Source organism: Trichoplusia ni, chromosome 12 (genome assembly GCF_003590095.1).
Source record: "Trichoplusia ni isolate ovarian cell line Hi5 chromosome 12, tn1, whole genome shotgun sequence".
In the NCBI taxonomy this organism is placed as follows: domain Eukaryota; kingdom Metazoa; phylum Arthropoda; class Insecta; order Lepidoptera; family Noctuidae; genus Trichoplusia; species Trichoplusia ni.
In genome coordinates this window covers 6,649,683-6,771,578 of record NC_039489.1, presented here as the reverse complement: position 1 = coordinate 6,771,578, position 121,896 = coordinate 6,649,683, and the positions used below count along the sequence as shown (strand labels likewise).

Below are 121,896 nucleotides of genomic sequence, written 5' to 3'. Positions count from 1 at the left end.
CCATCTCTTTTTTACAATAGCGCCGGTCTTTCTTTAAGTGGTGATGGTAGGATGATGTCAGTAGTCTGACAGTTAAATGAGTTAGATTTTTCAATGCGACTTTTCTTGTTCTTTTGTTTGTGTGACGAGTTTAATTAGTTTATCCAGGTTTTGTATTTAAATAAAACTTCAAGGGATTTTATTCCATAATTTCTGAATGCCAGTCTCGGTTTCCATGTTTGACGTTGATTAGTTCACCAACTGAGTTTTCTGATCATCCTTGTCCTCACTTCCTACTTATATCATAAACGCGAAAGTTCGTATGTATGGATGTACATGTGAATGGATGTTTGTTCCTCTTTCACGCAAAAACTACTGAACGGATTTAAAAGAAGCTTGGTACACATATAGTTTATAACCTAGACTAAGAAATAGGATTGGATTTTTATCCAGGTTTTATGATTTCGTGGGATCATTTTCAATTATTGACGACCTCCGTGGTCAAGTGGCGTACGCACCGGTTTCAAGGTGTCGCTATCTCTGAGGTCCCGGGTTCGATCCCCGGTCGGGTCAATGTTTAAATTCACGGGTAATTTCGGGTCTGGGTGTTTGTGGTACCTTCGTTGTATCTGAATTCCATGACACAAGTGCTTTAGCAACTTACTTTGGGTTCAGGACAATGTATTTGATGTTGTCCGCATTTATTTATTAATTTATAGCGCGTGGGCCCGCGGGCAACAGCTAATGATACCATTTATAAAAATGTGACTTATGCCCATTTTGTAGTCTTTAACACTCACAAATAATTTTCTTTGATTGATCAAATAATTTCCAAAATGGGTGCTCTAGATCTCGACATTGTCCCTGAATTAATCCTTGACCTTATGATATCTACTCCTTTATTGAAATTGTTATCTTCAAATCCATAGGTTTTCCTTCAATCACATTACATTTTAAAGTGAGGAACAGTGAAGGGCTCTCTGAAATCTAGAACGCTTCGTTTGTTTGTGTAGCTCTCGGTGTGGGGATGTTTTAGTGGTGTTTGTGTTGTTTCCGTTTTTTGGAATGTAATTTTTTTTTACACATTTGTTTTAGACAAACAATTAGAAAAGTACTTATTTTCCAACAAAATTCGTTTAATAAATTAAATCATTTGCCTTTATCCTAAACTCTTTTATCCACTTGGAGTCGGCTTCTAGCCAAACCAAATTAAAATGAATCTGAATATTAGCATTTTAGACCATTGTTGTAGTCGATTGACCTTTGCAATCCAGTTACTGGGCGGTATCAATGTTTTAAGTCTAGACTGGTTTTCTAAACTACAGACTAAATAAATTAGAATTTGTCCGATTGTACACCCTTTTTTTTGTTTGGCGGGGGCATCCTCATGGACTCCCGCTCCCTCAGGGGAAGATGGGTAATGGGTAGTGTCAGACTCTTATTGACTAAACCTAACCGCCGGGTGACGTCATTGCCGACACGTGGGAATGCATAGCATTCCTACACCGGCCACCCGATTGCATACCCTAACATGTGCTTATTTTATTTATCTAAAAGCAATTCCATTACCGGACATCTTTTCTTACGTTTTCTGTACTAATTCAATCTTAAACAACAATCAACATTGTTTAGGTGACTTAATTTCTGATTTCTTCAAAAAAATCTCTAAGACGTTCACAAAAATATCAAGAATTGTCATTAACGTGCTCCTCTATGCACTTATCCGGTTAACCAAGACCTTGTCATCAATTCCTAAGAGACTAGCAAATTATACATTTTGTAACGATTCCTTTAGCCGCTAGTTCTCCAAAATTCCATCCCTCGGGATTAAAAGTGGCCAATTCGGAAACCTCAACTTCTAAATAGTGAATGTTTTCTAAATATTTTATTTTCTTGGAACGACTAGTGGTACAGGAAATGTAATATTTAAACGGATATTTAAAATTAAAAAGCAGAAACTGTACGTTTGGGAGTGGAACTGTTAATATCGATTCTTTTAGATCTTATGTTGTTCAAAAATGTTTTAAATAGTGATTCATGATTGCCAATAGGCTTGAATGGATTTTGATAGTGTTGATAAGCGTATAAGACTAGAATAAAGCATCTTCATTGTAAAGTAGGAGCAACAGAAAGGAGATGATGGAAATGGTTTGGATATGAATGTCAAGTGATTTGCGGATGTCAAATGAGCTACGAATGCTAAATATGTTATGATTTTACTAACGTGTTACAAGTGTCCAGTAAACTGAAAGAAACGAGTCAGAAAAAAGAGAATGTCAAGTGATACGAACAACGAAAACGCTACGAAGGTCCAGAGTGCTACGAACGCGGAGTGTGCTACGATTATCAAGAGTGTTAAGAATGCTGAGGGTGCTACGAACGTCCAATGTACTATGAATGGCAAGATTGCTACAAACGTTGTTCACACATGTCAAAAGTTCTCTGAGTTTCAATTGTTTTCAAACGTCTACTTCTTCTTTTTTTTCTTCGGTTTGTTACGTTCGCCAGTTGAAGCGGAGAAACGGTTCTACGAATCCTGTGTTTTCGCTGACCCCTTTGGGGTCATTCATTTATAAATAGTTCTCGAAAGTCTTCAGTACATTTTACAAGTTACCCATAATTATACCTACAATCTTGTCAAAGGCAAAAAAGGCGTTTTTTTATATTTTTCTAGAATGCTTTACAGCAGTCATTTTGTAAGACTAATTCAATTTATTAAAAAAATGCTGCGCCATAATTCTGTTCTATTTCAAACTTTTTGCGTGACATCGTTGACAATCTGACAATAGTATGACAACATAGAGGTAATATGATGCTGGCTCTTTAAGCTGGTCATAAGAGCTATGCAATTATTAAGACAGACGGGTCAAACATTTTTTTTGACTTTTTGATGAGAGATCCCCAAGAGAGAAGGTAACAGCTTTCTTAATTCTCGTAATCAGAATGTTGAGAACTTCTATTTTAGGGTAACGCCATTGAAATAAGATTCTGACTTGTCCAAACTTTGTTGATATAAAAACAGAAATTTGCAAGCGCTGTTTGTATAATTCAGTTTGCGGGCAAAATAAATTATGTTAAAGACGCTGGCTGCTTTGGATTTTTGACCGAGGTAGATATTACGGTGTGGAAAAATAAGGATAGGTAGTGTTCATGATTTAGTTACCAAGAAACCAAGGAGAGATACTTAACATCACAATTTACATAGAAAAATAGTTCTGTAGCATCGAATTAAAATATCAAAGTGACTATCTCTCCTCAATTTTTTTCGTTTTCAATCCCTTACCAAAGCTAGTGATTATCCATTCTGCCGGTATACGGTTCACAAACATGCACTCAGCAATTTGACTTAAGAAAGTTGAATTCTTATTTTGATATATACATTCCAAATTATTTAACTGTCAGTCTTTACTGAACATGGTAAGATTGAGGGAATGCTTTCACATACCTTGTTAAAATCAAACTCAACTGAGTGATGTTTAATCCTGTCGCTATTAATTAATACTACATACTTGAACCATACTATCAGTACATTTTAAAGTCCATAATACTTGTCTAACAGTCACTATTACACTAACACTATTTACGTCAATTATTTAGATGTTCTCTAGAAGTATCGATACATTGTTTTTAACGGGCTCATCAATTCGTTTGGCGCAGTGCAGTCCCTGGCGCAGACTCGTCTTAGTTTACGATGTTGCATCGTTGTACCTTACTTGTATAATCAATCTATTCTAGACGAAAAGGAAAAACGTTTTTGAATGTACTCAGCGTTTTTCAGGCACTTCTGTAATGGTGAATTTCATGAGATAACTTATTTAATAGCTTGTGTACTTGTATTTAATACAAAACAGTAATAAAACAGTATTTTCCTTATTTCATAAGAAAACTACTATGATTTTGCTACTGTAAAATTTTATTTTGAAAAGAGTAACTTATGGAGTTTCTTGCCGGTTCTTCTCCATAAGAATGACACTTTGGAACCGTGCAACTAGAGTCAGTAATATAACGTTTTAAAAGTGCCTGAGATACGGCCTATTTGAAATAAAAACTTTTTGATTTTGATTTTGATTTTGATAATATCAGGGTACTCGGAACCTAGAAAATCTGTCCATCACTCTGACTACGGGATATCGTGTTGCCCAATTAACTAGGTTTAGGAGGTCAGATAGGCGGTCTTCCTTGTAAAACACTAGAACTTACCTGCATCCGTCTAGACAGGAATCCGACTCCAACTTAGTTGGGAAAAAAGCTGGGATAATGATTGTAAGATGATTTGAAATAGACGAGTATTATTTTCAGAAACGGAATTTATGAACAAAAATTATTAATTCAGTTTTATTATTCAAATGTTATGTGAAAATGTTATTGTATTCAGTTGAAACATGACGTGTTTGCATGTTTAACTATTGTAATAGAAATTGTAGTCACTGAATATTCGATAGAGTTGCGAGCTTTGAATATTATAATCGAAATGCGGTTTGTTATATAAATTGTAATTTATGTTTAACTAAGTTATGGATTTTAGATCCTGTTATTGTTGCGGATGCTTTCAAAATGTAATACTCTTGTTAGTTTTAATTTAGTGTGATGATAAATGAAAGGTAATTATGTTTTGTATCTGTATTTTAAATCGGGATGATGTATAAAATCAAAATCAAAATCAAAAAGTTTTTATTTCAAATAGGCCGTTTCTCAGGCACTTTTAAAACGTTACATTACTGACTCTAGTTGCACGGTTCCAAAGTGTCATTCTTATGGAGACGAACCGGCAAGAAACTCCAATAGTTTTTATTCCTAGCATTCCTACATCACACAGATTATTCTTGGCATTTTATTCCCAAGTTTTTTATACACTCGCTTTTTTGTTTGTTTGTCCTCCATTTTGGATTTTTCTTACTCCATTTTGAGGCACATCCCGATAAGCTGGCTGATAGTTTCAGTTTCAAACCCGATGACAATGCAATTTACAACTATAAACACGGCTCGACTGATTTTGATAAAATAGAAAACGTGGGTATTTTAATATATATTTTTTTTACTCTTAATTAGGTCAGTATAATTATAACACCACTAATACTGAAAGATGGAGGGTATAATTGAAGCACAGGGAACCATGAATTATTAGTCAGTTTGGCTCCAGTCAATATACTCACCAATAGTACAAATACGCGCCTTTTTTCATCCCAAACCTGTTTTAAAAATATATGCAACCTCTTTTAAATAAAAAATAAAAAAAACACAGATACTTCAAACATTTATTCCACAATTCAATGACTAGAATTCACGAAGACTTAATCTAATGTCACATTTACATCGAAGTTTCGAAACGTCGTCCGACAATTCGAAATTCAAAGATAGTTTCTACAACTACGGTTAAAATTAATTTGGCAGTTACTTACTACGAGCGGTGACATGTTTCGGTAATTGGCGGCAATTTGAATTGAGAACACTGGTTTGGAACGTCAAGTTTGACAGTAATGATCGTTATTTTGTGACGTATTTAGTCTTGTGATCAGGACGTCGAATTGTAATACCGATCAGTTAGCTGTGGTATTGAAATAAAGTGTTTTTAATTAATTGTGTGTCTTTGTGTACTTACCTCTGACATCATCAAAACATCCTACCAAAGTTATTACATCATTATTTGAGAAATAGTTCAGCAAACAAAATAAAATAAATTTACAATAGTTGTAATCAATTAATTAAAATTAAGTTGTAAAGTACAAGTAAGTATTAAAATAAAATGCAGTGTAGATATGAATCCCTAAATCGGAATTAACAAACAATCAACTCAAATTTTAAATCACAACAGATATACCAAGAATACAACAGACAATACTTTATACAAAATAATAAACACCATATTTTTATCCTCGTAAAATCTGTACAAACAGCAGAGAGATTTCAACAAACTACTATCCGATACAGTGTTACGTGCAAGGACTCTGAACAATGGAAACTGGATCGCTTAAGGAAACGTCACAGGGAAGAACTTGGGGCATTTGGAAAACTGTCGCGTACGACAGATACAATATATTCTCAACGTTATTCCGATAGAATATATTTTAAATAAAATTATTTTGCAAGTAAGTGGTTTTAGTAGAAGCCTTTTTTTGTGTAATTCAAGTTAAGGAGACCTGTTAATGTTATGTTTTTTATTATTAAGAGCACATTTTAATTTAGATGTCAAATTGCCAACTATTTTTTAAACCGCATTCACGTCTAAGGACTTTCAAACCAAACGGCTAGTCAAGCCTTCCATTTTAATTTTTTTATTCACAAATTACGTTATTTTATGAAAAACTCATAGTTACTCACAAATCAGCTGACTAAACGTTTGATTTAAAATATGTGCTTATAATTTCCTAAATTGAGCAGTTTTACAATGATTCACTCCACAGAGACAACACAAAGAACACACACGTCTGGAAAATGCATTTAACAAACACAAAATTGATTGTCATAAGCCAGGATCGAGCCTGCGACAAATCGGGTTCATTTCATATTAATTTAAGGATCATACCACTCGACTATCCGCGCCATTATGATTATTACCAAAACACATCACCATTATATCATTAATTTTGACACGAACATTTAAAACTTATCGTCTACATTTTAAACATCAGTCTTTTAATAAAGATACTTTGAAACAGTTACATTTTTGCTCTTATTCCTTTAAGAAATTAGTCAGTTTCAATTTGAAGTAAAAAAGGGCAGTGGATTAATTACATTTTTTTAAGGTTATGACCTTTGACTGTTTCAATTTTTATTATCAAGGGATCTTTTCTTTTTTTAGCTGATTGGTTTAATTATCAATGTATTTTTGTAAGATATTGTATAACCCTACAGGGACGAACTGTTACGCATTAAATAAAGACTGTCGCAGTTATGAAAGGGAGACAACGCTTTATGAAGTGTAGTGCTGTCTCGCTTCAACAACTGCTCCGTGGATGAAAATATACATAGTTCGATTGGGTGAAAGAAATGGTGCTACGTACTTGTATAACGCCATCCTTGTCTAACGAAAATGAATTAAGAAATTGTTTCGTCTATTAGTAAATGTTCTTGAATATTTAAAACGCCTCTAAGAGACTGTTATATTATTTATTTGTCGTTTAATTTTTTCATAGATCAATATTTTTGACAGATTGTTATTTTAATTATTTTTGACGCCTGAGTTTTACTCACAGCTGTACCGAAAATGTTTTGACACAATTTGAAGCTATGTACAGCAATATACGTCATGTTAAGTTTGAACAAGGATTCTATTCATTTTAAAGGCTCATTGAGTTGAATAAAAAATCATTGTGATGCACATGATGATATAAAAAGAAGTTTTCAAATTTTCTTTTTTCTGTTACTTTACAACCTCCTTAGATAAGTGGCATTTCTGCAACACAAGGCAGTATCAATAATACGTTAGTCAAAGATAAAAAAAAATCTATAATTTATTTGATAAAAAACGAATCTCATTTGAAATTGGAATTGAGCCGTATGCGTTAAGATCGTGGAATTGAAGATCTTATTTCCAAACATTCGAACAATTTCATTAAAAATGATGTTTGAAGAAATGACACATCTATAGGGGCAGCTCGGATTATCATAGTAATGAATATCGTCATTTGTTTAATTTTGAAATTCAAAGATGGACTTCTGTATAATCAATGTTTCAATTGTTTTTTATTATTTTTACTTATAGACTACACTGATATTGTCTAACTCCAATTTATTTGTAATATCTGTTATTCCGAATAACATATTAATTAAGAAAATTTAAATAATATTATTATTAATTTACGAGTACATTGATATGCTTAATTATGAACAGATTGTGTATAAATTACAATTATCTAAATATTTTTGTTATTATTATATTTATGTATATTTTATTTTATTTTATTCTTGTTATCTGTGGTGTGGGGTTCGGCAGTGACCTGAAACAAATTAAATAGATTATTATTTTTACAGGAATCGACCTGAAAGAAAGCTTAATTGTAGAAGTGGGATGAGGCGATCTATACGACGGATAGCACTGTCTCACTCACACTTTCAAGAAATGGTGGTAGTAGTACTCGTGGTGTTTTTGGTTTTGATAATAAAGGCCCTCGCCCTGAACATACGACCTTCGACGACCTCCGTGGTCGAGTGGCGTACGCACCGGTTTCAAGGAGTCAAAATTCACATTTCTACATCGTTGCGGGTCTAGGTGTTTGTGGTACCTTCGTTGTATCTGAATTCCATAACACAAGTGCTTTAGCAACTTACTTTGGGTTCAGAACAATGAATTTGATGTTGTCTTTTATTATTATAATTATTATTTATTATACAAATCATATGTACAAAGACACCCAACTCAATACAAGTATTCATGGATCGCAAAAGTTGCAGTTCAGCAGTTGAAGGAGATAGCACTATCACGGCATAGATCGCGTTCTCGCTCCCACAATTGAAACAGTATAGTACGATGATTTGGTAGAAGGTCTCCTGATAATAGTATCGATAATGTCATCTATACCTTTCCTTTGACACATATACATATATTTACGAACAGCAATTGCAGTGGCACCTAATTTATATTCAGCATTATCGTACACGGAACAGAAAAGTAAAACGAAGTGGCACTTTCGATACACGTGTGGCATTATTTGGAGATGTCGACTAATCTTGGCTTTCTAAATTTAGATAATTTTTAAATGAACAACCACCCACCACCAACTTGATAGACAATTGAAAATGACTAGAAGAGAATAGTGGTACTAAAACTCCTTGACACAAGGATTAAATTTTATACCAGCGGGAATCGTTCTTAAAAAAAAGAGTAAGAATAGTAAGTCAGAAAACACAGGTAATAAAACCATTATCTACAAATAGCCGCAAATATTACACACGTAAACAGTAAGTACATATCAAACCAACTTATTTGCTTAAAAACTAATAGCAACATTTTGTTTTAGTATTGATGTGCTCACTATAAGGTATATTACATTTTGTGGAACAGAAAAATACGTAAGGAAGAAGGACTTCAGTTATTTAGCCTATCTAGGAGAACAGTACTTAACCCATTAACTAGATTAATATTAACTCTGTGCCTGCCTATACTGTAATAAAACTACTCTGTCATGTAATCTAGTCCTAGTTACACAATTAATATCTTTATCTTTTATCTTTATTTTTTTGTTTGGATAGTACAACGAAAGACTTCATAGATTTTTTTTAAAAAAGGTTGACATAGATAAATCAGCCAGCAGTCATATTTAAAACACATCGATTCGATGGAGTTTTACAATAAAAAATACCGTTACAAGTACACATTTGGACAGTTCTGGGACCCTCCATCACGTCTTAAAGTAATATCAACCACTTTTCCACAACTATGAAACAGTGACGGCGTGGATAGCTAAGAGGTAAATGTCAATACGTCAAATCAACAGAGCGTTACTGTAGATTTTTTTCGACGTGCGACGCGTGATCCACAAACGTTTCTTCTGGGTCTGGGTGTCATTTTTTAAAACGAACTTTTTAATAATACACACACTCAAGTCGAGTCGAGTCAAACGACTTGAGTGTTCATGAGCCTGATTCTAAATTTAATACTGTTCGCGTCATCCTTGAAAAAAAACTGCACTAACATAATTACTTAAGACGTGGTGGAACCTAACTGGTGACAATTTTGTTTTCAGACCCAGATATTCGTTTTGTGAATTTATTAGTCAAAAAATATATAATTTTTCTTTCAAAACCGATAGGGCCGACCCCTTAATATACGTCGTATAAGTACTATAGTTTCAAATACTTACGTTTTGGCATCACAGAGACAGTGGCTTTGGATGTACTGTCGCTGTCATCAGACTCCGAACGAGTCTGGAAACTTGTTTCTGTGGAACAAATGATATAATTAAACATTTCATATTTTTATAATATTTTTAATTGAAACATTGTATTCGTTAGTGCGAGAATACATTTTATTCTAACATATAAAATTATGATATCGCGCTGTACGAAAATAAACTCCTCCAAAACGGCTCGGCCGATTCTTATAATTTTTTTTCCCAACAAATACCGTTTGTTGGGCAGCTAATATGCATATACTCGCATTGCAGGAGACTCAAACCGTCGGATATAATAACTCTACGAAGTAACCGTCAAATTAATCATATTAATACCAGTACAAAATCAAATGTACCACCCAATCCATTTCAAAAAGCCTTTACGATCCAATACACAGTAATTTAATGTAATCACTATAAAACAAAGAGATAAGATCATGAAATTACCCGATTTAGGACTCAAGTCGTTCGAGAATCTAATAAAAGCGAATTTAAACATTGTGTTTTAGGGTCAATCCACACAGAAAGAATAGCGGCGCACAGCAGCTGTAGCAAGTAAGTACGACGCCACAAGGGGCAGTGCAACTCGAATAGATTTACAGCGCCATTTTCTCCTTTTGCTTTTGAAGGACTGAACTTTTTAATAAACGTAGATATAATTAAAATTATTTTCATTCATGTTATGCGGAGGAATGAAAATCATGTGGTGAGGAAGGCGTTAAGCATGGATGTGGATGGATATAGGGGAAGAGGATGACCAAAGAAACGATGGATGGATTGTGTGAAAGACGATATGGCTGTAAAGGGTGTTTCCTGTGAGATGACGGCCGATAGGAAGGTATGGAAGAAGATGACATGTTGCGCCGACCCCAAATAAAATAATTGGGATAAGGGCAGGAGAATGATGATGATGAATTAAAATTATTTTCAATTTTTTGTTTCATAAAAGAGTCATCGGCCTCTAAGTAGAAAAAAAAGAATTATTTGCAATATCTTGCCTCATAAAATCGTCACCGGACGCTACTTTTTCAGTGTGAATTGACCCTTAGAAAACATTGGATAACATTTACAACGCCTTCACATTTATATAAAGTTTGGACGACGAGGGTTCTTAGTAGTGAGGCAAGTATTTGTAGGCATATATATATATTTTTAACATTTTATTTGTTTTATTAACGAAAATATTGAAACTTTCTGCCCCAATCTAGGGTCTGATTGGTGGTATCTTCTTATATGATAGGCAAATTCACATAAATTATACGATATTTATTTTATGAAAAGAGCGATGTTTGTTACGCTATTTCTCCTTCACGGCTAGAGAGAACTTAGAAAGCGGCGTAAGGTGATATACGATGCTGTCTATAGGTTTATTTTTATTTGGCATTTAAAAAAATGCTCAGTTTACCTACCATCTAAGTTTACCTTCATTTAAATAACTAACCAAATGCAGTACAAATAAAGTTCAAAATGTAACAAAGACCAGCAAATAAGTACTACATAAAATCTACCCGAACCTAATTATTTATCCTCTTTATTTTCAAATTAAAACTTTTTTCGGAAACGCTGTGACTGGACGGAAGGAGCGTCATCAATTTTATTAAACAAGACCAAGATTAATGGTGAAACGAAGACTTCGGCTGTGAAATAAGCGATAAGGAGGTTATAGGCGAAGAAAGATGACGTAATCTGTATCACGCTTGTGTATTTCTTAGGGGCCGATGGATTTGTGTGATTAGGACGAGTATATTAAGGGTGTTTTATATCATACTAGCTGTTGCCCGCTGGCCCGCCCGTTAATAAACGAAAATGATCCCACGGGAAAAAAATCGGGATAAAACCATCCTCAGTTAGATTGTTAGTTCTAGTTATAAACTATCTGTGTACCAAGTTTCGTCTAAATCCGTTTAGTGTTTTTTGCGTGAAAGATGAACACACATTCATACATATTAACTTTCGCGTTTATTATATTACTAGGATAGTAAATTGGTTTTACGGCTCTAAATAAATCAAAAGTGGTTGTTATAGGTAATAACTCGCGGATTCATAATGTTTTATTTAATAACGGTTTACTCACTTGTACGGAAATATACGAATTCGGTTCGAAATAAATGATTACGAAAGAGGTATGTAAACGGTACAAGTTTGGGGAATGTGGTGTTTTTAGAGTGTTAGAACGTTTGTAAAAGTAAGTAACTAATAAAGGTTTGTTTTTTAATCGATCTCCTTGTTGCGGTTGTCAGATGCTTCGCTTTCCTTTGAAAAACCGATGATAGCGTTCTGTGTATGGAACCATAAATACTTCCTTTGATTTAGAAATTTCCTCTTATAATATACATATCTTTTTTTGATATAAAGCGATTTTTCCAACAGTGAACTACATATCACAAAACTAGCATTTGTTTACGAGATAAAAGTTGTAACACAAAACAGAAGATAGCACTCCATTGTTTTATTTTTTCGTCCCACATTTCAACGAATCGTAACAAAATACTTATTATTCGCAGAAATAAAACTTCTTGAAAGAAAAACTTGTTAAGAAAACTAGAGTTCTCCACTACGCGAGGAAAATGATAGGTAATTGTAGACCGTGTTATAAATTTATTTGTTATCGTCGTAAAAAGATTCTAGAGTTCTTTAACCTAGTATATTTTTTCAAGCAAAAACGTTTTAAGGGTTCCAGTTCATAAGGGTGAAAACGGAACTGTGTTACTCAGGCAAAGTCTGTATGTCCATTTGTTGCTAACAGGCTGACTCATGAACTGTGATAACTAGACCGTTGATATTTTCTCAGATGATGTCTTTATACATATTATGAGTGTAATAAAAATAAGGGTTAAGTCAAGAAATGTTAAGTGTGTATCTATGCTTCAAGCTAATTAATTTGATTATTATATTCGTATATGATTTAATATGGTGCTATCCATTGTCCTTAACGATTAATTATTACTAGTCTTGTAGTATTCAAATAATGTCGTGGTGTCGATGCAGTTTGATGGATGACTTTTTATGCAGGTTGCAGGTTCGATCCAATCGCGGGTAAAATATCAATGTGATCTTTACATAGTTATACGTACTTTTCATGATTCTCAGAGATCACAGAAACATTTTCAGACTGAAATCAAATCATAATTCTGTATTACTGCAGAGGCTACTCAAAACATATCAAAAATTAACAAAATTTTCGACATAATGCTTAACACTGATCAAAATTAATAGCACAGACAAAAAATAAAAAAAATGTAAAGCGACGAAACTTTTATTAATCATTTTAAAAAGTAATCTAACTTTAACTTAGTTGAGTTATAATTAAAAAAGGTCCATAAAACTTGAACAATGAAAATTGATGAACGTAAACGTCAAAGATCTTTTTTTTAATTCTCGAGTTTCGGAACAGTTATTTTTAAAACAATTACCGTTATAAAAGGCCTCGATAGGAAATTGGATGATTAAAGAAACCCGAGTAAACTCTTTTTGCTGTGAAAATCAAATGTTTTTTTTAATTATAATTATTTAAAGTGTCAAGTTACGACTGGTGACCGGTGTCTCTCTTCCACACAGGTAATGATGTTACTTTGAGAAGTGATGATTGACAATGTTACGTCGTATTAGCATAGTCAAAAATTAATAAAGTGCGAGTCAGATTAACAAAAATAAGGTGCCGCGCAAATAGGCTGATAAAACAGATAGGTTGAGAATCAGTGAATTTCCTTGACTTTAAAGCTGTTGCGTAATCTCAATCTTTATTTTTAGCGACAAAAAAAATACATTATGTGTGAAAAACTTAACTGTCTATCTATCACTTATCCTGATAAAGCCAACTGACAGACAGCGGAACCTTAGTAATATTGATCCGGCCTTACACTTTGCGTAAGGATCTCTAAAAATGTATAGAATAAATTCATATGTAGGAGCATGGACATTCCTCTCGACCAGTCCGTAACTCGGTCTTGTCGGGTCAATACATTTAAGTGATTCCAGAAATGTAGTTTAATCTACTATCCCAGTACTATACTGACGCTACTTTTGACGCCTAAGCGAAGTAAAAATTGTGCCCGAAACCCAGATTTTTACCTAGTTTAACTAAACAGCAAAAACAAATAAACTAAGTTTTCAGATTTGTAATATTAGTTCGTTCATTTTGTAAATCGTACATTCTCAAATAAAAAAGAACACGAACAGATATTTCCCACAAAAAAACCTAAAATTGTTGTTTCAATAAAGCATAAAATACCTCATACAAAGCGTACAATCGAAACCGTTACAATAAACAAAATAATCACGAAAACCCAACAAATCAGATACAACGAAATTACAATTAAGTGAAGCTTTGAAGGGAATTCAATTAATGATAACATCTCGTCTAGAATTTGAATAGCGTTCATTTGAAACGTCAGGCTGAAATATACGAGGGGACTGTCTCATAATTCAAACGAAACGTGATAACTAGAGACGGGTCCATAGATACTGGATAAGGCAAGAGAAATGGAGAGGATATTACTAGCGGAGTAGACTTATGTTAATTTTTCGTTTTTTATTAAGAGAAAAATATTTTTCATCGATTGACGAAATTTGGAGTCCTGAGTTACTTTATTAAGGTTGAGTTCGTAGCTTGATAGTTCAAGGAACTTATCGTTTAAATAGATGTTAAGGTGAGGTCGTAAGAGACTGCTGACATTAAATGATATTTAAAATTGAATGGAAAATTGGTACAGTGTCGCTCGCGATCATGGATTTAGATCGCGGATCGTGGTCAGAATTGAGCGAGTAATGTATGTATTTGGAACTTAATTTGTTGATGGCGTAAAAGATTCTTTTAATTAATGGTCGTTAATTATTTTTGACTCTTTTTTTACGCAATGAACATTTTTGTATTCTTTCATTGTGAGCAAAAGGCTATAAATCGTTGTGGTAACTACAAAACATATATGTCACGGAATTCGCATTTTGAAAGTCACAAAAAGACCACATAGCGAAAGGGTTGTGGCTGTCATGTATCACCACAATGCATTGTGGAAAAAAATATAAAATTCTGCCAGTATTTGTGTATTTGTATCTTTTAAGGATTTCTTACCTACAGGGTAAATAGTGGAACCCTATTATTGAGGTTCCGCCGTCTGAAAAGGCTGTATCTAGCTGAGCCGTGATAGAAAGACAGTTGAAATTAATACAGATGATGTTTCCACTTTTACCATAAAATAAATGAAAGTTAAGCAGCTTGGTAGGGTCATAAATTTTTGCTCCTTAGCCCATTTGTTCACACACATCAATGTCGCGAAGGCGACTCGCACTTGATCGGTTGTTCTATAAGTGCTAATCAATCGAGGCCGACTTCTAAACTATCCCTATAGTTATAATTTGTAAGGAATACAGTTTGGCATCAAGTACTGGAAGTACCTTGAATGTTTGCGTCATAAAGATTCCTTAGAGTGAACGGGAGGCAATTTTCAGAATAAAAAAGCCGTATCCAGAGATTATGCGTATCTGTGTCACAGAAGCGATTGCAAGGTAGGTTTCAATTGTTAAATAACTTCGTACCAAATCATGAATATTATATGGAATAGTATATGTGCTAAACAGATTTATATTGTAAGCCCGATTTGTATTGTGTTGGGCCCTATTTATAATTTAAGCTGGAGTGTTTAGGTAACACTGTATTGTATTTTTAGAGGGCTTAGACGGTTTAGTATATTTTTATCTATTTTTTTTTTGGAGTGGTTGTGACTTTGCTTCATTATTTTGTGATCTATAGAAATATAAATAAGATCTATTTAGAAATACTATACCGTTTCTTTTGGTGTCAAACAGAGGTCAATTATTAAGTTTCATGAAGCATAAAACTTGGACGTGATAAATAGCTCGAAACCGTTTAGCATTAATAAATTGAACTGTTCCGTTATTCATTGGTATTCAGTTTTATTAAAAATATCTGAAATTATGCGTAAAGTCGAGGCAAAACAGTAATACTTTAATGTTAGTTGAGTTATGAAATTTAATCGTATTATATGGTAAGAAAAAAAACTATAATATCCCATGACACAAGTTGATAATTCTACGTATGGCGATATTTAAGGGCGGAACATACCAGCAAATTGTCCTTTATCCTAAACAGTCAGTGAGGCACACCCAGATAGAGATGGCAGAATGACCTGGATACATTCTCACCAAACTGGTCACTCGAAGCTCATGAGAAAGACAAGTGGAAGAATATTGGGGAGCCCTTAGCCCCAGCGGTATACATTCTAGGCTGATAATATTAATACCTATCTCATAATATACGATGAGAAACAGTTTCTAAACCATCTTCAACTAAAACACACAGTAAATACATTGTTCACAATCTCCACATACTGTATTCAATAAACAATAGCTTTGAAACCAAATCTGTATTCACAATAGCGAATTTCATAGCCATCTATTCGCTAAACATTGTGCGTTCCAAATTTACTGGACTGATGGGAAATCATATTATTTGAGAGTCTAATTATGCAAATATATGAATTAGTAATCGACTACGTTCGTTTATGTTTCGCTTGGTCTGTCTATTTTGTGATAATTGAAAACCTGTTTTCGTTAGAGCGTTGTTCTTTGTTTTCGCAGTGTGTTTGGTGTTTGTTTCATGGAAATAACCTTTGATTAATTTAGATTTGGGTTTTGATTGGTCGTTTTGTAATTTTTATTAGAAGTACCTACATTCTTAGCAACACTTTTGATAGTCATGTTTGTACCGTTGTGTTTCATGACATTGCGCTACATGGTTTTAGGGTGTCTCCCATCTGCAACTTTACTAATGTTATCTGGTGGTATCAGTTATAAGTTTGCGACAGTCAATTAAAGAAAAGAAGAAGAAAGCGAAACAAAAAGGTTCTAAACGTTTAGCCCCTTTTTGTTTGTTTTAGCGGGACATCCTCATGACTCCTTCGGGGGAGGTAAGAATAGTATCAGACACTTACTGACTGAACCTAACCCCGAGGTGACGTCAGCCGCATTTTATGCCGTCACGTGGAAACGCCTAACATTGCTGCACGTACTCTGACTAACTGCTTTCACTGACTAAAGCAAAAACTTTTTGGTATGATAGATTCCGCTTCTAGAGAAACTCCTCTCTGCTTTATCAAAGCAAAGTAACGTAGTAGAAGTAACGAGGATCTTAAACCAAAATGCGTATGTATCGGAAGTACCCAGAAAGGCTATCATTTGTAAACCCACGGTTTAAATCTATTACCTAAACCTCTGAATAAGGAAACTGGATTAATCTAGACATGAAGTACCATATGTTGTGGCGAAACTTCGTTGAAGTCTTTGCTAGTAATGTACTACGATATACGAAGGTGTTTGATCGATCCATCGACATTGTAGTATCGACTTTCCGGATTTTGAAGTTAACTTTTTATTCCGGATTCTGATTCACTGACTAAGATGGAAATATACTTACATTGAAAATATTATAACTGTATTACAATTGATATTGAATCCCAGAAATAAATCTGCTTTAAGTGTTGTTAAAACGTCCGTGAAAGTAATTAAAAAAATGCTAAGCGCGAATTGGACTTGCGAGGGTCCCGTATAAATAGGCGAAAGATAAACGAATCGGTTAGGTCACACATTATTTATTTGGCAAAAAGAAAATTGTCACCCATCAAGTAATTTTTGAACATAAGAATCGTGGCTTAACCTTTACACTTATTTGTTTCTAAAGCGGCAACAGAAATGCATAATGTTTGAAAATTTCAGCTTTCTAGCTATCACATTAGGTAGACGTGATGACGAACGGACGGACAGCGTAGCTGCTATATACTGATCTGATTTTGTCCTTTGGGAAGGGACCTTAAAAACAACGAAAACTTACACATTTCCATTATGCCCTCATGTCGGACACACAATTGAAAGTAAATTATAATTTGCCTGTTGAATCTTCTTTTCCGGCTATCACATCTTACCAAACAACTGAGGAAGGAAAGACGAGGTTAAAAAATATGTACTTACCAGTATCGAATCTCGGTCTACTGGGCAGCCTGCTCGGCAGGTCCTGGTTCTCAACGTGGTCGAACGTTCTGAAGCCCAGCGCGAACTCCGCATATGGACTGATTTCGAACATTTCTGTTGTGACAAGCAAGCTTTGGTCAATATGTGGTTCTTGTATTGCGAATTTCTAAATGAGTTTTGAGAACAGCGGTTTCTCTTAATAGAAGTTTAGACATTAGAATCGGAATCAGATGTAGACAGATAAAAGATATGACGTTAAGCTTAGTTATAGTGATCGAGTTAGCAAACTGGCTGGATATATATCTCCCCTCTTTTCATGCATCGGTTCACACCATAAACTACAGAGACACTCACGTCTACCTGGCGTCTGGATTTTGGGTAAAGTGAAGTGGATTTGGCAGAAAAAACAAATTGTGCGTGTACCTGTACACACGAAAGTTTGTCAAACTCCTTTAAAAATAATAAAGATGGCGCCTTGACCCCGCTCGATGCACGGGGCATTGCTATTATTCATACGTTTCTAATAGGTTAGGAAGATTAAAAAAAAAATGACACGTGACGAAAAATTTTCTCCAACGCCGATAGCGAAGTTTCTCAAGTCTTTGCTAACAACTTACCATTCTTACTAGTCTTCCTGTTATGCACTGGCGACGTATAGATCCTCGGCGCGTGCGCATACCGCTCTTTATGCTCGGACTGGGAGGCGACGCTCTCGTTCCGCGACTTCACTTCATCAGCGATCGAGTGGCGGTATTGTGATGAATAGTTTTGTCTGTTTGGAAAGAAGATTTAGCATGTTAAGGCCTATTATAGTCAATTCAACTCATATTTGCGCGCTGCGTCATGTGTGGGTAGCCCTTGTAAATACTGAGTGACGCTGTGTATTAAAACAACTTTGATTTGTGTGTCACTGTCTCACAAATTAAAGTGTCTATAATAAATAATCGCTGTCAATCACACGCACACATAGCGCCGCGCGCACAAATGAATTGAACTATCTGTACCATATTGTGGATGCTTAAGTAATATTAAAGTATTTATGGAAGCTTGACAGTGCACTTCATGGCGTAAAACTTCCCTCCGTAAAGTTTTACACGATGTAGAGCGGCGTCTTTCTTTATAAACTGCAATTATAATGTATTAAGTTACGGGGAGGTGGCTTGGCTCTGGATTCTTCGCCTAGTCTAGTCTAAATAAGTAAAGTTATTGATTGCGTGTATAGTACTGTGGAGGTCACCACGGCAATGACCAACGTGCGGAGTGTTTTGTGTTTTATCATAAGACCATTGCATGACCGAGTGTTTTAAAAGCCGGTCCATCAAAGACATTGCATTTTTTTATTCATTTTGAAAGTACTACATTGTCTGAGTTTGTGTCGAAGTTTCGTCTCTGGCTAGCCAGTAAAAAAACGACGACTAGTTAAAAAAAATAATTTCACATGCTTAAGGTACAAACATCCTAATTTCAAAATGAACCATTTCGCTTCTATTCTATTCATGCAAGTGATTCAATTTCTCAGTGCAGTAGAAACTTTAATACGGTTTAATGGAATTCGCAAAATTCCGGAATCAACCAAAATTAGGTATTCCGAATGTCATTAATTTAACGAAACTTAACCGAATGATCCTGATAATTCTGACTGTACGTAGAACCAGCAAATATTTGGCATACCCTACATTCATATGTTAATTGGCAAAACACAAATTCAGGTTGCATTATCTCATGAATAATTTCCATTGGACATAATAACTAGCGAATTATAATTATTTATAATATCATTAATTAATAAAATTAAAGAGAATCATATAAATACAGTAATTATGTAGTCAAAAAATTATAGGGAGGTATTTGTTAGCATATTTTGCGGCTATTGTGTGTACTTAAAGCTTGTTGTAGAATTGTAAACGATTTGTGATACAAAATAAATATACAATTTCAGTGATTGGTCGATTAAAGATAGTAGTTTCAAAACTAGTGAAATTTTTCGTATGGATAATTTAAAAAAAAAATCGGCAAACGTTAACAGAACACATGTGTCAAATTAAGTAAATTAAAAGGTTTACAATCAATTTAAATTAAAAAGAAACACTGAAAACAGGTCCAAAAAAGACCAACGCAATTTGATATTTAGAAAAATTACATTAGGTTAAAATTACAACTTACCTGTGCCTTCTGAACAAAATACAGAAGAAGGCCATCAAACATATGACGAGCAGAATAGAACTACACACGATGACCAGCATATTTAGATCTATGAGCTCCGATGGTGGTCCGATTTCCTCTGTAACAATCATAGCTATGAGTATGGCAAGACCTTCACGTAGAAAATAAACTGATTTTACACAAAGTGGAGTTGAAATAGAAAGTTTTGTAGGATTAATTGTATGGGGCGCAAAAATGAACAATTAATTTTTTTAAACGACTCCCACAGTTAAGAATTCAATTCTTGTGTCGCGGGAATTGAACAAATATTCAAGCTACACAAAGACACCAAAAACTCACGATAAGCATTCATGGATCTTACAAATAGTCCTACGCGGGGATTGAACCTGCGCAACGTCGCACTCTGTGGCTTTGGCGTGAACTGCATGTAAACCGTTTTATGTATTAACTTTGATTCATCCTCCAGTGAAATTTAGTGGACTAATACGGAAATGTTAGAGATATATTACATAAATACACAAATAATAGATGCTTCATTGAAATTAGTTGAGAACAGTAATTGGTGAACAACGAATAACGATCAACCAGAAACTATCTCGCTCATAGCTCTAATGTAAATAGTTTCAGCTATGATCAATCACACTTACTACAACTAAGCTTAAGTTGCTTTCATACAAGCTGTGTTACAATTCAGTTTAAGCGGTTTATTTATTGGTGTATTTCGAATTTTCTCTCGTAATTTGTGTGTCGCGGTAGCCTTGTGTAAGCACATGCATGGATTTGTATCCGCGAGGTACATGTTTCAACCTTTCTCAGCCAAGGTACAAATGTGATTGTCTATATGTCATAAATTTGTCGAACGGTGACGAAAACGTGACTAAAAAACATTGGAATCAAACTGGAATCAAACTTATGCTGTACAAGCTTTTCGCCCGCGGCTTTGCCTGCGTCGAGGTCGGTTATATCGCGTTTCCAAGAGAACTCTTCAAAAACTATCCCATGTTCTTTCTCAAGGACAACTCTATCTCTGTACGAAATTTCATTAAAATCAGTTCAGTGCTTTAGACGTGAAAGCGTAACAGACAGACAGACAGAGCTACTTTCACATTTTTAATATTATTATAGTAAGGATGGAGGCACAAATAACATTTAAAAGGTAATTAAAGCATGTTATGGAACTGTTGTAGATTTCTGTTTGATTTCGGCTTGTACGTCTACCTGTCACACTTTCACCGCTAAAGCAATTTACCGATTTAAATAGTTCCATTGATTTAGTCACCTTAAAACGGAAGAGAAAAAACGTCTCTTTAAGTTATTCATCAACAACATAATAATTCCCAAAACTTCTTTTAACCTCATAACATTTATCTGACTTCTAAAACAGTCACCCTAAACGCAACAACCCACATTTTAAACACCCCCTATCTTGCAAAATTGTTAACAAATGACAGAAGTTCGATCGGAACTGTTTCGCGTCAGTTCCGTTATCGGGAGCGACAGACTTGAGATGAAATTGTCTCATTGATGCAAAAGTTTACGGGAACTCAACAATTATAGAAAGTAGGGCATGGTTATTATGATGTTTTGGAAGAAATATTGCTTTTGGAATTGAAGTCTTTTCTTGTCTTTGTGAGGAAGGAGTTGTATTGAATTGTTTAATTTTAATATTTATAGAAGTTTCTAGAAAGTGGATAAAAAGCAGTGATAGTTGGACCGTTAATTATCACGATGTTTCGGAAGAAATATTTCTAAGAGTCTTTGAGCGAAGAGTTTGTTGAGTTGTTTAATTTTAGTATCTATAGAAGGTTCTAGAAAGTGTGTATAAATAGCAGTGACAGTAAGAGAGTTGCGTTGTACTGCCGAATCAAATACGGTACGGATTCAATACGGGCACGTGGCATTTTTTTACATGTATTACAAAGTAATTTTATTATCAGTTGCAAAAAAGAGTTAATGTACTTGACTTGCAAAAAACGGTGAACAATGTGAAATTGACATTACAGGCTGATGACATACTTGGGACTTAGTAATAGGGTTTCGTTTTTACCCTTCAGTTACGGTTCCCGAAAAACAATAATTTTTAAAATAGAACTACGAGGCTCTCCTAGCTTAACAATTTCGTCGAGTTGATAAAGTACTTATTGTCTGGCTCATGATATAAATGGTTTTGTTCCAAGCTTATTGCTTTCTTACGTTCATCCAATATTGAATGACAAATTATAGGTATTATGTCAACTGTTTTCTTATGTTGATAATAGTCGTTTATAGGACAATATTCAATTACTTTGTATAGTTTATTTGTTTCTGTTCAACGAGTTTTAGTCGTGTGTATATGATGCTACATAATGTAGGTGGAAACGGAACATAGAATTGTAAGAACTCTTTTTTATGTGTTTTTTTTTACCAATCTACGTGTATAAACTATTGATAAAATCAACATTTGATTAAATATTTTTTTAAGTCAAAAAAGAGAATAACCGTGATTATGTCACATTCTTTATTGTGACTGAAAACCACGAAAGATCTATTTGAATACAGTTTATTTGTTCAAAACCTAACTTTCATTTACTGAAGGTCACTTTTTTATAGATTGGCTAACCATTAAATGACGGGCAGTAATCACGCTATTGATTCGATATAAAGTGATATTCGATAAGAAAAAGATTCCAAACAAGAAAAGGTTTTCTTGACTCAACCGTATATTATTCTTACACATAAATGTACTACCAAATTCACACCAGTTTAACCAATAAAAGGCTACGACACTCAAAACAAAATACCGTCACTCACAGCGCAACCAAAGTTTTGACGCAGCGAACATAAATTATTTCATTCAAACGTTGGGAAGCTGATTAAGTGAACCTTGTTGGTGGTTTTTGATGTCAATACTTGTCGAAGTATATTTTCATAGCCCATGTTCTGTGACGTTGTTTGAGTTGAAAATTTTGACTTTGTAAGTCGTGATGGCTGGTTTGTGTTGTGGTGAATGTGATTAAGATTTTTATACTTAGGTGAACCTAAGTGGTGCAACGGTTTATCAGCGCGTTTTATCGAGATTTCAATTGAGTATCAGTATACAGAGGAATTAGTAGGTACTGTTTTAAGAAACTTAGAAAAGGTCGATATTTCATGTAGAGTGGTTTTTATCTAAAACTGTTAAACTATCAAAGCGTTTGTGTGATCCACGAATGCTAGTTCTGAGGCTGGGTATACTGTGCATGACGTGAACTTTTGTGACACCCGCAATACTAACTACTAATGTAGTTGAGTTTGAATGTTAGTACGGCGGGAATCTTTTTTCTTACATGATAAATTATTCAGTTTATAACAGTTCAAAAAAGAAAAAATTCAAACCTAAAATAAATATTTTCCCTTTACTATTAAATTACTTTAGAAATCTATTTTCGGGTATAAAACGATCAAAATGACAATTCAAATACCAGTAGACTGTTACAAACAGGTACTTTGATCCAAATACATTAAGATACATAGGTATAAGAATTCAAATGTTTTCTTTTAAGGGGTGTATTTCAATTGTTCGTTTCATATTGCTCTAACAAACGAGAGTGTTTTGTTGTATACAGGCTGATGATTAAATGTAATATGTTTTAGTATGTAAGATGTCTTGATTTTAAATAAATAAGAAATTAAAAAGATTAATAAAATTAAAACAAAAATAATCTTATTTCAATGGAAAAATACAGTAACGCTTTGATTTTTTTTGCCACGATATGACATTACATTGTTTCTGAGTTCCATTAGGTGAAACTCTTTTACATAACAAAACGACAAATTACGAGCAATTTAAGAATAAGACCCCGTACTAAACGAACACCCCGTACGGTATTCATTGCGATCTTGTGGTTATATGAGCAAAAGTATTAAAATAAATAGCGAGAAGTTTAAGGAAACTAGTCTTTATTCGAAAAACATTCTATGGAATTCAATTATTTCTTTTCATAAAGATATGTATATAGTATACAAGCTCTATAATTCTATACTCCTATACTAATATAAATAGCTGAAGAGTTTGTTTGTTTGTTTGAACGCGCTTATCTCAGGAACTATTGGTTCAAATTGAAAAAAAACCAGTTAAATAGACCATTCATCGAGGAAGGTTTTAGGCTATATACCATCAGGCTGCGACTAATAGGAGCGAAGATACACTGAAAAATGTGGCAAAAACGTGGAAAAATATTCATCTTCGAGGGCTTCCGTTCAAAAATTCCTAACTTATATCTTACATTATAGTACAATAATTATGTAGGATAGTTAACCTGCCCTTTCAGAATAGGCCCCGTGTTTAACGAACACCCTATACAGTATATATCGAGCGATCTCTTGTGAATACATTACGCACGTCACTCGTTAGACGGTTATGACTGCGATATATTGCTACAGGCTCCTATCTCGCTGTCAAGTGATATGCTACGAGTATGTTGATACGATACAGGGAATGAAACATGCTTTGTGTAGCTAAATGTTGGGATCAATTATTTTGAGTATACTATTAAGGACATATATATGACGTAGTCTTAGATGAGAATATTCCTTATTTAACACAATGGAATTATTAAAAAAAATTGAAGTAATCATTGATTTATTAACCCTTAAAGAGTTCTTTAACAGTTTACATATTTCAATAATCTATCGATTTAATTATATGGTACTAGGTGTCGTTGCTGCTGGGCCCGCCAACAAAATCGAAAATATAATAATATTGGACATTGATGAAATCGGGGTAAAAACTATCTTAGGTGTTTATCAAGACGACCTCCGTGGTCGAGTGGTGCACGCACCGGTCTCAAGGTGTCGCTAGCTCTGAGGTCCCGGGTTCGATCCCAGGCCGGGTCAATGTAATGTAAAAAATCACATTTCTACATTGTCTCGGGTCTGGGTGTTTGTGGTGCCTTCGTTGTATCTGAATTCCATAACACAAGTGCTTTAGCAACTTACTTTGGGTTCAGAACAATGTATGTGATGTTGTCCGCATTTATTTATTTATTATCATGGTTATAAACTGTCTGTGTACCTACCAACTTTCGTCGAAATCTGTTCAGTGATTTTTGCCTAAAAGGGGAACCAACATCCAAACATACAAACTTTCACGTTTATAATATTAGTAAGATTGAAAATTATAGAACAAATGATAAATGAAATGAAACAACAGTCCAACTTCAAACACTTAAACACAATACTACAGAATCACTCAACTACTACACACTACCAGTGTTAACTACTTCGTATTCAATATACCCAAAACAAAATACATTATTCTCCAAGTATCCTCATGTAAGTTCATATTATAGTTACCTATGGTACTTTAGCGACCAATGTATCAAACTGAACTTTACGCTTGTACTTGGACTCAGGTGCAGTACAACCTTGTGTGTTTTTGTGCTTAAACAAAGCGAGACGCAGTTTAAAACAATACTAATGTTGCTACGTGTCTTTGTCTTTTGACCCTTTGACTAACCGGCACCAGAGATTTGTTTTGAGATTTTAAAAATAAATAAAAGAATCTTCTTAATCCTGTTATTTATTAATGCATCCTGTTTCCTTTTTTGTTGATACATTTCTAGTCAAAACAATAAGCCTTGGCTTTGTAAAGTGTGCTCCTACTTATGTAATAAGCCTTTGATTGTTATCTTCTAAAATGTTAGTGACAAAAAAAAATATTCAGGTATATTTAGGTTAATCACTATTTTTTTTTAACAATATTGACCTTAGTTTTAGGTAGCTTAACATCAAAAAACGCATCAAAGGATCTAATTTTATAAAATATCGTAACATTATAATATACTATCGATGGCAGCTCAATAGCCGACTCCTTAACAAACATTAACCGCGTTTTACGGCCATTGATTTACAGTTAGTACTATAATAACAATAGCCACTAGATCCTATAGCACTGACTATTAGTTGCCATTAGCACTGGTAATGGACTGCATTACTCATATGTGAACTGTTAGGTCACACTATGTAACTAATTTGTGATCAGTTCAATCGTTTATTCATGATATTGGTCATAGTTATCATTATCCTAGCCTTTTTCTAAATGTATGATAAAGTGATGGATTTACAAGGAGTGGCTACCTAGCGGAGCGTGTCTCAGCCCGGTTATCTGGGGAACACGATACTTCTTAGTTAGACTGGCGGTCTGATTCTCTGGCTTCTATGTATCTGGCGACTGGCAAAGATGGATAAATAATAGCCACAATTTAAACTACCTTCCGAAACGCGGAAGAAGTCTATAGTGACTATCGTGAGAATGATTCATTATGAAATGATCAGTTCGACTCGCGACCCCGCCGAGACAGCTCATGATGACCCGGTTGGGTCCGAAACTAGTCGTGCAATCCTGGTAAATACGCCTGAGTAAACCGGTGCATAATTTTAATGACGGAGAAACTCAATATGACATAATGAGCTTATCCACGGATTGACTGCATCAAGCGAAGCTTAACTTGCAATAGCTTTTTTTTTAATGTACAAAAAATATAAGAAAGAACATCAATTTATCATATTACTTTATTTTAACACGTCAATTTTCAAAGATGATATTAATTTACGGAAAGTTTGACTTACATGAACAATAAATCTTGCCACTAAAGATTATGAGGCTATAAATATTCGGATTCTACGTAACGAAAATAGGTGGCAGGTAAGATCCACCAAGCAATTTGGCAGCGCCCACAGATACTGAAATTTGCTTAAAACGTAATAAAAAACTCACCTCCTTCAAGCGTCTTGGTTGCATAAGTATAAACAGTGGAAGCTGAGCCCGCATCGTTTATCGCAGTCACTCTTAGCTGGTACCAATTTGCGGGAGCGAGAGATCCGACAGCGTACGATGTCGGTATGGAACGGAGTGGTGGAGCTTGGTAGTGGCCTTCGATGTAACTCCAGCCAAGATTAAGATCCATGGGCTAAGGGAAAAATACGATAGGAGATAAAGTACCAAACCATCAAGTAGGTTTGGTAAGACGTCTATTTTTGATAACTTCAATGTCAAATGATTCTTAAGACTAGGCAACTTGAATATCTTACGGTTGCAAGTAAATGAAAACACAACGCATTTTTAAAATTAAGCAATTAAAAATAACAAAAACACAAAGCGTCTGAAATTCAGGTATAAATAGTCACTGTTTCCGAAACTTTTCATGTTAGGTTATAACTTAAAAGACACAAATAGATTAAAGGATATTTTAAATTATAATAAAATAAAATAATTATAAGATAACAAGTTTAATCAAAGCAACAAAATTTGAGGTGCACCGACCTCAAATAATTAATTGGTAACAAGATACTATGTGGTAATCATTAAGGCAAAGAATACTCCTGAAAACATCGACCAAATATAAAAAATAACTCACTGCTTTATTCTCAGCCCGATGCCATAGACTTGAGCCGAGCACTCTATAGTCCACCTCCCATCTGATGACATCACAACCACTATCGTCCCAGCCACTGAGCTGTATGTAGATGTGGGTGGCGTTGCTCCAAAGCCAGTCAGTCGAGGGCGGCGATACTGGTGCTGTGCAAATGGAATTATCTCATTATATTTGTTTAAATACGAAAGAGGAATTACTGTATCGTCACAGTGAATGATTCTGAAATGCAGAGCGATAGCGAAATTGTATTGAATAACTTCGAATGTCGTTTAAATGGCTCAGTCCCAACAAAAATAAAGGCAAAATATATCTAGAAGGAAAAATAATGGTCCTTAAGTACGCACAAGTGTATCACGTTTGTACATTAGACTGTTGATGTAGGATCTTGTATAAATGGCCGCCGTCCTAATTTCGCTGACCGCCCGATTAGCACGTACGAGTATTACTCATAGGAGATACTCGAATACAGAATTTACGCTCGTATTTATAAGCGTTTGTTTTCTACGATAATGGAGGCTCCAATTGCTTATTTGAGATTCAAAGGCAGAAGATATGTTACCGTACGTGTTTGAGATGGATTTTAGTATTGAAATTGTGAGTCAGAACATCAATATCAACATCAACTAAACGTGGTACATTTATATGATAAAACAATATATAAATACATATATTTGAAGCCCACTACTTCAATGTCTAGTTCAGTTGTTCAACCACAAAATCAACCTTATTAACACATATATCTAAATATAAAAATATTTTCCCATTTTGCCAAACGTGGCATATTTTCAGTCAATCACTTAGCCAGACCGTTCTATAAATATTTTCCTACAATTGAAAGGGACTTACCTCCACCCAGTGTCGTGACGTCAATATGGGCTGGTGCTGAGGTACCAATACTGTCGGTAGCTGTAACTCTGATGGAGTACTTTGTCCCGCATTTGAGACCAGCCAGTGTGTGCTGTTGGATTCCTTGGAGACGGTTCTCTCGCGTCACTGGCCAAGCTTCTTGCCAAAGCCCGTCGTTTTCTCTCCAAGTTAGGTTGTAACCTAAATGTAAGTAAAGCGTTAGGAACGTTGTTTGTTTTTAATTTGGAAGACCAATGTTGAGTAAGGTTTTATCGTAATTGAGAAGGTATGGAATGCTTAGCTGTGATGAGGGAAGATTTAAAAGCAATACAAGAATTTTGAATACATTAAACTAAAATTTAAAATTCACTTTTTATCACAAACAGTAAAGCATCATTTTCGGTTGTAAATCCGGATAGTTAAATAATGAGTTGTAAATTACTCATACTAATTAAATAGGTTCATTTCGAGACCCACACGTCGCGAAGAATCGCTTAGGCCGTTAAGCATCAGCTCCAACTCCTGCAGAGATTCCGCCATGATGACTATGTCATCTGCAAATCGCAGGTGTGAGATGTACTGACCGTTGATGTTCAATCCCCGTCCTTTCCAATCAAGCGTTTTAAAAACGTCCTCCAATGCGTTTGTAAACAGTTTCGGAGAGATTACGTCTCCCTGTCTTACTCCTCGACGCAATTGGATTGGTTTTGTGCTCTGTTCTTGTACTTGAACGGTCATTGTCGCGGCCTTGTACAAACACCTCAGCACCTCGACATATCGGCAGTCCACGAGACATCTCTGCATGGATTCCATCACAGCCCAGGTCTCGACGGTGTCGAAGGCTTTTTCGTAGTCCACATACGCTAGGCATAGAGGTTGATTATACTCCTCTGTCTTCTGTATAATTTGCCTTAGCGTATGTATGTGGTCCACGGTGCTGTAGCCTTTTCGAAACCCGGCCTGCTCCGGTGGCTGGAAGTCATCGAACTTTTGGGCGAGACGATTCGAGATAACCCTCGAGAACAGCTTATACACATGGCTCAGAAGTGAAATGGGGCGGTAATTTTCAAGCCGCGTATTATCGCCTTTTTTGAAAAATAATACCACCACGCTTCTGCTCCATGCCTCCGGTGTTATGCCAGTATGGATGACGGAATTGAAGAGCTTAACAAGCTCTGTCAAGACAGGTGTTCCACCTGCCTTGAGCAGCTCAGTGGTTATTCCGTCATCTCCCGGAGCTTTGTTGTTGTGTAGCTGTCCGAGAGCTATTCTAATCTCACCCATGTCAATGTCGGGAAGCTCGTCTGTAAGGTGGCGTGTAAGTCTGGCTCGTGGGTCATCCGCGCTGTGTGCTTGGGGCGGGCTCGATTTTGGTGAGTATGAGTCCCCATAATACTTTTCGACTTCAGCGAGTATCTCTGGCTTCGAGGTAACGGTAGTGCCCTGTGACGTACTGAGTTTTGTCAGGTGACAACGGGAGATATGAGCCTTGGAAAATACTTTTGAGCCTTGGTTCCGCTCTATAGCTTGCTCAATGGATCGGGTATTCGCACGCCGAGTATCGCGTCTTATCAGCTTTTTTATCTCCCTGTTAAGTACCTGACGCTCAGACGGTGTTGCGTTTATGTTTTCTCGCCGTTTCCTCATCAATTCCAGGGTCTCGCTGGTGAGTGCCGACTTGCGTCCATTACTCATCGGTCGAAAATACTTATAGCCCACCTCACGGACAACCCGTACCAGACAATCGGTGGCGTCGTTAATATCCTGAGTAGTTTCCAACATAGCGAATCGATTTCGTAGCTCCAACTGGAAGCTTTCGCAGCCAGCCTCGACCTGGGGCAGGGTTGGTCTGAGAGTTGACTTCATCAATCGCGCTCGCTCGATTTTTGAGATTTATACTCAGAGTGCCTCTTACCAGTCGGTGATCACTACCGGTATTGACCCTGTTAATCACAGAGACATCTCTGAATATCTGGCGCTTGTTTGACATAATGAAGTCTATCTCGTTCCTCGTCACGTTATCGGGGCTCCGCCAGGTCCACTTCCTTTGGGGCTTCTTCTGAAAGAATGAGTTCATCAGGAAGAGCCCCTGAGCCTCGAGGAAGTTTACCAGCATTTGCCCCCTGTGATTTCTGCGCCCAAAGCCGAAGGGACCCACTCTCGACTCGCCATTCTCTTGTACTCCTACTTTGGCGTTGAAGTCACCCATGACAACAGTGTAGAATGTTTTGGTACGAGACATAGCTTTCACTATGTCTTCGTACATGGCCTCGACTTCGTCGTCTGGGTGCGAAGACGTTGGGGCATACACTTGAATGACCTTCAAAGTGTAACGCTCCGTTATTTTAAGAACAAGGTATGCCACCCTTGCCGACACACTGCCAACTTCCACAATGCTGCCCTTGAGTGACTTGTGGATCATAAAACCGACGCCACCTTGAGATGGTTGGTGTCCTTCTCGGAAATAGAGTAAGTGACCAGCCTCGAGAGTTATCGTCTCCTCCCCCTGTCTTCGAAGTTCTGATAACCCTACGATATGCCAGTTAATACGACTTAACTCTACTTCCAATTCGGCAACGTGCTCGTTCAGCCGTAGTGTACGTCCGTTATACGTCGCCAAAGTCAATTTGCGTAGGTACCCTGCCGTCACCCGGGGATTCTTAGCACCCCCCACTGCACCGTTACCGTGGCCGGTACCATGGCCAGGAATAGTGCAGCTACCGGGAACTGGGGGCCGTGAATTTAAATTGTGCTGCATAAGGGGGGGATTTGCCGTAGTCACCACGCTTGGCATGCGGGTTGGTGACCGCAGTTCTGTGGTATAGTTATTCTCCGTGGGGCGCTGCTGCCCGCCCCCGGTGTTGTTTTGTCCCTTAGTCGCCTCCTACGACACCCACGAGAAGAAATGGGGTGGTGCAATTCTAGCCCGGCACCACACGGGACCAAACTAAAGTCATGTACAATGGCCTTGTTCTTCCGAGACCCGTGGTCGTAAATGGCGCTGCTCTCGAGGTTGTGCAAGAATACATATATCTTGGCCAAACCATCCAACTGGGGCGACACAACTTCGAGAAGGAAGCGAGCAGAAGAATACGTTTGGGCTGGGCAGCATTCGGGAAGCTACGTCATATCTTTGAATCGTCGATACCACAATCCCTTAAGACCAGGGTCTTTAACCAGTGCGTCCTACCCGTAATGACGTATGGAGCTGAAACGTGGACACTCACCGTGGGCCTGGTCCATAAATTCAAGGTTGCTCAGCGTGCGATGGAGAGAGCGATGCTCGGGGTATCTCTGGTGGATAAAATTCGTAACGAAGTCATCCGCCAGAGAACCAAAGTTACCGACATTGCTCGCAGAATCAGCACGCTGAAGTGGAAATGGGCCGGCCATGTCTGCAGACGGACAGACGGTCGATGGAGCAGACACGTGTTAGAGTGGAGACCACGTTTAGGCAAACGTAGTGTAGGACGTCCTGCGGCACGATGGACCGATGATTTGAAGAAGGTGGCTGGCAGCGGATGGATGCGGGCTGCCCAGGACCGGGATGGTTGGCGCTCTTTGGGGGAGGCCTACGTTCAGCAGTGGACGGCGATAGGCTGAGATGATGAATTAAATAACTTCTACTTCAGTTTTAGAATAACTATTCCCCGCAATAGCTTTTAGTTTTTGATCTCTCAGTTTCGTTCGGACAAAATTTGAATTCTACGTATGATGGTATTTTTCTGCATCGCGCTCGTGAAAAGAGGATTAAAATTCATCCGAAGAATATTCTTTATTTTCATTCGTATCAACCGATGAACATTCAAAGCTGTGTAAATGCTTTTAGTTTTCTAAAAATACAGATTGGATGTTTTCCTATTTTTTAGTTTCATCCAAGAATATATGTACTTATCCTTAATCATTGAAACGCAAGCTAACTAAAAGAGATTTTTTTTGCTTACATTATACCTTCATTGGATACACACCATTAGAATGAACTAATAAAAGGAAATAAGATTTCCAAAATATTGCGTACGTATTTCTGTTATATTAAATTAGGAAAAAATAAACCGCATTAAACATGGTGAATAGAAGAAAGAGGACACTAAGAAAGACGTTTGATGGTAAAAGTGTAACCTCGATCTTTATTTTTAGCGTTTGTTGTTGTAACGTCTACAATTCTACATGGATAAATTATTATCTGTAAAAAAATCAACTATCTAGCTATGATATGTTCATTAAAGACAGCCTCGGAGAGACAGCACTGCCTCACTAAAACTGCTCTATTCCTTCAGGTTCGGATCCGTACAAATGCACATTTAAACAAATAGCCACACTATAATTGCACTTACTGATTCCGAATCCATACGAGTCGTTCCCATAAGACCTGATTTCGTCCCACTCAACGATAATGTAATCTTTGTACGGGGTCGCTCTTAATGTCGGGGGGTCCGGCAACGGCAGAACTTTCACCGTAAATACTACGGAGTCTGAACCGTAAAGGTTTTTAGCCAAGCAAGTGTAGTTCCCACTGAGAGACTGGTCGATACCTAAAAAAGAAATTCCAATTACAATCTAAGAATAATAGATTAATCGTTTTTACTTTGAGCGTGTCTACTGTTAGGTAAAAGGAATGTTTCTTCCCATTATTCGTGGTTTTTGAAACCAGAGACGTTCAAGCGGCAGACCTAGAAGGAGATTCTAAGAAGCATACACCGACACAAAAACGAGGATGACCTAGCATGGCGGTTTAGGTTTCACACTACCCGTTCCCTCCCCCCAGGCAACGGGCATACAAGAGGATTGCCGAGCCTAACCAACAAAAATACCTGGAACGGGAAAGCATCCTTCTAGGCCAGTAGCATGAACGTCTTTTGATTTTAATGAAGATTGAGTAGTGATCTTCAACCAAAGCGGATTTAAAAAGAAAATTCAAAATATTCTCATCTTCAAGGACTATTCCTTATCGTCACGAATATAAAAAAACAGAACGCTTTCGACATAATCTGTTTCACAAAACATTGCTGACTCAATTACGTTAATCGCTACGTGACTACCATACAACACAGAAAGTGTTGTTGGCTTATTATCCAGTTTATATCTTTTCTCAGCTACTTTATCATGCTAGAAAAGTCTTTGCGAGATATTAGTAGTAGTATTCTTCTTTTATTTTTGTCATATATTCCGATAAACGTTTGGAGCTATCAAAACAGATAAAGAACTATTAAAGTCACGGCTAAACATTCTCAGTATCGAAACTTTTTAAATAAAACTTTGGGTGTTATATTGAACTCTCTAAAATAGACAGCATTATACTTTTACTAAGAAAGTTATGTTTTTTACAATATCATAATTTATGATGTATTTTTGTCAGATTGGTTCTAATAACTCATGCGAAGTGGTATTTTTAATGAAGTACGTAGTGCAAACGAAATATTTTAACTAAGGAATCGAACTTGTTACTGGCATGAACTAGTTTAAAACTTTTTAAACATATTTATGAACTTTATAGCAAAAATGATATCGGAAATTTTTAACCATTTTTCCAAATTGAGACAACTCGTCTTTCCTAAGCATGAGCATTGGTCACCACGCAAACTGCGAGTTAATTGATCAAACATGTAATATTTTATAAAACTGACTTCCTCATGATGTTTTTCTTCAGCCTTTATGAATATATAAGTACAATAATTAACAAAACAAAAAATGACTTACTTTTTATCAGTAAACTATCATCACGATGCCTCGTGAATCGTGGATGGTGAGTGATGATGTTCTGATTGTGATACCACACTGTCCTTGGCGGAGGGGATCCGACGCTTTTGCATTCGAGAAGCAAGGAGTTCCTTACCGCTACCGTTATTTCTCCACCAAGAGACGCAACGCCAGCTACCACTAAACCAAAAACCAAAGTCATATTGAACAGCTTTTTTGTATTATCTTTTATTTTAAAACAGTAGAATTTAATAATAATTTAAAAATTTAAAAATTGTGTCGCGGAGGGTTACCAAGCATTCAAGTCACACGCCCAGAGCACCCAGACTCAGGAAAAGCATTTTTGAATCGCACAAATGCTTGTCGTACGCGGGGATCACCGCCACACAAAACTTACCATAATAGGCTAGGCGCGGTGATCTCAACCAACGAAAATTTAGTAATACCTTAGTGCGGAATCTTTTCTCATAAAGATCAAAGTAGACGGAACAATACAAGAATAGAAGGAAAAAAATATGTTGTATTATTTGCAAATCTATATTTTCTTTTAATAAATTGAGATTAAAAGCTAACATCATCAGAGCTGTGGAGATAACCAAATGTTTCTTTTAAATGTTACATGTTTCTTGGAATCGGTTTTAGACTGTTTGAAGATTTTTCCCTTGAAAATTCTCAAACGTGCAAAATGAACTACAAAATGCAGAATGAACAACACCTGAACCTATGAACCCGTGACAAAAAAATAGAAAATATACGCATTAAACATGTTTGAGACAAATCAAGTCATCTCGGGGGTATTTTAGAATAGAAAACATTTCCGTACAAGGAATGCACAGATAGATCAATGGTAGAGGTCACACCAAACCCATAGCGCAACGTGTCGCGTTTTTGATCCCCGTATAGGATAAGCTATTCTGTGATCCACAAATGCTTCTCCTGAGTCTGAATGTCTTTGTGCATGTGACTTGAATGTTAGTGAATCCTGCGATACAAGGATTAAATTCCTTAGTATGGGAGCCGTTTAAAAAAAGAAAAAAATAACGTACCTTTTTGGGAAGGCGTGTTGGTGACTCTCCGACTTTCAGGTCCTTCACCAACCAGTGTGCTTGCTGTCACCCACACGTCATACTGGCGACCTTCGTTCAAACCTTTCAGTTCTAAGGTCTGAGACTTTTCGTAGGCATCAGTGATGCTTTGGACGTCAACCCTGATCGCTTGGGGGCCGTCGTTGCTAATGGGAAAAATAATGACTTTATGTGTGATTGTTTGCAAAGGAGAGAAGTTTTTAAGGTCTATTGTGTAAATAATTAATTTCACCGTAAGTTATAAATATAAATGTTTAAGCCGATTATAGCCAACAATATTTTTACCCGAATTTTCTTTTTAAATTATAAGGATTCGGCCAGCAAGCCCAAATAATTCGAATAAAGAAAACTTCTTGTAAATAAATAAATTTTCATTATGACATACATATGACATAGCTACATGTTATAGACCATTTTTTTGATAAGTGAAGACTAAAAAATGTCTAAAAGTTCTATAAACTTTTCTATACTCGTAATTCTTGGAAAAAAAAACACGACACCCTGAAAAGTAAATGTCGAAAAACATAGATTCAGTAATAATGGTCAATGAAATGAAACGTGCCTCAATAACGGTTTCAAAACTGCTTACTTTTTAACATTTAATAGATTTAATTACATCTTAATCAGCTCTTTTGTAATGAGTTACATTTGAGCAAGGTTTAAAAAATGCAAGTCAGCCTCAATCTTTTTGAGCGTAATCTTTGCTTTAGATTTAATTAGTTAATGCTGTTAAAGAAATTAGGTTTCCGCTTTTTGACGAGTATGAATCAGATTTTATTTGACTATAAAGAAAGCTAGAAGTTTTTTTTATACTTGGACTTTTGGAGGTAAGAACGTAGCTTTAATCTTGATTAGGTAATGTTGGAAGGCATCTAACAGTTTAGTTATAAAAACGTTAGATTTTAAGTATTTGAGTATAGTATTGCATTTATTATACAATACAATACACACACAAAGCAGACAAGAATGAAAGATACATGTAGAAAAAGATATGTCCAGCTGTGGGTTAACTGTTAAATTTTTAATTTACTGAATTTCCTTTTTTTAAAAGAAAACGTTAAAAGCACAAGAAAAGAATTAAAAATACTTTTTTCTTTTTTAATTAAAAAACGGGTAAGTGAAAGTCTTACTCCTAACACAGCTTCGGAAAATTCTTAAGAAAAATAACTATACTAAAAATCATCACGTTTGTAACTGTAGCAACCGTTGCTTTGCCGTGTCCATTTTCATGAAAAAAGGCTACAGAAATATATTACCTATAAAAAACACCTGTCTAGCTATCATATCTCGTGAAATACAACTTGGTTACCGAAGGACTACGAACAGACATGTTCACACTTTGACAATATACCCCTTAAAATGCACGAGAAATTTCTTCAAACCTTTACCATGAATTAGCTAGCTAACTGCATGCAATAGAAAATGCTCTGCCGTTACAGAAAACTTAATTACACGAGAAGACCAGCTTGTTAGACTATTGAGGTTATCACGAGTGCTTGAATCCCGTACTTTTATTGACAATCGCCAGCTTCGCGTAATAAGATAGTCGGGTATAGCATTCAGGTCGGTAATGAAGATTTTAAAGTTCATATTGTTATTATAAAGAGGATGTAATATTTATCCAATTCATATAATATGCTTCTATTATGTAAAATCTGTCCCAAAGCGCAATTGATTTGTGAGTATAAGATGTTATAACATTTTACATTGAAAGTAAATGTAAATGCATGTAATTTTTAAAATTGGAAATTAATTTTGTTTGTTAAATAAAGAAAGTTCAAAAATTCTAGTAGCAATCGATATTTAAATATGCGCAACATCTGCTGAAATACGAGTACTTTGTGATGAAAAATGATGATCATCATCATACCTATACTCATCAACGTTATTCTCTCACAATCAAAGAACGAGACTAAATCATATTAGGACCAAAAAGGACCTATAATTAATCAATCTTTACCTGGCCGTCGGCTTGCAGTACACAGTATAATGTAAAAGCCTTCCATTCGGCTGTCTCGGCCTTTTCCAGCTAACTAAAAGAGTAGTCGACGATTGAGCCAGCAGTTTAATTTCCGCCGGTGCTTCAGGCACTGGGAATAAAAGGACCAAATTATAAACTTATCAAGATACTGCTTTAATTACGGGAGTAGTTGCAGGATATGTAGAGTTTTAGGTATATGCCAATTATATTAGTTGGGAGATTATAATATATGTATATTAATTTAAATATGGCTTAAATTAAAATATTGCCACTTTGAATTAAAAAATATATACGAGTATCAGCAATCTCAGTTTTACCTTATATATAATAATTAATATAATCCTTAAGCATTAAGATCTTTTTAGACTATTTAGCATCACTTAATAGTCATCAAGGCTTTGAATTTGACTTAAACTCTTTTTTAGTCAATTACTCAGTCGGTATTGATGTATATCGTTGGAGCTCTTGTAATCTATATTTATTAATTATCAAGGAGACACATTATGTCATTACGGAGTAAGTCACCAAAAAAAAAACAGACGCACAACGAAAACGATGTCGTCGGAAAAATATTATCAACTCCCTGTGAAAATCGAAAACTGAAACCCAACTATACAGCTTCAAACAGCCACAAACAAGAAAAAACTTAAACAGATTACGCAACTCACCATCTTGCAACGTCGCACAGATAATAGGGAAGGAATAAGGACCAAGCCCGTAGTTAGAGAACCCGGCCACTTTGACGGTGTAGTTAGTGAATTTGTAGAGTCCTTGTAGCCGAAGTTCCGTGACGAGAGACGTCGAGTTCATCCATTGTCGACCTGTTGGATAGATTTACATAATTACAGAGAAGACGGCCGTACCATGAGCCCGTAGTTGCCTGATTTGATGCTTTGTAGAGTTTAGTAGTGAAGCGCGGATCAAAGGACTAGGTGCTCTTTTGTTTTGTTAGTTTTTACTACAAACTTGATAGAGTTAATAAGTAATATTAAAATTAAACTACTATGTTTGCTATGTTATTTTTTTGTGTATTAATGTAACGTTTCGCTTTAACACCAATACTTTGAGTTTCATACTAAAAATAATCTCTAGAAACGCGACGTTGTCCCGTCGACCTTTTAAAATTCCGTTTTTGTTGATCATTAATTGAAATCTTAATGTGTTTAAACTTAAAAGATTTATTCAAAATCGACCAGTAGTTGTTCTGTAGTTTAGTCTATAAAGACCAAATTATTGCTTTGTAGTTAGTCGGTTAGACATAGTTTTGTTTTCGCTCAGTCGGATAGAAAACGGTAATACACTAGTTTGTGTGTACACTCCAAACTCGTATCAAATGATATTCTGAATGGTTTACTTTTACACTACAAATACATAAAAATGTACTATTGTTTACAAATCAATCAATTTCTTTAAGACTAAACCTTTCACGTTGGGTAATTAACGGACATTGCATAAGTATCTGCATCATCATTATTTTTAGGCACTAACACATGTTCTAATCAAATCTTTTATTCTTTGTTAAACATAGATAGACAGCATATACAGGTATTACAAACTGGCTGAGATACAATTTCTTCGCTTTTTTGCGCGTGATCAGCAAAAACGCAGTTGTATGCATTTTCTATGTGTATTTTCTATCCCTTACTAGCTAAACGGAGCTTGCTAACATCATTTTTAAGGCCACGTTGAACACGAACGCATCCGGAATAGGCCTGGTCCTGATCAGACGATGATCTTTACCTTTCATTCCTACAAATAAACCTGTAGCTCTATCTAGAACCTCACCTTGAGCAGCATACAACACTGTGTAGCCTATCAGAGCTCCTGCCTGCTTGTGCGGCGGTATCGGCTGCCAGCTCACGCGTAGCGCTGTTGACGTCACTCCGCCACATTCCACTGATGATGGTCCTTCTTCTGGAGCTAGTGGAGAAGAATAAGAGTGGTTTGAATGGGTAATAGTAGTTAGAAATGAGAAGCTGGAATGGGGCTTGGGATTTATATAAAATAAGAACACTATATAATAAAAAAATATGAGGTAATGTATGATGGCTGCTGTTAGTTGAGAGTAATTTGATTAAAGGTTTTTATTTCAGGTAGTACGTATCTGTTATTGTTTGTGTACAATAATAGATATTTTAGTTAGTATATGCATATATGGAGAAATGTGATGTAAATATATAAATGTAACATGAAAACCTAAAAAATCTTCTAAAATAATAGTAATTTAACATGTGGTACTTTTCAATAATGACTAACGGACTCGTTTGCTAAGTAAACATTTTTTTTATTCTATACTAATCTGAAACAAAGAGTTCTTTGAAACGCAATAACTAGATTACAAAATAGTTAGTTAGTACTATTATTTAAATAGGTTTTAGGTTAATTCTACCTAAAACAAATTTCGAATTATTTCAAAGTAATTTTTTTCCCGAAGTTTTCCTGGATTCGACTCATACACTTTACACAGAGATTCTACTAAAGAAATAAAATTAAAAAAGTTACGTTAATTACTAAAACTGTTAAAGAATACAATAATTAAAATAAAACCTATTATAATTAAAGGTTCTTAAAGTTCAAACGAAAACTTCAACAATAAAACTGCAGACAGATTGCTTGAATACCGTATTTCTAGAAAGATGTTCCTCCATTACTTACAATCTTGTCATGAATATTTAAAACTAATACAGCCTGTTAGTATGAGCTGTTAAAGCATTATTTTCGACGTTGTGTAAACGAGATTTCGCTACTCGCAGTATAGAGATACCTTTTCGTGTCTACAACATACATACAGGTCCCGATTCTGCTATTTACAAAGGCCGATGATTAAATTCGCACTATTCGTATTATTTTGAACATTATTTCAAACTCGAAACTCGGTACGGGGCGGAAAAATCACGGGCTATACAAAAAAAAACCAATCATTGAGTAAACAAAATGCTTAAGGAAATAGGAATAGTTTCAAAAGTCCAACTGCCATTCATTCATCGACCGTTGTAAATAGCAGAATCGGGGCCCTAACCTACTGTAACAACTCATTATGCAATTCAGTGACGCTTAATCATATTATAAAAAACCTCTTTCGAACATCGATATGAATGATCAGCTGATGTCAACAATGGATGTTAAGTCCAGTTTTAGTGTAGCGTAAGCAAAGGGTAGAAATGAAGTCCTATTACCAAGGCTCCACTATCCCTATGTACGTCCATCTGTCACCAGGCTGTGTTAAAAAGATAAGAAAATCGATGTGAAAATTAATGGTTAAATTTTAATTGCACATAATAATAATATTTATAAAACAATAGGATGGCTGTTCACGTCGATAACGCTGATTATTTCCTGAATATAAAACCTTAATCAGCTATTCAATATTCAAATAAATTCACAAAATTCATAAACTAACTACCAAAGCGTGCATTTAATTATCATCATTATTGTAAAATAAATAGGGCGAAAGGACCAAAATATTTTGGTCCTTTCGTCGAATGACCGAGTGAGTAAGACATTTTACTATGAAAGTTAAACACGGAGGCCTTAAAGTAGAATAAGGAGGCGTAGGTTAAATCAGTTTTGAACTTTTCTCCTTAAGAAAGTTTAAATAAACGAGCAAAGAAAAATCTCATGTCATAATAAAAAAGGAGTTCTGAGTGTCAGATTAAACTTTTTAGACAATAGCATTACAGCCTATATATAAAATGACATACTTTAAAGACATAATTATGAAATTTAGTGCGTTGCGTTGAATGAAGAAAAATGTAAGATTACAACAACACTTTTGGTGATTATAATTGTAATTACGAACTTCAATTGGGTCTAGAAGCAGTCGGCGATCCATTTAATTTACTAAGTATACTCTTCTAAAACTATTTGGAATCCGTATTACAAAAGTTAATATTATAATATTACTCTTAGGAAACATCTAAGAAAGGTCAAGAATTGAAATAAAACCGTGGTCTAAAGATACTTAAATTTAAATAAGTAGTAACGTTTTAAATATATACTACATTAACTAGGTCAAATAAATTAAGACCGCCACAAATTTTACTATCAATTTTCATTAAGTTTCATCCTTCAGAGCTAGACATCTCAAAACAAAAGCGAACCTAAACTCAGACATCACAATAAGTTAGACAAAGAATTTGAAATAACGTCTCAAACAAAAGGTGTAAAATGTAAGAGTAATTATAACAACAACATAAAAGTTTCCAAAATGTTAATGAAGGCGATAAAGGTTTACGAGGCGAACTTTGTTCAGACAAAGTTCCAGCAATTTACATAGTTTGATGTTAGATAAAATTCTTGAGGAACTCGGTATAAACGGTGTGATAATGTTCACTGAAGACGTTAGCTTATCAGATGTGGACTAATTGGAGATTTACGGGATTACGGAAAGGATAAAGTGGGATGAAGTTTATGAGCGACAAGTGAAAAGGAAATTGCTAGATGAGAAAAACAGAGGAGAATTTTGCACAGGGGTTTTTTTGGTGAATGCGGATGAAAGGACCTGGGGCCTACCGCCACATCTTATAGTAATATTATTGAAGGTATGGCAGGGAGACGCTGATCTATGTGTAAGTGAATTGTCTATCACTCTTCCACAACCATAATAATAATAGTCCGTTTGGTCCACATAACATGTATCATTTTTACAATAGCCAAGTGTTTTTACACACATACTTGCAATAGTTCTACATCTACTTTGGATTCTTCATGTCCGTCCTCCAAAAAGAGCGGAGGCGAATGATCCCTAGTAGATGCCCCATCACATTATAGATTAAAGTTCTCAAGAAGGCCTCTGCACGTTGGACCTGTGTCCCCGTGCACGCATTTATAAAGGATCGGGTCTTTTCCTACGAAGTTAACCAGAGAATAAAAAAAGATATTCAGTTCGACTTGCGAACAGCTCATGATTAAGGACTCCGGTTGGACCCAAACTATTCGGGCAAACCCAATAAATACGTGTGAGAAAACTGTTGCATCATTTAACCATGATAATATTACTTTAAGATGTGTTGGTAGACCCTCAGATGAAGTAATATTTTTATACAATGTTATTAAGTTAAATAATTATCACTTACCTCCCTCTCTCGTATCTTGGAATAATGGAACTGAGAATGGTCCTGCACCTGCACTGTTGAATGCAGCTATTGATACTGCGTACCTAAATAATAAATAAAAAGATAATTTTAAATTTGGACGAATTTCATTTTAGTTTTATACAGTTATGCATTAAAAAACCTGTCCGATCATTAAGGTGTATAGAAAATGGAGAAATAGTTGTGATTATCTAGATGCTTTAGCATACTTCTTTGACTCGTATGGCAAGTTACTTACATTATGTCTTTCAAGGATCGGACAGAGTTTTTCATACACCCTGTATAAACATTTCCTTACATGCTTATTGTCAGTTTTGCTATAACAAACTAGAAAGTGGAAGAGGATGTTACATGACAAAAAAGACTTAAAATAAATACCGAGCAATATTAAATAAAGAATTCAACGAGCGCTAACGAACGTACTTCAAGTAAATAATTCTCGAGAAATTCATTTCATTTTTCTAAATGTTCTCGTAAACATTTTGATTTTGAATCAGAACTTTTCCTGTTTGCTTATTGAATGTTTCATATAAAGGACCTACCTGACGCCTTTCAGAAGTCCTCCTACGATTGTCTCTTGTTTTGCGTATAGAGATGCCGTCTTGATAGTTTTATCACTGGTTTCCTCTGTTTCTAGAAATCGGATAGGTATGAGACACTGGTATTTATCGGGATGAGCAAAAAGACACTAAAAAGTTCAAGTTATAATTGTAATATAATGTTATGATGTTGTCTTAAATAACAAGCAAAATGTTAGCATTGTTACACACTGACCATTGGGTGAGTTACAAAGTACTGTAATAATTTTGGCAACACTGCTATTTTTGGCTTTGCATACTTTTCTACTGTAAAATTATTCTGCATCAAGAATGTACTAATTTAATTGTACTAGCTACTAATTTAAGTACCGTGTCTTAATTGCAATATTCAATATTTATTCAAACCAGCTCTTCTTTAAATTGAATATAAGTACCACAAAAAATATCTAGGTACCTAGATATTTTCTAACAGTGTCATGTGTCTTAAGTAAGTCATCATACCTTTGATTCCAGTCAGCTGTGGAACAGCTTTCAGCCTATATCCTATAATCAATCCGTTATGAGTATCAGCGGGCGGTGGCAGCCATCTGACTCGGAGTTCTCCAGGTGACTCCGTTTGTTCCAGCTGCACGCCAATGGGTGGTGAGGATGGAGCTAAGGAAAGAATAATGGATATCATGCTAAATGTGTAATGTATAAGATGTGCGTTTGTTCTCATATTGGAAAGTGAACAAGTAGAAAGAAATGAAGTAGAAAAGGAATCAGAGCCGGAAAATTTATATAAATATTTATGCATTTGATTGATTGAAACGAATTACATTGTGTAACAATAAAATAATGTTTATTTTCATTTCTCTACCTTATGTCAAAGTATAATAGGTAAACAATGTAGAAACATCGATTCCGTGAACAAGGAATGTCTTGGAGACTGGAGAAAGAATATAAAAAAAAATATTATTTTCACGGCAAAAACATACAACCGTCAAATTAAAACTACTGATCTAAACTTGATGATTTCTTAAGGGAACAAATGACAGCGATTTCAGGTTAAAATAATACCTTTAGTCGGTTTATATTGACGAGAATCAAATGCCAAATTATTGAACTTGATGGCTATAATACCTTCTTTCAATGACATTCGTGCCGATCAAGTGACACCTTCATCTCCATTTTAATGTTCTGTTTTCGAAACAAATGATCTACGAAAATCAAGTGTACTGTTCTTACCTTCTTCGGTAGTTGTAAATCTGACTGGAGTGGAGTAATGGCTGAGGTCAGCCTGGTTGCCCCCGGCAACCCTCGCTGTGTAGCTGGTGGCTGGCAGTAAGTCATCAACCTCCATTGTATGGCGTATTTCTTCTAATCTAAATAGAAAAATAATTATTGGAAAATTCAATTTTCAATTTAAGTGCACTGATAGCCGAGTGGTAGAGGTCACTACGTCAAACCCACTGTGAGCGTATCATCCCCGCGTTGGGCAAGCATTTGTATGATTCACAACGCTTGATCTGAACCTACTGTGTGTTTTTGATAAAAAAATTGCTTATAGCGATAAGACCGCCCATAGTGGCACTATTTAACTATTTATTTGTATCCAATCCTGTACTTATGTGGTGTGCAATAAAGACTATTCTATCTATCTATCTTTAGGCATGTGACCTAATGCGTGTGAAACGGAGAGACAAGGATTCAATTCCTTACTGCGGGAGTCGTATTACAAACACAAAAAAGATAAGAGTTATAACATAAAGTTTTATTTCAATAATAGAGTAATTTTACTGTAAAATTATCCACTGCATTGCGTAACTCGCAAAGTGAGATAGTGAAAATACAATAAATGCTGTCCAATTGACAATTTATTTACATTGCGATAACTTCATACTAATTCTCTATTTGACTTTAATATGAATACATTTTTAAGCTGTCAGTTTTTACAAGGTGAAGGGTTCCGTTGTGGGTTGCACAAGGTGGTATCTTAGGACTCGTTATTCTTTCCTATATGGACAGTTATGTTATAATGGACAAGCAAGTGTGATTTCGAGGATAAGCGTTTGTGTCACCAACGAATCCTTGGTCTGAATTAGTGCTATGTGGACGAATTGTTTTTGAAGCCACTCCAAAACAAGGATTTAATACTTTAGAGCAAGAGTTTAAAATAAAACACAATAGCCTACCAAACATTGAACATTAAATAGCGAAGAACGTCTAGGCTCTTGCAAAGTCACAAGCTTTGAAATCTCTTAGTCTAAGATTGGACCTAAGTCCTGAATCAACAGCCTTCTTAACAGATATAAGGAACGAATGTGACTACTTTTTGTTACTAAAATAAACCAAAAAGGATTATCTTAAATCTGTGTTATTTCTCTAACTCAGTAAAGCAAAGTTGCTGTTACAAGGAACCCACTTCATTTGTTTTTCTTTTTGCAAAATAAATAAATTATTCATTATGTCTCATTATAATCCAAAACATTAATTAAAATTAATGAGAGCATCAATCAATCGATTCAATATCCAGTTTGGTTGGATTAATTATATTTAAATCAAAGCCTTGGGTTTTAATTACGTTATGGTAATTTTGGGTGTCTTTGGACGAGTGAATGAAATATCTGTGAATCACCAATCAACAAAAAATCAGTTGTGTGTAAAGTCGGTTTACCGACGATAGTAGAACTTATCAACGTCATAAGAAAAACAATTGAGACCGCCTAACAACCAGGATAACGTGGCATTTTCACGTACGTACAGCGGCTCCATCGAATTATAAGACGTCACGACAAAAAAAATATGAAAATTATTAAAAATACAGTTTAAGCACCAGACACAAACTTACCTAGTGATGTTAATAACTCTAGCATTACTCCAAGACAGTCTTTGGCTGCTGCTGATCTGAAGACTGTAGAACTGAGCGAGAGATCTGGTCATATCTCTCCAAGACAGCTTTACAGATCTACTCTTAATGGAGTCGACTGATAGATCCGTTGGTGGTGTTGGAGGTTCTAAAGGGGGAAGAAAGAATTCATTATTAGAGAAGAGATTCATAGTTTTTCTTTGCTATATGTAAGCATGTCTTTGCCGGATCGTTGCATAGTAACAAACTGGAATTTGTATGACGAAACTCTTAAAGATTCTGAAAAATATTTGTTAAACTGAGGGACAAATTAATCTGGGCAGTTTACTCATTGGTAATATATTTCAAATGATTGTCGTATGTTTATTGTCGATTTAATTTCTAATGAATCCAAATCAAACAAAAAGTCCAAATAAAAATTACGAGGAAGTTACATAGAAAAGGTAGCATAACCCTTCTGCAAAGAACGAGTAAAATATAGAAACAAAGCTAATTAGTGGCATGTAAACGGCAATAAAAATAGGATATCCCCAAGGTAAAGTTCTAATCGTAACTGCAATTAAACAGCAAATAAAAGAGTCAGATTAGATACCGGTAGTAATAATAGTTTATGTACCTACGCAATACCCATGAGTTTTCCTCTATTTGAACTAGGATACCGTAATGACCGAAACACACGAGGTTTTTATTAATTTACCGAGTAAGCTGTAATTAGCTGTAGTGTAGGTATAATTTGTCTAATAGTAGCCAGGATGGACCGATGACCGCATGGTGTTTTGGCGTAACTTAGGACAGGCCTATATCCAGCAGTGGACTGCGATATTCTTAATTGTTTGATTGATTGATATACACACACTAGAAAAACGAGTGCTTGTTTGTGTATGTCTTGCTGAGCATTTCATTAGATTACCATTTACATTAGAGCACTTGAGAAGCAGTAAAATTTGGGAAGATTAGGCTGTTTTCTAGTTTCTACGTCCAGCAGTGGACGAATATTGGCTAACGATGATGATGAGGGTGCTGTCTAGTTTCCACAGTAACCATGAGTTTCGTAAAGTGGTATAAATAAACGTAATGCCAAATGCTTTGAATTATTCTGTACCTAAATATTTGGAAAATGCGATAAGCTGATTTTAGCTACATTCGGTTAGACGGGAAGCCGACCCTAATATAATTGGTGAAAAAGTTAGGATGACGATGTCTTTTACCTATAGCTCAGCCTTATAGGCCATGAATAAAATAATTGTATATCCTCAAGGATGGATTTTGATTGCGTTTAAAACTCAAAAACAAATTAAGTGAAGGGATTGCATATAAACCGTTACGCATTTATTCATCACTACCAATTCAAGCAAGTAAATTACGCATGATTTTCTGGACAAAAAAAGTTTTAGATGCTTAAAGAAATATTCAAAAGTTACCTGGGGTAAGTAGAGTATAGAAATCACACTATATCTGTGTAATATCACATTGTTTTAGGCTGCAACTTATGGTGTGATTTCTAACAATTCCCCAGTACGGTAAGAGCAAATTCTAGTATTAAAAATAATTTCATTTCCATTTCCGCCTTCCTTAATGACGTAATGAAGTCACGATCAAAATTTCCGCGAAATCCAATGATTAGTTGAGGGACAAGGATTGGAACTCGTAATTTATTCCAATGAACCGAGTTGTAAATTTATTTGACCGAAGCGAAATTATTAAGGCCCTTTGAATTTGACCGTCTTATTTATATTCATTACTTTAAGCAGATAATGTAACTTTGATTACAGTCCTGAATACTTTGGTTTTCTGTGTTTATAGCTGAGATCGGTTTTCGGTTTTACGGGTGAATGGAATTTTACTGTTTTATTTTTTTGTAAAAAGACGCGACTCTCGCATTAAGGAATTTAATCCTTGTGTCACAATTATTCATGTTGCTGTCACAAAGATACCCAGAGCCAGGACAAGCATTGGCGTGACGCAAATGCCTGTCTTACTCGGAGTTCAAAAACGCGATTAGAAGAAGCTGAAAATAATTAAGAAGTAGTGGAAAAACTAATGAATGGCTAAGCTGCTCGAAAATATCTCTTCCTTATTAAAACTATTAATTAAACTTGTTCAATTAAGGATTGGACAGAAAAATAAAATAAAGGTTAGTCTTTACTAAAGAAAAAAGTTTAAATATTATTAAAATATATTTTGTAAATATATTAAAAACCGAATCAAACACGGTAATCGGAACTTTTTGTTTCTCCAAATGATACGAATATTATGTACTGTTCAGATTTATATTTGAGTGTCAGAGTGACAAAGACGAAACCGTTCTATTTAAATATGACCAAGGTATAAAGGTTTCATATTTTGGGGTAAAAAAGGTCGACAACAAAGCTCCGGTGAACCCTTTGTATACAAGTGACCCGCATGCACACTTGTCTCTTAAACTACAAAAAAAAATACGTATAAATTTAATAAAAAGAGGTGAAAATACTGTTATCTAGAAAATAATAATAATTTTGACCTCAATTCCGACTATTAAAGGATTTTATTTAAAAAGATGTTAAAAGTCATAAAAATGTTGAAGTATTTTTGTAACCCCATACTTTAGATTTTATTTCTGAAAGCTCATTAGGTTGTAAGTTAAAGAATTGTGTTAGCTTTCATATTAATTAACCGAATTAAAAATACCGGAAAGATCTTGAAACAAAAATGTTAATATATTTTTTCTGGTACCTTCTTAAGTATATTGAGTCCACAAAAAAAGAAAAACCTATTGAAATCAATATTCGAACACACTGCACAAAATAAAACAATATACGAACAATCAGACTAAAACCAACAAAACATCGGTGACAACAGCTCTATAGAGATTCCTCCACCTTTCTACACCGCTCCTCTCTGAGACACTCACTTCCGGGCTCTATAAAAATGTTTGTGCATTTGTTGGAAGCTATCACTGCAAGCGTCGACGGCAGATACGCCATACCAAGCTCTAGAAACATGAAGACTTTTGTAAGTGATCGATTTTTTTTTCTAAAGTGTTAGTAGTGTGTGCTGTGAATCATAGATGGCGTTAGTGGATTTCGGTTTGGATTTTTTTGTTGATACATTGCATTTTTTTACTGGTACAATTTCCTTAAATGATTTATTATGTTATGTAATTTCATATCCTTCCGAAAACGTTATACACATCTATGTATTTTCACATAAATAACTCCAAAATACTCTAATTAAAAATTACTACTAATCAAAAAAACTCACAGCTTACATAAAAAAAAAACTTAGTGCAATTCCCATAACCAACATTCATAAGAATCCAAATTAAAATCTAATAATACAGGAAGATTCAGTATAAGCCAACCGCAAGAAATTAAAACAATACAGATACCTTGCCGCATACAATTTTCAACCCACAACAGACAAAGACGACGACAATCTCAAAATTGTTATGATTAAAGATAATGTGTTACAAAACGATGATAACCAATCGTTTACTTAGTTATTTGACGGTGACTGTAATTTAAACAATGAGCTATAGTTTTTAGATGACAATAGTCTTTTTAACACAATGGTTGTAGCTTTAATCAAGAACGAATAATCTCCGATGGACAAATTTCTTCGATTGATTGAATTGCACTTGTTTCGCTGCGTTTTGAATTTTAGTGATTTTAGTGATTTGAAAATCTTTTTGGTAGATTAGTTTAAAGATTAGTCGGTTAGAACGCGACGGTGAAATAGGAGAGGGAAGGGTGTTTTTTCTGTTTCACTGTTATGTCTGACAAAAGAGTAAAGCTCTCTTGGTCTATAATACCTACTCTCAAACCATATTAATGTGACCAGTCAATGTCAAGTACTGTATTGGATTTTTATTTTCCCATAATTATATAGAAGTGATCATAAATTGTAGTCTTTATCAATTTAAGATCTTATATCTTATTATTTTATAGTATCATTTTTTTACGGACTGAAACCCACTCATGTTCCTTCCTTTGCTCTTTGCATACTGGTGCCGCGGTAACCCTTTCGGACAATCCCGCTGGACGGGCAATTTAAGACATATCTAGATCTCCATAATCAATGTTTCCTTCCATCATTTCATAACATTTCAAAGGTTAGAGTTGTAGTTCAATCTTCTAATTTATAATTACGATGATAACAGGGCGTTCAAATATTTTGTCTCCAAGTCAAAGTCCATTGTAAGACATAAAAATGTTCTTCATGCATAACCTTCCATTCAATTTCGTTAATTACTAAGAGAGGCAAGTTACCGTTACCTAATGACCATATTATGAGACTAATCCGTTAGCGTGGTTATGTCTGCAATTCCAGTCTATATTTTGCTGCACTAATCACTATTTCCTTAACATCCTACCCACCAATTAGCTTAGATTGTATAATTTTATGTTCACTTATTGCTTACAATGTATCTACCTACTGGTTTTTTACTTTCGTCTGCCTTTGTAACATTATTGTATTACATACTTTCTAAAGTGTTGTTCTTTTTAATTCTATATGTAATCAAAGCTTCAAAGTTTAATTTTATTTTTACTTTATTTTGAGTTTTGAAGGTTTCAAAGATCAGGTTCAGGTTAAAAAAAATAAAATAAGGATAAGCTGTTTTTGCAAGTTAAGCACCCTTTGCTATTTTTGAGCAGCAAATTTGAGATTTTTTTTGTCATAAGTATAAAGACTTCAGTATCTCGAGTCTTATTCTGAATATCTCGCGTTAATGTTAAAATTACCTCTAAAACCACTTGCCATCCACTCCCATCGTAGACAATGAAAAATGGACTTATAAACGCCATTGCTATAGTAGAACATGTATGTAATAACCTTACAAATAATATTATAATATGAAAGAGTTTATCCAATAAAACAGAAGCAACAACAAATTATTAAACAACTTTAATCAACATAATCATATCATCAATCAATTTTATAGTTCGCACCGGGCAGCTTATAAAACAATTTTACCGGCGCTTGTTTAAAACTTTCTTTTGCAGCTCTATTAGAAGCATCATCACCTTAACGAGTATCAAATAGAGTTTAAATTCGAATGGCATTTAGACTTTCATCGGTAGTAGAATGTTGGTGAATTGTAATCAATGTCAGATTAGCATTATCTATTGGCTTATAAATATTAGAGCTTTGATCCAAATCACGACAGGTCAGAACATCATATTATGGAAAATTTTATTCAAAGTTTTTGTTACTTAGTTTTATATGACTGAGGGATTGTTTTTCAAATCATCAATTAAGTAAATCATTTTAACGCTCTACGTGAAACACTGATTTGTAATGATTTAGGAGTACTTGAGGTTCCGAAACTAGTTGATCTCTTTCATATCTAGGCATTTTTTCGTTATTTTAGTTTAAAAAGCAATCCGTGGTATACACTAATTGGTGTCAATGCAATTTTAACGACGTGTTGACAGTGCGTGTGCGCATAACCTCGTCATCGTAAAATTTCATAGTCAGGAAGCTTTCACCATTATATACGAATTAACGCATTAATACCGTTTAATTAATTAACGTGGACTTTAATTGTTCATTTTATAAAATTACATTTCAAAAATTGTAACAGCAAAGATATCATGTTATACCTAACAAAAAACGCAGATAGAGCAATAAAAAATAAGCTGCTGCTGTCGTCGACTGCACAACAGAAATAAAAGCCGAACATGTTGTTTTTCCATTAGACTGAATAAGATTAAAATGTAAAAAAAATAATGACTTAATTAAATCATATGTAGCTCTTTAATCAAGCGGATTAAAAATAAAAAGACCTTTTCGATCGGCACTTGTTTTTGTACGTAACAGAACAAAGGAAAACAAGTGTGGATCAAACAGTTGCAATACATGAAATAAATAATACGTTCGATGAACTTCTACCGGTCTAACAAGGAGTTAGTAAAAGGGTTAACACCTTCACTGTCGCTTAGACCAGTTTATAATACATAAAACCACCTTTCTCTTCCAATATAAGTATTTGCTAGCGATAATCAGATCTTACTTGTACTCGTACTTAAAGGAATTTGAACGATCTGGGTTTAGATCTATCGTTTTATCGGGTAAGCGATTTGGAATTCACAGGCTTAAACAATTAGGTCGAAAACTGAACAAAACTGAATTTGGAATGAAAGATGATAATTATAGTGAAAAATTGGAACATATTTTTGAGCAAAAAGTCCTCGCAAAACAAAACATAGTAATGGGCATTGATAATGATCTAGCCCACTAAAACTCGTTTCAGACATTATAATAAAAAAACTAAATGAATTCGCAGTACCAAAGGGGAATTCCATAAATATAATTCTCGTAATTGCTTTGAAGAAGCCGATCGTGAAGACACTGATCATAAATTTATCGGACACAGCAACCGTTAATGATAGACATTACGATGGTAATGTGGAGAGAGGCAGTACTAGTACTAAAAATCTTCAATATTTAATGTACGGCGGTATCTTTAGACTATCCAGTAACAGTACCAAAAGCTTTCCAAGTTCCAAGTAAGATTGTTTCAATAAAAGCAAGACGGCCTGGCAACGGGTTATAATCGGTATCCCTAGAATCTATAAAACATGCATAATAACATCCGCGTTTGTCAAACTTGAGGAAGGATGATCATAATAATCTTAGGATATGATCACTTCTTCCCATATAGGGAGGGTTTGAGCATTGATAACCGCGCTGCCCTCTGAGGACTGGCAATTTCCAATGTTTGGGATCGAGAATTCCTAAAGATGTTTTTCTTCACTGTTAGTATATCTATATTTTATAGTGATACATTTCACAATCTTTGTTAAATATTCACCCATCCATGGAGCCACGATAGCAAACGTAGCTTTACCTATATAAAATGAAGGTACACATTAAATTATTTGTTCAGCCTGAATAATGAAACAAATAATAATCCCAACTACAAAGCTCTTATGAACAAAAACGTTCCTACAATTCATATTCTCCATATTACAGACTACTTACATAGACAAAGCTACACATGGCGTCTCCCTAAATTTTCCGCCTAGTTACCGGTATTTTTCATGGAAATACAACGTTCATAAATTTGTCTGGCCCAAATGTATGACAAAAGTAACTTGATTTATAATAATCGTTGATTTTTTGGAGCATTAACGTGTAGACGTCTCCGTAGTATATCTTAGTGATTGTTCTGCTCGATAAACACTGTCAGAGGGATTTGATCGATCACTCACTTGATGTCGCTAAGGTTTTTGATCTCTCTCCCGTCCTTCCTTTTTAATGGATGAAAATTTCCGATGTCCGAGCAGCGTGATTTATTTATACTGTATATCAGTGGCGAAGGCTCCATACAACTCGATTCCTACCGGCTTCCCTTTCGAAATATAGAAAATTATATTTCATTATCATTGAAACAAATTAATAATTTACGAAGTACTGATATAACAATAAAATTGCTTTTAAAAATAACTATAAAAAAAAATCCGCCTACCATTTTACACCGCGCAATAAATCCCGCTCACGCACATTTGGTCATCGTTAGTAAGGACTAAGGTAACTCGTAAGGCGAAACAGGAATCCAGTACAAAGTTTCTATTGCAGCGATCGTGACCTTGACGTCACAAAGCGTGCCAATCTTAGGAGCTAGGGAAGCCGCAATTTTTCGAGTTATAGGGACGGAGAGATACGCCAGAACGAGATAGAATGATACCGAACTTCGTTGAAGTTCGTTGTCCGCCGGAACGGGATAGAATGATAGTTTCTTTTCACTTTTGGTTCGCGGTCATTTATCTGTCAAACTTTATATTTTTTTCACCAGACCATTTGCATTTCATTCGATATATTATTATAATAATTTAGAATTGGTCATGTATTATTGTTGAAATTTATTTATTTGAGTAAATTAGTGTAAACTAGAGTGAATTAGTGATAGTTTTGTGTCGTGTTAGTGCAGTGTGGTGCAGTTTAGTTATATTGTTTGGTAGTCGTCTATTTCACGCAGGTATTTAGGTAAGTTGTTTTAGTTTGTAGTTTTGATAGAAGCAGTTGTTATTTAGGTAGTAATATGTTATAATAGAGTAACTTCGATAGCATGGCGGCATTAGTGAACGTAGAATGCTGCCTGACAGATTATTTGTTGACTGAGGAAACATCCTTTTCAAAGTTGAGTTTTGAAAATAAAAAACACGTAATTCATTTAGGCCGTGCTCGCCCTGACATGATTATTTTATTATAAACGACGCGATGGGTTTTTCAAACATTTTAATAGTTCTTTTTACAACAAGTATCCTTGGCTCACGGGAAGTTGTAAATTAAATAAAATGTTTTGTTTTCCTTGCTTGTTATGCTCAAATTCTTACAGCTTATGGAGCCACACGGGATTTAAAGATATTAATAATCTTACAAATTCATCTAAAAACATGTTCAGACCGAAAAACATATCCGTAGTTGTTTATCATTGCATGATTTCGGATATCATAGGATAGAAACATTTTTTGCTAATACGCATGTAGTTCATAATAAGAATGCTAAAGAAAATTCATCGTACAAGATATAAGATACAAGCCATAATAACTAGAATTCACGCATCACAAGCAAGGTAAGGTTTTTTTTTGGTCCGGCTTCCCTTCTAAGAAAATTCACCCTTCGCCACTGCTGTATATTGTGTCTTGCCTAATATTCTTATTCCTATCATGGATGAAATTAAATGAAATATTCCGCATATAGGGGATATGGAATGACTTTTCCTGTCAAATTGTAATTCAACATATTCAAAACTTGCTGGAGTCGACATTCCTTAACTACCCTGAGAAGAAATTTGGAAACAAAGTCAAGGTTAATCGCCTTTTTAAGTCCAGACAATATACTCGTAGCGCTTCCATATTAAGTAAAAAAGTGCAACTTCTCTCTAGACTGGTCATTAAAAGAAACAACCAGATCGATAATGAATACATTATCAACAAAAACAAACAAAGAACAGTACCATATAATCAGGTATAAACCCTTCCATTATCTCACATATTCCAAGTACTATTTAGCTTTTAATTATTCAGATCCCTCTGTACGGAAACGTCCAATGAAAAAGTCTTACTAATGAGCTCTGTAATTAAACGCCACAGGGTTCTATCATAATTAACACGCTTGGCAGTCTTGATGATAGCTGGATGCTAAATAAAGAAGTACAGAATTAAAAGTTGCTTAAGTAGTTTGTTATACTTGAGAATTTGGGTTAGGAGGCTCAAACAAAGCAACTCCCATGAGAATATATATTCACTTGGTGATTGTTTTCAACATTCCTGCACTTTGGAGGTTTTTATTTTAACAATACAAAATAACCATTTAAAAACCATTTTAGTCTCCCATGATTAAACGTGATATCCAAAGATGTTAAGTGAGTAGTTCGAACTCCAGAAAAGTTTTACACACACATATAGGAATGCAGTAGTACATAAAAAAGGAAAAATGTTTTCGAACTAAACAGCAAGATTCCAATATCATATCCGCAGCAGAACTGCTAGTTTTAACTCTTAGTAATATCCTAGACCCTGTACTATGGAATTTTGAAATAGGATAGTTGTCGTTTTAAAAACGGGACTGTAGTGTAGTGCAGTTCATAGTAAGTCCGTATGAGTACAGTCTTAAGAGTGTCATAGTACAGGCCCAGGACTTCCGCACTCAAAATTCTGTTTAAAAGTATACCAATCTCTTCATAAACCATCTTCATTGGTATTGTTCCAAAGTTTTGTTGCTCCATTTGAACAATTCCAACACCTCATTTAGCCGTACCTTATTTGTTCGATCTCGTCTCCTGGCAATATGCCCAAAACTATTTGCTGGGTTTAATAAGTCGATCTTCAGCTTATGTAGTAGGTTTTTGAATTGAGACATTAGTGATATTTATTTTCTTGGCTTACTTCCTCCGTCTGAAGGTAGGAATGGAATAATATGACTGTTAGTGAATGTTCAAGTAAAGGAAATGGTATTGCTATTCCTTCTTTTGTTTGTTAAGTTGTCGTACGGTTGCACATTGAACGGGCACTATAAAAAAAGACAATATGCAGTAACATGCTACTAAAAAGATAATTTTGTTGAACAACTCACGTTCACTATGTTATGTTAAATACTGATGAAACAAATACAGTCGTTACTGTGTCTATTTTTCCCAAACAGATAAATTTTACTATTATTGACTAGCTTTTAATTTAAAACTGAAAACATTATAAGGTGACTACGGCTACCAAAATGAATTCCAACGATTCGTCGACAGTATTATCCAATTTCATCAATTTACATCTAACACAATATACAAAGCAAAGCCCCAAATCGTTATTCCAAATTCTGAATACAAAAGCAATAGTAGATTGAGAAATTCCTCGGAAGAATAACTATGAAACTATTTTGCCTATTTTTTGCTCCCGCAAAGGAAATTGCAAAACCGGTTCTGACACAATTTCCTTCAATATAATTCCTTATTTATTACGTTCTATTACATAAATATGACATTGTGTTAAATCAGAAAGTTCAATGGCACAAAGGCAGAATCAACAATCCGTGAACAAGTGGCTTCTGTGTGAATACTTTTTTATTTCCACTTCACTGATTGCTTTGTAAGGCGTTTCAAAGTGGAACGGTATGCAAAGTTGTCCATGTATAATGTGTTATTCGATATTGTGACGTAACTGAGTAATTTGGTAGGTTGTTTTTTGAGTTCAATGAAACACTTTACTCTCATTTTCAACACCGGTGTGTTTTTTGACGACGTAATACATTTCCCGTTGTAATTGTTTGATCAAATATAGAATGTGAAGGCGATGTTGCTTTTTATTTGTTGGGAATTAAATATAATATTGAATTGAACAATTTGTGTCAGACATTTCAAATAAAAATAAGAACTGTCATGAATTTTTTATATTCTAATAGCAATGAATCGAAAGGCTGAAGATAAATAAATGCAGAAATATAAATATATTATAAATTAAATTTTCAATCGCCTTACTATCACAATTCTTGAATTGTAACCTGGTAACGGACCAACGGACGAACAGCTTGGCCTTAGCAATAAGATTCCATTTCCTCTCAAATTTTCGTACAGTATCCTAAAAATCAAAATTGTAACCCACCTGAAGGTAGACTAGATAAAATTGATACGAACGAAGAAAAACATTACTTCCAGAATATTCTTGAAGTAAGCCTTAAATGCCTGTTTAGACAACACGCATTTAAGGCAAGGAAACATGCACAAAATTACACGTAGAAACACGGATGCGGAAACTTGAACCAACAGCGAAGGCGACCATTAAAAGATCATTAAACAGTTTGTCATTACGTCATGCAAGTTTAAACATTGATTGCACAGTAACGGTTAGCAAATGAGAACAATTATGGTCTGGAGTTAATGAAAGGGATGCAGAAGTGGTCATTTGAATAGATACGGGGATTTCCAGAGTGAGATTTGAAATAGCACTTACGAATGCAATTGAGCATGGTGGTGAATGCTTGTTGCTATGGCAGAAATTATCGTTATTGGGAAGGGTTTATTTTTTAGTGTACACAAATACCTATTAATAATTACATTTAACAGAAAATATGTATAAAAAGGGAGGTCAACCCAATAATGGGTAATGGTTTTGTCAATGAGTAGGAGATTTCTTGTTTAGAGTCTTATAATTTGGTGATAAGGATTGTACAAAATTGTCAGGTTGGCGAAAGTATACTCATAGGGTGATTATCTGAAAAAGTATTTGAGTTTAGGGAAATCATCACCTTCGCTCATCATTACGTATTTGACATGTCTTGAAAGTTTATGAAACACTACCACACAATGATTAATCCTTAGAGCGGAGACGTTTTTAAGAGGGAGTTGATTTGAAAAATTCTCGATTCATCATCTAATAAAATACATTCAAATTTAACCATCAACACTGCTAACAATCGAGTGAGACTAATGGTTTAATTAACTTGAGACATTTTTTTTGGGAATTACCCAACAGTTAAGTGACTATGCAAGATACTAACCTCATTTTTTTGGTATAGCCATAACTGAACCAAAACCACTTAGATTGTTTAACCATGTTTCCGTTTTATATTCTAGATTAGCTGAAAGTGTTTTTGTTCAATGTTTTAATTACTATATTTAAAAGAAGCATCAAATCAATAAAATTGATTTTTTTGTTTGGCAACGTCAAATCAAAAATGCCTCAAATCAATAGTGAGTAAGAGAGATGCCACTCTACGCCGTGTATAGTGCTGTCACGCTTCCACAATCAAATTCATATTACTAAAAGACGTGGTAGAACCACTGGTTCCGCAGTCATCAATAGAGACTTCTTGATTAAGCTTAACGAGAGCGAATAATAATAATCACAAAAATAGAATGTACGAATAAACGGCATTAGTTTCAACTTTGATATATAGAGTAATGATTAAAGAGATCGGTAGAAAGGCAAGTGAACAGTGAAAGGAGATTGTCTTTAGTGAGAGAACTTTAATGCATCCTTTTTTAATTCCACAAACTAAAAGTGTAACAGTCTGTCTAATGTACTCACAACTGGTTATAAAGAGACTAGTATTCTTCTAAATGACTTGCTTGTTCACTATGTTAGAGTATTAAAGTTAATTAACTATACAAGAAACCAATGATGTGAATCTTTGTGAAACCTCCTGCGACACAAGGATTAAAATTCTCTTTTAAAAAGAAAAGAAAAACAGTTTTTATTTTTGTGGAATAAACATAAGTGTAATTCAAAGATTTTTGAAAAGACTCTTGGTGTACATTTTTGTTACTTTCGGTACATTTAATACATCAAGGCGTTGATCCTACTACTATTATAAAGGCGAAAGTTTTTAAGTATGGATGTATGGATGTTTGTTACTCTTTCACGTAAAAGCTACTGAATGGATTTGAGTGAAACTTTACCACAATATAGCTTATACATCAGAATAACACATAGGCTACAATTTTTGAGGTTTCTAATGTGGGGTCGTAAAAAAACACATTTTTTGCGCTTGCATTGCAAACGCTGACTGAATCCTACAAGATAGATAGAAGGCAGGTATAAATTAGAACTTATATCTTTTAACCACGCGGACGAAGTCGCGGGCAACAACCAGTAATAAACAAATTAAATAAGAGAGTTAAAGATCTATTTTGTTTACACTCTAGAACATTAATTCTTTTTATTGAATTCTCAATTTGTCTAGCCAATTTCATAGAGATCGTCGAAAATAGACCAATTATAGCTCAATGAAAGTAAAAACAGATTTACAAAACGGAGGCATGTAATTTGATTATGTAAAATCGATTAAGTATCGCAAGAATTGTCTAAAGGAATAAATCAAATATAAACTCTTCTTATTTTGGACATTACTCGTAATCTTTTTAGATGACTGAAGCGAAAAAATGTTTTAGCCTAGATTAAGATAAGTTGAAAGATTAAAAAAACAATTGGTAATCGCCGCTGTTTGGGGATTGAATTCTAAAGGCACTGTCATGGTTAGTGTTGCTTTTGGTTTTAGCTGTTGGAAAACCTGCTCTTAGACCGATTACTAAGCAGTTTTGTCTACGTATTCTACAGCAAATATGAATTGAACACCGGCTTACTCCCGGTATGGAATTGAATCTGTTTCTGATTTTAATTTTGGACTTGATTCGGTAATAAATTGTTACTGACGCACCATACTAAGATTGAATAGCAATCCAATGTTTTTAGCACTGTAAGCTGTTAATTGAGCGCAATTCCTAGTGAGTGGTGTTTTTGTGCAAATGACTTGAATGTTTATAAAACCTCCCCTTTAAAAAAACGACAATCTGTCATATAATATATTATATGACAAGGAATTAAATAGCATGTCTTTAACTATCACAAATAAATTGTATCTTTCCTTTTCTATTCATCTATGTACAGCACTGTATTACCTCACAATATACCCCGAACAAAGTAAACAACATCATAATATAACAGCTCATCAACATGTATTAAAAAAATACAAACAGTATAAATCCAAGTATTTTTATAACGTATTTCTCTCATACCCGGGCTCGGGATCGAACTGTATTAAAAATACGGTGAACGTATATAATAACACTTTCTACCGTTTGTACGACTCAATTTACGAAATTTCAGCTTGAAAAGGTTACTTCCAAAGTGATTGTGAAAGCTGTTTTTCAGTATTTTTACATCTCCGACTTTGTAATTAAAGCGGTTATTCAGAGTAAATTGACTATTAAGGCAGTCTCTTAAGCTGTTTCGCTTCTTTTGTTTTAAATAATCCTTCTGTTATTGCGAAATCTGGTGTTTGATTACGTTTAATGAGTTTAATCGTCTGAGCTAGGTGCGAAGCACTTTTTGGTGTAATTGTTATGCTTTGTTCTGGCTTATTGTTCTGATCTGTCGAGACTAAATGTTTATTTTGATTCATTTTTAATTGAGATTCATTTTCACAGACTTTGTTAATTGTGTGACAGTTTTGTTTGTGTGCCTTATGAATGTTGATCTATTGTATTCTTTGTCTGCAGGTGTGTTTGTTGCTGGCAGTTGCCTCCTGCAAGGCCGGGTTTGATGGAGGCTATTCCAACGAAGTACATGGAGACGGTGGTAACGAAGCTCCGTCAGGATACGACTTTTCTGGCCATCTTAACGGGGGAGGAGACTTCTCAGGAGGGCAAGGACACAATTTGGCCCAATTCAGTGGACACGGCTCAGAACCTAGCGGTGCTGGACATGACTTCTCCGGCGGTCAAGGTCACACACTCGCACTGCTTCAGGGACATGACTTTGGAGGTGCTCAAGACTTTGGCGGACATCAAAGCTTAGGAGGCGGCCAACAATTCGGTGGTCATCAGGCTTCAGGTGGTCAAGACTTCGGCGGTCACGCTTTCCCTGGATTTGGAGGTCATGCCCAATTCGCTGCTCACGATGGAGGTAACCAAGGCGGTCAGGATTTTAGCGGAGACTCATACCTTCAGGCCGCTCACGACTCCGGTCATCAGGGCCAAGAGGATTCTGGATCCCATGGCGACGGTGGTCATGGATTTGGTCCTCAAGCTTTCACTCTTGAAGACGCTAGCCACGACTACGGTCACGGAGGAGGTAACGACTTCGGATCCCACGCTATCCCAGTAGGAACCCACGTTGATGAAGAACACCCAGTCGAAGTACCCCACTACAAACATGTTACGTTCAACATCCCTAAGACCGTCCACATTAACGTGCCAAAACCTATTCTGATCGGTGTACCTCAGCCTTACCCCGTAAAGGTGCCCGTCAACAAGCCAGTCGCCGTACCTGTGGAGACCGAGATCAACATTCCCATTGAGAAGGTTGTGCCTTACCCTGTGGTCAAACACGTGCCCTACCCCGTTGAGAAGCACGTGCCAATTAAGGTCGAGAAGACCGTCACAGTGCACGTGCCCCAGCCTTACCCTGTCAAGATCCCTGTGTACAAAACCATCCACCACCACAAAGATCATTAAGGAGTTGGAGTGAACCAGTTTTTTGAGAAAAATAATTCACTTTTTTAAAGATGTCTTCTGTTTTCCCAACATTTGTTTTTTATGGCTTTGTGTAGGGAATATGAGCATCATTATTTTTGTCAAAGAACTGCTTGGAGTGCCTTGTAAATATTTTGTTGTTTAATTTTAAGTCATTTTCAACTGTCTTCATGTTGTAGTTGATTTATTTATTGAGTGTTGTTGTTATTGTTTGTTTTTGTTATAATTGTTGTTGTATGATGTTGATTATATACGATTGTTAACATTTTACTAGTTGTTTTTTTTTAAATGAGAGTCTTCTATGCTCAGTATAGTGCGTTGTCTCGTTTCCGAGATAGCAACAATTCAATTTAAGAAAACTCATTATACAGGCTACTAAACATCATCATCCTAGCCTTTCCCAACTATGTTGGGGTCGGCTTCCAGTCTAACCGGATGCTAAGTACCAGTGTTTTACAAGGAGCGTCAGCCTATCTGATCTCCTCAACCCTGCTACCTGTACAACACGATACTCCTTAGTCACTCTGGTTGTCAAACTTTTTTGCTTCTGACTACCTGTAACGACTGTCAAAGAAAACAACCTACAAACGCACATCAAATACATCATTTCCCTTATAAACACACAATATATTTTCATTCCATTCATTCGCATAAAGCCTTTTTACGTTCATTTAATAGCAATTACCTTCATCTCCTGTTTATCCATGTTTATATTGTCTCACTCTTTGTTCGTCGTTTGTCAACATGTTTACAAGATAAACAGTTTTATTTCATCAGTAAACTCGTGCGTTACAATGCGTTTACATGTTATTATCTCTGAAGGGAAACGGAAGATCAAATATTTTTGACTTAACATGGTGTATTTTTGGAGCGTTTAACGTCCGTTTGAAGAAAATGTGCAGAATAACATTATTAAGAAGCCAAGAGCCTTAAGAAAGAGTACGTTCACAGACAATTTAATGTTTTAAAAAAGACAAGAATAATAATGGTCTTTCGTCACATTTGTGACAGTACGAACCATTGTTTGCTCTATTCTTATTTTTATTAGTTTTTCCATCGCTGCTACGGAAACAGTTCATGAGATGTCGCTAGACAGACGGACAGACAGAGTTGCCTTAGAATGCGATTAATAAGAACACTAAAAATGAAACTATTACTTACATTGGTATAAGGCTATATGTATCACATAAAATACAAAATCATCACAAGTCTTTATCTGAACAGTACAAAATCGATTGCAAGCAACAACCCACAATCTCTCCAAGTTTGCCAATAGCCAACATGAGCCCAGCATGATCTAAAGCTAATAACATTATATCAAGTTGGCAAGAGCCAAGTACACCCAAGTATAGCCAAGTACAAGCCAAGTGTGGGATATAATGGTATGGCTAAGGCTGAACAACGAGAGAAAATTAATATCTCGGCGTGAAGCGAGATATTTTATTATTGCCTCTTTGGTGACAAAGATGGACTTTCAAATGGAAGTGGCTTGGATTAAAATGTAAGCGTACCTATGAAGATTTTCTTTTTTCGATGTGTATAGTTCGTAATGGAACTATTACAGTTGAGAAAGCGAAGTAAATAACAGTATTTTGACTGCACGGATAGCCGAGTGGTTGAGGTCATCAAACCAAACCCACTAAGTGCAACGTGTCGCCGGTTTGATCCCCACATAGGACAGGCGTTTGTGTGGTCAACGAATGTTTGCCCTGAGGGTGGGTGTCTTTGCGCATGTAAATTTAATGTTTGTGAAACCCACTGGGGGCTTAATATAATACAAAGATTTCATTCATTAGTGGGGGATATTTTTTTTTTTAAGATTCCCCTTTCATAATTAGTTCTTAAAGGATCTAATGCACTTGCGGAATAGAGGCAGTGCAATACACTGCGTGTGTCACGTCACGCTTTCACAATGACATAAGATTTACCTATCTGGCTTCTTATAAAGCTCTTTGAATAATCCGTTGTCGAATTAGTTTATCAAACGACTTCCATCGAATCATACCACTCAATTAGACATATGTGACAGATGCATAACAGTTATAGATTTTATGATAACCGTTTCATGTTCAGGGGATTAACGTCTTACATTTTAGATGGTGGAGAAAGTTAGGCACTTGTTTAAATTGTTGTTGTTTTATTTCTTTGCTCATTTTTTGTATTATTTAATCGTTGACATTCATGAATTGATAAGTCAGTTGTACAAGCATATAAGGTAAGTTCCTTTTTAGCTACTTGGACTTGGAGTCTTATGGCTATTTTAATAATTGCTTTTAATATAGTTGAGGATAATAATTAATACACTTTTTTCTACTTAAAACTGTCTTAATTCCAAACTTTCATATCCAAGCTTTCTTTTTACATGCGCTACATTTCAACCAATTCCATCCACATGGTTAAACAGAAACAATAGCTCATTATTCTCTATCGCATGCCTCATCTAGGGAACATATATCTCCGTCCTTGTCTCGCAGGTTGCTGAGACATCTGACAGCTAGTAGGATACCCTCATAATGATGTCTTTTGTAAAGTCTTTGTGATACCGAGCGAGCTTTAAAAGGAGACTTTTTAGACTTGAAATTGTTCCAGACATTTTGTAAAGAGTTGGAGTTAGCTAGAAGAGAATTTACTAATTTTGAAAAAAACTAGTTTAAAAACACTAATGGTCGTGTAAATTAATTTTGTTTACTGAGAAAAATGCTTTTAAAACTACTCGTACACATCCGTTTTAAAGATGAGGTTTTTCGCTGTAAAGTATTTAAGCATATTTTCAATCATACATAATAATATGTATTACTCTATTCCTAATGTTTAATTTTTGTTCTTATCCAGTTGGCGAAAATAACAACCTCGACGGCTGAAAAACCGATGTCGGCAAGGCAGACAAAGACGGTGATGACGGGGTGGCCTGGGTTCGTTCTTACCAAACTAGTTGTTCGTTGCTCATGAGAAAGACAAGTGGAAAAACAGTGGGGACTTCTTTACCCATTTGTGGAAATTAAAGGCTAGTAAGAAATAATAATTTCTGATCAGACCTCAACTACGAACATGCATTTAATTTTCATTCACAATGTTTGTACCTACACATTATGCTGTAAATAAAATAACCACAACAAATAAATGAACTTGACAACACACAACGAAATAATGAAAATCTTCGAACGTTAATTACCCAACACAGCCGGTCAAAGGCAGGCTTGAAACCACTAACCCGATCGTGCCGCCACGGATCTCACAGATCCCGGAATTACGGTCTGGCTGCGGATGTAACCGGATCTCACCTCGCTTCGCTCCCGAGACACGTATTGTATGACAATAGGATAATTGTAAAAGTAGAAGGAAAGAGAATAAAAGATGTAGCAAAAATGCATTATATTTTTTATCCATTATATTTTTTTATGTTTTTTTCGATGAAAAGTGGTTTTGATTACAGATCGAAGTGAGAAACTTTTTATTTTCCACCTAAAATCTATACATCTTTAGAAAAAGTTGGACAAAATATTAACATATTATTGATGCATTCTTTCCAGAACCATTCTCATGAATTACTATCATTCTGATTGTGAAAACCGTACAAAAAAGGCTGTTAGTTTATAAGATTTAAAGTTACTTATTTTAAGTTACAAACAGATATACCGATATATGTCAGATATTTTTTTTAAATATCACTTCGTTGTCCCACCAAAAGCCACAATATTTAAATAAAAGAAATGATCACTTATGACTTAGGGTTTTCTTATTAACTGTGGCCCGTACTCGCTTTACGCTACCCGTATGACAAAGCCTAACTCTTATGAGTCTTTCTACTCGCATTTGTTAGACACGTTGCATATGAGATATTAAGGCTAGGGTAATACTGTTATACATTTTAATATCACATCTTTTCAGCCTTGCGGTTCTTTAAATAAATAAATAAATAAATGCGGACAACATCACATACATTGTTCTGAACCCAAAGTAAGTTGCTAAAGCACTTGTGTTATGGAATTCAGACACAACGAAGGTACCACAAACACCCAGGTGAATGAAGGTCCTTTTCCAACGTAGGCAACCAACAAAATTTTTTTTTTTGATACACCTACTAATTTTTTTTAAGATAATACAGGCAAACAGTGAAGGAAAACGTCGTGAGGAGACTAGAATTCCAAATGTTGGTGATGGAGGCTCAAACCTTTCCTGTACGGGTCATACATAATCTAATTATTACAATAGTATAAATACGAAAAATCTCTTTAGTATCTATCTAGTCTAACTATAAATTATACGACGATGTGCTATAAATGTTAGTAACTTAGTACAAGCTATTATTTCCTCTTCACAATATAGTTTTATTCTTTCACAGTGACTCAACGGCGACGAGCTCGTTTGCATTATTATATCAAGTTTAAAGACCGTGTTTTGTCTTACTAGACGTACACTGCTGGCCAAATAAATAGGTACACAATATAATTTAAAGAATGGTTTAAAAAGTATTTGCAAACGTGTTCACATGTTAATAAAGTTGTTATTAGATAAGTGTGTTTGTTTTTACGTTCTACTTGAAAATTACAAAGATAGCACCAGATTTAAATTATATTCATTTTGCTTGGTCGTTTTTTGAAAAGTGGTCAACATTGGTCATCCAAATTGTGCCACTACTCCCGATTCTCTGCCTTGAATATAGTATACGAGCCTATTTTACACTAAGTACTGTTTTTTTTTAATAATGGGTAAAAAATCCTGAAATACAAAAGCAAAATGAAAACAAAGTATTCTCACCCTTAAATTAACCACATTAATTTAATGCTGATTGTTTATTAATTCATCATTTGCTTGTCTTTAATCTATGTAAATTAGTTAAAGGAGTGCATTTAATAGACAGCGCTGTGCCACTAATTCTGTCCCGCATTGCAACAAACACGTGTGCATTCAGTAGAATAAAGCAAATGTAACTAGTTAACGAACATTTGACGCTACAGTCGTATATTCATTGCATTGTTCACACAAAGTGGGATGACGCGTTCACAACAACTACTCCCGATTGTCGCAGCGAGTAAAAGTTGCTGTTTTTAACGCCAGAGAGCGCGGCAATCGCGTATTGTAAGTTGCAGACTTATTTATCGGGGTAGCCCGACTAGTTTAGAGTAGAGTCCTTAATCATGAGCAGACACGGGTTTATGGGCATTTTTTGGCCTGTTTTGTTTTTTATGCATGCGTGTTTTTGTACATGAAAATAGGATAACATTAAATAAAGATGAAAGGTTATAGTAATAATTTTGGTCATAAGAATTCATAATCAATTTAGAATTTGACACATTTTCAAGTGTTGACTTCAGACTCTGCAGGAAATCTTATGAGCAAAAGATATTCTGATCTTTGTCTTTTGCTTTGGTACTTTTCTTCCTATTTGCTCTATCTATTAAACTAATATTCTTATTAACCCCACAAAAGAGAGGTGTTATAAGTTTCATGTGGCTGGTTCCGGAAAGGATTTGAGTCTACTGTCCTGAGCTTCAAATAAGATAAATATTCCAACGTAATAGGACAGTTATAAATTAATAGTCTGTCATTTGTATGTAGGTATGTGTACTCACATCTATTATGCAATATATCTATAACAATAAAAAGCTATTACCAGTGTGAAGAAACTTTTCAATATAGAATATAGGAATACCGAGTTAGTTCATATTCTTTACCGCTTGAACATTTGCCAATAAATAGGATGCCATTTTACCACATACGTGCACTGGGCTGGTCATGGATCTTATAAAAAAGTTAGATATGCTTAAAGCAGATGAGATTTAATTGTTCCGTACCTTAAGGGTCAAAACTGAAAACTATTACTAGGATACCACTGATTGAACGTTAGTCACCAGGCTATACCTATCTCATGAAACGTGACAGCTATACCGTTATTTTTTTACAGATGGTGTATATTTGTGGTCGCTGTAGCAACACATAATAAAAATATATGCTAGTCTTACTAGCGATGCTTAAGGGGTCCATATAAATTGAACATACCATAACAAAAAGAAGATTGTGAAAAAATTATACTTTTGCAAATATACAGCCTTACTCAAGTTACTTAACGCATTGTTTTATTTATTCGTTACCTATATGACAATTTAAACCCATAGTTTATAAAAAAAAATCAAGCTAACACACTGTTGATAGGCTAACGTATGGTCAGCTTTGCCTCAATAATGAGGTTTTATTTTGTAACTTCAGGTACTTGAACCCAAAAATACCACATCCATTATAACCAGGTTGAACGTCTGTCCCGGTTGAGCAAGTTACTGCGCGTCCCGGCTTTGTTCTATATTCATTGCAGAATCGATGACAATGGTTCCGCCACTCGCCTACGCTCGGAGTTCTGTTATACTGGTTATTGCATGTTAATGCTTGTATTAGGAGTTCCAATAAAACTACTGTTGAAGGATAGAGCTGATTTGAAGTTGGATTTTCATTTGTTTAGAATTTTAGGTGGAAATCCACTTAAGTTTATGTTCTAAAGAAAATGAAGGAGGTTGCAATGTCTTTAGTTATTCAGCAGTCGCTCGTTTTAAAACACTGGTACTAAGCTGCTTTTGGTAAGTATGGGAGCCGTTAGCAACATAATTGGGAGAAGGCAGGTGAAAAGGAAAAAAAGGGATAAATATATTACTCGATTTAAAAAAAAACTTTTCTTCCATTTGAATATCAGATTCCTTAGACCTATTCCTGCTCTATACAATTTCGGTCTAAATGGTCTCACTTGTTCTGCAATTTGACTCTATTCTCGTAAACATTTTAAAAGCTCATGACTTACGAATGGCACAATTCCGATAGGAGTGTACAATTGTGCACAATTATGGTGCTTTTCCTACAACATACGAATCACTCTGTTTTTAATGATAATTCGATAAATTCTGTAATTTTGGTATTTTTTGAAATAAATTTTAATTTATTTTAAAACACCATTGACAGAGTGATGGCATCACAGAGAACACCTTGAGAATATCAAGATCGCAAAAAAAAACAGAGCAAGCAAATTGTTCCTTCTTTGTCCTGAAAGAGCCGAAAACAATATAAGAAGTGGCTTTTTCATGTAAGCAGAACATTTTTGATCCATACTATACCTAATTCTCTTGCCATTAAAGCATATTAAAAAATATCATTCAGCCAACCCTATACATTAAACGAAAATAGCAAAAAAAAAACCAAACAACATAATCTACCACCCAACAATTTACCCTAAACTGCTATATAAAAGTAAGGAACACCAACAAAAAATAAGGTTTTACAAGACAATAAATTTCCTGGCCACATACATATAAAAAAATATAATGTTCTACATATGTACAGGAAAAAGGAAGAAATTCGCACCTTTTTTATACCCTTCCCAAATACACATTCTTAGTTTAATTTACTGGTGGCTTATGAGGAAGGAAGAATAATAAACAAAAGATATATTTAGAGTTGGGACGGAGTCGAAATAATAATACACTTTTTGTTATCCCTTCCTTGCACATTAAGTGTTAAAAACGACTGTTTTGCTGTGTCTGATGTCACATTCGGTTAAGTTTAAAATAAGTTTTTTTTTAATAATTAAAAAAATATAAAAATTATAGTTGGGCAAAAATCGTCACACACTGGACGCCGGAGGGAGGACATCGGCAACGAGGCCGTTCGCGACGAAGGTGGTGTGACGATCTAGTCAAATACGCGGGGCGCACGTGGCCGGAACTTGCACAAAATAGAGAAGTGTGGAAGAGTAAGGGGGAGGCCTTTGCCCAGCAGTGGGATCTAAAGCAGGCTACATAAAAAAATAAAAATAGAACCAATTCTGTCATTGAATATTGAATTTGATTGAAAATCTCAAGATTTGAAACCTAAGTTATACATTCTGATTCCGAATACCAGACATAATTTTGAGAAGCATTAGTGGTTCACACAAATGGTTGCACCAAGCAAGATCAAATCCTCATTTTTATCGTTTTAAAACTAAATTAGTCGTTTTTAAAACTAATATTCTGTAAATTAACTTTTATAGTGAACAGAACGCGCTATTGAAAACTTCAGTTATAAATGCGAGTACTTTACAAATTAATCGATTTGAATCGCGAAGAAATCCGAGCAATTTCGTTATTGGATTTTCGTGAGTGACAAAATGTAATCATTTTTAGCTCCGTGTTCAGACTTTATTGAAATTTTCTAATTAAAGTTTAAAAGGATGTGAACAATGCGGATTCTATAAAATTTTGTCAGTTTCAATTCTAAAGTTAAGATAAAAACGTCATGTTTCATTCCATTTCCGCGAAAGCTAAAAACTAATTTAAACATTTTCTGAATATGAAACATATTATTTTAACTGCAAAAACACACAACCGACTTCAAATAAAAACTGCTGAGCTAAACTTGATACTATTTGGACATAAAAGACAGGGAATCCAATTAAAATGAAAAAAAAAGAATCAACAATCAGGTCATCTAGTCCGAGGTTCCAAAAACACACATAAAAAAAGACGAATTGAGAACCTCTTCCTTTTGCAGTCGATTAAAAAGACGGAAGCAATCACCTCTCACACAGAGAATGGAACAATAACATAACAATACACCATCGATTTCCTTTCATTATCATTCACTTAAACCAATCCAATTTAAATCGAATCACACAGTGCACAACTCGATTACGTAACCAAACAAAAAATAATCGAACGACTCGACTACTTTGTTACATCACTAGAGCAACACTGTGGTTAAAATGTAATTCTTTATTAAAGTAATTACTCAAGAAATATCTTTCATACTACAGCTCTGGAGACGTCTTGTTTTGGCGTAATTTCGTTAAACAATGGAATGAGTGACGAAAGCTGGAGACAAATGAACGTCGAGTAATTTGGAGTCATTTTCAAGAAGAAATTGTATTACTTGGTGTCTTAAGGTCAAAAGAAAGAATAATAACAGTGTGTGCTTCTTTGTAAATAAAGGGAATATTTAAAAGAGAAGGAAATGTGTTTTTAACAAGTGTAGGTGTCGATATAAAATAAAATATCTGCTAATATATGCAGTAAATTAAATAATTAGTAATATATGAATTTAATTTAATAATTAGTAATATATGCTTGTGTATATTGTGTATATTGTGATCTTTACTATATTGTTTAAAATTTCGTAATATTTTTGTTGAGTTTTCTCTATAAATATTTAACTAAATTTTAACTAGGTCAAAAATATCTTTTTGACCTGTATTACCTAAATTAAGTGTTACTTTGAACTTCTACCGGATCCGCGCAATTGGTAAATGTCTTCTTTGATGATGTCCATTTGCCTGCGGTGACGTCATGTCGAAGTAATAAGTTTTCAGTAATATATCGTGTTTGTTAAACTAAAGATCAAGCCGATGTTAATGATTATGGTAAGAGAGTTTGGAAATACCTGCTACCTCATATTTTAAATTCACTACCTAAAGAAATTAAAAAAAAAAATAATAAAACAAAATAAAATTAATATTGTGAAAAATACACTCAAACCATATTTTCATAAGACTGTGACTCCATGAGGGCCTACAATCTAGATGTAATAGATTTTTGCTACTTATGTATTATTTAGAATTACTTTTATTTTTTTTCATGGAAATAAACAGATTTTTCTTTTTTTGCCTTCGTTTTATTTACTATATTATATAATTTAGTGATACAAATAATGTCACTGCAAAACTTAAACTTTGAATAATTTGGTTGAACAACAGTTAGACGTTCGATACTCACTTGACGTTGTCGACACTTTGACAGGTCAAAGCGTAACACAGAGAAAACAGCCCATTTCCTCACACCTAAGTCGGTCAAACAGATTTGAACTACGTACCGGGTGATGACTGATGAGGTATCCCTGATTACTGGACAGTGTGGCAACACCGCTCAAAGGGTGTTTCGGATGTGTATACTGACAGAAAACGTATTGTTAGGCACGCCTGGGTACGGATTTGAATTGTCTCCTTTGAGTTGTTGTGTAGGTGTGGGGGCAGAAGGTTAAGTTTATTTGGTGCGTGAAATATTACTTAAATCGAAAGTTTTGATTTATGGCTTTCTTTTGCTTGAAGATGATAAATTGTTATTGTTTTATTATCATTAACTAATTAGACGTTCTTTTTTCTTCTTCTTGAATATGTCTAACATAGTCCGGTTATATTCCCTAGACGGCATCTGCCTGTTAAAGAAAACAATCCTATCATAATCCAATCGTTTTGAAATCTGGAAGTATAAAAGAAATTCGATTTTTATTTTTGTAAAAAACTCTTAACCAATCACTTTTTTAACCAGTGAGATAATATTCATGACTTTGAAATTAATACAAATAGATGTATTACCTATTATGTTAAACCTTCTGTCTTGATTTACATTGTGGGCATTCATGCATTGTCATTCTAATTTGGGACGTGGTTTGTTTCGTTAAACCATACAGAAATGAGAAGATATTAACATAATTTGGCATTTTTTTTATATTCTAATTAAACGACGTACTTAATCAGAATTTTTACTGCCTAAGAACACTCGCGCATAATTCTCTTTGAATACAACACAAAATTCATGAGATTTGGTCCCATAGACAGACACCCCTCTTTTTGCATCGATGGTTAAAAATAAGTAGCAACAAGACCAAGAAACGACTCTTAAAAGATATTGACGTTAAAAAGCTAAAGATATATATAAAGCGCATCATCTGTTTATCTCCTACAGTGAGCAGTAAAAGTCAATTAATTTAACGTTCTTGTTACTTGCAGACAGACATTAGTATACCCTCCAGCGCTAAATGAGCCACTTAAGAAGAAATATAAAGTACATAAACGTTTGAAAGCTCGTTGTAAGTACGTCGTGAAGTTTTTTTTAATAAGTTTTAGTTATAATCCATATTAGTTAATATCATTAATATGTCTGCCTGTCTAACAGACAGGCAGACACTCTTATTTTGATAAAAATATAAGACTTACGTTGATGTAATTTGTATGATGTAGTTTGAACTCCAAGAAAGGATATAAATTGCTTTATAGAATAGAAACTGTCGTTTGCTTTTATATGCCGAGGAAGCATATCAGCTACTTTTTGCTTGTGGTATTTGTTTTTCTTGCATCCAAAATGCATCCAAAAAACGGCTTAAGATTATTTATGTTCCAAGGGTCAGTAAAGTTTCAAGAAGGGTCAAAGGGTTGTAATGAACTACTCAAGAACTACAAGAATAGCTCCGTGGTAAAAGTCGTCATGCCGAACCCGCTTTGCGCCACGTGTTTCAGGTTCGCTCCTCGATTAGAACACAACTTGTGTGATCCACGAATGCTTGTCCTGAAACCTCCGCGATCCAAGAATTAAATTTCTTTGTGCAGGAGTTGTAAAAAGAAAAAGCTAACATAATTTTAACAAAACTGATGAATCAATGTACCTTACAATTAAGTCAAATAAAGAAATACAAATTATCAATTAAAAGTTACGTAGCTCTGCTAAATATTTACTCAAATACCATTTAAAGGGGTGTCCAATATAGAATACCTCTTCATAAAACTTATCACTAAACTGTTTGCAAGGAGCAAAAAAAGATGTGCAAATGTTTTACATCCACGAGTCGAGGTTGGTAAATAAATTCTTTTTTTTCTCGTACTCTGCCGCAGTTTACCCCGGGGGAGGCTTTTGCTGCTTCACCGGACAAGTAATAAATTCCGCTTGTGGTAAATTGGTTAGGGGATACACCATGGAAACTTCAAACAATAATTTGAGAAAAATTGCTGCAGGATAACTTGGTAATCAGATAAATATTTAGTGTAAACAAAATATTATGCTGATGTAGTGTACAAATTGGGAGAACAAGAATTAATTTATTGGATAAATTATCACTTTGAAATAAACGTATCTCACATTTCCGTTTAATAAAGTTAGACCAAAATCAATACTTTCCAAATAGGAAAACCATACGAGAGATAAAAAAAACATAGCTTTGCAACAATTGGTTCGGTAATTCTGATGTTTGAATAATTATTGTTGCGAATTTCTTAACCCTTTTGCAATGAACAGGTCGCGCTGGAGAGATTATGGAGAGGCCTATGTCCAGCAGTGAACTGCTACAGGCTGAGATGATGAACCCTAGTTTTGTATGGAACCCTAGTTTTGCGAGTTCGATTCACGCTTGGTTTCATTTTAGTAGTGACAGAAACAATTCTATGAGTTATTATTTTCCAGAATACAATTAAGTATAATATTTGCATCTATCTCATAAAAGTTAAATACCATTCAAGTGTTTATTAAATTTTCTCAGAATGACATAATTTATACATTAATATCAAAGTTTAGGAGTCCTAACGGAAATTCGTCGAAAGTCTAAATATTTGTAAACAGTCGAAAAATTAACATCAAGGAAACAATTAGAAGTATGAAAGTTAATTAACTTCTGACTTTCTGGGATAGACGAGTCAGTAATGAGAATTACGGTGGGTTTCACATGTATGTGAACGCGATTAGTTTTAGCTATAATCTCTGTTCTCATTGTTTAACAAGTCCTGAAAGTAAATTTTAATCTATTTCAAAAGAAAAGTGTTCAGTTCTTTACGTATTTACTTGAGAAAAATGTATTCTGGAGTTTGAAATGAAACTACTTTCACGGATTTTTTCGCGGTTTAATTTTAGATTTTAGTTCCCGACGTTTCGAAACCTTTGCAGGTATCATGGTCACGGGCAGACTGAGATGGCGTTCGTCTTGACAGAAGATGTTGCTCGTTCTACCTCCATATTTTAATTAATTATTTGTGGTCCGACCTACGCAGTATGAGCTCACTGTGTCTTGCAGCGCTGCTCTTGGGTTTGGCCTTGAGTTTATTTATTATTGGATCCCAAGTAGGTGATATCATAAATCTAAAATTAAACCGCGATAAAATCCGTAAAAGTAGTTTCATTTTAATGTCTAACATTCGCGTAAACATAAGAAACCACTATATTCTGGAGTTATTTAAAAATACGCCACTTACTACTTAGTTTTTAATACACAGATTCGGGTCGAAATTTCAATTTTTACTTTTATATAGTCGTTGTAAAGTCGGTGTGAATCGCCAATATAAAAACAAATGGAAAAATCTCATTTATCTACAGGTTTCCTTACAATGTTTTCTCAACCGTTATTAAAAACATCAATCAACGAAATTGATGTAACAATATCTAAAATTAATTTGACTTTTTTTTGTTACCTATCTATTGAATGTTTTTATAACGTACAATTTGGCTCAGAGATGTAAAGAAAACTAAAGACATTAAATTTGGATTTAAACTCGATCACATATGACTGAGTTCTACCAAGCTCTCTAGTGAAACTGTCCCTGAGTAATGAGGATTAGTAAGCTTGCCGTCTAACGATAAAGATATAATTAAGTGAGACAGATTAACGTATTTCGTTTTCTCTTCGCTTTACTACTGGAACGAGGGCTTTATCTTTTAATAAGTTTCCTTTTTCACAAGGCCATCGTAGATAAAGTATCTTTTAATCAAAATAGTGTAGTAGAAATTCTAGAGCTACTTGAATATTAGGGCTTAGCTATCTTTTAGAAGATAAGTCTAAAGGAGATACTATGCATCTTAGTAGCATCCCTCTTTCCATATTTAAATATTTGACTTAAAAAGTCGAATCTATCCGTCAGATAGATTTCCTAAAACTTTTTTTTCTTTTATCGCTTAAACAAAAACTGAATATGATGGAATAGGTTGCCATTTCGTGTGACGTCACTTGTCAGTACACTTTTTGCCGACAAGTGACGTTGAAATTTCACTAGCTTTGATGTACTTTATCTTTGTTTTTTTTTGCATTGATTTGAAAGTAAATACGAATCCATCCATTTTTTAAATGCAGTTTACGGAATTATTCGTTTTTATTAGTAAAATTTTTAATAAAATTAAGCTTCTATACCATAAAAGTGGTTTTCAGATAACCTTAGTCATTTTTTATGAAGGTTCTGATCTAGATAGATAAAGAATTCACGAGAAACCCACCGAAACAATATAGATTATTATAAGCCCATCTTACTCTCAATATTTTACAATCCAGGACTTTATTAAAATAAACCGGTGAATTGCGAGATTGAGCGTAACGAATTCGTTATGACGTAGATGGTCACCGTTCTATGGACCTATATCTTAGCCAAATATGTTCTATAGAAATAAAAACCGAACCACGCTAAATTTAGGTTTAAAATGTCACACAGTAACACGAAGTTCGTGCACGAGAATTTTCATCATGAGCTTGATCGGATTTATAAAGTTTTTCTAAAATTATGTGTTGCGTACAACAACTTTGTATTAAATTATTTAATATTAAGCTTGTGTTGGCAAATTTGATTTTGGGTTCGAGTCTGTATATAAATTGTTGGTTATACTCTCTAGGGGTATTAGAGAATATTAAATTACGGGGGTTTAGGGGAAAGCTCAATATGGACCTTTTAACAACGTTGGCTTTCTTGCTTTTGTGTGAGGACTTGCTTAAAGCGCTATAAGGAAATTCTGACGGCCTAATACCAGCTCCTTGAAATCACCATGAAGTTCTATTAAAAAAAAAAACGAACTGATGTGAAGAATTTAATTCTTGTGTAGCGAGAGGTTTCACAAACATTCAAGTCACATGCCCAAATACACCCAGACGCAAAACAAGCATTCGTGGAACAATAAAATGCTTGTTTCAGAAGCTAGCTAAGGCGTATCGTGACGCCCAGATAACTGGGTTGAAGAGTTTAGATAAGCAGTCGCTCCTTGTAATACACCGTTACATAGCTGCATCTGGTTTGACTGGAAGCCGACCCCAACAAATTTGGGAATAGATTAGGATGATGCCAATGTTTGTGGAACCTACCAATGTCCGTCACAACCTTTTTTTAATATAATAATAGCTTTATAATCTTAACTTTATAAAAAAAATCTCTGAACGATTACATGCAAAAATATGCCATTATATTGTAATGTAATACTTATTTGTAAATGTAAAATTTATGATTATTATTATGAAAAATTTGTACGCTGTATATACAGCAAAACATGAAGGTCAATAATATATTGTTATAACATCTTACATTACCCCTGTATACTCATGTTTTACAAATAAATGTCTTTTATCTTTATCTTTTTTTATCTTTAATCTAAACTTTTACAGACTTGTCTTAATTACCAGCTAGAAAACAGCTACATCTTAATAACTTGTCTTTAACTCATGAGCCAATGAAAAATATTTCTATCGACGAGAATGCCTACTAAATTCCATTTTCTATTGTCACGCAGATTTCTATAAATAAAAATCAATCACAACAAAAACTGAAGCACTAACAAAAATAGTTGACAGTTTGTTTGAAACTGGGTCGATTGTATCAAACGCATTTGATTGGATAACGTGTTACGAGATTATGGAACAATGTTTTTATTATTTTTGTTAAAAACATCCCCGTTCCGTATACATAAAAATCACTTAGTAATAGTATTATTTTAATAACAAAACTTACAAATAAAAACGAATGCGGCAAACTCGATGAAATTATGGAATCAAATGACAGCTATTTCAATGCAAATAAAAAAAGAAGAGATCAAAATCAGTCCATTCAGTCCAAAGTTCTGAGCTAAAATAAAAACAAAAAAATATACAACCTTTTTGTTTTTTGAGTCTGTTAATTATAATATAATTGACTTAGGGCCGATTTTTCAATCGCCAGATAACTTTTATTCGATGAATATATTTGACGTTTTGACAGCTTTTGTATAGAAAATATGTCAAACGGCCATATTTATTCCTCAGATAAAAGTTATCTGACGATTGAAAAATCGGGCCTTAGGTGATCATTATGGTCACTGTATTCCTCTATAAAGATGGCTCAACTATGAGTTTCAATTTTAGCATTTGCCTATTTTTAAATGAATTGAACTTTGTAGAAACATAAACCATTGTTCATTTTTGAAGGCTCGATCACTTCAAAACTATGTAGAAAAGATTTGTTCCGGATTCATTCAATTCACAATATATTTTTTTTTTAATCAATTTTCAACTCAAAAACCAAGTTACCAAAAAATAATTGGCAAAAATATTCTTCCCAATATGATTTCCACATTTTCCGTTGGACATTCAGTTCTACATAGATTTTAGTTAACAATGCATTTGCATATGATGAAATTCTCGCGTTAGTTGGTAACTTGCAAAAACTGTAGCGTTTGCCTCCGCTGTCTGTAGTTACGCAGAATTTGAATAAGACCTACATTTTGATTGTTATCGATAAATTGAATTTTATAAGAAAGAAAGAAAAAGTTTTTAATAAAATACTAGGTACTACTCAAAAGACATTTGGACACAGTAGTGAAAACCAATTAGTGGTAAGCTGCTTGATATAACAACAAATCTTCTTATTATAAACGCAAAAGTTTGTACATTTTGTTCCTCTTTCACGCAAAAACCACTGAACGGATTTAGACAAAACTTAGTATACTGATAGTTTATAACCTGAATTAACACAAAAAATATTTTTTATCAGAATTTATTTCAGCTAGTACTGAAAAATAACATCAAGGAAAGGCAAGAGATGTTACGGTCATATGTATTTTGGTGATCAACAAATACCTAAATTTGAGGGTGCTTGACCATAAATTGATTTGTTTACTCTAGTACAGAACCCAAATGTTGCAAGTAAGAATTGCACTTTACAAGTCTTTTAATATCGTCTTTTTTTAAAGCCGATATTAAAAGCCTGCTTTTGTTTTTCAGATAATATAGAAGTGAAAACTGGAGCGTAACTGTAGATAAGTTGTAAAATAAGCGTATCTATTAACACAGTGTTATTGGAGCAGATAATTTGGTTTATTTTTGTTAAGGATTTTAGTATTTATTGTATTTGTATACAATATAGTGTCCAATTGATTATAATCTGTCATTTTTTTTGCATGAATATAACTTTATTTTATTTTTTACTCAATATTAGCAATTAAAGAACGTAAGTTTTAAGATATGATTAGATTACGTACCCAAAGGGTTATAACGGAACACTGAGGCTCCGCAGTCTGTCCGTCTGTCACCATGCTGTATCTCATGAACCGTGATATCTAGCCAATTGTTTTTTTTACAAGAAATGTTTTTGCTAACACTAACATACACTTTAGATACAAAAAGAGATGAAAGGAGAAGCACCGGTTCTTACGGTAACATAAATGTGCATTGTGCATAGCTACAAAGCTGTTTGTATGGAACCCTTTAGTGTCACGGTTCCGACTCGTAATTGACCGTTTTTTTTTAAGATGTTGAATGTTGTAAATGAATTAACTTCTATTTCTATAGTTTCTTTAGCGGCTTTGATGAATAACTTCGGTTTCTTTCACAGAAATAAGTTAGTCTAACCATATAATATATTTTCGTAATAAAATTAGAAACTTCATTTGAATAGTTCAGAAGTTTTGAATCAAAGTTAATTTAAGTTTTACAAATATTTGAAACTAATTAAAACATTTCGTGATTTACAATACCTTAAAATTTAATTTAAATATTTGTTTATACTTAAGATAACGTATCTAAAAAAATCATTTTTAACCGTAATTTTTTGGGTTCTATAAGTAAAAGGTAAAACCGTGCTACAGAACCATGTTACAGAGGCTCTGCTGCCCGTTGGTCTAACTCTCTGTCAGTCCGCTGTCAACAGGATGTATCTCATGAACCGTGAAAGGTAGAAAGGTGTTATTTTTACAGATAATGTTTTTCCGCCGCCGCTCTGTAATAACAAATACTTAAAATAGAGATCTATCTAGAGGAATATATAGAGCTTAATCTGTTTTACATTTCTCATCTCACAACGTACCAATAACAAAATATTCCTTTATCGATACTTTCATTCGATTATCGATATACACACAGTCGCAACACTAGTGGCACCATCTGTATCTCACAGCGGGAAATGTTTCCTGAATATTTGATTCTTTATCATGGTGTTAAAGTTCATGTGTGCATTTATAACGTAGATACGTTGCTCTGTAACGATTCCCAGTTACGTTATTGGACTTAAGTGGTTCAATATAGAGGAGATTTTTCTCGTGAATATTTTTTTTAGGTAGTATTTAGTTTAAATAGATTTTTTACTTTTTATTTATCTCGATAGTTAATCGATTTAAACGATACTGAAAAAAAGCCTGCATATGCATTATAATCATCGGTCTAGATTTTTTCCAGCTATGGAGTCGAACGTGTAATACAAGGTACGACTGCCTATCTGACCTATTTAACCCTGTTATCTTGGAAAACGCTGCAGAATGTTTCTCAGACTTTCTAGCTTCTAACGGATTCTGGATTATCTAGCCGAGCACCAAAACTTAACGGACCTGCCAACACGGAGGAACTCATTTTAACATAGACGGTCACCTATCCAAGGAGCAAGCGTAGGTTAATCTATGATCAACTTGTGCTGTTGTTGCTTAGACACGAGCGCCTCGTGCAATGTACATGTTTGTCGATATTTTATTTATATGTATGTTCAACCAGTGTCAATAGGCAGTCTGAAACACACATTTGGTAGTAGAACAAAACATTTAAATTGATAGCTACTCTGTTAATCTCAATATACGCATAAAACTAATAGGCTTACAACTGTCCAGTTTAAAAAATAAGCTATTTTTCTAGTCAAACCTCCAAAATTAAGGGGTCGAACATTATTTTATACAAGCCATCCAAATACTCAATCAGAAGCAAAATCCAAAAATAACTTATGCCGAATTCGACGGACCAACTACCATGCTTTCAAGTAATATTATTACAGTTGTGAGAGCGAGACACCGCTATAGAACCTTATAGAACGCTATCACGTTTCCACAACTACGATACGACTTTTTAAGACGTGATAAGCCCCGCCATTGAAATTCAGCAAATAGGTTTATGAAATGTAAATGCGTTGGCCGTGGGAAAGGGTCTTAAACACACCCTTAGGAACTCTTCTGTCTCAGCAAAAATAACAAAAAAAGCTGCAGGGAATTGTCAGATTTACGTGTGGATAGACAACGTGTCAGGGTATAAGGATTTTGATAAATTATTGTAAGGAAACTAGCTGTCAGAGCAAACGTTGTTTTGGCATAATGCAGATAGAAAAATTATATAGGTATTTATGAATGAAAAAATAATGCTGGTGTGAAAAATAGGTGTTGTCCGATTCTCAGACACATAGATGTGCACAAAATTTATAAGAATCGGTCGAGCAGTTTTGGAGAAGTTCAATTACGTACACTGTGACACGAAAATGTGAAGAGACATGGAAGAGACACATATTTGGATTGTTAAACTGATATTAAACTAAACCATTCAAATTGAGTTTGACTCGAGATAATCTTGGTTTCATGCAATTAAAATATAATGTCTAAAAATGTTAATATAAATTATAAACATCCACGTTAAGCCACATTTGAAACGGTCGTAAATTTGATGGATGAAAACCAATTTCTATTTCTTTATCCTATTGATACTGAACCCTCAGTGTCTTAAGGTCTTTTCACTTGACCGGTTAGCATACATAAAATTTTAACTGTCGACCCATCAATTTTCGTATCCTCAAAAAACAAGCCAAGCTCTCTTAAAACATTGTTTCCAGTGGTACATACTTGGTCAGTAGCGTGTTCACCGCAAACCAAATGAAAGCATAAAGATAAATAAGATATATTACCAAAAAATATAAATGTGAGACGGCCACGAGCGCTAATAACTGCCGAATGTGTGTAATGCTCTGTGCAGAGATAAGTGGGGGCATTTATCATTGGGTAACACCAGGAAACCATAATTATATCAAGGCACAGATAAGCTCGTGTTATTTAAGGCTCTTGAATTTTATTTGGAGGGTATTTTTAGACTTCATGTTTTATAGACTGCACGAATACCGAGTGGTTAAGGTCACGTCAAAGCCACTGTGCGTATCGTATCGTATCGCGGGTTTGATCCAAGCGTAGGGCAAACATTTAAGTGATCCACGAATGCTTGTTCTGAGTCTAGGTGTTTTTGTGCATGTGATGCTTGTTTGTTAAACCTTGTGATTAGGTAAATAACTTACTACAGGAGTCGATAAAAAAAAGGAAAAAAAAAACTGTTAATAATAACGATATAGCTAACCTTATAAATGTTCATGAAGATTCATTACCACCACATTCCCCAAAACGGAGATCACATTTAATTTATTGGTAAACACGTTTGCAAACATAATTTGGTTTCGTATCAGATAACCGCTCCAGTTTTGTTTACCCTCTGCGGTGGGGGAAATCTCAGAAGATTTATTGTGAGGAGTAATGTTGATACTGATTTCGAAACTGGAAGACTGGGGCAAATTATGTATAAGTTTTTTTGGTACGAGTTAGTTGGCATTTCCAAAAAAAAAAACTCATCCAAAATATATTTCATTAATCTACAATATTCTAAAATACCAGGCCAAGTGCAAGAAAATAGCCTCCCATATAATGTCTTTCCCAAGAGTTGCTTAACCTTGATTTTGAATTTTAGTATTTTTTGTAATGCTATACGGCCTGGCGAAAACCGGACGTACAAATGGACAGACAGACCAACAGACAGCGAAGCCTCAGCAATACGTCTCTATTTTCACCATTTTTTGGATAAGTAAGTTACGTATGACAGTGTTCCTAGGTCTCATTATAGGTATCAAACTTAAATATCACAAAGAAGAACCGCACAGTCAAATAAGAATTCATGAAATCTTAAAAGCCCGATCAAAGATTACAGTAACATCTGATGGAAATCTAAGTAGGCAAGGATTCTGATCAAACATAACTCAACCTTTATTCCGGAAGCTTGACGACCCGCCTTCCCTACACAAGAAATTGCCAATGCAATATAACATAACCCGATCAAGTCGAATCCACTCTTACAATATTGATACAAAGTACAAAGCATTCCATACTCTATCCCCTTCTAATAGAGTCGTAGTGCAAATGAACTGTATAGAAAATTCGACGAGCGAAAAATGTACGGGACTTTCATAGGATTATTTATGGCTGTTGAAGATATCTCTGTGGTAAAAATTTTAGTATATTTCGAGCATTCGCGTATAGGTCGAACATTTTTGTAGAGCTTGGATATATTTTGCGTGTAGTGAGGTTGATTCAAACGCTGGCTTACATGAAATGCGGGTTTATAGACTTTTTTTGAAAGAGTAGAACAAACAAAGATCAACCGATATTTTTTTAACGGGTTTTGTTATAGCCACATTTTTGGGCTTTCAATCGAGAGAAGAGTAAACTGGAAAAATTATTGTTTTAACACCGTTTGAAACACTATGTTGACAATTTGAATTGAAAACGACACCCCGACACCGGTACGAGGAATTTCATCCTTGTGTCGCGGGGGGGTTTTAAAAAGGTTACAAGACAAAAGATCTATGCGCAAATACACCTAGAGAAGCTGTCGTGGACCTCGCAATTGCGGGACCTCAGCAGTCAGAAGAGATAGTTGGATGTACCTATTAATTAGAATATGCAGATTTTGTTTGTACAAAATCTTATCTGAAGAATAGCAAAAAGTACTATCCTTGAAAACACTCCTAACTAATTTGGACACTTAGCATAAAAAAACTCATTTAGTTGCACATTTATGCATTCACCGTGGCTTGAGAGAGTTCTTCGATTGTCTGTCCATGTCCACCAAATCAATAATAAAAAAAAATCATACCAGATTTGACCACGAAAGCAGCTCTTATCGTATACATACGTTAAGTTCTATAAAAAACCTTGCCAAACCCAGAAGCAAGTAAATTAGGAATTATGATCCTTCAGGGAACACTCAATCTCATCCACAAAATACTTAACACATTTAAAACGTCACCGCATCTCTTAACAACAACAAAACCTCTACCAGTAACCCTTAAAATTAAACTGTGACAGTTATAGAAACGAGACAGCACTCTACACTGCGTACAGCGCCATCTCTGTTTCTCAATTGGAACTAATTTACATTAAGAGGTGATAGCAAGCCCCCAGTACTTAAAAGCAAACGTATTTCAATGTGGCTTTCATAAATTCAGGCTGCCAAGGTTGTGGTCAAGCTTTAAGGAGTTAAAATAAATCCCGGCGATGGTTGTTAAGTAATAAATTCAAGACTAGATTAAATTCGTGCTTTTGTCTTGGACTTTAGAGTTTCTATGTGGCTAAGGCCTTTGTTTGGTAGCTTTGGTTTCTATAGAGTGTTGGTTTGCGTTTTATTTCCTGTATTTATAAATGGTGCTTTGAATTTAAAAGCTTCCTTGTATGGAAGCAAATCATTATATTACAAAACTGCATTTTGCATAATCTGCATAGTACCTATATCTATATGATACTTTTTACATGATTGGCAGTTTTTTTATATAAAAAGGTATAAACTAAATACATAGTAAAGGTATAAAAAAAACACAAAACTGATATCACTGTAAAAATATTAAAATAATATACCTACCAGTTCTCATCTATAACTTATCGACCATTTAAATTTTGTTTAAAGTCGATCATTGAACTCCACAAGTTTATTCATACCTAAACAAAACTTCTACGTTTATTACAACCCAAAAACTTTCCCGAGATGTTACAAGAATAAAAAAAAAACAGAAACTTAAAGATTTAAAAATCCCTTTTTATGCAGTTTTTGACTGTCTTATTATCTGACCAACGAAAAAGAAACAGTGATTGTGAAGTTCGCCTTGTCTGTTAAAGTCATCAGTCAGTCACTCAACTTAAACTTTGCTCATATTTTTGTATTAGGCGCTTCCTTTGCTTCTCTCGTTAATGATTCTAGGATTTTCACTTGCTTTTGTATTTAATTGTTTCAGAATATTAGGTTTTTTATTTATTGTGGTATGGTTGGTAGAAATAAACACCGCATACTTTTTGGTAAAACCACCAGCGCCACTAACCAGCGAAATGTTGTTCATGAAAATGTCAAATTTTCAATGTGATTCAAAATATGAATATTCTTGGAATCAATAAGCCTAACTAACGTTAGCTAGTGATACCTAGTGTACCATGTGTCTAGGTCTTCTGTAAAAAAAAATACAATTATTTATCAATACAGCAGATTCAAAAGCGAAGACCGTCTTACTCTTTAATACCAACAGTACCTACAAAAAATAATCCATTCTCATAGTACAGGCACTAAGAATTTATTCTCCCATATTCCTCATATTTTCTTCATGCTTTGTTTTTATACTTGACTCTTTAAGTAACATGCCACGCATAGCAACAAAACGTGTTTAACGCAGCGACGTCGCCCGTTCCGTGATTCTGAATAATAATTACTGAGTTTTTAGAGCGGGGGTTCCCCCTTCACTGAATTTGTTTTAAGAAAAGAGTAAATGTAAGAAGTATTTATAGCTCCTTTATGTTTTGTTTTTAATGTCATTTAAAAATACTTATAATTTATTTTGCAATGTAAAATGATTTTCGGCTCACGTGGGGTGTGACACATATTTCCCATTACTGTTTTTTAATTGTAACTCGTCTTTTCTTATTTCTAACGACTGCTATTTTTTTTTTATTGTTTGTAAGGCTGTGTCACACGCGTGCGTGAATAAACGTATTTTCTTTCTTTTCTTTCTTTCAAAGCACGATGTATTTAGTTCATCAAAATATGATTTAAGTACTTGGTCACGATATATTTGTGGTAGTTGACAAAAATACTGAGAGGTTTGACGGATGATAAACTAAACATTGAGTTAATTGATATAGTTTTTTAGGAACTCTGAGATATTACTTAATCCAATGCTCTTCGTAGCAGTATTATTTTTCAGTAGACTGAATTAAATAACCTAATAAATAATTTAGGGCTTTATTCTAACTTTTTGCTATTAAATACTAATACAAATCAATTGCGCAACCTTAAAATATATAATAGCTTTTTTATTCCAAACGAATCGTAAAATGTTATGGAAAAACACTTTTCTTCTTCCCACAGCAAATTCAGATATCCTAGCGAAGAAAGATTTAAAATCCCTTTAAAATTGAACTTATATCCACTGCAAACAAGCTGAAGACACTGGGTCAGTTTGCCTATTTCTAGCAAACTTTAAACTATTCATGAGAATGAAAATTCAACCTTACACTTCAAGAAATAAAGTTCTGATTTCCAATTTGAAAGTCATGTTTAAATTTATGATTTATGCCTTTGGCCGCAGTGCGGAAAATGAGGCTAAAAATGTTTGTTTATCGCTGAAATATTAATATGGGTGAAGTGATGCGCCTTTTGCTGGGTTAATCGTGAAATTTAATATTTTTTTGCCGACATTTTGAACTAAAAAGAAGTGGTAGTTTAACATTTTATGGAGACTAAGTACTAACGTGTCTAATTAAATCTGGTTGAATTATGTCATTAATTAAATAGTTATGTAATCATAAAAATTATTTTAAATTGCAAGCAAAGAAAAAATATTAACTATAAAATAGTAAAAAGACTGGAGAAGGATAGTCAACAAAGTCAAGAAAGTTCAGTTTAAATTTGAAAAAATTATATGGAAGACTCAATGAGCGGTTTAGCGGGAATTTTTTCTCTCATCATTTTTAAATTACGCGGCTGGAACTTCAATAAGGATAGCTTTGTGATTAATTATATTTTTTCAATGCAGATCATTCTGTAATTCGCAATTTATCCAAAAAACAGCTTTAACTGATGATTGGCACTTTTTTACACTTTTCCTCAACTTAAACCCCAAACATATAACTGTTACAACCCCATACAAATGTTCTCCCAAAATCCACACCAAAACAGCCTTCAGAATCATAATACAGGCAAGAACATCTATCGAACAGAAACACAAAATCGATGAACAATGCAACCACGCTCCAACGAGAACTTTAGTCACTCAATCGAGATCCCAACTATTTCAAAGTGAAGCAGTCACCTAATACAGTGCAGTTTATAGATAAATCAATTTGCACGAGACAGTACACTGCAATTGCTAGAGAATTAATTCGAAATCGTGAACAGAATTCTGTTAAAGTTAATTGTTATTTTAAATAGAATTTTCTTTCAGTTGATTTATGTATGTTTTGTATGCTTTTGGCTAATTGGGCTCGTATGTTTTGGGAGTCAGATGGAATTGTGGATATTGTTCAATATTTTTAGGGTTTCATACCTAAATTGTAAGTGTTTACCAGGCAGTTTTTCATTAACCATAAGGGTCGTCGCACACGGGCAACCGGCCACAACTACAAAACGCCGCTACAGGCATATTTACTGTAGTTTATAGGGACTCGCCGCATAAGGTTGAAGCTAGTGGTCGCCACACGCTACAAAACATTGCTCGCTCTTCTATATAAACTGCGTAAAAGTATAGAAAATATGCCAGTAGCGGCGTTTTGTGGTTGTAGCCGGTGGCCCGTGTGCGGGAACCCTAATAGCTAAACTGTTGTTATTTCACATAATAAACCAGATTATATATTCCTATTGTATCCCGCTATAGCAACGAATTTTAATACAAAAAGAGGTTAAGTAACAAATCCTCAGGTCATACATTTGAAGGGTTCCAAGTTTTTAATGCATATTGGTTTTTTTTTGCCTGTTCCTACGGAAACCTCACTGACTCGCACTTGACAGTATTTTTGCTCTTTGCTTTTACACCGCCAATTTCGTAGTTAATTTCCTCTATGCTCAGTTACGTATTCTGGAGTTTTTTTTCATGATTTTCGTAAGTAAGTAAAAGGTATTAATAAAAAATAAAATGTGCTTGTGTGGTTTTATTTGTATCAAATAAAAAGTCCAAAAAATTAGCAATCATGGCAATCGGGTTAACATTTAAAACGATACGAATGCAGAATTTCGCAAACGAATCCAATTAACACTTGAATATATAAAATCGAACACAATTTAAAATAGTGATACTTTCCCGTTATCCATATATAAATCGTTATTCCTATTAAAATAAAGGACAAATGTGACTACGGTATTTTCGACACACTTTGTCCAAAATGACTTAATGAAAATATGGCGTATTGTCCAACAAGCTATCTGCTTTCCTCTGTAAGTAAAATATAGGATTGAGTGACTTAAAGCCTGTAAAGTTATTAAAGACGGAGAGATTATATTATATTTTGCACCTGATTGGAATTTCTGTAAGCCAGGATCTACATGGATGACGACAATTATCAAGTAGGCAATTTTTTAAAGCTCGGTGTATCACAGAAAAATCTTCGTACTGTCTTGGAAAACGAGTAAAAAAACAAACAGTAGTTTTTTTTTTATAATCAGCACTATGGAATATAACGCTTGTGTCACAATTTTTCACGAAAGTTCAAGTCAAGACAGCTAGAATCAAAACAAGTATTTGTGGATCACATTTGTTCTACACGATAATCGAATCCTCCATCTATACGTCGCGCTTAGTGGGTGTTTCGGGTTACCTACAACACTACACCATTCCACTACCCGTGCAGCCAAATTCAATGGGAAAGACATTAGGATAAGCTTTCCATCATCATCGGCACAGCCTTTTCCCAACTATGTTGGGGTCGGCTTCCAGTCTAACCGATTTCAGCTGAGTACCAGTGTTTTACAGGAACGACTGCCTATCTGTCCTCCTCAACTCAGTTACCTAGGCAACACGATACCCCTTGGTTAGACTTGTTGTCAGACTTTTCAATCTTCTGACTACCTGTAACGACTGTCATAGAAGTAGCAATTTAATGTACCTTCCGAAACACGGAGGAACTCGTTATGATAAAGATGGTCACCCATCTACAGACCAACCACGTCAAGCGTAGCTTAACCTGTGATCGACTCACTTATGCGGTTATAGCTTAGCCACGAGCTCTTCACATTACACAGATATAATTTTCAGTTAAGCGTATCGCCTCCATCACTAGACGTCAGTCACCTTGTTCTATTGGCCCTAAACCTAACTATGTATTGTATATGTTATCCATATTTCTAAGCAGATCCCAACCGCAAGTTCAGAATATAAATGAAGGTGTGAGTTACTCGTCCATAAAATAACTTGTTCACCTCATTTTTAGCATGATACAGAGTGTTCCGGAAATACGTGGTCATATTTTTAATATCGCTTTTGTGTGGAAATTCTCAACCTTTCTTGGATGGAAATTATCAATTTTAAAAAGCTAGATTTACATTTTCTCATAATCTTAACAGGTATGTAAATAGTCAGGAACATATTTTTTTGCCTTTAAGAAATTTTATGGTGTCATAATTTTCACAAACATTCAAATCACTACCATACCACTCCAGTCTAAATAGAAGCATTCGCATTTACAAATTTTAATGCTTGTGCTACGCATGGATCTCCCTGCTACACAGCACGAATAGTAGTTTCGATAACGATAGCAATGACTATCCAAGCAGTCAAAAATAACTTTCATTACGTAGGCGGAAAATGGCGAAAAGTACTCCAATAAGACTATACACATTTATTGTAGTTTCTCTATGCTGGCTTATAATAAAACGGTCTAAAATGCCATGTAACAAAATGGCTATGAAAAAGAAGAGCTCAAACAGCACTAACGATATTTTTATTAGTTTTTCTCCACCACTCCACTTTCCTAGACGCTATTCTACGAAGTACCTTTGCTACTGTGTTTTTAGCGGAAAAAATGCTTGAAAGAACGTACTTTCGTTCAAATATTAATTTCTGTATTTTTCTTGAAAGTTTTTTGTGACTAACAAGTTTAGAAATGTCGTTATGCGTGAAAGTTTAATAAATACCTTAATTAGATTCTTTTGTTTTAAAATATGTAAAATAAAAACTGTTCAGTAGACAACATACATTTTTTTCGAATGCTGACGCTAACAGTTCGTTAAAATGTGTGAAAGATGTGAAAAGTAAGTTGTCTGTGGAATGACTTTCACTCACATAGATGTGAAGTGTTCTATTGGTTTTCAATTTAATACGATTTATTAATCTATACTTATATATTAATATATAAAGCTGAAGAGTTTATTTGTTTGTTTGTTTGAACGCGCTAATCTCAGGAACTACTGGGCCTAATTGAAAAAATATTTTTGTGTTGAATAGACCATTCATCGAGGAAGGCTTTAGGCTATAAACCATCACGCTGCGACTAATAGGAGCGAAGATAGGTATAATGGAAAATGGAAAAAAAACAGGGCAGGTATAAATCATAACTTATATCTTCTACCCACGGGAACGAAGTCGCGGGCAACAGCTAGTCTATACATATAATAAAATTGTAGAAAAGTGAAAACTGTACATTGAATATTTTTAAAAAAGAATAATTGCAGGGTGGTCTACGAACGATTCCGATGCCGAAAATATGATTTTTAGAATTTTTGTCTGTTTGTCTGTTTGTCTGTTTGTCTGTATGTATGTCCGGAAAGATCTCGGAAAGTACTGGATAGATTTGATTCAAATTTTCAGAGAATATCAACAAGAAGTCCGGTCAACATACTTTTTACTTATTATCTCGCTTTTCCTTATAGGGGATGAGCAGGAGCCTTTTATATCTATAAACAAATATCAAATTATCTCACAAACCACTGAATATATTTCGTTCAAATTTTGCATGAACCTTATCGTACACATGATACAACAGATATACAAAAACCATAAAGCTACTATGCAGGGGGCATGAGCAGTAAAGTTTAAAATTTTTGGACTCACCCGTAACATCGTGTAATACAATTATGAGGTGTATTTTCACCCCATTAAATAGTAGGCAGCACGGTCATCAATTTACACAAAAAAAAACATCACGCTTTTTATCTTAAGACTTTTGGCAGAGCAATAATAGGATTTTTCGAAAATAAATAATTTTCACAAAATTAGTCATTTTATTCTCTTTCAAGTCCGATATAGGCCTACCGCGACTATTTCACAAGTAAAATAAAAGAAACATAAACTAATACGTTTTTTTATGTAATTGTTACCGTAATCGGTACATTCTTGAAAGAAAGGAACTTAAATTACTTATATTTTTATTGATGTACTAAAATTACTCAAGTTCAAATGTGGAATGCCGTAATATGATTTTGTATTTATTTACGATAGGAGTATATACCTATGTTTTTATCTCGGTAATGTTGGCGATGGTACTTCAAGATCAAAACATTCGTAGTGACACTCAACCCAAAGTTGCATGTAGTTCACATTCATCTCATCTATAATTAAGCATAACAAAAAAATACTGAACGACAGTTAATTATTACCTTGGTTCATCTGTAATAACTAGCAACAAAAATATAAACTATTAAAAACAAAAAAAAAAGCCTTTCAAACAATGAAATATTTTTTTAACATTATTGCAACATTACATAGGCCAAAAGTATTTCGGATAAAAAAGCCTAGAAAACTTGCACAAAAACTGCATAATAGGTATGCAATGTGAAGGATCTATAAGACCAAAGCTATCAATGAATAGACATTATGTATCTATTGATAGAATGATGTCTAATGATACCTGGGATTTTTCAATATTTTAACGATTTGATCGGTCTACATCCGCCATTATAGAGACCGCACACGTGGTCCTTCCAAAAATTCCTTTAACAATTTATTGTAATCTCTACTTATTTAAAATTTTCTTCTTTCGTAGCCTGGTAAAAACAGAGGAAGGAACGAGACTGAATGAGTTTCTGAGATCTCTAAGCCGACGAGGATTAGGAACATATTTTTGGAAATTTCCCCAATAAGGCTGATAATAGCGTGTAGCTATCAGCACTTACATCCGTCATACAATGTCTGGAAAATTCATTTTGGCTGTCGGTATCGACAGCGTAACCTCATAACCAACCTCATGTAGTCTTTATTTAAGTTCCATTTGTGCAGTAGGAATGACGGTAGGTATTTTACTTCAATGATCGTCAGGTAGGTTAACGAATAAAATACGTAATTTTTCTTTGTAAATTGGTGCAGTAAATAGAACTCATGCGCATGAACTCACTTTTATGTTCATATTTTGCTTTGTCGTAACATCACAAATTAGACATAACCTATACTTAAGATTTTTGTCATTCTCAATTTTGAAAAAAGGGGTGTCTGATATTTTTTTTATTTTCACGCTATTTATTTATCAGCAACTTAAAGGCAAATCATGAACAAAACACCAGGGGGCCAAGATAACACGTTTACCAACTTTTTTATTTTGGAAATATTCCAAATGTTTGTCAGGAAGATCAGTTTTAATATTAAGAGGACAATCAAACATAACGTGTTTCAGGAAACCGTTTATTTGGGCGCAATTTTGCAAAATCTTTTCTCTTGCGTGCTTGAAAACGTGCTTGAAAATCATAAGCCACCCAATTAGAAAATGGAAAACCGTCGAAAGTAAAACATTTTTAGCAGAAGTGCTAAGACTGAATTATACCTCCTGTTATTTTTTTCTACTAATCCCCCCCCCCATTTTTAAACGGCTCGATTTGTCAAACATGTTAAAACGAACACTCGCACATAATTCATGTTTTAATTAAAATAGTTCAATTCGTTCGGAAGCTATGATGTCACAGACAAAAAAAGGAAGGCAGATTTATGTCAAAGTTATAAACCCCTCTTTTTGGGATTAAATAAGAAAAAGTCATTAAAACTGTTTGACTCAAACACTGATGAAATGTGTTTGATTCAAACATTTGATAGTCTTTGGGCCGCTCAAGATTCATTATAATTTAGAAATAAAAAAACCAAGCTTAAAATATAATAAAGTGTTTCATTTTCAATATTGCATTACATTTTTGAGATGATCGTTATTATTAAACTTCATAGTTTTTCACATCTTGAAAATCACGCAGACAAAGTCGCGGGCAACAGCTAGTTATTAATACAATCCCACTAGCTAAGCATTCAGACAAAATCACCTTTCACCCATCCGTAACAATAAGTTTGCTCTGGAGATCAGGACAGTATAGAATGCAGCGATGTCACATTTTCTAAGTCCACTGGTGCCTCACGACTAGTCACCGCGCGACTACCATAGAACAAACTCACAGTAGTTCAAAGAGACACGCGTCATTGCAGTCTAGTCTTCAAGTATTAGACTTGCCTATTGTTAGAACAACTCGAGATCCACATAACCATTTCACTTCAGAAACTCTCAGTAGTTTCTAATACTAGTTTGTTAATATAGTTACAACTGACGACTAGTGATGTATTAAGATTGAGTAACTTTGGCAGGTGGAGCCGACAGGATTCGAAACAAAACTATAACGGATTTGTTTGTGTGAGACACGAAGGATAAATGTAGATGAAGATTTCGGCTAACGTTTATTTGATGAGAAATGTTTAGGAGTAACGCCATAGCAGATTGAATTTAAGCAATTTTTAGGACGTATATTTATGGTTATGAACGAATTAAGATATCGCCTTTTTACGGAGAGCGTGAAACAGATGAAGACGCTTGTGTAGGTATGTTATTTACAGAAAAGATTCGTAAATGGCGACACGGATAGCCGACTGGAAAACGTCATCGTGTACCGTCACGGCTTCTAACCGCGCGTAGGACAGCGATTGTGATTGACGAATGCTCTTTCTGAATCTGGATATCCTTGTGCATGTGACTTAAAAGTTTTTTAATACCTACTTGACTGAATGTGTGTTTTTGCATCAGATTAAAATCTAATGTTTGAATTTGTTAAGTCTTATTCCTCTAAGCAGAACTTAAGAGTCAAAGATCAGTAGTCGACAAAGACGGTTCCTTTACCCGACACAACCTTCTTGAAAACCAGACTGCATAAACAACTTCGAGAGAACATTTTTTTTAAAACTCATTTCGACTTTGAAAACAAAAATAAATCTCTTATAATTCGACCAGTAATCTAAAAGATAATCAAAGCCAAACATTGTTTTAAATTCAATGTTTTTAAGATAACTAAACTCCGTACCAAGTGATTATTATCAAATTTAAACTTGGGAATCGGGAATTTTCTGCCGGAATGGGGTAAGTTTTCACCAACTGCCTGTAAAAAGGTGTACCGCTGTCCAATTTGCAATAAAAAGAATTTTAAGGATCGTATTACCGGGATTTCGGAAGGTTTTTGTATTCGTCTGTTACCATTTTAAATGGCGTGAATAGGGGCAATGTTATGTCTGTGCCTGATCAATGCACCCTTTTTGTTTAAGAGTTTTTAGGAAAAGGTCCCAAAATAGTTATTGAAGTTGAGTATGGGTGTAAAGATGGCAAAAAAATCCACATCATGAAGAAAAAAACATCGGTTTTTGGAATTCATAGAGACCCTTTCACTAATTTGTCATTACTGTAAAATAATAATAATGAATCACTCAAATTTACTTTCAATTATTTTTAAAGAAATTTGTCGAGATTCGATCCACTAGCGTAAGCGCTTGTTAAAGCCATTAACTATCAGGTTTGGCTATGAACTTCATCAATCAGCTCTGAATACTTTCCTTGTATCAAGCACTGCTACTAAAAGTGTATGTGTATAGTTCAATACGACAAAAAGTGGAAATCTGCTCCAAAAAATTTTCAACTATATTCTTGCTAAATCGATCAAAAAGTGTTACTCTACCAAAAACTGCCAAAAGATCTCGTTGCAGTAAGGAGGCTTGACATTTTATACGTGATGTTGAAGTGTTGAAGGGTACGAAAAAGAAACTTAAGCTCAAATTGTTCTTACTACATTTTCTTTGAGTACTTGTATTGCGAATGTTACCTTCTTTTATGAGACCTATTTTTAGCTAGATAGTAATGGGGTCAACAGAAGTCAAAACCTATTTGTAGCTTATTTAACAATCTCATTCGTTTTCAAATATTTTGCAGCAGAATTAAATTTGTATTTTTGGTGATTACCTACTCTACTATTCTACTACGTACCATTTATTATATTCTGTTTAATTAATAAACAATTTGAGGTATTGTAATTAAATTTCTTTCATTTTGCGCTAATTATATCAAATCCATCAGGTACAAGAAATACATAAAACTAAACAGTCTATTTTCATTAAGACTTAAGGAAACATTCAAAAACACTCGGCAAAGTTGAATTGACCTTTGTCCCTAAGTATGCACCATGCAGCGCTCTACCTAAAAATATAAATAAAATTAGAACAATCGAAAATATGAATTATCCTAACTGAATAAAGTTTAAAATCCTTCAAGTCCATTATCCTGAATATTCGTAGAGGAATAAAAAGTACGTGGCGATTTCCAGAGCTTTAAAGACCCGTCATTCACTATTAGAGCATAGCAATGCTGCGCTTATTCCGAAGTCTGTGACATTGAGCGTTGGACAGAGGAAAGTGGTTTTATAAAGAGTAAAGGGATGAACGGCAGTGAATGAAGAATGGATGGATTGGCCGTTAGTTACCGTACTGTTAAGAATGAAATGATAATTGGAATCAATGATTTATAAGTTTCATTTTTTCTGCAGATCTGTAGACGTAGAGTTGAAATAAATGAAGACTTATTTGAATGAAATGTGGTAGATGAAACTATTACAATACTAAATGAACGTTTGCCACCATCATGCATACTTTTTCAGAATTGACTATGGCAAAACTAACTAGCAAGTTCTTGTTACAAATCAAGCTAAAATCACAGCAGCATTTTATGTAAATTTTCAATTTTCACATTTCCTTAATTTGTCAAAATATCTGAGAATGACTTAATAGCCGAATTATCTGCAGAAGAGTAAAGACTTCATAGCAATTTTCACAGCTATCATAACCCATCATTTGGTATTAGAGTAAAACGATGCAGCGCTTATTCCTAGGGCGGTCACACTTGGGCGTTGGACAGCAATAAAAGGCTTTTTCAAAAGTGAAGGGGTTGAATGACAATGTATTATTAAGGATTAACAGAAGAAGAAATTTTATCTGTATATTCAAAATGCAATGCCTACAGATGATTATGTGATAAGGTGTTGTAAGTTTAGAAGTAAATGACTAGGGGTAAATTATTTTTCAGTTTTTTACTTCCACCTTTGTCAATAAAGACTTATGACTTTCGATTTTTTTTTGGTTAGTACGTAGGTATTACGATTTTTACAAAATGATACCACTTTTAAATAATAAAATTACTTAGATCTGACGAAATCCCATTATGGCAATGGTATAGCATATGCTTGCTGTTGAATTGTGTAGCTTGATAGGCTTATGCGCTGCCGTTTTTTATATCTTCCAAAAATAATAAAATCCTTCTTAAATCTTAACCCTAACAAGGAAATATCTTCTTGATAAAACTGTTTTCCTTTCAGGACATCACAACAATTGTTTCACAAAATCTTATACAACAAACATGGACATTAAAATTCAACGGATCGTTAAGAATAATAATGAAGGCCTTATTACCGAAAACAATACTGAATTACTTGAAGAAGCTGAATTAGAACAACTAGATGCCTTGGAATTTGGGATTAGAAAAGTCGAACTAACTAATATAAATCTTAAAACCGTAGAGGTAAGGTATGTTTTAGCTTGTAATGTTACAGTACATGGTATTGTTGGTTTTAATATAATGTATTCATTAAATATTGAAATCAATTTGAATCTTTCTCCCATGACGAAAGAAACAATTAGTAATTCTATTCTCGAAGTAATTTGTTTTGATAATAAGTTCCTTTAATAGATTATAAGACATTGTTGGTACTCATGATTTATTTACGATTTGGGGAACGGTGTATGAAGTCACCTCAAAATAAAACAAATAATAAATGGTTATACATTTGAGGAACGAAAAGTTTCAATTGTTTATTGCGATGTTGTTTAATCCTTCTTCATATTAATGTGTATATTTTATAGTTTTTGGACCTTTATCCTCTTTTTTTTCGTTTTTAAGTTTCTATTTACAATATTTGACTGCCCAGTGATTTGGAGTAAACTGTTATGTTGAGTATGTTTTTTGAATAAATCGTATAAAATATAGTGCATAGTTTGAGGTCATTATAATAATGTCCAGACCGATTTCGGCCACGGCGGGTAGTGTTGCTACTACATTATTTTTGTGTCGGCTCAGGTGTATACGACAAAAATATATTAAAAACTCAAAGAAAAATGTAACAAGTCCAATACTTTAAGGCTTTGCATGACTATTCCTTAATCCCACTTTACTATTTCAATTTACGTAAAGTTATGTTGAAATTCTTTTAAATCCTAAAAATATAACTCACCCAATCCGATTTAAAAAGCTCACTTATTTCAACTGAATTTTAAAAGAAGTAACCATTATAAATTTAAAAAGAATAAATTCAAAACTAGTGCAGCTAATCTGCCAACCAGCCAGCGCGGTTCGAAAATTCGAATATTAAAATCCATTCCAGATGCGAGGGGCGGTTACACGGAATTCCAAATTTAAATTGTCCGGTGCATTTGCATAGACACAGCTGTCGCACATTTCCATTTCGACTCGGTTATCTATAAGCGGCGGGCGGCTTTTGGCAGTCGATAATAGACCCGTTCGATGGTGAGCGAGTTAGAATAGCCCCCTATTTCGTATGCCTTTTTCCGCTTCCGCGTTTGGGTAGTGTAAAATTTAGGTGTTTTTATAGCTTTTGTACCCGACTTGGTACCTAGATAGGAGATTTATTTAAGTCCGCTTTTTTTGGCAGGCCCTAATGTTAAAAATATTGGAAGTTTTTAGCGAACTAAAATTAGTTAGAAAAATGAAAGTATAATTATCTCATATTTTAGCGATGATGTTGGCTAGGGGAAATATTTACGTAAAAGTTTGTGGATATGCAGATCTGCATTCAGTAAAAAAATGTTAAAAATATCTGTTTGCATAAATTGGACCTATAAACTATACGTTGGTTTACATTGCTCTAACTAAGGCACACAAAAACACCAAATCAAATATTTATCTAAGCAAAATGTTACTGGCACAAACTACTGCAAACATGACCGGCATAGCTTTGTAAAATAAAAAAAAAAACAACATCAATCAAATAAATATGAAACAAGCGTGCATTTACCATTCTGTTTACAAATTTCAAAATAGAATATAAAGATGGCGTCGTTCTGTCACACTTGTCAGTTGATTCTTTACGCGACACCGAATTTGACAACAGACATTGATTAAGTATATTATTAAAAAATCTAGATTTTTTGTTTACTTAGGATATCTGAAATATCGCTTGTTGAGTGATGTAATAATGTTAGATTTTTGATAAATTCGAAGCACCGCACGGTGTAAATTTCAAGAATTAGAACATAATTTACTTATTTAATCATTGACTGGGAATATAAAAAACACGGATTGAGAGATGTTGTCTACTTCGTGACAATATAACTCTTGTAAAATAGTTTTTGAACACGGCATTTCATTTTAATGAAAAATTACATTTATAAATCAGGTTAATTCAAAAGGCACCCTAATTTATTAAAATTAAATAATTTAAGTTGGAAAACGCTTTCATCTATCAATGTATTTTCACCTCAATTTAAAAATCTATTTTTGCAAACTAAAAACACCATACGTGACAACAGCATTAGACTTCTTTTGACTTAAAAAAAAGCGAAAGAAAACTCTAAAACCTTTTCATCAATTTCTATAAATTCCTTAAAACGACACTTCCCCTTAGAACCGAGGATGCAAGAACTCTGAACAAGAATTTCCACTACGGCTTTGTACTCAAGATGTTTGTCGCTTACGTATTCTAATCCTTCGGTCTCCCAACCGGTCACGTATGTATGCAACTCCTTACTTCATTTTGCATACATTTTGTATAAATTGTATATGTGTAGATGGAGTCTTGTCTGTTGGTATGTCTGTGTGTTTGTGGGTTCATGTAATTTAGTAGACTGGTTGTGTTTTGTCTTGTAGTACTTTTGGGTTTTTGTAGGAAAATGGTGAATACGGAACTAATTTAGTAAGGTTTCATTATTTATTTATTTATTTAATCTTTTACGTACAATTGTGGTACATAAGGTGGACTTAATGCCGCGAGGCATTATCTACCAGTCAACCTTTGGGTATAATAAAAGACAGTTGGAATAGGTACAACAGTAGAATACGAAACAATTAAAATTACTACATAATACAGCTATCGCGACAACAATACGAATACATATGAAAATATATAACTATATACATAGATGATATATATATATATATAGCTTTTATCCGTCTTTCCCATAAACTTTTGACCGTAACAAGCGTTGAAATGTTATTGAATAATCAGAATGATATATTTTTTTCTGTTACTGCGGCTACTGAAATACCTCATTAGTGAAAATTTCAACTGTCTTGGCATCACGGTTTATGAGACACAACAGTACCTTTAATTTTACTGCATGCAAGCTTACAGTCATGTTATGTAATTCTGGATCCTAGCATTAACCACGATTAAGGCTTATTCAGACGATGCGAAGAATTTGGAGCGAGTGCGTTAAACACACTGAGAAGCTGTGCAGCACTGATAGAATGAACAAAGTTTCATCGCATTAGAAAAATATTAGGAAATTTTGAATTTGCGGGGATTATATTATTCTTTTTCACAAGTCACGTGACTTTGACTTTCACTCAGTTCAAAGATTTGAGTGTCAATGTTAGCGCTGAGGATAATATTTTTAAGAACATAATTTTACTGTTCATCCACTCCTTAGTTATAGGGTAACAAACATAAAAAGGCATAAGTAGGAAGTACGACTTGAAAATCTCTTCCTTTCAGAAGTCGATTGAAAATGTATCTTACCCTACCAATCATTGCTTGCTACGTATCGCAACGCGCGATAGTCCTATCACCATCTGAATGACCCTTTACAATCTGCAATTAGCTAATTTAAACTTGGTGTTTAATATCAGATGTCTGCGGTCGCTTTGGTTTCTGGGTCGAAGCATACATTACTTTGTCGTGTGTATTCCGCACATCTGTGTTTCAACCTAGTAACTCAACGTTACGACACTGCTATGGATTATACTGTTTTCGAACTAAGTTAAAATAATGGGTCAATGGAATATTTAAAAATAAAATAATTGTATTATCGGATCGTACCGAATGAGTCAAAACAGAACCTTATTACTGATGCTCCGCTGAAATTTTACATGTGATGAATTTATGTTGGTGTTTTAATAATTTGATAGGCCTATTTGTACGTAACACTCAGTATCGTAATTTAACTTACACTTAACCAGTTTTCTCACGTGTTCCATTAGGCTATAATACGTATAAACGTTGAGATACATAGAAAGGTCTAAATTACATTTAAAAAAAAGGAGCGCATATCGTAGCATCAAATCGTATTCAATCAATAATCGCAGCAACCTTGCTTAAGAACGTTTTTTTTTGTTACATCGGCATCAGAAATACAACATCTATGTATGAATATTTCAACTGCGTACCTATCATGGTTCATGAAATTTAGACTAGTGATAAACAATTCGATAAACAGACAGACACTGTAGATTCAGTTATAGTGTGTTCGTTTTCACCCTTCGCTTACGAAACCCCTTATAACCTAACCTAACACAAGTCTTTAACAGAATCCCTGCCAAAATGAACACTGACACAGATATAAAAAACTAAACTAATAAAACAGTCGTCACTCAAACTACACCGTAATGAACTCTGTGTACGTTGCTGGAAAACATAAAAGTCTACTTTACTAAAGTTTTTATAACCGATGAAATATGAACACTGTGCCTTTCGGTCCCAAGGCACGCTCGACTCACAAATGGTTTACTGAGTTTCCTCCGAGTCGGGAATCTTGAATAACTTTGTTAGTAACACAGATTGTTCGTGGTCCAGCACTGTAATGTACTCGACATAGCTGTGAGCTACGAATGAAAGGAGAGTCAATTATTGTTAGGAAAAACAGTGGAAAGAATTGATGAAGAAAAATTATGAGGTTTCTAATGAGAACCTTGTGGGACATTTCTAATTTTGTATTTATTATTTAAAACTTTTTTGGTGTTCCGTACTCAAAGGGTAAAAATTTAGCAGCATTACTGAGACTCCGCTGTCTCTACGTCGATTTGTTTATAACCAAGCCTTTCTCATGAACTGTGATAACTAGCCAAATGTAAAGTTGAAATAAAAAACTATTCTCAAGTGTATCTTATATCTTATTCTGATTAAAGTATACAAACTTTAATCAGCTATATATACCTATATATTAATAATTTATTATAAGTAATATTGGCAAGGGTTTTTCATTTCAACTCGGTATACAAAAAAATTATATAACAGTCACCAATGTTTTGGGAAAAAGCTACAAAATAAAATAGCGAGAAAAGATATATTTTCAAAACTATTCAATGCGCTGAGGACAGGATTCGAACCTGCGCGGGTAGAACCCATTGGATTTCGAGTCCAACTCCTTAACCACTCGGACACCTCAGCTATGATTGTAAATACTGAATCAAGGATAGTTCCTTACCTACCTAGAAAGCGGGGATTTCCGAAAGGGTTACCGAGGCCCAAATACACAAAGGCAGAATTAGGAACATGAGTTTAAAAGTCTGTTGATTCCCTCCGCTCAACTGAAAAAGAGAAGGTTTTCATTATTTGTATCATCATACAAATAATGAAAACTTATGCTTACTTATAATTGTTGCAATCCCTGTTGTTAGGTGTTTCCATGTATTATTTATTTCTTCCTAGTGTTTCGTAGTCAATTTATAAAAACAGAACTATATTATTTGAGAAAATGCTGTCTGCCCGTAACAATTCGAAGTCTCAAGAACATTCCCAATTTTTCGCAGAAGATTTATTTCGCAAAAAAACATCAATAAAAAAAACATCGTCAGGCTCAAATCAAGATACCTATTAACATTCTTTAGTATCAAATCACATCACTAAATTAATAAACTCGATTCTTTAAAACTCACTTCACATTTTCGTATATCTTAAACGAACATATTACTTCTAAACTCTCATTTACGAGATTACGAAACAAGTAAGTGTCAAGTGAATGACGTTAACAAGGTCACAGGCTTTCTTAAAATTTCACGCTGCGCCTTACAAGATTAGGGATTTAAAAGTGATTGATGGGAAAATAATTAATCGTGATCAAATTATTGGGGGTTTTCGTGTTGTGTATTTATTTTGGATGGAATCTACCCTGGGTTCCATGGAATTGGGAACATCGCTTTTCCATGCTTGGTTTTTTGTAATCCCATCTAGTCTTAAATTTTAGCCTCTCAGTGTTCTGAATACATTACTGTTTTTTTTATTCCTAAAATACTTCAAGTAAAAAATAATGTCTGACTTTCAGTCTCAGTCAGCTTATTTCTTAGTCGGATCAGTCTCGGTCAGTTTTCAGTCGGCTCAATTTCAATTAGTTCACAACTCATGATTCTTTATCGGCGTCATCATTATTCTTTAAAGAACAACCTTCAAAATTCCACAAAGACAGCAATCTAACTTTAGCACCTTATTACAAGACGCATGTTGGTATCACAAAGAAAACGTGAACGGGCAACATGCAAGCACGCTAATTACTGGCAGCGCGATAAAGCACGCTCTCCGAACACGTTACTCTGTGTTCGATGGTGTATATTGTGTTACATGAGAGATGGAACCAAGAAGTTTTTATGAGTGAAGTTTTTCTTTTCTCAAATTTGGTAATAGATAGAGGCTGAAGTTAGTTGACAGAAAGAAGGGACCGTGGTGAAAAGAATACCTTCGAATTCAGTCAAACATATAGATAAAAAACTCACTGACATTCACAATGAGAATTTTAATGTTATTTATCCAGTCGGTTTGTCATAGTTTGTTTTAGTGGGGATTTCTAGCTTATCTAGTACTAAAATACCAAAATAATGTTACAAAATATTATTAGCCCTGTACCTGATTTCACAATGCCCTCATGACAGATTGTAGAATCCAAAATGAAGGTGACTGATCAGAAAAAGTTTCTGCCATCTTCACCAGTCAAAATTTTTAGGGGATACAAAAAATAATTTTACCGTTCATCTTAAATCAATCAACTTTATCTTAGTCATCTACTAGACATAGACTTTCCGCAACTAGCTCCACAAGAACTGGCTTTTAACACAATTTTAAATACGTGATACGAAATATATCAGAAAGAATGCTTCTTTTCGAATTTTTGCAAGGAAACTGAAAATGAAAATCACATTAAAGCGACGAATGATGAAACAGCTTTAGGTCTTCGCATTTTCAAACATTGAAATCCTATTGAAATTGGTTTCATATTTTACAATTCTTCAGCATTTGCATAAAAAGCTTGCGACAGAACGAAATACAATTTTAGATTCGCAGTTGCGATGGAATTATATTTTTATAAAAAGTTCTTTGTATATTTCATCAGTTTTATTAAAACAATAGATGGTTGGAAAAAAAATTTAAGGAAAGAATTAATCACAATTTCCCCCGTATAGATGATGACTATGGCTTCATACCAAATTTGATCAAGACGGTCAAGCCGTTTCTACGTGTAGTGGTCTTAGTGACAAACAAACACATAAAATAAAACTTTCGTGTTTTATATCAGTGTGACTGAACGATTTTCGGTATTCACAACCAATCAACAAGGCAATATAAGAGATTATCTTGATTCAAAACATCGGAATATACCGCGGGTATAAACGTTTAATGCTCGGAAAATTCAATTTCTCTAGATATTTAACTCGATTTGACGTTTCGGTTTATAATCGGATTTTCAAACGAGTACTCGATATACTAAACCGAGTTAAGTATTCATAAAATGAGTGAAACGATTTTCGGTATTTATTGATACTATTTCTATAAATTAACTAACAGGTATCTTTTAAAAGACACGTTAATACATATAATAATAATAATAATAATATCATTTCTTTATTCAAGTAACCATGACTCAATAATGTTAGTTTTGCTTAAAACTATTGTTAGTAACATTTCATAATTTAATTTAACTTTATTAATTCGAATAACTCACACGGGTCACCGCTGCTTTATCCCATGCGAGACGGCACAACAATGATTTACGTATGAGCAATCCAGACGCCCAGCAATCATAGTCAGGACACTGTTGGAGCTGGCCCGCACCCTGCGCACCAGAGAGGCACATCTCTTTCGCATGGTCGCATAAAAACAATCTACGTGTGCGTCAGCAAACATTCCTGATGCGCTACAGAAGCGAGGCAGCCCCACCAGTATCCTAAACGCGTCATTGTATTGAACGCGGAGAGCGCTGTACGACTTTTGAGTATATCTGGCCCAAAGGCTGCACGTGTAGAAAGAAGTACAGTAAGCTCGAAAGAGTGTGATCTTTACCTGAAGGGAACAACGTGCAAACCTACGGGCCAGCATGTTCGCTCGAATCGACAACGCTCTCCGCTCCCGTTCAATGTCGTCATCGTCGTGAAGGCTGGGGGTCAATGAGTGACCCAGATATTTAAACTTATACACTCTTTTTAATGGTATCCCATTGAGTGCAACAGGTGGTATGGCACTAGTGTTTTTACCCCCAGCCTCGAAAACCATGATTTCCGACTTTTTACAATTATACATCAGGCCATGTTGTTCTGCATATCCTTCACAATGGGCCACAAGTTTTCTCAACCCACAGACCGACGCACTCAGCAGCACCATATCGTCTGCGTAACTAATATTATTGACGCAGACACCATCTATATGGCAACCGACTCTGGTACTGCTAAGTTCCTCAATCAGATCATTAACATAAAGGTTGAAGAGCGTAGGTGAACTTAACCCCCCCTGCCTAACCCCGCACCCCAACCTATATGGTTCAGACAGCTCTCCATTCCAGCGTACATTGTTGATCTGGCTTCCATACCAATATTTAAATATGTTAAGAAGTTCTTTTGGTAGGTTAGTGTTTTCTAATTTTTGCCACAACTTTGTGTAGGAAACCAGATCAAATGCCTTTGAAAGGTCCAAAAAGCAGGCGTAAACGGGCGTTCCCCTCTGTGTGTAATACGTGACAGTATGCTTAAGACCCAACACTGCAGTCTCCGTCGACAGCCCAGACCGAAATCCGAACTGGTTGTCGTGAAGGCTGATGACATAGTCCAACTGACTGTTAAGCACACTGTCAAACACCTTTGATATTACCGTGGCGAGTGAAATTGGCCTATAATTGCTGCTGTCTGCGAGGTCCCCAGTTTTGTTTTTAACAATGGGCACAACAACTGTACGCATCATCTCATCTGGCATGTAACTATGACTAACACAGAAGCTGTACAACATATAAGATATTGAGTTCAGTTCAAAGCATATTTCGGTTGTAGACTGTATGTCTTGTCATTGTGGAAGGGAAACTGTTTCAAACGCTGCGCATTACTCATAATGCGCAACCTCGCTTTGGGACAATAGTAATCTCTCAAGAGCTCGTGGTACAGGGTTCAGAGTCACAAAAATTCACACACCCTACTCCACAAAAACACAACTTATACAAACGCTCCATTACCAAGAAATATTTTACATAATCACTTGCGTACCTCTCTCATAGCACCGTCCCTCCTCGCAAGCGGCTGCGAAGATAACGCCGTGCTTCAGAATTAATTAACCAACTAAAAACTTCACTCATTACTGTACTGGAGACATTCCAAGCAGTTTGGGTAACAACACGATTTGAATATTTCACGCTGAGTTTGTAGCTTCTTGTTAATGTACTTTCTTGTAATAATTTTGGACAGTTATGACTGGTTGAGTATGATTGTGTCAACAATAAACATGGTAATAGCCGCAGGTAATATACGTTATTGATTTAACCGCAGGCGCCTGTGATAAGGCAATAACAGAGTAGACATATGCATGCAGCTTGTAATTATCCCAACAGGCTGTAGCTGAAACGTGATACCTGTCTTATATTATAGGGTTAGTTTTGTCGACGATAACAAATGCTGGAAACCAGCCTTTAGCCACATTACACGAGTTAATTTTGGTATATAGGTGCAGTCACTGCTCCTTTATTCTCAGCGACCGATGAGACAGCAATCTGAAACCTTTACGTTAAAGGACTTTTATTTTTAAGTGCATTCTTAACGAGGAATTATTTCTACGACAAAAATGAAAAAAGGCAGTGCGTGTTAAGGATCTCAAACTCTTTTTTTATCAGTCCTAGGCTATCACAGCTTTAAAGCACATAACATTAAAACTATTTTTAAGAAACTCACTGATGAATCGTTATCTTTTAGTATCATGTTGTCCCTGTCAGTGTCCAAAATAGCAAAGAGATATTTTCGAACATCAAATAAGTATGCATGCTGTATTTCTGTCATTTCATCCTCAAATAGCCAAAGAACCTATTGCCCTAACAAATTCATGCTTATCGAACCCCATTTAATTGGACCACCTCCGTTCAAATTTTCGGGTTCTATCTGAATATGTATAATTACAAATCTCCTGAATACTGATGGTAATTATGCCTGTAATTATAACGTGGAAAGCGCACTGGCCGACGAACTCATTACGACTTAAATATCGATTTACGACTGAATCGAATTGGAATAGATGCATCCATCTTGTATGTTAATTCGCAGATGGAATGGTATATATTGGAGACTTGGTAATATTGTACTTCCAAGAAATAGGCTGGCGGTGCAATTCGTATCTAAACAGAAAGCGACAAAGAAATTTCCAATTTTGTCGTCATTCCTGGAGTGGATATAGAAAATGAAAAGTAAGGGGAAAATACTCAATAGTGTCATCATTTTGAAAAAGAGACATATGACCGAAGTCTGATAAAAACTACTGATCTAAATAGATTTTGTATGGGAAGAAATGACAGCTGTTTTGTGTTAAATGAAAAAAGAATCTAAATAATCCAAAGTTCTGAGTTAATCAACATAAAAAGTGCAGTCGAATTGGCACCTCCTCTCTTTTATTAAAAGTCGTTTGAAAAATATTGCATTTAAAAATATTGGTTTTCAGTTTCTTTTTTAACAATTAACTCATTTTCATAGAATAAATTATTTTGAAAACAAATAACATCGTACTTTAGAGTCTGACCTGAGATTCGAATTTCTGATTCTAACTAACGCTTACCGTGCCGGTTGGTTTCATGTGACCTAGGAGAGGGAATCCTGGAAAGATTTGGGACAAAACTTTCCTCAGAAGTGGAACACACTGGGCTCGATAAAATGGACAAAATCAGAAATATTATCCAGATCACAGCTCTTGTTGTTGCCGTCCGTACAGTTAATATCATAAACGGTGATGGACGTAAGATAATACGTCTCATTACTCCCAATGCACGTAGTGATCTGGTATTCATGTGAGAGCATCATTAACGGTAATGATTCTGATAATCAGATCATATCGATGTCTTTGTTCTGTTGAGATGATTATAAAGCCTTTATTAAGTAGGCTAACTGGTAAGTAACCTGTGTATCAAGTTACTAAGCTGGCGATTTGGTTGTGAAGTATCTTAAATCGCAAATCTATGTCGAAAAGTTATCGGTATAATAAAGACAAATGTCTTTTATTTGTGTGTGTGTGTGTGTGTTATATCTGTTTTCTTCGTAGCAATAATTTTCAACACGGCCTTCTTAACCTTAACCTTTGCTCATGAAGAAACTACGCCTAGGCAAAAATACTATTTTTCATCACAACAATTTAAACAATACAATTACAGCAAAAAAAATCTCATCACAATAGTACTTAAACAGTGACACATAAATGTTAAGTAACTTTTTTAAAATGGCCGCCGGAGTCGTATCAAAATTCAGCGGGTTTCCGCAAAATAAAATCTAGGTCGGGAAAAGTTGGCTGGTGTAATTTGTTGAGGTAATTACAGACAAATTTCGTCGACAACTTACTACGTCAGCGGGCGAAATGACTCAATTCGTAGCATCATAATGTTTATTTAATAAAAGTTGTGGGGAATGTTTTTGCTGGTTAATTTAGTTCACTTTGGTGTTGTATTTGAGTTTGACCGTTCTGATAGTTTACGATTAATTTAATCACTGTATGAAACTCAATTTTATTTCATAGTTGGTGTTTTCTTCCTATGTTACTTGTTTAACAGCGATATCTCGAAGGTCAATTAACCAATCGTGCTGAAACTTACTAGTTACCTACAGTTAAATTGCGACAACTCGTTGTGACAGGTAAAAAAGCTCAGTCCAAACCCTCAGTATATTTTTCGATTGATGCCAGTGATTTAATAAATGGAGGTAATCACTTTTTACGGTAAAAGTTACAAAATACACAATTGAATGTAGAATAAGTATAATTATGTATATCTTCCAGGCATGTAACAAATACGCATTATTCAATTTCATAAAACCTACAAAACTACAAAAATGTACAAATGTAGGATATGAAAACAAGAACAACAGTCAGACCATCATAAAGTGCCCAGTAACAGAGATGAAATGTAAATTGTTACATTTAAAAGAACGATGTAAATCCTTCTCACTAAACCTCATTTAATAAAAGCCCAGATATTAGGCAAGCCATACACGAACTTGAAGAAAGAAATGATACACCTGAATGGCAGACACATATACAGGGAATTGTAAAAAAGACAAATTTAACGCGAGACAATATTACAAATGGAATGTATGGAAATGAGATTCGTTTTGGAAAAATCATGTGACTTTTTCTTGTGAATTCGATAAATTTGAGAGAATTGATCAAGAACTTCTTGGAGATGTTCCGTTGCTTAGGGCAGTCGAAGCTTTGGATAATGGTGCATGTGATCCGTGAGAGCGGTCGTAGCTCAAGTGGTCAAAGTCTATCCATTAAGAACATTTCATAGAATCATTACACACAGCGACCTGCACATTTACAATGAGGATAGCGTAAGATTATCAAGGAGATCTTAGTCAACCAGTAGGCGTTTTCTCAAGCCACAGATAAAAAATACTTGGATTTCTTATTCTAGCCAATGCAAATAGAGCTACAATCCAAGAATACTTAAAACTAGGTACGCCAGCGTATTTTAATAAAGGCCAGACAAATATTTATCGTCGGATATACCAGTATTTAGTGTATAGGTTGCCTTAGCGTTTACATTTCATAAGTAACAAATGAGGTCTCATCCTTCATATGCCAAGCAGTCACATGAACACATGAAGTAATATTATATCAAGTAATTCCATTAACTGAGGTAACAAACATATTTCGTTAATTTAAGTATAGGATTGAGTGGGGTGACCATGAGTTAAGGCAAAAATTTGGGACATTATCAACAATATAATTTTACCGATAATGTTTTAGATAAAATGAAGATTTTGATTTGTCTTATAGTGATGAACAGAACAAGTTTTGTTGTATAACTAATAATAACTAATAAGAAAGATATCGCTAAATGCAGTAGGATTTGAAATTGTTTCTTATTTCTCGTTAAAATAAATTGCAAAATTGTTAAAAACTTGAAACTATTACAGTAAATAGGTAAAATCACGATATTTTTTATTTAGCTGAAGATAACCAAATAAAGATTTAAAGATAAAATAAAATATGATTTATTTTTCCAAGACCATCCCCTTTTTATACCAAACTCATGGACACCAACACTGAGCGGCCGTCAACTTAAATTCGTATTACCTCAAGTATATTTAGGTAAATTTCAACTATGTTTACTGGCAGACGTGCTTCGAGCCCAAATTATAAGGGTCGTTGACACACGAGGACCTGGCGCAATGTACTTGGGCAGTATTTTGATACTGACTTACAGGTGCTAGGTTTAATCAAGGAAAATGTGAAGGTATAGTGAAGGAAGTGCTTGGTAAAATGAAGGGTTGGAACATGGCTGTTTTTTTACGTTTGGTGCTATGATGATGTGATTATGCGGCTAGTAAAATTGTCACGCATCAAATTTATGGAAGTACCAACCATACTTTTTTCTCCAACCTTAATTTTTTTTTCTATCTAAGATTTTTATTTTAATATCAGAAATACATTATTAAAAAAAAGACTATCTAGTTATAATGGTTCATAAGATTTAGCCGTACAAACAGAAAGGTAGACATCAGTGCTTTAGCAATGAGGTTCCGATTTTACCCTTTGGGTACGGAATCCTAAAAAGGGTTTATAGATGCGTGACTTTCTTTATACTACTAAACGTCTAAACCAATTTTGATGGGGGACAATAGACGATAGAATACCTCTCATTCTACAAAAGAAGGATGTAACTACAAACGTTTCTCAATTCTAATATACAGTAAGGTCTATGTAAATTCTTACTATCATATATTTTTATTCCGTGTCCCATTACCTCGTGTCAAGTGCCCAGTTGAACGGTCGAACGCATTGCGGTCAACGTCGCTTGGAACGACGCGACGACGAATTTGCGGTTTTCATGCAAAACGTTTATCAAAGTCATATGCAACAGGGCTTTAAATTTGGAGAGGAAGGTAAAATGTGTGAGATAGATAGAAATCTTTGTTAATGGAACGACATGAGATGAAAGGTTTCTGGAAATTAAAATAATACAGGCCCAGTGTGACTAGGGCTTTTGAAAATGAGAGTTTCATGTAAATAGGGAAGATATATATAAACTAATTTGCAACAAGAATCGGTCATCCATCAAATTGATGACTATTGATACAGTCCTCGTTGCTCCTTAATTTTTATTTTTTTACAGATCTATTTTTGAAGCTAGCTGACATTTTCAACCTATAGCTTACAAGTACCATCTTATATTATACTCGTAATTATTGAAGATTAAACTTACTTTGCGCAAAGTAGGTAAGAGAATTCAATTGTTTTTGAATAAATCAAAATTAAATTACGAAAATGTGGAGTTGGTTGTCAGAAATATGCCAAAAGTTTAAACCGAGATGTTGCAAGTGGCATTTTTGACGTCGTCTTAACTGAGTTAAAAGCTTTTTGTGGGACGCTACTAAATGTATTTATGAAGTCAGGAAATTTATAAACGAAATCTATCATCGAGCTAGACGTCGAAACAAGACCATTTCTGGTTCTCGGCGATTTGATTCACGAAGAAACCATGAATGTTGGTTTCTTGGTGAATCAAAAGAAAAGAAAAGAAATTATAAGGTTTGCATATATTGTAATTGTAACACAAGTCGCGGGAGATTAAAAGCATCCTGCATTCTCCGTACAAAATTTGGTCTAAACTAAACTAAAAAGATCTAAGATAGAATCAGAATCAACAGCTCTTACGTTATTTTCACGAAACCATTCCAGTATTGACTCTAGGTGCACGTTTAAATTTTATTATTTTGGAGTAGAACCGGCAAGAAACTCCATAATGATTATAAAACTAGCCAAAACGTGTCTTACTGCTGAGCACAAACCCTCTCATGTAAGGAAGCATAGAACGATGATGCCAAAGTTTTCTTTAGCGAGTTCCAGAAGAGATATAGGATTAAAATCTTGAAATCGCTGCTATTAAATAATAACATTTTAGTTAAAACACTAAACAACACGAACTACTAACAACAAAACTCCTCCAAACTAAGGTATGAAACGGAGACCACCAATTCCGAATAATATTGACCGCTACCAAGAAATGGTATTCACGAATTCAATTCTGTTAGAGACCGCAGACCACGGAGAGAATTTGTAGAAATCTGTTGGAATTGGCGATCTCCTAACGAAGTGAAAATGTCGTGGTGAAGACAATGCAGTTTTAGTATCAATGGGAGATGGTCAAAGAAGTTTCGAGAACTCCAATGTTGCTACCAGACCACCTTCGAAACTTATATCTAAAAGTGATGTATAAAATGGCTTGAATACAATGAAAAGTATTGAATAACAGTAACTAGTTGACGTTAGCAAAATAATTGTAATTTTGCTTCTTACGTAAAAACTTTGTCACATGTTTTTCCCTCTAATGATTTCATCAGAAAGGCGTTTGGATATTTCGGACCCTCGCTGACTGAAAACAGGGCCAAGATCGCTCATGCATGCTCTGCGCGACTCTAGCTGGAAGCACTCGGTCACCTAAAGGAATAACAAGTGAACGTGGGTTTTTGTGGACTGTATTTTTCGTTTGCTGATACATAAAATGCGGAATGCATGCGTGCACATTTATATGCTTGTCACAGAGAGAGAGAGAAGTGTTGTGAACTATATAAACTTAAATTAATCTATTATAATGTTGAATTGCCAACAGAAAAGAGAGTTTATTAAAAAAAAGAAGATGAAGAATAATGTCATCATCAAACTAAGATTTTTCCTTCGTCAAGAAACCTTTGCTTGTATCCGAAAAACTCTCCTCCTATATATGTTTCATGTTGTTGCTTATAAATCACTACTTTCACCACAATTTATTATATTACAAGCTGATCAATATGATAAGAAAACTATCTACACTTTTGGAGCATAATTTTCCTACGATTTATACATATTTCTCATTCAACAAATCGGCAACGATTTATTCCGACGTAAGATTTATTTACTTTCTAAAGATAAATTGGATGAAAACTTAAATATTTGATTGAAAACTCTTTTGAATAGCGTTCAATAAATGATACGTTTAAATAACTCCCAATGAATGATAACTTTGAGTGTTATTGAAAAAGCTTTGAGAGTATTTCATTTGTAAATTGGTTTTAGGTGGGATTTATTTTGAACTTCACGTATGATATAAGGGTATGAGAATATTATTGCTATCATGATTGTACTTGACGATTTAAAGGAATCTATTTAATATGTTGTATGAGTGACGTATTTTTCTTCGATAAAAAAGAGTGGATAGCACAAATGGAACCCTATCACTAAAACAACATTATCTGTCGGTCTATTACCAAGCTGTATCTCAAAACCCAGACAGTTTTAACTTTTATAGATGTTATTTTTTTACCGCTAAAGTGCCAAATGAATTTCTAATTTATTTTTAGTACAATTTCTAATTTTAGTTTTTAATAGAATCGGTACGGAATCATTAGTGTCGCGACTCAAACATGCACTTCGCTTTTTAATATGATACACATAATGTGTTCACGGAATTATACATTCTAATAGAATTTAATTACAGTTCGAAACATTTAATTGAACTTGTTTCCCCTCCCCAAACTAAAAGTCATAAAAATCATAACCCACAAGAAAATTATCACAGCAAAATCTTTCCAAAACTTCTGTCAATCTTAACAGGAAAAAAATCTGAAGAAAATATAACTGTCAAACAGTTGAATGGCTCCTGAGACACGAAGTGATAAGTGTACAACTAACCTGATACCCTCCAGTGGCAAAGTTCAATATTTGGAAAACGTATTTGTTACGCTACAGTTTGATTGGTCGAACACTTTTATTGCGACTCTGGGAGTCGTTGTGGATGGCTAGAAAATGAGCGATCAGACAAAATATGTGTTAGTAGTTTCTTGCTAGTTCTTTTTATCCAAGCTCCAAAAGCAAGAGTAGATGAATAAAAGATGTCATGCAACAACTAAAGATTGACGTTATAAAATATTTTGCATCTCTCTCTTTATGACATTGATTTGACTTCAAAGACATCAAAGAATAAAATGAATTAACAACCGTTAATTAACTTCGATCATTATTATTTTTAGTATTTTTATAGTAGACACCGAATAAAAAAAATCTGTGAAATTTGAACTGTCTAGCTATCACGGTTCATGAGAGGCAGGATGGTGTGTGATAGACGGATGGACAGCAGAGCCTCAGTAATAGAGTATCATAAATACCCTTTGTTGTATGTTTCTCTGCATAAAACAGTATTAGATATTTTATGCAGAGAACACCCTCCGCGTCGCTCTTGGTTGGTTTCTCATTATGTACATTCATTATTCCTTTTCCAAACCGCTTACTTTAAGGCTCCATCCCAAAAAACTCTCCAAAAATGTATTGCAAACTACTTTTTGTTCGTTACCTCCATTGACACTGACGCCCACTCTTTTATTTGTTTTGAACTCGTTTTCTAACTAGAGCTTAAAACCGATTAAAACTCATTTACTAACATCTGTCTCGTATTAAAGAGAATTGAGTTTGGAAGTCCCGAGATCTGAGCAAAAAACGCTTTGTTTGGCATTCTGTAATCAAGGAATCTGTAAGTTCTGGATGATGCGAAGAAAATACTGAATTTGTCTGAAAAATTGCTCGTTATGTTAAACAACTAAATGTGTTTAAGAAAAAATAATAGGATTAATGTAACACTTCTCTTATCGCGCGTCCGCTGGTAGAGTTTATACACGGGTAATTTGCATGTAAACTCTTCGACTTTGTAATTTCTTAAGAAAAAGCAAAACCTTTGAATATGTTATTTTGTTTTATTATGACTTCTTTTAGTTTTTTGTGACCTATGTCTATCGCACCCTGAGTCTCACGATTTTGACTCACACAGACTGACTCAAAACTGAAGAATTCGATAAATAGTCTTGTGTCTAAAGCTATAATATCAATTACCACGCCAAAATTACCAATACCCCAAAAACAAAGCAAGATAAAAAAACTTTCCACCATTTATCACTGAATATCAAGCATGTTTGCAAATCTACACTCGACAGAACATTTATAAATAGTTCCATATTACGTCGAACGAGAAATTGGATACGTTTTCTCTATCAATCTCTTGAGTAAAGAACTCAAAGCGATGTTAAGTTTATGAAATATTATAGAGCAAATATGTTCAGTGTGAAAGGTTTCTGGATGAAAAATGACTTGGCTACAGCGAGAAAGTCTTTATATGTTCACTCAAATTCTTGTTAAGATACGATGTATAGAGCTACCTGTTATATCCTTATGATTGACAATTTTCCTCAAATACTGGGTTGTGGAGGAATTTCACGATATTTTATAGATATTAATTTACTTCGGATGAAGTTTTTTGGAAAGTTGTTTTCACACATAAGTTAATGCATTATAAAAAACTTTAGCTGAAAGACATTGGAGGTGAATGGGGACGAAGGACTTCTACCAGCCCTTATAGTAAGACCGTTACAGTTGTGTAAAGTGAGACAGCGTTATTCGCGCTATTAGCTGGATTGAGTAAACTCCTAAACGCGAGAGACATTAAAAAAAATAAGGTCACAAGATTAAAATTTGTCGTTTAAGTGTAATAAGTCGGTAATGGTTAAACCTAAAACTACGGTAATTTCATAGTACTGAAGGCACTTTATATGTATTTTTTTTTGTTTTCATCAGAGTGGGTCACATAAAGGATCTAAAACTACATATCGCAAATCATAAATGTTCAGAGATTCATACCGATAATAGGTTTAACATAATGTTTAAAATTTAAACATCCGAAATAACTAGAGTTATAATTAGACCACAAACATTTCTCATAAACGTTTGAAAATAATTAAATTCCTGGTAAACTCGACTAATATACGGGTAAGGCAAATAATGCATCTTTTAGAACAATCGCAGTAGGCAAGAATTAAAAAAGTTAAAATTTATTCATGGAGAACAATTCCGCATAATCCAAGTAGCCGCTTAATTAAATTGTTCTTCAAGAATAATCTCATCCCTCATATGATGTTACAGTCTAGCATCCATTAGAGAATTTAGAGACGTCATTTGTATGAGAAAAATTATTAGAGTGAGTTATTAAGGATTATTTAGCTGCTAACAAGAAAGTACTCTAAATCATATAATTATCTTTTTCGACTCTGATTTTGAGAGTTAGTAGATTTTTTTTTAATTGTTAAACTATTGTAGAATTTCATTTCAGAAACTTGTATATATATACAGTTATACAGTGTTTCCCAGAAGCATCAAAAGCAAATTTATCAAAACAAATTTTCAAATCCAAACATTTAGTAGTCATAGCTTTTGTTTTTTGACACAGTTCTTCGATAAACGCGTCATCAATTTCATTTTGGAACTGCTATTCAGATCTAGACAGGTTCATTCACAAAACCCGATCACTATGATTTATTTCTCGCTCTAGCTTTTGCAAATACTGCGAAATGGTAGTACACAGTAAGTTCATTTTGTGCTGTCTATGAAAACTGTATTATTTGTAATAATATCTGATGTTGTCTGTTAATGAAAACCGTCAATAGGCGTCGCAACACCGGATTCTATTGAGTACAGATAATAGAAAAATGTCAAAGAAGAAGAAAAACTAGAAATCTGTATACTGATATAAAAAAAATTGTCATTGTAGTGAATGTGGAGAAAACTTAAAGTCCAAAAAAATGTGCTACTCGTATTGCGGCTAGGCGCTAGGCTATGTATTGAAAAGACAAGTAACTCGTCGAAAAGATATTCCATTCCCGACAATTAGAACATTGGCGTCCATTCCAATGTGTCGTAACACTTTGCGGGTCCACTCTTCATTGGAAATAATCTTTCAAATACACCGGGAGGTAAACCATTTATGGCCACTGAAGTTTAAAAACCTGTCGGTGATTTGGACCTTCTGTTAACTTCGTTTGCAAACTAGTAGATGGGGAGGGGTTAACGATTGATGCCCTGTATGCGTCTGTTGCATGAACGGTGAAAACAAACTTCGATGGAACACATTCTTCTTTCGAGAGGAGTCTGCTTGGAATCAATATTTGGACTATATTTTTTGTTTCCTATAAAGTGTTGTGTGATGGATGGGTCAAGGGTGAAAGTTTTTTGTGAGTAGATATTATAGGGAAAATGTTAGGTTTTGAATCACTTATTCTTTCAATAAGTGATTCGCCAATTTTATCGCTTCAACGCCATCTAGTCTCCTACTAAGCAGGGCAAACATATTTCTTAATGAATACATACTACGAATAAATTACACCCAGACACAGAACAATTGATCGTGATCGTCAGATAAACATTTGTCAAGGGTAGGAATCGAAACCATGGCTATTGGTATAGCAGTCCGGGCTATCAAACATTAAAAAAACAGTCAAAGCCAGAAGAAGATAAACTGTCACAATTTAAAATAAGATTCTTATTAAATAAGAATACTTGGCTAAACTTGACATATCACGTAACAAATGGAAGAAACAAAATCCACTTAAAAGTATTGTGGTATTACAAATCTCTGATACTGGTAAACCAATTTGTACAACGATTACAATAACATCCTCTTCCTCCAAACCCAACTCGATAAATTTCGTCCCAAAAATAAATTATAAATTTGTCAAGCATGTCTTATCATTTTCTATTGCCCTTTTTAAAAGCGATACCCGAATAATTCGTGTTAAATGGAAATTTTGAAGCTATAACTCATACCCAAAGGGAGAAAGGGCCCATTTATTTCGTAGCTTCCATTATTTTAAGTTAAAGTTCTGACCTATAGAAAATGTGGAGAATAAAAGATTTTGCAACTCACATGTACTGGTAACATGCTGGATAGACGGATTTAAGAAGCGGACCCCAGTAGGTATTTGAGAAATTTATTTTTGGAAAAGTGCACGGAAATTTTGAAGCATGGATTTCTTGTGTGAGTGTCTTTAAATGTTCCGGTTAAAACACTTTGATACAAAGCGCACTGGGCACGCACCATATTCTTTTTTCCATTATGAGCTATTAAAATTGTCTTTTTCTTTTGTTATGTACAACCAGATGTCAAAGTTTAATAGCCCTCTGACGTCCTCTTAGCACATCGTCTCGTTTTATGTTTTTTGTAAGCTAACTCATTATATTACCGAAATATGCATGTTCCTGATATGACTTCAGAATCTTTTCGGTCCTATTCTATATGTGCTTTTGTTGCCATAACAACGCAAAGAAACTTCATTAGTTATTAACTTTCATCATTACATCATCGTCTACTGTTGGACATTGTACTATGCCTCCTCTATTACACGCCATCGAGATCTATCTATTGCTCGCATCATTGTTAACTTTAACAATGTAATTTTAAAACAAAGCAAAGGCATATACAAAATAAAATAATAAAGTAATAACAGGAACTGAAAAAAGGCAATCATTAAAAAAAGGCAATAATTAAACAAATAGTTTCTCTGCGTTAGTTCACTTCATTTTATTTATATTTGTTAACGGTATTTGTTAATAAAATTGGCCTTAATACGAATGCTGACTAGTTTCCAATTTGTTAATGTATTTTATTGGTAAATATTTTTTGTATTAATCAAACAAAACAAAATGCTTCCATTCCTCGATTGCAAAAAGTTGTGGGCGTGTTTTTTTTTAATGTCGGGATTACATTTTTAATTTCGTTTTGTTAATCTTTCACAACCATACAATTCTACTAGTCATTAATCCAATCGTTCTACAAAATATAAGAAAAAATTTATTAATCAATATAATAAAAAACATGCATTTTTTTATCTCAGTGGATGGCAGACTATGACTCGTATATGCAAATGAGATTCCAACTAACTCGTGCAACTAATTTTTGCATAATCACCGGATGAAATGTAAATATTTGTTCCTCGTTTTCCATTATTTTTAGTATGATAATAAACTTATCAGAGATAAGATAATGTTACAAGAAAATACACAACTTTAAAATAACGCCATCTGGTATCAAACTAAGCGAAGCTTGTATTATGAGTACTAAACAACTGAGAAAAATACCTACTTATAACTATTTCTAAATAATCACATACACTGTACTAATAGATAAATTACACCCAGACGGAAACAAAAGATCCTGCTCATCTCACAAACATTTGTCAAGGGTGGGAATCGAACTCAGGACCTTTAATCAAAAAGGTGTATGGTTTTAGATACTTTACAAATTCAAACAAAGGTTATTTTTAGGGTTACTTACCAAGGGTAAAAAAATAACTCGCCCGTCTATCACTAGACTGTCTTGAGCCAACCGTGATAGCAAGACAGTTGTTACTGCAGATGCTGTATTTCTATTACGGCTATAGCATCAAATATATACTTAAAATGAACATTAAGCAACGGTTCATTTATCTCAACCAATTTGTTTTTTTTTAAGCATATTTATCTGAAACCCTCAGTGTTGCGAGTCCGACTCGCACTTGATCGGTTTTATTTGTGTTTTTTTTTATAGCCTACGTAATAATAAATGTTTAATTTTTAATTTTGTACTTTGTACCACTTTTTTCAATTTCTTCGACGAAAATAATCGATACAATCATGAATTAAATCGTACTTATTTTCTTTACAAAATAGATACACACCGAAACAATATCAATATCGTCTTTTTATTAACTAAAAAAAACTTAAGCGAGGGAATGTAATTTAAGAAACAACTGTCACTTGCTACAGATACGAGTCACACGTCTACATAATTAGATTCGTCCTATCGATTCTATTCCACTTACAGTTTGTTCACGTTTAGAGACAATTATATTAGGACTAGCTTTTGCCCGCGACTCTGTTCGCGTAGATGTTAGTGCTGGATCCGTGTGGACTTTTTGTGGATCAGTTAATTATTTTTAGCCCGGAAAGCATAATGTTATGCTTAAAAGTTGAGTTGTGTTCGTTTTTATTTTATAAACTGGCTCTTTGTTTCTGCTTTGTCATGCCATAATTGCTTTGAAAAAAAAAGACTATCTATCTTCTTTTTTGAAGAGGTCTTTTAAGTTAGTTTGACGTAGGCTTACACTACTTTAGCGGACTTAAGGTACGTATCCTTAAAAATGGAATTGTCACAGACAAACAGCTTTCGCATTTTTACATGTTTTAATATGTATCCTTATCCTACTAATATTACAAACGCGAAAGTTTGTGTGTATGGCTGTATAGATGATTGTTCCTCTTTCACGCAAAAACCACTTTAAAGGATTTAGACGAAACTTGGTACGCATATAGTTTATAACCAGGATTAACAAATACGTTAGTTTTTATTCCGATTTAATTTTCCCGTGGGATTTTCGCGAGCAACAGCTAGTTTTTTCAACAAAAGATCATACGAAAGCCGTCTCAACAAGCTCAACGTAAGAACATAAATAATGTACAAAATGCAAGCAAATCTCTTTAGCAAAGAGTTGGAAATAAATCGATCTACGGAGCGTATAAATTACGACTACCATCCATCAATTAGACGTATGTAAGCATGCATTATATTGGCATGTAGACTCATGAAGATACTAGACAGGGCAGTATTATAATTATTAGTATCTTTAATGACTACCCAATAGCGCTTTTATTTAAAACTGTAATTTTTCGGATTTCACTGTATTTATGAGTTCTGAGATCATTTATTATATCGCAGCTTCTGAAATACTAAACCGATTTTGAGGTATCTTTAGATTGTTTTTTCTTTTGTTGAGACTGTACCTAAAAATCCTTCTTTTTAATATCAGCTTATCTTTCCATTTGCTGAATTTTCCCATCAACTCAGGATTCACCTATGTCCTTCTTATTTATTTTTTAAATTAGTCTAATTCTGTTAAATGTTTAATCTTTGACACAGCTAACCACGTAATTTCCGGCCGTGATCTATGCTAGATAGCACCAAAACAATACATGTCCCGAATTGCGAACTAATTTCAAACTAATAACAATATAACGTTTAACCAAACCAGTCAGTTGTATCGTTTTCTAACACAGTATAGAAGCGATGACATAAATTGTCCTGTTATCGCTTTCCGGGCCACTTGACGGCAGGCACGATCGTTACGCGAACAATTGCGGTCGCACCAAAATGTTAGTGGCCATTTTATTGTAGCATCACTATAGGATCTATTAAAGGTGTTGTGTATGTTCATGTCTTTATTTAAATTAGGAATCTATTTATTGGTGTTGTTTTTGCAGAATGGAGAGACATTGTTTTTTTTCAACGGGTTTGAAAAAGGAATAGTTTCTCAATTCGGTTGTTTTTTTTACCGGTTGAACTTACTTTTTTTTTGTTTAGCCATTGCTGTCCCAGTGCAGGGCAAAGGCCTCCCTTAGATTTTCCCACTCTGTCCGGTTTATTGCTTTTTTCTTCCATTGAGGCCGTCCTCGTCACTGCTTACCTACTACTTAACTAACTTTAATTATTGTTTTTGCATTGACGTCAAATTTTAATACTACTGACCTTATGTTCAAAAATGATATCCTATATTTTTGTTATTTTGTCAGTTTCTTTATATTGTCACTAGCTTTTCACCCGCGACTTCGTCCGCGTAGAGGTCCGTTATATCGCGTTTCTAAGAGAACTCTTCAAAAGTCCGGGATAAAAACTATACTATGTTCTTTCTCAAGGTCAACTCTATCTCTGTACCAAATTTCATTAAAATCAGTTCAGTGGTTTAGACGTGAAAGCGTAACAGACAGACAGACGGACAGAGTTACTTTCGCATTTATAATATTAGTAGGGATATCCTTTGTCAGTATTAAATACTCTTAGAATAAGGAGGAGACAACGTGGACGTTATAATAGCAAATGGATGACACGACAATTCACTAAAAACGCTACGTCAAGTAAAATATTATAAAAAATCTCAATCGTTTTTCGTATCTTGGTCCTTCCAACTCCGAATTTTAGGACCAAAATTTTTCTTCCAAACCCTAGTTGGGTTTGAAACACTCTTCACAGTTTTCTTTGAATTTATCACAGTACGCTTACACTACGACAACAGTATTGTACAAGTATTTAATTATTATAATTCCGTATCTCAACTCCGCGTTATTACAGCTCAAATTATATTTTCTCAGCTTACAGCTGCGCGGTTTTCGATTGTCCTTAGTTCAGCGAAATTTATGTTGATGAAAAATGAATTCAATACTTAGAAGCATAAGGTTGTAATTTTACTGACGGTTTTGTAACAAGAGTACATCAATTTGATGAATGTTCGGGAAAATTTAAGCGCTGCTAGAAATTTTAGAGACAAAGTTTTACAGTGCCATAATGTGGAGTTTGATAGGAAACTCCATTCAGGTCAATGTGGTTTAGTATTGGAAATAGGGAGTGTATCAGTTGATTACATCTTTGAAAGTTGCCTTTTTACAAGTTTTCATTTACCTCCCCTTTGTCTGAAATCAAATCTTGCAAGTAAAATTGAAGATTCGCTGCCCGGTTTCTGATTGATCTGAAATTTTGTAAGCATTATTGCGTGACAGTGAATTATTATGATTACATGGAGCTAATGAATCACTGCTGTAATTCCATGGTGTACAATAAAGAATATTCTAATCTAATCTAATCTAATTTGATAGGGGATAGAAGCCGGTAGTTTTCCAACAAAAATGAGTTTGGGCTCGTTTGATTTGTCTTAACGAGTACCTACTTTGATCACATAGAAAGAAGTAAAGAAAGAAAGTAGAAAGATTGTAAATTGTAGGTAACTACAATTTACAATCTTTTCAGCTTTGCTGACACACAAACAAGAGCTATCTTATGAAGCTTACCAACCAGATAAACTTTTAAAATTTTGGATGGAACTAAACCTGCCATAAACAATGGACTATCGACAATTCGATAGATTGAACGTTACAATTAGAATGGAAATTCTGTATTTGGAAAACCGATTTACATTCAAATTGCTCCGCAATTCCATATGATATAAATACTTTTCAATAGCTTAGATAAGAGATGAACAGATGAGAGCATATTAAGGTTTCATCCCTGTTCATGATTTTTTAATTCCAATTTAAATTCTTTTAGTAGCGTAATAAGGATCTATGTATATGAAGATGTTGACCTTTCAAATCTAGTTTCAATTGCATGTCTGCGTTCATAACAAGTAACTCATAGACACACACTGGTGATCAATAAACAGACGGCCGGAGAGACATCGGAGTCTTAGAAAAACCCAAAAAAAAACCACGGGTAGCACTCCGGGAGTGCCGGCAGAAGTGAAAACTTCAATATTAACGTTATGCATTTTTGATATTCTGGAATGGTTAGGGAATAATTTTGCACGAATTGTTTTAATTATCACTATTAAATTACCATCATTTGTATGGTAGAATACAATACCTATTTATTTCGCTATCGATGCAGCATTTTGCTAAAGAAGTTTTCATCTTACGAATTTTCGATCAGGTCACGTGTTCTGACGCGAGTTTAACAGTTTTTTAAAAAGTATACAACGACGCTAAAGAAGTTTTCACTTCAAAAATAACAGCTTTTAAAAGAGTATCATTACCGACCACTTAACGCCCATAACCTGTTCATTCACCTATAATCATGAAAAGTGTCCCAATAAAATAATAATCAGTGTTAAAATCCTCATTTTGGATTTTACGAGGTAATAAAAAACATTCATTACTTAGGGCTCTGCAATCAAAATGGTATTGAAGAAGATAATTCTGCCGGGAATTTTATGACAAGGTTAGTAATTGTTACCTTTATCATTAAATGCTAATTTTGCAGTTTTTTGGAAGGTGAGTAACCTTTACAGTTAAATTTTCAGATAAGATTTAATATAGCAAATTTCTGGTCTTACATACATAGGTGAAAAAAGGATATCAAATCAGATGATGTTAAACTAAGATATTGATCA

General features: G+C 34.5%; 2 protein-coding genes and 1 non-coding gene across 3 annotated transcripts; 1 reads left to right on the top strand and 2 right to left on the bottom strand.

The window, feature by feature from the left end:
- Positions 1 to 7,150: 7,150 nt before the first annotated feature.
- On the bottom strand, positions 7,151 to 45,921 carry LOC113499359 (Down syndrome cell adhesion molecule-like protein Dscam2). The gene is made up of 19 exons (XM_026879808.1): positions 45,421 to 45,921; positions 43,818 to 43,954; positions 43,092 to 43,244; positions 42,594 to 42,684; positions 42,034 to 42,116; positions 38,744 to 38,878; positions 37,627 to 37,779; positions 36,938 to 37,067; positions 34,939 to 35,123; positions 33,893 to 34,072; positions 32,530 to 32,727; positions 28,196 to 28,396; positions 27,332 to 27,492; positions 26,692 to 26,884; positions 19,956 to 20,073; positions 18,410 to 18,564; positions 17,793 to 17,906; positions 9,780 to 9,857; positions 7,151 to 7,916 (listed from the first exon to the last, which is right to left on the bottom strand). Exons 1-19 carry the CDS (start codon positions 45,627 to 45,629, stop codon positions 7,888 to 7,890), a joined length of 2,703 nt encoding a protein of 900 aa, XP_026735609.1. The 5' UTR covers positions 45,630 to 45,921; the 3' UTR covers positions 7,151 to 7,887.
- Positions 45,922 to 48,207: 2,286 nt separating this feature from the next.
- Positions 48,208 to 60,929, top strand: LOC113499565 (glycine-rich protein DOT1-like). The gene is made up of 2 exons (XM_026880080.1): positions 48,208 to 48,429; positions 59,912 to 60,929. The coding sequence occupies exons 1-2, from the start codon at positions 48,346 to 48,348 to the stop codon at positions 60,866 to 60,868; spliced, it is 1,041 nt and encodes a 346-aa protein (XP_026735881.1). The 5' UTR covers positions 48,208 to 48,345; the 3' UTR covers positions 60,869 to 60,929.
- A 39,073-nt stretch (positions 60,930 to 100,002) lies between these two features.
- Positions 100,003 to 100,084, bottom strand: Trnas-cga. Its single transcript has one exon. It is a non-coding gene; the product is annotated as a tRNA-Ser (tRNA).
- Between the last annotated feature and the right edge of the window lie 21,812 nt (positions 100,085 to 121,896).

What these genes read in the sequence shown, in the direction of transcription:
- LOC113499565 (XM_026880080.1), top strand. Translation starts at nt 48,346, where the DNA reads ATGTTTGTGCATTTGTTGGAAGCTATCACTGCAAGCGTCGACGGCAGA. An exon ending in CTAGAAACATGAAGACTTTT is followed by an intron (nt 48,430 to 59,911) that starts GTAAGTGATCGA and finishes CTTTGTCTGCAG; the next exon opens with GTGTGTTTGTTGCTGGCAGT.
- LOC113499359 (XM_026879808.1), bottom strand. Translation starts at nt 45,629, where the DNA reads ATGAATCTCTTCTCTAATAATGAATTCTTTCTTCCCCCTTTAGAACCT. An exon ending in GGACTTCTGAAAGGCGTCAG is followed by an intron (nt 42,117 to 42,593) that starts GTAGGTCCTTTA and finishes TTTATTATTTAG; the next exon opens with GTACGCAGTATCAATAGCTG. An exon ending in CTGTGCGACGTTGCAAGATG is followed by an intron (nt 37,068 to 37,626) that starts GTGAGTTGCGTA and finishes TTTTATTCCCAG; the next exon opens with TGCCTGAAGCACCGGCGGAA.